Genomic DNA, 144,179 nt, shown 5'->3' with positions numbered 1-144,179 from the left:
CAGCGTGTAGGTCAGAGGAAAATACTGAGTAGACAGAAGAGTGCAACTGATGAATGCTGCTTTATTACATTTATTCGTTTAGCTGACGCTTTTGTCCAAAGCAACTTACAATTGCTATACATGTCAGAGGTCGCATGCCCCTGGAGCAACGAGGGGTTAAGTGTCTTGCTCAGGGACACAATGGTAATGGGTCACAGTGGAGGATTGAACCCGGGTCTCTCACACCAAAGGCATAGTCTTATCCACTGCTCCATTACCATCAAAGTGGACACATTAACATGAACACCTGCACATTATGTTGTAGTCAAACACAAGCAAAAACATTTCCCACAGAGGGGATGAGTTCGGTCTAAATCATCACAGTTAATTACAATTTCAAACTCAACTGTAGACTCAACCTTTCGCAATCACACACAATGTTTGTGTGTGTGTGTGTGTGTGTGTGTGTGTGTGTGTGTTATGACATCATCCAGTGTGGGGCTTTGTTGCCGTGACACCCATGGCCTTCTGGAGCCCAGACACCCCCTGTGGAGACCAGAGAGATGTGTCACCTTGATCACTGTGTCCCCTGGAGACTGCCACACACACACACACACACACACACACACACGCACACACACTCACTAAAATTTAAATTACTATGGTTGTGGGGACATCTACTAACTACCACGAGCTACATTCATCCCTCCAACTTAATATTAACTTGTTATTAATACTAATAATCCTACTATGAACGCTAATTCGATTTAATTCAAGACTTTATCTGCCATTTGCTCAGGTACAAGTGTAGAAGAGCATTGTGTGGCTCTCTCAGACACAAGTACAACAGAAGATACACATATACATATAATTAATAAATGATAAAACACATAATAAAAAGATACATATTATTAATAAATGATAAAATATACGCAACTAACTACTTATTTTTAAAGAGTTTCCCCACCTTTCTATCCTTGTGAGGACACCTCCTTCACCTCTGTTTGCATTTAGCCACATCTCCAGTCATATTGTGAAGCAGAAATTGGATATTAATGGATATAACCAATCTATTTCAAAGATTATCACATAGCTATTAATATCTAAATAACTGATGAAAAATATCAAAAAGTTTAACATTTCTTTAATGTGGTTACAGTGTTGTCTTGGCGTCATAAGGATAAGTAAGCACTGTTTTGTCAGTGGACCGAAAAAGAGACGATGAAAGAAACAGCACACTTAAAGTCGAAAATCTGATATTTTCACATTTTGATATGTAAAGCAGAAGGGGAAAAAAATTTATATTATCAAGGTAAAACCACATTATCATTTTGGTCAAATTAATTATACTATAAATATTGACACAGATGAGATAATTATCCCAGTGAGGGCATTTTGTCACTGCACTAAAATTTTTAAACATTCTAGAGGCAAAGTAATAACATAGGACTGAAAATAAAACACTTTGCACAGATGAAAAGGCTGCATCTAGCTTTACATGATCGAGATGATTTCCCAGCCCTCAAATCAATTAGGAGCCGGAAGACAATATGGACGTCGGCTGGCCAGCGGCTGCTGCCTCCCACTGGGGAAATCTTCGTCTTCCCTTTCCAAGCACAACTTCCAAGGACGGGTGTGATGTCTCACGAGTGGAGGAGTGGTGGGTAGAGAGGACCGGGGTGGTGACGGCAGGGAGCAGTGCTCTCCAGAGCAGCCGGTGTCTCTCTTGTGACAGGTGATAAAGTTTGAAATGCCAACCCAGTGCACTCAGGGCACAGGTGTGGTGAAAATGTCCAGAAATAGCCAAACCCTCTGTTCAAGTCTCATGACACCACTGCAACAAATATCGCCCCCACTGAACAACCGCTGGACTGGAGGCAATGATATGTGTCACCTTGGGTTCTGTTTAATGGCCGTCTTTTTGTGAGCTTCCTGCAGCAGTATTTGTTTGGATCTTTGCATTAGGCCAGTGGTGATTTGTCCGTTAGCATGATGGTAAACCCAGTTGATGGTCGATAAGGCATTAGGAACAACCCACTGAACACTAAGGTTTGGGTATTGAAGATTATCTGCCTTACTGCACCATAATTTAAATAATAAATACCTAAATAACGGTAATTAAAGCTCTCTACCTCAGTTATAATGTAACAGAGTTCGTGGAGTACATGCTATAACCTCCATATATATTGGTAGGCAGGGGTACTGTAGATCTCTCTTTTTGATTGGCTGGTTGTTCCATTTCAGTAACATCATCTCCAGGTCCAAGCAAAGCCTCAGCAGTTTCCTCATGCACAGACAATGGCCTTCTGAATGTTACACTGTAGACCCAAATAAGTACATTGCAGCATGCAGTTCCTTGTAATTTCGGACAGCTGTTGTTCTTATTGCAGCTCATTTTACCATTTTACGGCAATGTTTTACTATTCTCACATTAGCCTCCTGACCACAGTCTCTGTGTGGCGACAGGGGCTTCAAGATGTTTTCAAATCTCTGCTGCTAATGTCTTGCTGGGGGTGGCCATCTGTTTTTGCATCTCCCACCGAAGCTGTGCCGGGGACGGGCTCCTGGCTCCCGCCTTCACTCGGCTTCTGTTGGGGGTAATAATGTGTGCTGGTTCTGGGAGCCCAACTGGTGTCCATGAGTTTGTCCTTTACCGCCACTCATCCTTGTCCCAGTCACGCCACAGCGAGGGCAGAGAGCCATGCCGTGATGGAGTGGACTTCAGGGGGCTGCTTTTCATCGCTGTGAGAGGATTCTGGGCAGCCAAAGTGGAGTCACTCTCAGCACACTGTGGTGTGTCTCCTCCATACCCTATTATTAGAGCTGCATCTTTTCTTACATTGTAATGGAACATTTTAGGCTCTCATCATTACGCTCTTATCCGAAGGGGCATGTTGACATCATGATTGCAGAGAGTCAATCAAGCTTTAGGGGCAGTGAACACTGTTTTACAGTGAGTGGCAGGTGTAAACATATCCATGCATCGAGTTAAACAGGCTACATCTACTCAGAAGATAGAAGTTTCGTTCTTTCTTTTTTTAAATGCATTAACTATTGTTTGTTTATCTTTTTTATGTAATATCGTCTATGTGTGGCTGCCACCTTTCTTTAACCATTTAAATGTGTTTGAAACAATGATTATCTGCCACTTTGCAACTTGTAGACACACTGTATACAAAATATTTCAACAAAATGTGGCCCAGTTTACCCTTTGATGTCATTTCAACTCCAAATCACAAAAACACTGTCCAATCTATGTAACTAGATTAATAAATCAAGGAGTAATATGTTATCACTCTATAACCATTATATTTCTGCTGAGCTTTACTGGGGTTGGAGATAATTAATTACATTTCTCTGAAGATTTCTGACTCTGATAACTTTATTAGCAGGGCTGGATGCAACTTTTGGAACAAAGCTACTAATCATCAGTTAGAGCAGAGTCTGGAGAACATTTTTCTTTACTAGTTCACAATGAGGTAACCAGCAAAGGTCATCTGTGTTCCCAGGAGCAAAAGCATTTTCAATAAAATCAATTTTGGGGGTAGCAATTACAAATAAATGATTTGCAAAACTGACAACATGATTTCTTTTTATTTATTCAAGAACCTCTGTGGTGCTGCCGGACCCTCTGTCTGTCCATCCAACCATCCTTCAGACAAGCACAGATTGTACAGCTTCATCTCTGTATACAAGTATATTAACCTGGCAACAGTAACTTGTTGGCATGCTAACATGCTAGATGCTGGCCAAATTTCCATTTCCATTCCAAATGAAACAGGAGAAATACCTAAGAGAACTTTTTTTTCATTTCAGACTGTAACAAAGCAAATGCAGGGGGAGAAAGTGAAATGATTCAGGTTTTCATCTCATTCTTTTCTTTGTGTTATAGTTTTATTAACCACAATCAGTCTAATACACTGGGCTATTGTTACAAACATTATGATATTTGTAAAAGGGACTGTAGAATTTTTTACTCAGTATTTTATTCAGTTTGATCAGTCAGGTTATTTGGTTTGTCCTTAACTTCTGGTTCATCTGACCATTCATAGAACAAAAGAGCAGTTCCCAAATAAATCAAGCCATCAATGGAGCAAAGTCAGGACTTCAGGCCCTTGCTTCTGCAAATGTGCTGATTTTGACAGTGAGCCATTAAAGGGGTGACTCGAGCCATAGATCAGGGTAACTGTGGCATTAGGCTGCAAATTGGAGCTAAAATAACCAGATGCAGGGGCAGATAGCCACGTCCCACTCCAGCAACGGTTATCCCAAGTTCAAGGAGAGTTCAAGCATAGAGAAGAGACTGTAACCCCAGCGGGTCCGAGCACCCAGACTCCTCCAGAAATTATCTTCACAAATATACGATTTCCGAAGGGTGTAATTGTCTTCACGCTTATGGTCATTCATGCCTCATTTCATTTTCCATAAGTCTATATTTTCCTTGGCCTATTACAAGGGTATGATGCACCTAAGGCTGGAGAATGATATCTCCCTGTTTTTATTCGTTTCCTGAGTTTTACGAAGCTTTTCTCTGAAAACTCCTGTCAATATGGATTGTGAGAGATGGCGGTCGTGTAAACTTTTATGATAGCAATAAAGAACCGCAGCACCGCCCACCACCAACCCCTCCTTCTACCCCCCATTTCCCAACCAATCCCACATCCATGCACCCCAGCCTTAACAGAGAGAAACATGGGATCTGACACTGACCATTACGGGACTATTGCCCAATGATTTTCACCTCTAACATCCATCTTCACTATTTTCTGGTGTTTGCTTGTGTTTTTTAAACATGACCTTTGACAGGAAATCATTGTAACATGTATGTTATGTACAGTGTGTCACTTTACAATGGAAGCTGCTAAAAGTAGTTTAGTAATCAATTACTAAAGTAATCAATTTTCATTGATTGAAAGATGTACAAAAAAATTTAGGAAAACAATAAAATGTGGGGGAAAATCCTTTAAGAGGGAACATCCTGTAATATTCATGTTTTTCCTATAATGACCCTGCTTTTTGCTTTTGTTCACATGCTTTAAAAATATGTATCCGCCATGGTACAATCATGTACAACACCTTACATGCAATTTGTAATTATTTCTGCAACATGAATAAGCCTTTTGATTTTATCCATTTAAATTATGAGAATTTGTTTTCATTTTCTGGTTGATTTCATTGTTTAAACTGGTGGAAGCATCATATTGCAACAAATCTCTTGTTGTTTTCTTAAACATCACGTAATTACTGTTATTTATATAAACTGTCTAATGCTACAAGCTGCTGTATTACTTTTAAGACAATCGGAAAGAATCATCCTTTCAATTGCATCACTTCATTAGCTTCTACAATGGGACAATGAGTCCAATTACCCAGAATCCCCATTCCCGCTCTCTATGGCTCCATCTCTGACCGTCTGCGGGGGCTGGCGGGGGCTGGCACGGTGCCATGGTGCATTCAGCGTGCTCTGATTCACTGTAGTTATCTAAAATGTTCATTATTTTGCAATTTATTCAGACGGTGTGACAGCGTTTAAGTTTTGCCCAGTTTTCTCAAATTCAGATGAGGCCAGAGGCGGAATGGCTAAATGAATGGTCTTACAGATCGACTAATATGGAAATGTGGCTGCAATTAAAGAAGATGTGAGGTTAAGGAGGAAAAGGGGATATTTTTATGGCAGTGTAAATTAAAACATTTAAATAGAACATATCATTTTCTCAGCCACAAGACTGAACAAACTGTTTCCCTCCTGAAAAAGAAAAGGCTGTGTGGCCACCAAAAGAAAACAACAATCATCTTGTCATCAGCCCCTTTGACAAAAGGCTCAGAAAGGAAGCCGAGCTCGACAAAACTTTCTACAAGAGGGGGTTGGAAAGGTCGGGGTGAGGAGGGTGAGGTTGAAAAGGGGGGTCAGTGGCTTTAGGCAATGACTAAAACACAATCAACCTTCTCCCCATCTCTTCACGCTGCCGTGGCCCACAGCCCCCTGCTAATTAAAGTGATACAACATCTCACAGGCCAGTGCGCACATCTAATGGGCTGCGTGAGGCCCTCCTGCCTCATATACTGTCACTCTATAGCTGTGACCACACACACACACACACACACAGCTACCCCCCTGCCTCCAAAGATCATGATCCTAGCATGGTAGCATCGATCAAAGCCTCTTATCCTGACCCCAACATTTACTACGTATCTGACCTTAAACAGGAGGCTTGTCGTGTCTTTAAGCTCATATCAGTCTATTCCACTGACACAGACACAGAGAATAGGGTACATGTGAGTTGCACTGAGTAGCACATGATGTCTTTTGCATGAGATGGAGGGAGCAAAGCAAAAGAAATAAACTAGACAAATAAATGCTCTGTTTAATTCCACACAGTAATAGAGCGAGAGGAAGAAGTAAGCTGTTCCATTTTATAATGTTTGTAAAACTGAATTTCAGCTGTGAAAAACATGTATCGCCAAAATGGCTTTTGGAACAATTTTTTTGAGAAAACCATCCTTGTTTTGAGCTTAGTGACAATACATTTGTCACGTACACCAATACACAGTGTAATTTCATGTCATCATTTAGTTTCAAGAAAAGAAAGAAGGAAAATGTATATGGTCGCTGTAATGTGGAAACCTTAAATATTTAAAATTCACAAAAACTTTCTGTCACCATGAATGGCAGAAAATGATGTTAAAATGAACTGGGATTATAAGTCATATTTCTTATCCAATGCTTATGGGAGAATGTAAACCTTTAACAATGTTTAAAATGCAGAAATCCTCCAAGTATGAGTGACAAGACTTTACAACACTAGTAAAGTGATCTGGATATGGACAGCCAGGATCATATGTGAAATACTAACTGATGAGAAACGTAAGGAGGACTACAGAAAGAGAGAAACAATGAAAACAATGAAATGACAATGAAAATAAAGAGAAACAAAATAGAAAAAGAGAAAGCAAGGAAGGAAAGACAGAAGTCTGGACCGACTAAAACAAGACCTGCAAAAAAAAAAAAAAAAGATGACAAAAATAAAACAAGAATAAAAAACTATTAGACAAACAAAAACTTAGAAAGAAAGGCAGACAGAAAGTAAAGTGAAGAAGAATGGAGAGAAGGGAAGAGGCAAGGAAATAAACCATATAAGAACAGAAAGAAAGCAAACGTTGTAAGGATAGAAATAGAAAGTCAGGCACTAATGACAGAAAGTAAAGTACACAAAAAGAAAGTAAAAACTTAAAGAAAGTAAAACAGGAAGAAAGACAAAGAGACATAAAGACATAGAAATAGCAGGAGAAAAATACATAGAAATGCTTCTTAAACAAAGAGAAAAACAGAAGCCAAGAACGGCAGAAATATAAATATCAATACAAAGAGGAAGAAGAAAGAACGGGAATGAAAGATAAACAGAGATACAATGATGGACTTCTGAGATAGAGATGGAGAGAAAACAAAGAAGAGGCGAAGCAAACACTCATCAAGCAGCCTGTGTTTGGTCATTTGGAATCTCTTATTCTTCTTGGATGATGTTTCCTTGAACCCAGTGTGTGTGTGTGTTTGTGCGTGTTCATGCACGCACACACACACACATTGGCTTCCACAACTCAAGTTTCGCCTGCCAACATCAAAAATGAAGTGGTCAGCGGACAGCTTGGCTTGTCACAGGAAGCAGTAGGCAGCCCTGCCACATGTAGCTCAGAGGACAGGCCAAGGAGGGGCGGGGGGGGGGGCAAGGGAGGAGGTGTCTGAGAGTAAAAAAAAGGGGATCGGGCTGTAAGGAAGCCTCTTTCAACACCCCCTAACCTGATCTCATCATGCCACATCTGTTCAGTAGTGAACCCTTGAGGTGCAGGTGCTCGTGGGAAGGTGTCGTCATCCATATTTGATTAGTGTTACAGGTTTTCTGTGTAAGGCTGAAATTTTACATTGGTCGTTGCCTCCCCCCTCTGCATTAATAATGAACACTGCTCTTGTGCTTTTTGCGTGTGTTATCCAAGTGGAAATCAAAATGGCTGATTATTGACAGTAATTTGGAAGTTCTTGAAGCTGCTGTTCGTCTAATGGCCACTAGATAATGGCTCTATAATATAATTAAGGCAAAACCACAGCAGACAACCAGAATACTGAAATAAAATACAGAATAAACAAAGAAAGGCCAAATTAAGTAACATCAGGTTAAGTAGTACAATAAAAGTTTGAGATTTGAGATGCAACAAGGATATAAACTCAGTTAAGTGGACAGACTTGGAGCCTTAAAAGAAAAGGCTCAGTCAACCCTGGTCCTTAGCCGTCCTGTAAAGTTTCTTAAGAACGTGACAGGCCATGCAGCACCCTGGTGTGTTTGTCTGTTTGATACAGTTTGTTTTTGGCAGCTGTGAAAGCTGTCAATTGAACTGTGGCACAGATCACAATACCAGGCCAAGGCCGCTTTAAACGGGGGGTCTTGGTCCAGTTGTTACTGGACTCTGGTGGAGATGATTTTTTTGGTCCAATCTGCTGATTGAGCGAACTTTCAAGGAAGCAATCTCCCAAATGATTCAAATAACCAAGATTTGGGAGCTACATCAGAAAGAGAAAAGATGTTAAAACAGAGGTGTGTTGAGCCTGTGACAGTTTATTATTAAAAAGTAGTGACATGTAGCTGCTACACAGTACCAACTACCCCCCCTCCATCACCAAAACTGTCCTAGTTTATGAGTTTTCATGTTTGTCAGTGCAAATATTAAACTGACCTGACCTAAAAGGCAACAATCACGAAGGCAAGTTTAGGCAATTGACTAGTGTAACTATCTGTTACCAACCTTTAACCTCTTTAGATGTACTAAAATATATATATATATTTATATTATTTATATAAATATATATATATATATTTCCTGGATCAAAATGTGCAGGTGTAGCCTTTGAACTTTTTCGCATTTATATTGCATGCATCCTGCTTTATTTCTTCAATTTATTCTCTAGTTCTTATCCAGAAGGATCAAATTAGGGTTTATTTTAGCAGAAAGCAAATGGAAACCAGTTACTGGAACATTTACTTGTAACAACTTCTAAGATAAATTTTCCCGACAACAATGGTGTTGCAGAAGTGCAGCAGATAGTCAATTAAAAAAGGCATTTAGACTCTGTTATTATATTTCATCTGACTGTTGTAACAGCAGGTGCACAGCAGCCTGCCCCTGTCTGTATGTTAAGGTGGCATTCAGACTCAGAGGGCTCCTGTAATTGGGGAGACAGAGAAAGAAGAGCTAGCGAGGTTTTAACAATCCCACGTCAGCAAGGCTCCATCAGCCGTGAAACGAAAGGGACCCAGTGATTTATCCAGCAGAAGGAGTGGGGGCGACGGCAGCGAGGAATTATCTGGAAAGGTCATCCTCAATTTCTGTCCAGAAATGATCTTTTCCCACTATGTAATAAACATTTATCTGATCCCTTTATTGGCTTTATTAGATCTGACAGTTTAGTTAAGCCATTTCCTGCCGCCGCCGCAGGTCGTGACAGTTAACGTTGCGCAAAAACGTCCATTGCCTAGGATTGTATTCACTGGACTGACGGGGCAAGGACAGTAGGTCTGGGCCTGGCATTATTAGTACTGTGAAACAAAGGCTCTGTAGACCTGATCATGCACATTTAGATGCCCATAAATATCCCTCTAGCACATGGCAGAGCAGAGCATCCAGACACTGGAGCAGACTGGGTGTTGTGTTAAAGGAGAACATCTGAATGTCAATTGAATGTGATTATTGTAAAAGCTGCACTTATGTAGTAGGTAAATGGATTTGACTAAATAATATAAACTCCTCATGACATTTATAAGTGAGCTATATGCAATTTTAAACACTCCTACAAATGTTGGTCATATTTTTTGAATAGCAACTACAATTGTCAACCATAGCTCCGGCAATCACTACATTCAAATGTGAGTTTTTAAAAGCAAAATGTGAGAACAAACAGAGCTTTTAAGATGCCAAAGAACAAAAACTAAGTCTTGAGTGTGTATGTATGTGTATTTATGTATGTGTATATACATAAATTTACACGTTATGTTGGGTATCATATCAATTCCCTTAATTATTCAGTACGTATTTGAAACCTAAATAAAAGAGGATTTTAAATGGATTTAAAAAATTTTAAAAAATGACCTAACTTTCTATCAAAACCTAACTGAAATATCTTTTGAGATATCCCGCTAATTAACTAACATTCAAGCAACAGAACAAAAAACAGAATTACTGGCGGACGTAATGAATTTGTCATGAGGAACAAAATCCTAACAATATCACGGAGTGGCTATTTGTTTAAAGTCATAATGAAACAGCAACTACAACAGCATTTTTTTTATTCCATAATGTGTTGTATTTTCAAGTCAAATTAAGGATGCAGGTGGGGTATTTTACTGAGAGAGGTTCAAATTACAGGAGAGGTTTGTTACACACCCAAAAGTCAAAGTCACAGTTTGCAACATTTGAAGGTAGGAGAAAAGAACGTAATTTTGGTAGATACCGTAAATACTAAACTCCTTGTTGGGTTTTTTTAAACATACTTCACATATACCAAGACATATCAGAACAAACTGGAAAATACATTTTTATTTTACTCTCTTAGAGTATTCAGTTAAAGCGGCTATATGAAAGTTTTTCAATGAAATTAATCAAATTTTCATTGGCTTATTGTCAATGGGCTCAAAACTCACTCAGAAATGAAGCACACGCCTGTTTTCGCCGTTGTTTGTATCAGCCACTATTCTGCTTTTAATGTGAGGTCTCCGGCTCAGATTCAGCTCTGTGCGCGCTCCCGAGCCTCTCTGTACTACAGCGACAACACAGCAGCTAACGACATGCAGTCCACTAATACCATAAAACAACCGGGTCACAGCAAAACACAGGCTCCACGTAAGGATACAAAACAACAATAAAGGTTTATGTGCTGAAGCCCATCAGACCATACGGGTTCAGATGATGTCGAGTAAGAACAAAGTGAGCATTAGTAAAGCTGGAGAAACACAGAGAAAGTCATGTTAGCTCGCCGGATAACGCCGAGCAGTTGCCAATGTTATCCAATGCAAAGTTGTATCGCTTTCCACATTACTTTACCAACTAACGCGACCCATGTTACTTTCCTGTGTACCACTGTTGATTTAGCCTGCAAGAAAGGATGCAACAGTAAAAAGCAAATGTGGAGCAATTTGTTTACTAACGTTAGCCTATAGTGATGCAGCCAGCTTAATTTACGCTGCAGTAACTTAGCTCGGACCTGCCGCATAACATAAAACACTGCAACAAAACGGTCACAACAACCCAGAGGAAGAGCCATCACTAGTTACAGTAAAGTTACTTACTGCGGTCTAGCTGTTATAAAGTGTGACACAATCTCGTTATTATAATTATTATTATATATTATTATAATCAGTCCAGCTCACTACCCTTTTCATTATCATCCAATACATGTATCTGTGCTGACATTGCTGAGCCTCCGGTGAAAGATGCACAGATAGTAAAGATAGTTACTGAAAGCAGCAGGCGAGCTAATGCTGTAGCACGTCGGCTAAATGCAGCAAATGTACCGTGATCATGTAACGAGCATGGATTAGTTCAACCGGCAGTTGATAAAACTATTACTGTAACGTTGCAGTGAGAGTTTACTGTCTGTTCTCCCTGTCTGTCTAGCCGCTGTCACTCTGCCTTTTTCGGGAGGATTGTGCTGATATGCTGCTCGCTGCGCTGAATGGAAAGTACGGCGCCGGTGTTGATAGTGGCCGCTGGAAACTCCATAATGCCCCTTTAATCATACATACTATACCACATCTGAAGTAATGTGATTTAGATACTTTAAAATACTTTATCATGACACATTTGATTCCTGTATGTCTAAAAATGAAAAAAACAAACATACATTGAAATGAGACGAACATCATCTTTAAAAGTAATGTTCTATTATGTTGGAACAAAAATCTATATATATGTGTATGCCTATAATCATCCAGTATATTGTTGAAATGGACAGACCATGTCTGAATGTCTAGCATTCACAGGCCAATATGCTGGTGGAAGTAATGAAAGTAACCTGCCATCTCGTGATTAGCAGGTTACAAATTCTTCATAAACGCTGATAAATGTTGCTTTAAGGTGCTCTGCTGTCCTGTAATGACAGCCAATCCTGCTGTTGATGCTTGCATCAGTATGCAGCGATAATGGTGCGGTTGCAGAAGCAGTTGGGGTTGTAAACAACGTCTGTCATTCAGTTTAATAGACTTGGGGGCATTGTAATGGCTCTGTACCGCTTTCACATTCACTGCACCAAATGTGTAAAGCGCCAGAAGATCATTTTACCTTGAAAATAGATTAAATAAACCTTTCATCTCCTTCATAGCTCTATCTTCAAGGACACCCCCCCCCCATCCCTCCCCACTGCAACATCAGAATATATTCCGCCTCTTTTTCAATCATTTGTGCAGGTAAATGACAAAAGATCATTGAAATGAATTCTTATTTGTCTATTTGAATGTTTCTGCATTTACTCAGCTGTTGCCGGGTGAAATACAGTCCATCTCCGCCACATTACCAGCCGCCTCCTTCCCCAGAGTGACTGATAAGAACACCACACGTAGTATTTTCAATCCTCTTCCAAATAATGACCAGCCTGTGTGCCCGTGTCCCTCCTATTTGAGAAAGTGCTTCTTATTAGTGAAATTTATGAGGCCTCCACGTCGCCACTCTGGTGGTGGACCAGCCACCTCAGAATTAGTCATTGGCATCCCAAGGTTAATTAGGTTGATCATGTCTTTAAATAGCAGGATCATCATTGCTCTTCTCTTTCGCCTGCCTCTCTGCTCCCCCTGGTTCCCTCTGCCGGATTGCAGCAAGACTGCTCATCAGCTGGGCTTCCATTCAGGAGCTGTCAGGGGTTTTTTGTGTCTTTTTTTTTTTTCCATCAAATCCTGGCTCCCAATGTGGGGCAGGCGGGCTAAGTTAGCGCGAAAGTGAAGTTGTCACTCAGAGACAGAGGAGGTGCGGTGCAGTGTGGGCCGGAGGAGCTAACGGTTTGCCTGCGCCTCGCCTCCAATCCAGACCATCTGTGGCCCCAGCTGGAGTGCCAGCGATGGTCTGGCACTTGTACCGCGCCATATTTACAGATCTAAACACAAATGGCTACTGCCTGATTGTTTCACGATTCATTAGTCAGACAAGCTCGGCTCTCGCGCCAGCCCAGCTGTTACAGAGTAAACCTTTGTCACTTAATAGGGCTGCTTATTGCCTCCCCATCAAACGTATTGATCTGTGGCCTCCTCCTTTAAGGTGAGGTGACTGGGAGCGTGGGGACAGACAGGAGGAGGAGACAGTGACACGGTGGGGTCAATACGATGTACGGAGGGTTTATTAAAACATGATCCACCAGGAGAGGTGTGAATGAGAACAGAAAAAAAAATTTAAGCAGCTTTTTCATATCACATGATGTTGTAGCAACGATTTTAATTCCAACCAATATACACTTGATTTCAATGAATTTTAGCATTCTGCTAGGCAGGAAGTGGAGTTTTACTCATGCCAAATCTGAATAATAAGATAATAATAATAAGAACAATGTATAATTTCATATTTTATGTATTTATGTACATTTAGTTATATAACCTACACAACAACCATAACTGGACTTAATTTGCAAAAGTAATTATCAAATATCCAAGTGGATTAACCAGGTTACTAAATTTACTGTTAGGCTACATTATGCCCACATTTGTTTACATTGTGATGCAAATACAGCTCACATACCGGCTACCGGCACATTGTGTGTCAATGAACATTAACACACGTGAAAATCAAAACACAACGCTAAAATTTATTATTTTTGTTCATGAAGTCACCTGTCTGTTATTAGGAAAAACACAACTATGGATATGTAGGTATGTCATGATCTTTTACCTAATTTTTATATTTATTTTATTCATGTCATCAGTGCAGTGTCACATCTGTATGCGCAACACGCATGTCAGACCTCTCCGCCGTGCCGTGGCTGCCTGAAGCGACACTTTCCCTGTCCTCGCGACTGTAAATTCCACAAACCACAAGAAAACAAAAAGGGGAAAAGAGCACGACGGTTGTTACTTTGTGGCTATAACAACACTGTTCAAATAACGTGCAACCCCTGCTGGAGCAAGAGAACTACACAATGATCAGTATTTAATGTTTAGGCTATAATCAAAACTCATGTTCGGTCGAATTTTCGGGACAAACCGGAAAGGGGCTGGGACAACTGCTCGTAATTCGGTACTGTCTTGGATTTTTCAGGAGCAATCACATAAGGGTGTAGTGTTCAGGTGTCACGATATTTTCAGTGTATTTATGACACGATTACATTTATTTACACTATAAAAGAATTACTTTTAATGTACTTTGGCATGTGCTCTGCCTTGCACAAACTACTCTCTTTTCAGTTTCTGATGTGAAAGTGTGGTAATAGCCAAACTTGCAAGGTTAGCTAGAGCCAAGGCCCTACAGCGTCTGATGCAACAGGAACAGCAGCCTCAGCTATATTTGTAACACCGCAAAATAAAAGCTGTCCTCAAACTTACGGACCCCTTCCTTAGTAGATAAAGAGAGGGGGAAATAAAACAAAAAAAGTCAGGTACAGTGTTTTACACTGGTTAGTGGAAGAGGGAGTATTGATTTTACATTAAGAGCACTGAGACGAGCTCCACACGATCTAAGTAATTCACTGATCTGGACCTCAAAGACAAGCTCAGCTATTGGCTTTCTGCCATTTTCGATTCTGCTCGGTAGGATCTATGAACATCAGCTGAGCATGCGGCGTATGGTGGCCAAAACGGCGACATTGATCCGAAAGTGTTTTTGTGTGTAAATTTGTCACAGCTGCTCACAAGTGAGACTTGTTAAGGGTGGATGGTGGGCGGGGTCAGGGACCAGGTGGGGGGAATAACAATGGTGCAAAGAGGGAAATCCCAATGGAGTGATGAGGGTCGGATTTAACCAGATTTAACACCATGACATTTGTATTGACTGGCTGTCCTCCCTGCTACGACATGTATGTACAAGACATAATGTCTCTCTCCCTCTACAGTAAATGACACGTGTAGGGTATAGGCATTACACGTCTCAGAACTTTAAATACCTGATTTAATTAACACGTTATTAGCTAATTAGCTCATGTTGATTAATGCTCTATTAATTCTCCTCTGACCCAGATGAATCCTCAATGGCTACATTGGACATTGAAGTGGCAAACAGTGTAATTAGTAGCCCAGGCTCTGGCAGGTTTGCAGCTGTGCAGAGTTAAGATGATTTACAAATCAAACCCAAATTTCTTATTGTTTCTCTTTTTGCTTGTTTAATGGACTTGCTGCACTGTGTAAACTTTGTCTGCATGCATCTCCATGTGAATGCATGCATTTCACTTTTCTTTGCTGTAGAGGATGAAGTATTCAAATAATTTACTTAACAACAACAATACCACACTATAAAATTACTCAATTACAAGTAAAAGTCCTTGAATATAGGTTTTACTTAAGTAAAAGTACATGAGTATAAGATGTTATAAAATGTCAAAAGCAAAAGTACTCATTTTGCAGAATTGCCTCTTTCAGTGTTACATCATCAGATCAATGGATCATTATTTTATATGTTTTAACATGTAAGTAGTACTAAAATGTTGGAGCTGGTTGAAGCGGAGCTAATTTTAAAAATATTTATTTAACAATGCATCATATTTATTTTATTAATTAATGTTAATCTGCATAGTAACTAGCTGTCAAGTAAAAGTAGTTAAGTAAAAAGTATTTCCATCTGTAGAATAGTGGAGTAGACGTAACACAGAATGCAAATGCAAAGTAAAGTACAAGTACTTCAAAACTGTTCACAAGTACTGTCCTTGGGTAAGTGTACTTTGTTATGTACCACTGCTTGTTATTAGCTTTACTACATGTGTATGGGTATTGTGTGGGTGTCAGTGTGTCTGTTTATGACCAGGTGTTCATGCAAATGTGGGTTTGCATATGTGCAGGTGTGTTTGTGCACGCATCTTTGGCAGTTGAGGGCGTGCATGCCTATGTGTGTGCGTGTGTCGCTTTTCTGCACACACACAGACAGCTCAGGCTTTGTACAGCTGCCGACCCTCAGAGAGGCGTGCTGGGGGCAGCGTGAGCCTCCAGTGCATCTATCATCACGCTGACAGGGCTGCCGTCCCCACACACTGTTCAAAGTGAGATCTTCAGTATGGCTGCTTAGCAAATAATTGATGGGGTGCTTCCCGTTTTTTAAGGAGAGGTGCGGTTAGACGGCAGGCCAGCGATGAGCACTTTTAAAGTGACACGTGAATCACTCTTTCATGACCCATAAAGCCATCTGGAATAACAAAGCACCCGGCTCCCGTTTGGGTCTTTTTTCTTTTTCAGAGCGTTATGGTGAAGTTGCTCTTTTTTACTTTAAATGAGGGTGCCTTGTTCGTGACTCCCTGTTTTTTCTTCTCATTACACTATTTCTTTCTGAAGCATCTTGTCATGCATCTGTGAATAAGGTGAGATATAAGTCATATTTGTACCGAAGTGATTCAGTTGGTACTCTTAAAAGTACCAAGCTCAGTGCCCAGCCCTATCTGGGACCTACAAGTCTTCCAAGTTAACTGCTTATTGTCATTGCATTTCAATGCTTGTTGATCAGAAAGATAATTCATGAAACAGTAAACCAGCACAAGCTTTACAGAGGTCCAAGATGGCTTTTATTTGTCCAAAATAACAAAGCAAATTTATGTAGTATTTCAAATAAAAATAACAGCTTCAAAATAATTTTGATGGTACACTGACTTGTAATACGGCCGGGTGCTGATTATTGGTAACTTTGGAGTCTTGTGCACAAAACAATTCACAACAATGGTTCCAACAAGACTCTTTAGCAAGCAAGCTTTAAGAGGAAGCAAAAAGTACATAATGGACTGTGTCAGTTCTTTGGAAGAAGCTAGCTTTGTATTCTCAGTATGGATATCATGTCAGAGGCTGTGAAGAGACTGAAAAAGACCTTTTAGGAGGGAGTACGGAAGAGAAAGTGACCTAGCAAGATCACAAGAAGAGTAAATATCGGACTGGCTTTTACCCGCTGGTGTGAGCTAGGTAATAACTTATCAGCTGGCTCGCTGTGTCTTGTGTTTTTGCACTTGCTCGATGTTTGCCTGTGTTAGCAATGTGGTCGACTCGAGCAAAATCAGCCAGAGGTTTCAAACATGAGCTGCTTTGTATCTGAAAAAGAATTCAAAGTTGAGAACATGTTTTTGACTCAAGTCAAAGTCACAATTAAGTTCTCAATCAAGATGTAACTTCTGCTGAAAATGAAACACTGTCACCACAAGTGACATTTACGAGACAATGTTAAATTCTATAATGCAGTGAAAGAGTAGTATAAATAGAAACGATGCAGATATTATACAGCTGTATCTATCTTAAGTTAGCCAACATTAGCCTTAATAATGTACTAGTCCGACCAGACAAAGTTAGTCTAGTGAACTGAGCAGCGGTGTGTTTTATTGCTCATGAATTCAACTTTTGAATCATTTCATGTAATCTTCATCAGCCTTGAGCAAGGAGGAAGTTTGGGATTTTGGGACCCTGATGGGTGGAACAAGAACATTAAGGAGTGAACTACACTTTCGGCAGGTGAACTGCTAAAGCAATGGTTTAGCCTCCCAAAAACAGGGTGTTCACCTTTAAAGTGTCCACTGGCAAGAAAACCAATAGATCTAAACTAGTCACAAGTTGCAGAATCAAAAAAGTTATTAGTGTTCTGTTCCAGAAAAAAAGAAACCTTCCTGGCCTGACAACTGTATTGACAGAACATAGTGAACAGTGAAGTGTGATGCCTGCAACGTCTGCGTGCTGTCTTTCCACTTCCTGTTATTGTCCAGCATGTTTGAATGGCGTCTGGAGCCCACTGCACCTTCCCAGCAGATGGACTGCAAATATGGCCTCTGATTTATCTGGCCACTGATTAACTGTGAGAAAACAACACTCCACCAAATGTGTATGTGTATGTGTGTGGTGGGTGGCGGTAGTGGGGAGGACGCTAATATATTCATGAAAATGTATTCATAAAAAATGATAATTGTGATCGAAACCCCTCCGTGGCTCAGAGGATGAGTCAATAAAAAGCAGGCGAAATTGACAGGCGCCTGTTATATGGACAGCACTTGCAATAACAGATGGGGGGGCAGAGGGGTGGACTGTGCACGGGTGCCTGATTGATCACACCAAAGTGGGTGAGTGTTAAAATGTTACGCAACAAGCTTTTATTTCCTTCCTTTGCACTACCTCATCATACATGATTATTTTACCGTGATAGGAATATTTTGTTAAATCTATTTTCAGGATGCTGCAGCTCAGATCTTAACACTTTCTATTGTTATTTGCTTGTTCTTTTGAGTTGCTAAGTCATTCAGGATTCATCTGAGGTAATTCCACTCACTCCAAGTGGCAACACCAGCTCAAAATGTAAAAGTTAACGTGTATAAACTGCCACAGGTTCATGCTTCGAGATGAGTTTGCGCTCTCGTTCCTCAACAAAGTTTTATTTTTTACTCGTCAGACTTCAGCTCCCTCGTTGTGTGAGCGTTAAGCGGCGAGTTGGACAAGACTCAGACATAGATGAATGTCAGCCATTATCGCGGGCGGCCATTTGTGCTGGTATTTGACTCACTAATGATCGTCTTCCAGGCAGGGTTCATCAGCTTCAACGCAGACACACACACACACACACACACACACACACACTCTCTCAGAGACTGATTCAAACTTGGGGCTAATTTGTCCCCTCTAGTTTATCATTTCACCATAACAATCATCCACAAATGCACACCCTCCCAGTTTGCCTTTTAAAGCACTCAGTCAGTATATGTGTTTTATGTGTTTGTTGGAGGTAGTTTGGCAACAGGTTTTGCTGTGTTGGAGGTATGATATCAATCCTGGTGGACTGCTGGCCCGGTCAGCCCCCCTGCTGGACCATGCCAGCCTCATGTGTTGGCAGGCCCACCTGGACCCAGCACCTGCTTCTGTCACTGGACATGGCAGGGTGACGAGTGTTGTGAGGGGGGGGGGGGTATTGGTTCATTTGCTAGTGCCTTAGGAATAAATCACAAACAACCCTGTCTGCACAAGGCAAATCTTTATGTGAGAACAAAACTGTCTTATAAAGCAATGCCAAAAATGTTCAGTAGGTTATTGTTAAGAGGCAAAGCTGCTGTGGAGCCAAATATAATCTAACTGTGTTAAGCTTGAATGGGTGGAGGCAAAAAAAAAACTTTTTCAAAGAACAACTGAACGAATTGACCTTTGACTTTTTTAAAAACAACTCTGTTTTAGTCTCCAACAACTCTAAAAGCTGTAACACTTGTGTGTTTGCTGTATACTCACTTTGGATATCAGCCATCCAGCACTCCTCAGTACCAAACCTTGTGAACAAATACTAGGTATTGAGGATCTAAAATAAAAAGTTAAAAAAGTTCATGACCCCATTTATTAGGTTACATTTATTCAGAAACCCATTTTGTCCTATCAATTTAATTTAAGATTTGTCTCAGGGGGGCTTACAATCTGAACAACACATGACACCTTCTGTCCTTTTGTTGTAGGGAAGACTCTTGACATGTGCACAACATCTGGAATCTTTCATTACATTTTAACAATCTGTTGTAGGAATGGTTTATGTTTATTTATCATTTACTGTTTGGGTATTGGTTGATCTAGTCTCCCATTCAGGAGTTAAACCCATTGGTGGCACCCTAACCCAGTGGTGCCTGGTTCTGGAGAGCAACCCACACCGGATTAGTTGGATCAGTTGTGTTCAGCCAATCTACTGCAATCCACTGCTGCAATCAAATTTAGGTTAGGGTGTCCTAAAACCCAACCAGTAGGCCTATTGGTGGACCTCAGTGAGCAAAGAGAGCTTGACTCTGTGTTACCTCTTTCCTTTATACTGTATCTAGCTCTTTGAGCACACCCACTAAAGTTTATCTCAACCAATCACATTTCTCTATTCAGAGGAGCTGATGTTCCCCTCATACTTTTAAACTCAAAGTAACAGCATAAGAAAGGATCATCCCCATCTGCAGCAGCTTAATGTGACAACAGAAAACTATTGCATGCTGAAAACAAATTAAGCGGCTGTGTTTGAGTAGTTCAAATTTAAGTTGGTTCTTAATGAAGGTAATGACAAGAGTTACAACATAGTTTTGATTGATAGTTGTAACATTGCCTTCAATTGTAAATCATTATGTTGCCATGTGTGACCACCAGACACTGATGGAGATGAGGGGAGTGTGTGTGGAGGAGAGAGAGAGACAGAGTTGGCAGCACTGTCTGAGCCCTTCAGTAAGGTCAGCTCGCTCGCCCCACTCCAAAATATCCCTGGGAGAGAGAGAGAGAGACAGAGGGGAAGTACATTATACCTAATGATGCCTCGCCAAGAGTTGCTGAGTGTTGGGCATCAGGCGGGAGAACGGGGAGATATATGGCCTGGGCCCAGGAGGGGGGAGAGAGAGCGAGGGGTGGTGAGGGGAGAGAGAGGGGTGGTGAACCCGACTGTGAAGACTCTTCTCCATGAAAGTCAGTCTGGCTGGTCTGTCTGTATGCAAACACACCAGGGATTGACTGAAAGCAGCGTTTGGGAGCGTTGTTTTTGCTCCAAAACAACTGCCAGTATATTTTTAATATTCTAATATATTCCTCCACGTCACGTCAAAATCAAGTGACTGATTTAGATGTGGATACATTTGAATACACCCTTTTCTCAGTTTTCAGCACAACATCTGCAGTAAACTGGGATTTTGTCATCCCTGAAAATGGGTTTGTTGCTTTATTCATACGTCTTTAGAGCAACGCTGTATGCCTGAATGTATTTTTCCAAAATATATATAACAGATGATAAAATATACTTTTTGATACTTTTTTCTGCTTTTCTTCTTTTTATTATCAATTTGGGAAAAGAATATATAACAAAATTATTTTTGCTCAAAGGTCCACTTATGAGTTTTCAGTAAGTTGCCGTGCAGCTGGCTCAGGTGAGATCATAAGTGGGCTTTCTCTCTTTCACTTTCAGACAACCGCCCAAGGATTCAGTAGAGATTTGATTGAGGCTTTAGATGCAGCAACCCAAGAGTCACCGTTTCGTGGGTACCGGTAGGTCTAACCCCTGATGGAGGAATGATGGCAGTCAGTTTTAGCCCAGAATGTAAATCTTTTGGTGGAGGAAAGACCTCTGAAAAAACATTTTAGACCATGCATGGGTTTTTCAGGCTCTTTGCAGCTGCTACCAAATTGTTTTGCTATTATCTGATGTTTGATAAAATATCAGCATGATATTTATTGGTTAAACGCAGACACTGTATGTGTGAAAAGAAAAGATACCTATATTGACTGTCGGTAAAATGAAGCAAACAGCGTCTAGTGTGTCAAAGTTAGACTTGTGGCTCTAAATCAATTTCATCCTATTTTCTCTTTTGCTTCCACCTGACTGTAATTCTTACAGCCATTATAGGGCTTTGTCAACTCAACGTAAACATATGCTGTTTTTAAATGACTGACGCTGTCTCTCTGTTTTTTAGAGAGGTCACTTGCACACGCTCATATCCACAGTTGACTAAGAGAAGCTCAGCAGAGCTCCATCACAATTGAGATACATGAACAAATATGAATATTTAATATTTAAGTGTTGATTAATTATTCATAAAACCAGCACTTTGCAAATGGATTAAATTAATTATGTTGATAGAATTAGACTAGATTTGGAGGTTAATATAATAATGTTTGCATTATATTTGCCATAATGGATTCAGAGCCATCTCCTATTAATTGGATTGATGACTGTTCAAAGCCACCAGGGTCATTTGTGCATCATCAAGGCTTTACATTAGTCACGTTGGATGAAGTGTGTGCACGAGTTTTATAAGAAGAGATGGAGTCTCCTTCTATTGTAGTCTAAAACTTGACACATAACAGAGATTCAGAAGCATACAGTGTCAAACATAGTTACATAGTTACTTCTCCTTCATTTGTCCTTTGTCAATACTATAGATTAGGTTAATACCAGTACTTAACATTACACAGTAGAATGAAATTAGTTTTATCTCTAATGTATCTCAAAAAACTGTACAATTCATCGCAACGGTTGATCATGAACAAATGCGTGGAGCCCCCAAACCAACAATATTACGTAAAGTATTATCAAACAAGTCAAGTCTACAACATAATATAACTGAACTGATTTTTGTTTGTTCTGGTTTCATAAAGAAGAGCGACCGTGATCGAAGTGCAGCTAACTGAAATATGGAGGGAATATGAACTTCTGTCAGTGAATATCTAATCAATACAGTCTCAATCCAATATAATCTATAATCTAATATAACTCGTTTGCCTCTGGAAATGTAGCGTTCTGGGTGGTCCTCCCACAAACTTTCAATTATTGGGAATCAGCAGCGAGAGACTGTTGGCTGAGGGGGCTGTGATTAAAAGTTCATCACAGAAGAATAACAGAAAACAATTAATTAAAACTGTTGCAAAATAGTGAAAGTAGCTGTTCTTGTGAGTGCTTGTGTGATGTAAGAGCATAGCAATATCCTCCAAGCTGCGCGTTTATGGGGGGAGGGGGTGGGAGGAGCGTTAATTAGCCAATTAGACGCCCCCTTCAACTTAGCAACAGCCAAATGTGTCCCATATCCACATTTGGACCTTTGAGCTGTCAGGGCTCTTAGGCAAGATGATGTTGAAGGAGAGCAGAGATCTATTATTTATTTTAGATATTTTATTTCACTTTATTTTCTCAGATGTTTATCAGATTTCTATTTATAACATATTTTGCACATTTAATTCTCAGTTTAGTAAGGCTTTGAACTTTAATCAAGGCTTTGTACATTTTAAAACCTGCCCATTTGCACGTTCATTATTATATATATATATATACGGTATATATAAACAATCCCGGTGTGTATCCCAGCTGTTCAGGAGGTTTTTCCATCCTGACAAGTATATAAATCTACAGGAAACGGTAAATCTTTTTCAATATTTGACCCTAAATTGGGCAAATTTTAAAATGTAGATTATCGGCAGAAAGTACCAGCGATCAGCAGCTTCAACTCGAATGATCAGCCCTTAAAAACCCCATCAGTCAAACTCTAGTTTCAAGTGGTCCTGTCCCTCCTTCCAGCCCTGTACCAACACACATCCTCGCCTTTAAAATCATATTACATTTGCTGAGGCTTGCGTATAAATTTTCCCTGCGTCTCATCAGAGCCCCCCGCTCAGTATGGCCTCTCCTCTGACTGATATTGGCTCATCATACTTAATCTAGGGTGAAATTTCCTACTCTGTGCTAAATGACTTGCAGCCTTCACGAGAGAGGAGATATTTATTTTTCTCAGGGCTAATGACCTGTCCCCTGGACCCACCCACTGATGGTTATTTACTAGGACCCAGATGCTTGGGCTCAAAATGAGTGGTAATGTCAGCGGGCGCCATCCTTCATCGGGCCGCTCCTGATTGAATCCGAGTGATCCCATTGACATTGACTCTGTGACTTTTAAGGCCATTACCTTCCACCGCCCACGATGATCACCTCATCATCGCTTCCGAGCTGACAGCTGATTAGCAACAAATTACTGACAGGAGAAGGCTCTGACACCGAGTGCAAGAGGTTGGAGTGTGTGTGTGTGTGTGTGTGTGTGCGTGTGTGTGGGGTGGGGGGGCTTTGCCAAGGAGTCAGAGGCCTCCTCCTCACACACACACACAGACACCCCGCATACACTCAAAGTAATAGCCGTGTCTATGATGCAGCAGTGCCCTCGCCACTAAGCTCATGGTAATGTAATAACTGTGGAGGGAAAACGCCAGGGCTCATATGCTTAGACTTCCTGCAACGAGTACACAAGCAGCTGCTCCTCATTGGTGGAGAGGGAGCTTGTGTGGCTTTCTGTTTGGGGCTGATGTGGTTTATCCTTACAGACGCACTTTAGAAAGTGAAGGTTCACCACTACGATTCTTCAAAGGTAGACTGGAGAGCACCTCTGAGTTCAGGAAAAAAATCCCCAAAACTGCCATTAGCTAGAATTAGGGATTTCTAACACTTTGTGATTGTGTTCCTCTAGGAGGCTTGTGGGGTTCCCCTAATTCCTTCCTAAGTTATTTCACATTTTAAGGTGTAGCAAGCAGGTTCATTACTATGACAATCCTACTCTAAAAAAACAGTTAACATGGATTGTGACACGGGGAACATAAATTCATGAATTATGTTGGTAATCTTCTCCATCAAGCCTTTTTTCTTTCCAAGCTCATGTTGACAAAGTTGCATATTTTCTTGTGTTTATATAATGTATTGACTGATGCATGTGCAAAGAAAAAAAACTGTTCAATTAACAAAGCAAATAGACATTATCCGCCATAAGCTTCTACTTATACCAGAACAGGTCAGGCTGAGTGTGTTTTACTTAAAAATTCAACTTTTCATAAATTTTCATTACATTTTTATTGCTATACATCTTTAGAAACTGTCTTGATTCTACGTCTTCACCACAGGTCTTCAATCCAAAAATCTGTTCTGACTGTAAAAAGACTTTGTGCTTAATATGTTTTTTAAGTGAAGTTTGCTTAACTAACAGCCAGTCGTTCATGGGCTGCTGTTTCATCTTTCAGTAACAATATTCTGATGTAATGTGTTCAAGGATCATCCAAAAAGCCTCCAGCCCACCACAGACATCCACTTCCTCCTGAGGCACAAACAAACCTCCCTCGCCTCCTGGAGGAGCATCTGTCTAGGCCTCCAGCCCTCAAGGACCAGACAAGATGGCTGGAGGTGAGCAGGGAGATGCTCCATTTGCTGCCAACAGGATCCATTTTTAATGTTTGGGGGCAAATTAAAGCTCCCTTTTAATTACATATAGGTCCCAGACTACCAGGAGTCATGGATGGAGGAAATGAGAAGTGTTTGAGGGCTCACTGGCCTCATAGGTGCTTTCGTTCTTGTCTGGGGACCTCAGTGAGATGCTGGAGTTGACGGCTGACCTCGGCACTGTGAGTTCTTTAAGAAGTTAAAAGTCCCAGCAGTGACAGAGGGGAGGATGAAATGGTCTCCACTTGTGTCTCTGAGGGACAGATACAAGACTGAACTGGCTGGAAAGGCACTTTCCTGCAATTACAGAGGCAGAAAATCTCACATGGATCACCATGATGGGTCAGGACTGCAGACATTAAGAGAAACTGACACAGGTGGATTTTTACCTGTCAGGTGCTCACCTGAAGAGATCAGGGTGCAGCAAAGTCACATACTTCAAACTAACAACTCAGTGAGTAGGAAACAGAGGCAGCGAGGATTTCAAACTTAGTACTGCTCATGTGCCCTTGAGCATGGCACTTCAAGTTGACCCAGTGGAACAGCTCAGCAGTTAAGAGTAAGAGGACTGGGGTTGTCCAAATAAAGTGGAGTTTTCGCATACTGAAAGCATTTGTGTCTCACCATGTTAATCCTGAGTTTGAACATTTCCCAAACAAATCAAATTCTACTTCCAGGTAAAGTGCACTTATGCACTGAGCATGACAAGCTTCCAGGAGCTGCACTGGGCTTTGAGGTCATTTCAGGCGTAGTGGCCACAGTTGATATTGCAGGATCGCTGAGCATCACAAACAGTCTGCAATGAATTTTTGTATTATCAGATTTCGAAAAATTCAGTTCATTAAAAGTAAGTCCATAAAGTAATTTTCTGTCAGGAAGTCTCAAACATGAATGCTCTGAAGAGACGGTGGGCTTGTGTTGGGCAAAGGATATATTCCATGCCTGCATGCTGCAAATTGCTAATCCTTATCAAAAACCAAAAGGTTTGAAGACAAATATAAGAACATGGCTGAATTTACCAAAATACGAGAGCAGAGTATTCTTCAGTGTGTGAGAGTAAATGTTCACGCTGTAGCCAGAAGACCTTTGAGTGCTGTGTCTGTTCAGCAGCATTATGCTTGGTGCCATACATCATCCTCTGTATTACACTGTCTCTCTGTTTGTCTGCTCCCTCCGCTTAGCCTGTCTCAGCTGAACTCTGGCCGCTGTGATGCATCACGGCTGGTGTTTCATCAGCAGGGGGGTTCCGGCCGAGGTTAGCCTGGACTCAGACCCGGTCTGTGGCCTCTGAGAACATCAGGCCGTTTAAGACAGTAATGAAGCCTTCCCTCTGGTGGATTGGGTCACACTGGCGTGTCTGTCACTTAGCCCGGCTGACTCTCCCCTCTCTGTCTGCTTGTCAGGATGGCAGATGACAGCAGGGGCCACCGGGGATTCACTGGCTCCCGATGAAGCTCCATTTGCTGCCCTCCGTGGAGAATCCCCCCCACCCCCCACCAGCTGTATTTCAAGACCGTCGCACTGCTGTCACGCCAAAGACTCCGGCAACAAGGCGAGGCCTCTCCCATAAAACATCAAAAGCGTCCGCTGCAATGAAAACACAAGTGAGGGGGGCCTTGTCAATCTTTACAGCCCTTCTTCTAAGTGACTGTAGCCCACCGCCACTACACACAGCTTCCACGCTATTCATTCATTTTTCATGCGGCTCAGTCGGTGATCCAAAATGTGCCATCTATTCTGCAGCTGACATGTCCAAATGTCTGAGTTACCGTATAATGCTGCACATAACGGAGCTGTCCGTGAAAAGTTTTATGATATGGAAATATGTTAAGAGCCTAAGTGATGAATAGACATGCAGCCAGAAACAACACTAACACAAGCTCAGTGCATGTTTTGTTGTGGACATTCAAAGCCTTTTTACATGACACTAATATTTGAGTGACATGCCCTCATATTTTTTTACATGAAATACATCTTTAATTGTTGTGTCAAACATTTTAACAGACTCAACACATTCCCTAGTAGACAACACTGAATCATTAAAGCGGTTTAATATTGTTATTAGGGTTTAGCAGCTAGACATGTTGCAGTATCCATGCACAGGGGTATTTATTATAATAATAAGATAACATAGTTGTTACAGGTGTCTGTCACATACCAGTGTGCTAAGGGCAGTCTGATGGTTTAGTGTGGGTTTGGAACAGCTTACCATAAGAACTAACATATTTCATATTTAAATTGAAGTATGTGCAGAAACTGTGACAGTGTGTAGTACCAATGGCAACTAAATTTGCATGTCACAGCTTTCATTTAAAGGGACCCTATGGAGTATTTGTATTTAAACAGTTATTGTCACATTCAGTTTCAAGACATTTGTTTTTGCTCCATAGCACTACTAGTGGTCAAAAACTTTTTACTTTTAAGTCTCTGGTGTAGCACAGGTCAGTAGGTTGTTTGTTCAAACGCTGAAATCATCTTGGGTTCATGTTTATTTGGCAAGCGAGCTCTGGAGGTCATCCTTCCTCAGTAGCAAAGTCAGGAGTATTGTGATGATGTTATACCGCCTCAACAAGTCACAAAGTGTGTCAATCCTGGTTTGTGTTCTGTCTCTTACCAACAACATCGGTTTCTTGTAACCTTAAAGATTATCCCTCCTTAACCAGCATAACCAGAGAGTAACCAGATTGTATTGGCTATGAACACAAGTTTGTGTGTCTTCATCCTACCAATAGGTACACCAGATCAGATTTCAATGCAATGGTGAGGAATGCAATGCAGAGATTGTTTTGTGAGTATGAAGACATGCACACAGTTATTGTGCTTACCATCACTGATAACATCCTTAAAGCATTTGTTGATGAATGTGTTGAAATTCTCTTTACATTCCAACAGCAATCAATAAATCAAATGCTTTGACGCAAAAATTACATAAAAAGAATCCAGTATCTGTGGCTTTCACAGGCCTGTAATAAGCACGGCCAATCATTTCCTTTGGTTCGAATGAAATTATTGGGCGGTCTGCCTGCCTACCTGCACAGGGGAGTGCCTTTTTTCGGTTGGATACTTTTAAAATCGAGCTGTGTCTTGCTAGATCTCCAACGTTGCCTACTCCAGCTTTAAATGCTAATCCTAACCTTAAAGGCCCCATGAAATGACATCTATTCTTTACTATCATCATGTGAGGTTAATCAGTGTTTAAACAGGATGTTAGGTCGGCATGTAACACTGTGACAGATCCATGTTAAGGGAAAACCAATGGGATAGAGTTAGGTAAAAAGAAAAGGAGCAGAGGTGCCTTAAAAATGCCTGATGTCACTTTTGGTTGGCGTAGAATGAGTTGACGTAGTTCCAGGATGTTAGAGTCTCCATTTGAAGTCCTCTTTAAAAAACAACACTACATCAGCACTATATTCACTAATCAATAACCCTAAACCCAAGTCCTGGGTAAAGAACTGAGGACCATCCAAATATCCTCTTTAAACACAACTTTTCACGATGAAGGTCTACAAGTCAGCCTGGTTCTCAGAGAGATAGAAGTACCGGAACACACACACCTCCCCCACAGAGATGAATCCTGTATGCATTATGTCCAGACTGACACGTAAAGAGGCCCTAGATTAACTGCTCCCCCCTCCAGACTTTTTTATCCCCTCCATTCCAGGGGCCACGCTCATTTACATAAACAGATAATACTTGATAAAAATTTCCATTAGACAAAGGTGAAATGGATCAATTTCTGCTGCCAAGATAAATCTCACGTTTTACACCGACAGGGTCATTACACAAGCCACATTTCAGGAATAATGTATTTAAAAAGTCCGCCGATAGCGGCCATTTCCCGCTTTCCAATTACCTTAAAGAAAAGCTTATTCTGTGGACAATAAAGCACATTACGGCACAATATGATACAGTCCATAAAGATCAGCGTGTTTGATGAGAGGTTAGCGAAAGCTCAGCATATTTCGGAGGGGATGTCACAACCCCGTAGTTATCGCTGACACCTCGCTGTGCTCGCCATGCAAATGTCCCATTATGCCCAGTCCAAATAGATTAAGAGGCCTGTTCAGAAATAAACAGTTTTTTCCAGTTTTTTTCCCCCTCTGTGGTGAAGGTGGGTAGAGAGAAAGATGGGAGGGGAAGAAGAAGATGGGTTGGTTGGGGGGTGGGGAGTGGATTGACAGGACAGCGAGGTGATGCCAGCGGTCTGGGGCAGGGAGACAACGGAAAAACTCATTAGTTTGCTTCCACCCCAATTCGCCACTCTGCCTTTGACCTTGAGACATCCACTCCCCTCCATGCCCTGCCCACTATCCACTCCCCCACCCACACCTCCCCCCATCTCCTATTTTAGGTGAATTACACTGCAGGGTTTGGATGGGCAGGGAGTCAGAGTGAGAGGGGCCACCGGACGGCAGGAGCAGAATTGGGCTTCCTCCACACTGCAGAACATTTCAACCTGTTTCCTGCAAAAATCTACTTGTTTCAAGAATTTTCTAGAAATTGCTGTCTGTAACCTAAAATAGATTACTACTAATAATACTTGAAACTAATAAATCTGAATTAGAAACAGGTGAAGTATTGATCTTAAAGATTCATTCTTGGACTCGGAAGTAGTTGACAAAAAACACGTGACCTGGAAACCAAATTTCCAGGTCACGTGACCATGGCAACTGAGCAGACTCTAACATGTGGCTGAATAATGCTTGGTAAAAACTAAGTGAGTGGACCTTGTGATTGTTTGTCAAAAAGCTGGAATATTCTAACTGCACTGACAGACTTATTTAAAATAAGGCAAACAGGGGGTGTGGATTTTGAAAAACATGAGCATGAGGGAGCGTGCAATGAAAGGCACTCTCAAGTTGCTTTATGGGAAATGCACTGTAAAATCCAGGGTTTCGGAGTTTGACCCATACTAAAGAAAAGTTAGAAAATTTTGGCATCTGCTGATTTTTACCTTTTCGTCTCTTGTGACTCCCTCAACTTTATGGAAGTGCAATGCCAAATCACTGGAGTTCCCCTTCAAGCAAAATGCATTCTTCGTGGGGTTTTTTTTGCTCTCTACTTTGGGCTTTACTTTAAAGAATTTACTCTAGTACTTTGTGAAGGTATTCATTCTGTTCAACTTTAATTTCAGAAGAAAGTATCTTTTTACTCTGCTAAATATATTTGTAATCACTATTTACTTTGCAGATTGAGTTGTAGTGAATTCATGAGGCATTGCTAAATACTTAATAAACTAAATATACATAGTACTATTAGTGCAGGAGCTGTGAGCCTTTTTTGAATCATCTACTGTAGACTAGCTACTACATTGCATACAAAGTCTGCTTACAGGTAATGGATCAATCATTTATGACAATATGAAAGGGGTCAATCAGCATGATGAGTACTTACTTACTTTTGTTATTCCCAGGAGACTTTTCTGCTAATTTGTCCTTTTACTAAGTAAAGTTTTTCAACTTTAACTTACGTAGTAGAGTCATTTTCCATTGTCATGTTCAGCTTAGTCAAAACCTACCGCCCAATACTGCAACAGGATTAAGTTTGTTTTCTATGTACAAAAGTAAATTCAGTGTCCTTTATTATTGCTCATCTGGACATTTTGACATCACTGTCAGTTTATATTGTTCAGTGATAGTTTAAATCCTGGAATGAAGCAGGAAATAAAAGTCAGATATGACCACAGATTTGGAAACAATTATGGATGTATTTAGTATGAACACAGTGCCTGAAATAGATCCAGTGTGACCACTCCTGGGGAGAAAGGCTGAGAGCTAACCACACTCACTCTCTATATCTCCTTTTCTCTCTGTCTGCGTGGCTGTCTCTTTTCCTCTCCATTATAGAGACAGAACAACCCCTTCTGGTATGAACAAAGTATCTCTCTTTTGTCCTGGCTGCCTTGCTGGCTGGAAAACCAAAGTATCCTCTCTGCCTCCAACCTGAGGACGCATGATGAACGTCTGAGGTATTCATTTAGCATTTTCCGTGCGTGCCAGCATGTGCTGTAGACTCAAAGGGTCGAGATGCCTGCAGAGAGGAGGGAGGAAACAAAAGAAATCATCTGCAGAGATCTTTTCTGTCCCACCAACCACATCCCCCGCTAATGCCAGGAGACATGAAACCCATTATCTTGATGGGATCAGGCAGCATCCATCTTAATACTGGATCGCATATGATGACAATGATGATCCTCGGAGCAACATGCCACCAGCTCGAGAGCTTCCTGGTTGCAGGTTTGGAGCGAATCCCATGAGAAAATTATTTTTTTTTAAAAACCCACTTACAAAAAGGCTCGGCTTGTATCTCAATCTGGTTTAATCCAACTGTGAATTATTAATCAAACAAGATCTGTGTGCCCGTGCGTCTGTCCATCGACGCATCCATTTTTCAGCACCTGCAGGTCCCAATCCTGTCATTTCCTTAATCATAATTTCAGTTATTGCCCTGATCTAATGCACTAACTTTTAATAAATCATACCAGTTGAAACAGCTCCCAAATGGTGTTTTATTTATTATTGGCCTGATGCAGGACCAGTTTGGGGGGTCTCACTTAAGCTCATGCAGGGAGTTGATGTCTTTATGGAGGGCCCAAACAGAGATACCATAGCACCACCTGCTGCCTTTAGAGGGAAGTAGAGTCTCCTCTCTGATTTATTGCGCTGCAGCTGTGTGTCTTTTGTTGTAGCCGCACAGTGAAACAGCAAGTAACAACAACTGGGTTTAGTCTGTGATTTACTGTGCGTAAGTCACTTAGCTGCAAATACAGACATCTGTTTTTGCTGAGATTGACATGGGTGATTTTGGTGTTATTTTATTTGCTTTGAAAAACATGAAAAAGGGAGAGTCCATATGGCTTAGGGGTTAAGGATGCTGACCATATAAAATCTCCACTTTGAGTCTGGCCACCTTTGTTACATTCCTCTTTTCTCATCTTCTCTCAGCACTCTACTGTTAACAAAAGGCAAATTATATTTTAATAAAATACAAAAAGACATCTAAAATGATAATTAAAATGTCATAAATTAAAGGAAATGAAACATTTGTAATTATTCACACTGTAAAATACAAGTTTGACTTGTGCTGCTTAGTGCTGACTGATGAAGATGAGGTTATGATTCTTGCATGTTTTTCAGTCTCATATTTTATTCAGCCCTTCCACAACTGAAAAAGTACAAACAAACGTAAAACAGGGAAAATTGACTATTTCAAATGCGCTTGCTCATGACAAATTTTGTTTTGCTTTTAATATATTTAATACTTTTGTGCATTGTAGCTACATCTGGGGAGATGAATCAAATAAGCAGAATTACATTGAAATAATAATTCTAATGATGTTAATATTTATGGTTATAGCCTACGTGGCCACATACTGTACAGTTAGTGTCTCCTCATCACTGACAGAAAGATTAGATTCATCAGTTTAATGTTTTATCTGAAGCAGCTCATGTTCAGTGGGTGGCCTTATGCTGCTCTGCTGCTGTATGGATGTCCACAGTAGGTACAGAGTGACCTCCACAGGATACAAACAGAACTGCAGCCTGATATCTGTCAGTCAAACCATATCTGAGCAACAAAACCCCAAGAATCAAACCGTTATTCTGTGTTTTTAATTGATCACATGGAGTGGCACTGAATAAGAGTCTGTTAAATTGAACAAGTTTCTCTCTTTACTTTGAAGAGATCCATCAGTTTAATTTTATTTCCAAGTCAGATTTACAAAGCAATTAATTTCCACGAGTTTGATACATTTCACTAAAGAGGCAGTTTGTTGCCCACACTCAGAAAGTTAGGTTCTCATACTTATAAGTAATATCCAAATGAATTCTCTCTTCAGCAGCTGAGTGATAAATAGAGACATTACAAATGACTGCAGTATTTTCTCATAAATCTTCTTGTATAGTTTGACTAAATAGCTACAGAATGAAAACACAAACTACCATTCAGTGCTGTGGTGATTTAATACTGAGGTATGTAGTGATGGAGCTGAGCTCAGCATTAAGTGCCAAATCCCGATTTTTGGGCTCCAATGTTAAACGGTAAATGCTACTTGCTAACATGCTTAGCCTACACTATGTCTCTCAGATTAAATCTAATGCCCTTAAACTGGTATGAATTTTAAATAAAATTATACATTTGTGCATCACTTTGTTTATCACTACAAAAAGTAGGATTTAAAAAATAACCTAGTTATAGAAATCCTGAGTCAAAATTCTGCCAATACACCCCCCCCCCCCCAGAAATTGACTTATCATCAAAAACGAAAATTTATTCTTTTTAACCATTTTATTTATTAATTTCATGCTCAGTTATGATTGTCTAAATGTTATTTCAAAGCCATCTCCACATAACTAGGAATATTATTCTGGTATAGACAGTTTATCAATTCATTTGATTTGGTTTGATTTGGTTTATTTTTACATTTTAAAGACAATTTTCAATGTTTTAACACCTGTCAGTAAAGAAATTGTTACCTGTAAACATTTTAAGTCTAAAAGAACTCAGAATGTAATGCCTCCTCAGGTTATTGAAAAACTAAATAAACAAAAAAACAATACTTAAGCCATGACCAAAGTGTAGCTCCTATACTGGCACAACTGACACTTTTTATAAAATAAAATCACTATGGTGAATTCGCCTGAAATACTTTTTTACAGTACAGTATTTTCCATACTGATGGTTTTATTTTGTAAATGTTTAAGTATAGTTGACATTGGACAATCTATAGAGGAATAACGCTGTATATTGATTTGAATGAATCCTTCATTTAAGCAGGTAAGCAGATATCAGAGACGAAACAATCCTAAATCAGACAAATCAGTATAACTTTTTTTAATACTAAAAAACAGACAAAACAATACTAAAAAGGCCAAAAAGAGCTAACAACAGAGACAATTACAAATGGCATCATTTACCATAGAAATTATATTAGTCCTAAATGTGCTTACAGCAGTCACTCACAGCACTTTGGTCACATACTGTATATTTGAGCTGCTGGATTATGTGGCCTGCACACGAAACAAGTTGTGTTAGGTGAGTTGTTACAAAAAGGCGGAGTGGTAGATGAGTACAAGTAACAATCACAAAAAAGATTTATATAAAGGGTTATGAAAAATACACAATTACATCATTTTTAAAATCTAAATCTTCAAGAAACCAATCTGCGTCCCATGTAACGCTGCAGAAAGAGGATAACTGCAACAGCACATATGCAGGGCTAAGCTACAGACAGTTTTATAATAAAGGGCTTAATTTGGTATTGTTCTGAAAATAACATAGAAAGTACCCTGCATACATACTCTCATAAGCTTAAACATTTTCTCTTAGTGATGAGGATGGACTTACAACTTCTGATCCATTAAGGATTACTAGGAAGTTTCTTCCAGCTGCAAAAAGTGCAACATGTCACAGCAGTTGTTGCTGTTTGAAGGCATTTATCTCATTCCTAGCAGCAGCTAAATGTCCTATAACACCCACCCTGCCCTCCTCCTTAATCCCTTCACTGTTGTAAAAATTGTTTTCGCTTTTCTTTGAAATCCCAGCAGGAATTACAAGAGATAGAACCAGATGTATCTTCTAAGACTAAGAAGGAAAAAAAAGTAAAAGGAAGCAAAGAGATTAAGACTAATGCCTTTCAATATTGTTATACAGATGAAACTCCCCCCCCCCAAAAAAAAGTACAAGGAGACTAAGCAACAATGCCATTTCATTCCCAGAAAGAGCTCAGTGGCCCAGATGCTACGAGGATAGATTCAGACATTAGTGCTGGAACATTTGTTGATGCAACATTTCATTTTTAGTTCTTTAGTTCTAGTTTTTTTTCCGTTTGTGATGCACTGCTTTACATATGGCCTCCGAGCAGAAAAAATAAAGTTGTTGTATGACATTTCTTGCCTAACAATTTGCTTTATATTTGATGTGTTAATTATTTGAGTATTTCTGTGGACAATACACATTAATCAACATGTACATTTTGGGAAACATTAATGCAAATGTCTCAATTTAGCAGCTAATTTGCATCCGTAGTCCCAGCACAATTAAGAGACAAATAAAGATATTTGGAAACCATAAGAATAAAAAATGATGTATTTTTTTGTTGTTGTTGTCCAGATTATCTTAAACAATACAATCAATAATATTTTTAAACAAAATAGATAGAATTCCTAATTTGACATCAACACGATTATGAGTCATTTTCAGACTGTCAATATTGAGATGTAAACTGAATCTATGCTGGAGAGTTGACACTTTTTAAGCAACAACCTAAGGGACTCAGTAACCATGTTTAAAGTACATATGCTGTCTGTCTGTGTTACATTCAAGTTTATTTGATGAGCCTCTATGGGCCTTTTCTTCAGACGGGTATCATTTTACAAAAAGTATGCTAGTCAGTCCGACATTGACATAACTAGCTGAGTGGAAAAACACTGTATCCTAAACCTTCCATGAACATTTGTTTATGAGTACCTACAAATTCAGAAACAGGAATCACAGTTACAGAATCAGGGTTGGAAGTTTTAGGGAGATGGTGAGTCACATTATAAGCCAAATAAGTCACCTAAATTGTTGTTAACAAGGTTTTGAAGCCTCTACACAATAAACTGTACATAAAAAGCTCAACACCAATCCCCATAGTTCACTGTGTGGGCTGATGAATCTGATCTGCTCCAGTTCACCAGCTCATCGAGTTTTTCCAAACTTAAACATTATGGTGAAAACTGAGCTTGTGAGATGTCTTTGAGATGCCACATTCTTACATTGTTTAAGTTGTAGTAATGTTGATTATTAATTTCATTGTTTTGTTTTCTTTGTTGTTCACACTTTTTAGAAAAAAACAATACAACGCGATGCTAGATTAGAGTGACTGTAAAGGTTTCCTAGGTCTGTTTTTATTAATTGAAAAGATAATTTGTAGTTTGTCTCTTCTTTTCACTATGAATCAGTTTTCCCTTATGAACTGTCACCACAGTGATGTTTCAAAACAACCTGACAGGGAAATCTGTCACAAATTCTGTCCTTTTTCTGATGGATCAGTGTAGTCACCCCTGGAAACACACACAAAAAATATTGCTTGACATCTGTGTTTTATGGATGAGCCATCATTGCTTTATGACAGTGGTTCTCAAACAGGGGGATGAGCCCTCCTGGAGGTCATAGAGCCACATGGATGAACAGGGGGAAAATATGGGGGCATGACTTTCTTTGGGTTTTTTTTGAAGGGGGGAGTATGACTTCTATGAAGATCCCTTGAAAATGTCATGAAAGGGTTCCTCAGGGAACCTAACTTGGATCCATAATAGTTATGAACAGAAGAAACGTGTAAGATTCCTTCCCATGAAACCCATCTGGACTAAACGCAATTGTTTTTTTTTAGACATCTCGGTCTTTCTACAGCATTAAATTATTACTGTGTTTCAGTGTAAGACAGGCTCTAACCACATGTTGAAATATAGACACTGAAATGCTGTCCTGTATAATCTTTTCAGTTTCAACCTAGTCTAGACTTTCTGAATGGCAAATCCTTGCTTAATGGGTCAGTATGAATACAAATATTACATTTAGTGTCCACAATCTGTAGCAGAGACAAACCAGATTTAGCATGATTTATTGGTTTTGTTTCCTCATGAGGAGCCTCTTTCTCGGGTTGGTTCTTTTCAGGAACATGTAAACAGAGTATTTTCACACTCTCTCCCTCTGTGACAGTCTGACTTCACCCCCCGCTCGGTGGGAAGAGCAAAGAGCTGTCCCCGGCACTTTGTGTCAAGGCCTGAAGCACGGTCAGCCAGAGACATCCAGACGTCCTCGATGTGAAGAGAAGTGAATGGGAGAGGAAGAGAAACTCTGTGTGACACAGGGGGGGGGGGGGGGAGGAAAAGGCGAGGCCGCATCAGACGACTGCCGAGCTGCATCCAAGTGTCAGTGTCCCAAAATAGTGGCGAGTAACGACCAGACTGAAGAAACAAACAACAGCTCTCAGATCAAGTAAACATCGGCTAACACACAAGACACGACAAACTGTGAAGCCTCCCTCTGTCTTCCGGTCTCGTTAATCAGAGCTGCGGAGAAAGCAATCGGAGGGGACACCCGTCCTATCAGAGGAGGCTGCAGCCGTCTCTCCCCTCCTCTGACCGGGTCCACACAAACACTTTGCCTTCGAAAAAATGTTGACAAGCTCCCTCTGTGCAGTGCTGTGTGGACAAAGAGGACAGAGTCTCGTCTCCAGCAGATGTCTTGTGGCGCCGACTATAAATAAAGCCAATGAGACCAGCCGGCCGCTGACGAGCACAAGCCGCCGCGAGGCCGTGTGAGCTTTGCAAAGGGCCTGTCTAGTCTTGGCACGGCAGGCAGGCTAACATTTGGCGGGCCCTTCGTCAAAGCCTGTGATGCCTGTGAGCTTTGTGTTCAGGGTTTGAGAGGAAAATAAAGGTTTTATCAAAGTTGTTTCCCAGGCCGGGGCAAGTGGGAGAGGAATTGGTGGAAGCTGAGGTGCACGAAAGAAGCTCGGTAGTGAGGCGCCTGATGAAACAAATACATGGATGCAGTAGACAACATGTAATGCATTGTTAATTTCTCTTCTCTGCAGTAACATATAGTCAATTTAGCGCCCGTTTAACATCAGTGAGAAGAAGTATAGCATCTAATTTATTTACCATCACGTAATGTGCCATTAAATGCAGTGCAACAGTCACAGAGGAGCACACCAGTGTAGTCTTGTGTTTCATTGATGACCCTGAAAATCCCAAAGGACATTGGTTGCCCGGGGGCCTGTCTGTCTCTATTTAAACCAGTCTAACAGTGCCTTGTTTGGAAAGGGGAGACTTTCATTTGCAAAGACAGTGTAGGCGCTCTCAATTAAGATGTAATGCAGTGCCATTTTATTGCACATTTCATTGCAGGACACATCCACAGTTAGTGCTTTATGAAAGAAAATATCCCAGGGCGGCCATAAGATGGAACACTTACAGTATCTCGGCGATAATCATCACAAATGAGATATTTAGACACTGATAAAATGGTCCATACCAAAATCACGTCCAGCTCTTACACGAAACATTCAGAGGATAAGTCGGAGCACTTTAATTTCATGTTCCATTACACGCCGCCTAAGCGCACAATTACATCGTGGCACATTTCTCTACATTAAGTCTGACAGAAAAATGGAGGCCAGAAATCAAAGACAAAGATGCAGAAAAAAGGGGCCCTCCAACAGATTGTCACAGTGAATCATTAAGGAATCAGGAAGAAGGTGGTGGGGCGGGAGAAGGGGAGACGTCCTTATGAAAATCCTCCATCAGAGTCCAGAGGTTTCAGTGCATGTGAGAGGTGTGTCCTCTATCATGAATGTACCAGGATCTGATCTTAAATCCTTTTTGGATGAACAGCTGCAGTGACGGCTGTAATCCACTGCGCTATCCTAATAGGAAACCCCCAAAACTCTCATATCAACCATTTCTGACCTTTGTAAAAACAAATATAGCTATAGGGGGTACTGATTGTACATGACTTTACATGACGTGTATTGTAGTCAAAGCTGCACTGAAGATAATCTGTTCTTTCCAAAGGGTGATCAACACCACTGAATGTTGAAGCCAATGTGAAAGCGCTCTAAGCTGAAAAACCTTTAATGGCCACTGGAGCTCCGTACTTAGCACAAATAAATGAGAGTGGTATCCGTGTGGATGGTATCCAACTCTAAGAGTAAAATCACACAGGGTTTCCCCAGGTCACATCAGGGTCAAAGGTCACAGCCTGTGACTCTCCAAAGCAATAAGTTCAACTCTCCTCTCTGTCTGCCCATCTCCTACGCAACCGAAGGTCAAGATTGGCTTTAATTTCTTATAAAGCCTACGTTTTTATGTAGCACGCCATGGTGGTGGTTAAATCACGATGCTGGCCCAAAACCTACCAAGAAGGTTTGATTTCAGATTTGGTTCTGGCACTACATTGTGTCCTCACTCTGTCCACCGCTTTTGCCATTCTGCCATTTGCCATAAATATTGCTGTGTAAGACATCCTGAGTTTCCTGAAACCTTCTGCATTAATAGAGCTGACCAGCTCACAAAAGTTCCTTTATCATTTATCGAGTGTCATATTATACTCCTAGAGAGAAAGTGAATAGGCATATTTCCCAAAATCCCCAAATTCCTTTAAATAGAGTCAAGAAATGATTTTCATGAAGTTGTTGCTGTAATGTTTGAGTTTTAGTTCCGTAGTTGTGGCCATCATCCCTATCACTAAATAACAATATTGTACTCACTAAATAAATTGATGAGATCAGGGAGCAGACACTCAAATTATCTAAACTTAAAGAAAATTTTTTTTTTCACAAACTATCTGTTGTAAACATCCATCACAGTTTATAGATCGATTATGGTACAACACTGACTGACCGTAGTTACTGTAGTTGTGTGCACATAGTTTTCCTGCGCAATGAGGGATTATCAGCAACATTATGGGCGTGCTCATTTGTTTTGTTTTTGTTTTTTTAAATCTGGCTCAACTGTTTGTTTACAAAACTGTCTGATCGTCTGCTCATGTTTCTTGCCCCATGAAACTTGCCCCAGATATTAGCATTTATTTTGGTGAGTGCAATGTTATCATAACTGATAAAAATGGTGGACAAAACTATAAAAAGAAGTTGTAATAAACAGGACTTATTCTATATTGTAGCTTTTTTGTGTCCTGGCAGGGATTTTGAGAATAGCTGTCCCAGTTAGAGGATATCAAGATTGTTTTAAGGAGTATCTGCTTGATTGACAGGGGTCTCAGCCTATCTACAGTAAGATAATCTTGGTGGTTGCGGCTACCTTGTTCCATTGACAATATTTGGATTGCATTGCTTCTGGTCTCCTGAGAAAGATGGCAGCAAGAAGCAAATTCCAGGCTTTAAAACATCATTTTACAAAATGTTATTTTTGCGTGTTTCTTTATCACAAGGGGCAAAAACAACTGAAGTCAGTATATACCAAGAAGAAAAAAAATGGGTAGCTGTTTTATAACTATTTACAAATTCACAGGAAAAGGAGCGCAGATGTCTCAGTCAATGATTGCCTGCCCCATGTACAAGGCTTAGACCTTGTACCTTATAGTCCTGGGTTCAATTCCAGCCCTGGGCCCTTTGCAGCATGTCTTCCCCTCTATCCCTCATTTCCTACTTCTCGCTCTTCTATTCAAATAAAGGCTAAAGAGCCTAAAAAATATAATTTTTAAAGTTTCAGGGGAAAGAAAGTAGAAGGAAAAGACATATTGTACATTTTCCTCTATGTGAATTGGCATCATTTGTAGCAAATAACTGCCACCGTTAAGCCTACAAAATCAATTAATATCTTTGAGCAGTGACTGCAGCAGCAGGAGATTCTCATTGTTTGCCCTTGCACACACAAGTTACTATCTTAACTTGGCAGCTGACACTTTGCCAGAGTGGATGTGCTGAGAGGTGTATTAGAAGTGATAATGAATAACACACTTCCAGTTGAGAATGAGGCAATTAAAGTGGGGTGTAAACAGCAGAGGGAGGACTGAGTGTGACTTCCCTCCTGAGGGAATCCTCCAACATCTCTCACACCTGAGCGGTCTGTGGAGAACGCTCGCTCTGATGAGGATGCCTGATGACAGTTAGCGACAGGAGAATGTAGCACAGTCGCACAGTACAGCTGGATGACAGCCAGGAAACAAGGAGCTGAACTGAACGGCCTGCATTTAACATGGGCCACACCTGAATGTTCCTGCTTGCTTTTAGGTTTTATATTTTATAAATGATGAGGACTTGGAAGAAGTCTGCAGGACATTATATAGCTGTTAAAGGCAAAATAGTGCTTCTTGTGACGAGTACACATAAATCCCATTAAGCATACATTTAATCAAGCAAACTGGTTGCTTCCAGGGAATGAGGGGTTAAAATGCTGACTCTGTAATCCCAATGTCCCCAGTTCAAGGCTGGCTGGACATCTTTGCAGTGTCTCCCCCTCATTATCTGGCAGCTCTGTAGTGTACTTTCTAATAAAAATTACCAATAAACACTTGAGTAAGACAAAAAGTAAGATAATATGGAAAAAGTAATGAATCCCAAATGCTGTTAAAATATTTCAGTGTGCTTGTTCAATAACCACAAAGCTCACAACAAACAACAAGTTAAAGGAACATGGCATAAAGTATTAGTGGAGAAAACAGTTAATTGAAACAGCACTAACAGCATGCAAATAAATATTTCAATATAAAACAGAGATACATTTTAGTGGGCTTCCTATGTCCTGATTTAGCCAGTCAACGTTCAGCTATTCAGACTACAGACAGTAATCATTATGAGTAACTATAATTTTAAGGAAAGGAAAATGAACAGAAACAATTAAATTATTATTGTGTAACTGTTGTGTAACACTGTTGCTTGTCTTACATGTAGATGCAGGCAACTGTTAGAATATTTCAACAAAGGTGATAATAGCTTTTTTAAAAGACATGATTTCAAAGAAAATGTCAAACTCTTGAGCGTTTAAGAATTATGTGAATATTGTTTTTTTTGCCCTAAAAAACGAAATGTGAATGCGTGTGGTGTGGCAATGTAGGACTGATACTCAAATATTGTTTCTTTTAATTTGCTATGTTTTTTTGGTATGTAGGGTGAATTGAGGTGACCTGGGACATTGGGTAATGTGGGAAACCTAAGCTAAAGTGTGTTTAACTCCTGTTCTAATAAAATCTAGTCAAAAGGACGTTAACTAAAGGTTTAGGATGGATGCCATGTGACTGAAATGACAGGACTTCATGGCTTTGAAGTCACACAAATGAGCAGAGCACCTATCAATCAGGAAGCTGCCCTGGGGATTGCATGACCAGGTCAATGACATATAATTCTGACAAGATTTTTTTTAAAGATATAAAAATGTAATAGCCTAAATAAGACAATGTTCCAAAATGCTATATATGTTTGTGATCTAGTGAAGCAACAAAATATGCATCAAAGTGTTGAAAATTCAAACATGTTTTAGTTGTCCCTCTTTATCAAATTGAGAATGTGGGACTGCATGCTTAGGGAAAGCTGGGACAGTCATTTAATAAGTTCTTTAAATGGGGTTAATATGCATTTAGGGACTTCCTGAAGTTGCATACATATATTCAGGGTATATAAGCATAATGCCGGTAGACAAAGGCACAGATCTCGTTACAACTAAAGGCCGGGACCACTGATATAAAGAGTATAAATTATTTTTAAAAAGTCAGGCTTCTTACCTTGCGTTGCCTGACCAAATATGTTTGGGTCTGTTCTTTTAATTCAGGCAGGCCTTGGGCACAGTGGAGGGGTCCATTATTGATGACGTCTCTGGTGATTTGGAGATGTTGTAGCTGAAACTTGATCAACATTGCATTAGTTTTTTTTTTTTATTAATGTAAACATATGTTTACAAATGCGAAGTTCGTATTATAAGCCCCAAAATGGCACAAACTGCACATATACCAAACTGAAAGGTGAGTTTCTTGTTAATGACTTGGCTCTAATCAAAGCGGCATGCTAGCTAGCCTGCTCGGGCAGACTCTGGAATTAGCCACTAGTTGCCACACCGCTTTGAAAATTATGTCATTTTAAGTTTGACTTGGTTAACGGAAGTATTGTTTACCTGCTACGACTTAACTTAATGAATAGTTTCTAGCTCATTTGGTTACTTGTGCATAGTCGGCTTATAATAATTTACAAAGCAAGCCCGTTTTGTCAACAAAATCTCAGTTTTTAAAATCGGTGATGATACAATGCTCCCCTACGTTTAACGTTATGTTACCGTTACATAAACGTTAACTGTTAATGAAACGTTATCCAATTGTATATTAGCATCTACAGACTAGGGGTAGAATCGTCTCGACACAGTGTTGCTTGCAGTATCAGATGCTTATTGGATTAAAGTCCTCTTAAAGAAAGTATTGAGCCATGCTGATGAACGCTTGCTAGCACGTAAGCCCGAAATTTGACATACTACCAAATGGAGTTTGGTGTTAGTGTTTCTTCATACATTCAGAGCAGAGCGTATAAACTGGAGACAGTTAATGTAGGTAACATGTGATTATATACAAGACAAGTCAATGGCTGAGCCTTTAAAACAGCCAGGTAAGGTTAGATAGCAGATATTAGCTCCACTAATTTCTTTGACGGTTCTAATATGGTTAGTTTTTGCTGTGTTCTTCACTTGGTGAATTTAGGATGTCACTAAAGATACAGTTTCAGTAGGTTGGTCACTTGTATTTCTCTTCCACCTGACACTATGACTGGTAGATCAGGCAAACAAGCCACAGCCAAAATGTAACAGCATTTATTTGGTCAACCATGCTATACTGTTTAAAAAGACTTGTTATTTAAGATTAAGCATCCTTTTGGTTCTCAGCTTCAGGTCAGGCCAAGGCAGACTGCTCCAGCCCAGCCATGCCTCAGAAACTCCAGAAGAACCCCCAGACTTCACACTACATTGAGCTAGGAGGTTATCAGTATTGGCCTGTGCTGGTGCCCCGAGGTATCAGACTGTACACCTACGAACAGATCCCACTGTTTCTGAGGGAGAACCCCTACATCACAGATGGATACAGAGCCTACCTGCCCTCCAGACTGTGCATTAAGAGGTGAGACGCACTGGAGAGAACTGGAGATCTTGGCATTTTGCATGTTCATACAGCATGAAAATGTTTGAACTGAAGTACTTAGGGCTGTGCAGTTGAGATTACTGATCTCAGTATGTAGTGAAAGATGTGTATGTTTGTAAATCCTCTGTGCAGCCTCTTCATTCTGTCCAATGAGACGGTGAATATCTGGAGCCATCTGTTGGGCTTCCTGCTCTTCTTCTGTGTTGGGGTGTACAACATGGCCTCAGTACTGCCTGCCGTCGGTGCCTCCAGAGAGGACTACGTCATCTACTCCATTGGAGTTTTCTGCTTCCAGGTACAGAACTAAGTTTTCCAGTTTACTAAAACCATGACGGTCTGATCAGATGACTCGTTGATGGGTTACGAACCCATTAGTTGACTGATATTACAGTAAGGCTGTGCTGTGGTTAAGATTGCAGCTGTCATCCATAATGTTTTTTTTAGCTCTTAGAGTGTTAATTTGCCAGCACAGTAATAGTGCCTCTCCTAAGTCAGCTATTCTCAAATGTTGATCAGCTTGTTGGGTCAGATCTGTGCACTTAATGCTGCCAATAACGTCTCTCTAATGTAGAAGCAGGAAAATGGGAGTGCCTGAACCAGTGGTGTCACATCATGTGGATAGTTGAGCTTTTTCCCAGTGTTGCAGCGGATTCTTCTTTCAGCACAACTTTCATCTTTCATATCATTAAAACCTGATATTGAATACCTCTGGAAAGTTACACATAACAGGTTGTTGTATTTAGTTTGTGTCAGATTTCAGGTTTAAGTGTAAATACGTCTATCTAATAACAAAACATGAACTCATGAATGATTACTTTTTTTAGACCAAATTCTAACAATTTGTTGTTAATTGAATAAGATATTTCAGGTCTGTTTCTGTCATCTTTACGTTTAAGTTTACCAAGACAGGACTTATTTTACATTATGCTGTGCGTTCCAATCTCAATAACACCAAGCTTTCTCCTTGCGTTGAGCAATGTGGTGATAGCAAATTAATCAAATATCTTGGAAACTGAATATGTGGCAATTGCACGGTGTTACCTTAATCTGAGTGGCTACAGAAGGACATCAGACCTTATCCAAAATATTGGCAGTTATTCTCAACAAATAAAATAAAAAATCAGTCCAGCAGTTGGCTGGATGAGGCTTGATAACCAGAGTATTCAAGCCCAATTTAAAAAATAACATGAGTCTATAAAAAAAGGCAGGCTTTTGAGATGAAAATGTTTAGGAAACCTCTCGTTAAATCAGAAATATTTTTCTACTTGTTATCTTGTTGTGCTTATCACATTCTTTGCTGTTGTAAAACCTGACACCCCTCTTGTCGTCACCTCTGGACTATATCCCCCTCAGCTGTGTATGCTGTGCTCAGTGGGTTATCACATATTCTGTTGCCACCGCTCGGAGAAGACCAGCCGCCGCTGGATGGCGCTGGACTATGCAGGGGTTTCTATCGGCATCCTCGGCTGCTACGTCCCTGGAGTCTTCTACACCTTCTACTGCAATAATGTAAGTTTACCTTCAGCCTGGAGTTCACTTCTCTGATTTGTCTCCCTGCATGCCAGTTAATTTTAAGTGTTCTTTATATTGACAGCGTAGGTGGTAAATCAGAAAATTCATCAGATACTTTACCCCTCAGCAGATCAGATAAGATCTGATAGACGTAATTGATCCCACACAGGGAAATTGAGCATCTACTGTACACAAATGAAGCATGAAAAAATAAATTGCACTTGAAGGAATCAAATCAGATAGAAGATAAGCCGATAAGGAGTCTCGTACCTGCAGACAGCAGTAACAGATTTCTGGTTAAATATCATCAGCGTTTGCTTGAAGACCAGTGCTATTTCGTGACTGAACTAAATCATCTCTCTCCTGAGCTTGACTTTACAAGAGTTGATGTGTCACTGTGTGTCTGTCTGCCGAAACATTTGCACAAATTATTACATTTAGTCGGTTAGGGATTCAACAGAAAAAGCATTAGACAGATTAGTCACTTCCTTTGTCATCTGAACCCTTATCTCTTCATGCAGCAGAGTACACAGTGTTCCTCTGGAACTGCATCCAGTGCGTCAGTCAGTTTAAATCCTTAAAAACTGCTAAATGTGAAAAGCTGCCCTCCAATCCTCTGTGACTCCGTTACGCTCCGCCGCAGTTTATGTGTAAATGGCTTATTGTCCTTGATGAGTCACCAAACTACACTGTTTCATATACCGTCTGCACATATGTACTCACTACTGAGTTCATATTTCTTCTCCTAACCCTTCTATGATCTCAGAAAAACTGTCAGACTGCTGTGGCTCAGACTTTTTTTTTTCCGTTTGGTACAAATACTTAACAATAGCAATTCAGTCTGCCATTGTGTTCTTGTTCTCGTGTTTCTTGTTGGGGAGGGGGTTTGCTTTGTTTTGTCTTAACCAGTCAGTAGTGGCCTGCCCATGTATCCATCCATGCGTGTTGATTTTTCTGTTGCTGTTTTACATGGGTGTCATTAGCAAGCTATGCAGGAAGTTGATATTGATGTTCTAGGACTTCCATTGGTACCACAAAATAATCAAGATTTGATGCTCAGCTCTATTTGCTGCTCGTATCGTTGGCGAGCAGAGTTTATTGAGGCTTATTTTACTATTCCAGTCATTGCAGCTTAATGCACATTATGGATAATGTAAATATCTTTTATGTGAGCTTTACTGCACGCGTCAACGCTCTAACATCTAACCACCATACTCCCTGGAGACTTTCTCGCTCAGCATCCCCAGCCTGAGAGGCAGTAATTGAATAAAGCTGAAGTGGAGCCCACAGTCTGGCTCTGCTGATTGACTCATTGTTCCTGGTGAATAAGCAACATGACACCTTTGCTGCACTCGCCGTTTGGAAAACAGCCTCTGATGACACAAGCCTGTTCCTTATTCCAGCCGCCCACCACCATGTTAGATTTATTTTTTTTATTCCTGGTTATACTTCTTTTAATTTAATTTTTTTTTTTACTCATGAAGTATTTGGCTGTGCTGCGTACTGTTCGCTTTCCCCCGCATATTGGAAGCACCGGGTTATTTTGCCCCCAGAACGCAGCTGAAATCTGCTCCAGCCCAAACCAGATGGCTGCGTTCACGGAGCGGTCCGTCACTCCTGTTCCCCACCATATGACGTTCGCAAGTCTGGGAGCTGTCTCAGCTAAGGGGCCCCCTCTCCCCGTCCTTGCCAAGACTAGGGCTCCGCTTCTGGGTGGCTCCACTCCTGTGGTAAGCCAAGTCCCTAAAGAAAAACTGATTTTTATATTTAGCCATTCAAACTCTGTCTCTTCGAGTGTTTTAGAAATGCAGATTTGGAGGAGAGAACATAATGTCTGTTAAGAAAAGAGCCTAAAAAAATTGGCTGGAGCCGAGCGGGGCCTTATTCCTGGTGCAAATTTATTCACTGTGAAATTCAGCAGGACTCGTTACATGAGGACGTGTGACTGGACGGAGGCCTACATCCACACAAATGGACAGAAGGGACTGAGACGAGGCTGTCCAGACTGTGCACAGTTACTTATAGAAGTTTAAGTAACTGTGAGGACTCAGTGTAGGTTTGGTACGATTAAAAACAGTTGGAGTGGAGACCTTTTTTTAGCACATGCATAGATCTTCACTGATTGAGGACGTTTTTTCGTTAGCTGCCTATGTACGTAAAACAAACCCATACGTGATTTGGTAGAGATCAGACAAGCGTAGGCGTTAAGTAAACTAAGAAATCCTCAAGTAATTTGCATCACAGAAAGTTTATGGCTTCAGCAAACAGTTATTTTTATTCTTGACCAGTCTTATTTTTTTAATGAATTAAAGATCAGAAAATTGTGAAAAATGCTCATCACAAGTCCCCAAAGCGCAAGGTGAAAACTTGGGTAAAGCTCAAAAATAGTTTTTTTTTTTGTCTAACAGTCTAAAACCCAAAGATATTAAGTTTACAATGAGATGAATCCAATAAAAGCGACAAAACCTCACATTTGACAAGCCGGTCAACTGATTAGTTGACAAATTGTTTCAGTCCTAACAAAGAAGAAGTTGAAATCAAGATGCAGTGCAAAAGAGAGTAAGTAAAAATAATAATAATGAAATCTATTTTAAAACACGTGGTCATGACAACCTTAATAAGCCAAATAAACATCATGAATCACAGGAATAAATCCCCAATGGAAGTGTTCTGATTGTGTAATAGTGGGTTTCTCTGTGCTGCATGTTCATTCACAGGTTAATACAGCAGTCCAGTGCGCAAAACATACATACATTTTATTAGGTTTACAATTTCACTGAGCTTAAAAATCATCGTGGTGGCCCTTTATTTCATTTCTGCTTTTTTAAAATGGTCTTGAATTCATTTTTGCGTACGTCTGAAAGGTTTTAGTTCGATTCAGTGGGTGTGGTATTACTAATGCTGGGGGGGCATAAATCTGTTTACACAGTCACATTGTGGGGATTGGGCTTCCTTAAAGGATGTGGTGAGGTAAATCATTTCATTTTAGGGTGAAGACTTGGTTTAGGATTAGGGTAATTTTTAGGCAAGTAGTGTTTAAGATTAGGGTAAGTCTCCGGGGAACAAATGCATGTCAATGTAATATCCCCGAAAGTGGTGGAAACACGACTCTGTGTGTGTGTGCGTGCGTGCGTAACGTTGTAGTTTTGCCTGTACCTGCCTCATGTAAAATGTACTCCCTTTATAGGAAATGTGAGAAGCATCCGCGTGTTCCCTGTGAACAGGAAGGGAATGTGTAACTGTGTAGACAGTGATTTGACCTTTGACCTTCCTGTCCCTGCAGTACTGGCGGCAGGTATACCTGGTGACGGTGCTGGCCATGATCCTGGCCGTCTTCTTCGCTCAGATCCACCCTCATTACCTCAGCAAGCAGTGGAAGCAGCTGCGCTCGCTCATCTTCTGCTCGGTGGCCGGATACGGCCTCATCCCCACCGTCCACTGGATCTGCATCACCGGAGGCTTCTCCTCAGAGCTCGTCCAGGTGAGCACGCTCTTCTCCAGTACACCAGGCTTTACTCACCAAACCAGTTTCAGCTACCATGCCTTTGTTGGAGTGGTAAATTATTTTGGCTGCCTTAATATTTCTGCAGTTGTGTAACTGCTATTCTTAAGTTTTCTTCCCTAATGTGGCCAGTCCCTAAAAGAGGAGCAACTCTTGCCAATATTTCAACTCAGACAACCGGGTGCTGTAATGTTTACGGTTGTTGATGTCTTTGACAAAGTTTTGTTGCACACAGTCATCAGCTGATATTTTGTTAACTTGTTGCACATGATGTTTTGTAGCTGCTGTTCAGTTTTGTCCACACACCGGTTAAATAAATGTTTCTTTCCTTCAGGCTTTTGTCCCTCGAGTCCTGGGGATGTACTTCCTCGCCGCGTTAGCTCTCATTTTCTACGTTTCAAAAGTTCCTGAACGCTACTTCCCAGGTGAGCCTTTCAGTTATTCAGAGCAACTATTCTCAGTCACGCTGTTCTTCACCCGTAATCGAATGACAGTCCGGAATGATTTACACATGCATAGTTGATCAGAAGTTATCAATATTGTAAAATACTAACCATTGCGATGTTCAGTGTTGAAGATTTTGTTTCATTTAGAATGGTAATTTTAAGCATTAGCATCTCCTTCTTGACTCATTTAAAGTATTTCTAGAGCTGAAACGTGTGTACGCACGCTCGTCTTCTCTAGTGTTTGCCAGATCTTGACATATTTAGGTTGCACTTCAGCCTTCTGAAGGATGTTGTAGACCGATGATCAACTACAACTTCAGATCAGTTATAAAATTGTCTGATTTGTTTGTAATAGTAAGGATTTTGTTAAAGAACCTGTCTTTACAACGGTATAGATAGTATTACATTCCAAAACACAGATATTTCGGTGTGTTTTTGTCAGACTCTAGTTTCATTTCCTGCTCTTTTCCACTTCTGTGACGTTGCTGCAGGTCAGCTGAACTACCTGGGCTCCAGTCACCAGGTGTGGCACCTGCTGCTGGTGCTGATGTTTTACTGGTGGCACCAGTCGTCATGCTTCATCATGGCGTACAGACACAGCCAGCCCTGCCCCGACGCCCCTCAACACACCTAGGACGCTGCGACCACAAACTCTGTTTAACTGTAAGCAGCACAATTACTTTAAAGCTCTAAGAAAGTATTTTATGTCTTCCTAGTTTATACGGTTTCTCACCTATTCTGAACACATCTTGTGTTAATATTATAGTTACACACAATAGCTTTGGCATTAGTGCACGGATTCTCATTCAGTGGTCCTCATTGAATTAGAACATAAAGCCTGCAGCTGTTAAAGGCCGTGTAGATTTCAACAGAACCTTGAAAGTTTAGTTATTGGCCTGACTTATCAGTGATTTCAGGTTCTTGCAAATTTCACATTCAGATGACACCTGGCCACAGCGGCAGATGGATTTTAAGAACCATCCAGCTGTCATCATTAGGGTTGCAAGCTTTTTGATAGTAGTGTTTTTTTTTTTTTCTTCTTAAGTTTATATAAATAGGGACAGATACAAAAACATAGATAAACTTTGACAGTCATCTGATGTGTGTATCATAGTGTTTTTAGCTAAAGCTAATTCACGACACTTGTCCCTAGTAGGGCTTTTTGATAAAAAAATAAAGTTTAACAAAAAATAGATGAAGTACAATGGAAGAAAATACAAAAAGGATAGAAAATATACAGATTGGGCAACATGTAAAGACTAAATATGAGAGCAGTATTGTTCCTGAATTAACCACGATTTAGTGGGGGGGTTTTTTTGAAGGAGGCTAATGTCGGGATACATTTCAAGTGATCTGGCAGAGAATTCCATAATTTTGCCCCTTTTACCAAAAAAGCCTGGGCAAATGATGTTCTTCGAAAAGGGATACTACAATTGCCTTTTGACGCTGATCGGGTCATGGATCTGGTACTTTGCTGTCTTGTTATTGTTTGGCAAAGCGGTGGTGGAGCAGCGTCATTTAAACATTTGAAGACCAGTTTAACCAGATGCAGGGAGATAAAATTAGCAAAACTTAAAATCTTATATTTACTTTGAATTTGGCAGTGATGATACCTTATTCTCTTCTTGTCCAGATTTTAAGGCTCGGTTATAAAGTTCTGCTATAACCGCAGTTTCTGTACCAGTTACTTTGGAAATATATATATTAATTTCTATAAAACTCTTTTCATTTGTTCATTTGTCAAAATAAGTCCAAGTTCCTAAATGTTGTGTAAACATAAGCAGCTGTACTAGAAATGTAAATAAAATAACCTTAAAGTAGGTTGTTAAAGCTGGCATCAAATGTCTATTTGTAAATGTTCTATTCTTCAGTATCTGGTACAGACACAGTACTGAGGTTTGTTACTCAGCCCAAATTATTATTTTATTAGTTTGTTCTGTCACTGTTTAAACCAGTCTTTTCTCTCTTTAGGTTGGTGGATAGCCGCAGCGTATTCTAGGATACACAGGTGGAAGAAGGCAGCAAGACAACCCTTCAGTCCATCTTAGTGTCACCACAGATGGACACATTCCTACCTGCAAGTGTCTTCAGTCCAGTCGACCTGCGAGTCTCTGTAAGCGGGAATCAGACCTGTGACCTCCAGGATGGGAGGTGACGCATGTCTAAGTAAGCTGTCACAGTGGCTGAACCACGTTTTCTTTACCACATCATCGCCAACAAAACACAAACTGCAGCCAGAATTTGAGGCATCTGCACTGCGTTTAAATTGACATAACTTTAAAAGCGGCTTCCATCTCAGATGCAGCCGCAAAAAATAAGAACTCAAATCATCAAGGCTGGCAAGTTTAGTCAAGTAGCCTTTTGGTTTTTTTTTTAATAAGAGATTGCATGTTTCTGCAAGTGCCTGTTAATGAAACATCATGTAGCTCTTGTTATATTAAATTAACGTATGGACAGTTTTGCTCCTAGAATGTCCCCAGTTTTCAACTTATTCACTTACTTTTAAAGGTTTATAAGCCAGTGGTCCTCAATCTGAAAAGCCCCACATCATCCGTTTAGAATTTAGCTCAATTTTATGATAATGCTTTTAGTTGTAAAGAATCCTTTTTTAAAAATAGGCCTTTAAAAGGGAAAATGAAATGTTTTAGGTGTTACGCTAAAAGAATGTGTGGATGTAAGTAAACAAATCATTTACAGTGTCTGCTGATCTACACTCAACCCATTTCTAATAATTTTTTTCTAGAGCTATTAAATAAGTTGTTTGTGGGGAAACTGAGGTATGTCTTACTGAAAACAAGCAAGAACTAACAGTATCTTTCCACACAATTAATGTTTAGATAGAAAGACCAAAGACTCAAAGCTCAACGTGTTGTTGTTAAGTGTGTGAAGTATTGGCGTTTCCGCTGAGTGAGACAAACAGATTGTTAGTCCCAGGATGGCGAAATGTGCTTAGTCTAAATACAGGTATGTTTTGAGTCATTTAAAAAAAGAAAAAGTCAAACATTTCTGATTCCAGCTTCTTAAGTGTGATTTTTGGTTTCTTTACTTCTCTGACAGTAAATTGAATCTATGTGTGATGTGGACAAAACGAGACGTCATCTTGAGCTTTGGGGAACACAGATCGACATTTTTACCCTTTGCTATAGACTGAACAACTTATCCATTAATTGAGAATATAATTGGCAGATTCATTGCAGCCCTATTAAAAACTGTGTGGAATCCCTGATATACCAGATAATTATTGTTTAATTGTAAGTTATGTCCCTCGTGTCTAATTTTTTTATTTTCCAGCCCTGAAAGTTGAGGCTTATTAAAACGGCAAGTGGGTCCGTTTTTGGATGTTGAAGAGTAGCTCGGCCTCTAGGGGCTGCTAGTGGAGCATTTATTTTTTAGATTTACTACATCATGTCTACATTGTCTCAAGATGTAGCATCACCATCTTTTTCAGTAAGAATTTCAGTCTCCACTTCTCCATTTCCCATCTCATCAGGGTGCTCAAATCAATGGATTTATTCTACCTGTGGGCATTTTTTAAGTGCGTTACTGTCAAGTTAAAATTTGTTTGAAACTGGGACAGTGTTTTATGTAGAAATTACAGCACTGATTTGGCAAAAGTATCAGCATGCATTGCAGTTCATATTGCAACTGTGCAGCCCTGTTATCTACTGTAGATTCAGAGGACTTTACTACTTCGCTGTCTGTCTCCTTAGACTTTACACTTTATTTTTGAAAATAGCTTTTTCTGCCTAAACGAGAGACTCTAACTCGGATAAGTGTTTTCAGACACTTTTTCTCAAGCTCATTTGGGGTTATGTGCAATGTTAAAGGTCAATTATTGTTTTGTAATTTAACTGTTTCATTCTAAAATGCAACACATCCATGTTGGAAAGAAGTCATCATAACTGAATTGCTCAAACATAAATGTTGGAATTTTCTCAAATGTTACAGTTGTGTATGCAAGTCTTGATGCTTAAAACTTAAACATTAGCCGTTTTGTTATTGGCACTGAATTACGATAGATGTCCAGTTAAATGGTAGCTGTCTCATTTTGGAATGAAAGTCATTAGTTTTCTGTGTGAGGTTTAAGTTTTAGAAAAATGTTCTCTGGTGTTATGATTTCAGACTTCTTTGTTTGTTCTGTATTTAAATTATTATGAACCTGCTCTGTACAGTCTGTAATCTTTAAAACATTTTGTCTTTGATAAGTTGAGATATCAACTGTGTCTAAGACTCATTTTGCAGAAGCCGAAACTTTGTATTTTGTATTGTAGTTTTGACTTTTCATACCTGAGCAATCAAGCTGCTGAACTTGACTCTAAATAAAATTAACCCTGTACTGTTTGAAAGTGTGAAACTGCTTTGTTTTAAATTCCACTTTACAGCATCCACCTCAAGCTGCAGTGAGAGGACTTTATTGCATCAAACAGCAGTATAGCATGATAAATACAATACAAGATGTCCCCTTGTGAAAAAAAAGATGGCAAGTAGTTATATCAAGTGGCTCCACTGGTGAAAACACGGCAACCTGCAGGTTTAATTCGAATAAATGTGCCAATGGTTGTGCTAATGCAGCGCTTAAGGCCGTCGATGTGGAGCACACAGATCTAGTTCATGGAAGTATTCAGCACTGAAAAGTGCATTCATGAAGGTAAATGGCCTGATTGTATATCACAGATTTCTGTCAGTGGACCTGTGTTGAAGAACAACTGGTGATATTCTATACTGTTGATACTGTCAACAAATAACATGAAACAAACTGATTCTATTAAGTATTGTGTGTGTATCCAATATCCTGATCTGTTATTACTACCAGCACCTGATTAGCATGTTATATCTCCTTTATTGTTGTGATTTTATGGGGGGTTGTGCACTCTACTATTGGCCAGACAGTTATTCCTTGAGTCTTGTCAGGAAACCAGAGGGACTCGAAGACGTCACTGCTCTGGGCACAAAATTGTCTGTTACCAGTCTTGAGCGGTATCAATTTTCTAAAATATCTCAACAATAAAGTGAATAAGCATATTTCACATGACATAAAATGATCCCATTAAAGATTTACCTCTTCGAGTATCCAACGGACTGGTGCTGAGAGCCACTGACAGGGTGAGGAAGTCACACCTTGTTGATTTTGGTCTTTTCCTGGGATTTGTTGACATAACAAAACGTATAGAATACTACCAGCCGTATCCTGTAAAAAGGTGCATTTCTCATTTATTCTAAAGCATAAATTATTCTGAAAATGCCACGACATCAAATGTTAGGAGCACTTACATTGCTGAGAAAACAGCACAGCTTGTGACTTTTTGTAGTTCTTAAAACACAATCCTAGACTAGTGGGCTAATGTGGCTTTCATTTCTTCCTTATTTCTAACAGAATGTGTTGTTGAGTTGTAACTTAATGAAAAATAAAGTTAACAGTACATAGTTTACTGCCAGAATGAAAAAGAAAACATTTAAGAACCTAAATTTAAACCTGACCCAATTAGTAGATCTAACTTTTTAAGGAAAAACAAAATTCAATCCCTTGTAGTTTTCAAAGTTTAACGCTACACATATCATCGCCATATTTGCCTGCGTTAGACTACTGTGAAATTATGCATAGAAAAAGGCCTAATAAGGTTAAAACAAAGTGGTTAAGGTCAACTGCCAAACAATTCCGCTGACATTAAAGGCCAACACGGGCCGACTGTGTCGTAGTTTCCGAGGTACTGTGCAGCAAGGCAGAGCCCAGCTCGGGTAAGGCTTTGTGGTGCTAAAAACAACATTTGTAGATCACAAGGCAGGCCATAAAGAGCTTTTTGCAGTGAGTCAAGCGGTCATACGTAAAGCTTATCACAGTACGATTTTCGAGTGGGTTTTCCGTTTCAAACGTCTTTCCAAGCGTTAAGATGCAGCATAAAAGGCTTCTGAGCAAACAGGTACAGCTGAAAGATATGTGGAAACATTACTCACTCCACAGGATTTTGGGTTTTAGTTACTGAAACTGAAAGATGTATTCAAATGTTAGGACATTGTTGTCTTGTCATTTCTTGATTGGTTGAATATGTTCCCAAGACACCCCCCCAAATAAAAAAAGCTCAGGGGTTATTTAACAGCAACTGACACAGCGGGAAGATGCGAGATAAGTCACTGCTTCGAGGGAAAAGGTGCACATCCGAACGGGTCGAGCTCCAGCGGCTGCGAGGGTGGCGGAGGCTGCTGTGGTCCACTGTGGATGACCATTTCTGTGAAGGGCACCGCCCCGAAATCATCCATGTTTCTGCTTTCTCCAAGATCACCAGGAAGAGAACCCATCCAGGACTTGCCATTGGCTGTGCCCATGTCGCTCTTGCTGTCGGTGATTCCTTGGTACTGGCCGTGCCGGCTGCAGTCCTGAGGATGGAAAGGTTTGGCTCCAAACGGGTCTAAAAGGGCCTCGTCTACCGGCAGAGAAGCTCCTTTGTCTTTACCTTCAGCCATGGTTATATCAACACTGATGTTCTCTTTAGAGTCAGAGGTGCTAAGGAACTCGTTGCTGCTCTGCGAGTCTCTGCGACCAACCTTCTTGTGTCTGCGGACTCGCTCAGGTGTGCGGTATGTTGGCTTGTTGGTCTTGCGGCCCCCAGTTGGTGTACCGTGGTGGCGTTTGCCATTGCTGCCGCCTGCTGTGGCCTCCTGCTTCGTTTTTCTCTGGCGTGACGACAGCTTCTGGAGGCTGCGCTGCTTCAGCCTCTGCTGCTGAGGGCTGGCTGATTCCTCGTAAGATGGCCGGAAGATATCTTCTGCACTTCTAGAGGTGGTGGGAGGCGGTTCGGTGGGGCCAGGCTGGAAGGGAGAGAAGCCGAAAATGTCAATGCCCTCAGGGGAAACGGGTGGCGTTTGGCCCATGGGAACATCACTACCACTCTTGCCCGACTTAGAGAGGTTCCGGTTGAATGGCGCTTTGGTAAAAACATCAAACTCGTCCGCAGCTTGCTGCTCATGGCTGACTTGCCTGAAAGGCGCTTTGGCAAAGATGTCTGAGCTTTCTGAAGGCCCGACAGGCGAGGCTCCTCCGAGGAAGGGAACAGCACCAAAAACATCCACAGGATCCTCAGCTGGAGCAGCTCTCGCTCCACTGGGCGACTCAGGCGGGGTGATCAGAGTCATGCCGGAATCCTTCCGAGGACCTCTGGTGGCTGCTGAAGCGGCTTTAGCAGTCAGAGCTTTCTTTGAGCGGCTCTTGACCCTGCTGGGATCGTAATCGGAGTCAGAGCTATGCTGGTCTTCATCCTCCTCTCCCTCTTCTTCTGATTCCATCAGCAAAGGCCTCTGTCCTAAATTCTCTGGCTCAGTGTCTTCTCCGTGCTCACTATTCAGGCCTTCTTCCTCCTCCAGCTCTTCGTCCTCGCTGCTTTTTGACGAAGGAGGGTCGGACTCGAAGTCACTGTCGGACTCTTCACCTGGTCTACAAGTGCTCTTCTTGCCTGGTTTGTGCTCCTTGGCCGCCACCAGCTGCTGCTGCAGATCCTCTGCAATGGTTGACACAGGGGCAGGAACGGCGACATCCTTATTGTTCTGCTCAGTCTTTATCACATTGGTACCTGTTCAAACAAGACAAGAGTTAAAAATGTTTTTAATACTGTCTTGAATGTGCATTTCAAGTTTAAACCTCAGATCCTTTAAGATGTTTAAGTTTGATGTTTTAAATAACAGAATGAGTGACAGAAGGAGAGTATTGATGCCAGCAGTACGTTATCGTTTCCTAAGAATGCCTCTTGGCCCCTTTGACCTCTGTAATATGTGGCATTGCTGAAATCAGGATTACTTGGTTTACGTCTGGAAGTCCACAAATACAAATCCCAACAGTTTGTCCAATATTGAAGCAGAAGGAGCAGCGAAGGAGAAATCACAAAACTCAATATGGTCTGAAAGCTGCTCTGACTTCTCTACTCTGACCCTGCAATAAGAAGAGCAGGCTTAGAGGAAGATGAAATGAGATGCACAGCTTTTCAAGATTCACAAAGTTGCTTTTAAATTTAAATCTCTTGGTGAAAAGATTTAAGCTGTCAGTCACCTCCTTTATACTTAAAATATAAAGCTTTGTTCTACAATTACAACTGCATTTATATAAATTCCTACGCATATTTGGCATATTTGCTGAAAAATGTGTGCACTGTGTGAATTTATTTCCAAGAGATGTGCATAATGGCAACTTAGAAATTAGCCTAATTAGCAAGTGGATAGTCTCCAATTATATTGAAAACAAATTGTGCTATACACAATGAGCCAATTTATTGTTCCCTATTAGTGAAAGCTGTACTTTAGAAAGCAGAGAAGGACGCCCTGCTGTGAACACGAAAATGGAAACCTCTCCACGTCTCCAACCATCCAAACTGGCAGGACGTGATGACAGATTAGCCAAAAGCTTTGTTATTGACAAATGAAACAATGCAGCAAGTAAAGTCTCTGGGATAAAACATATTAATGTGGGAAACACAAGGTGCTCTGCATCTGTTCACTTGACCCAACTGGTCCCAGATTATAAATTGTAATCATGTTCACCTCTCGTAGTGAGACAATCTCACACGGTCTCACAATAGAAACATCTTTAATCATGAGAGAAGACGACAGACTGACACAGATTTGTTTAGTCGATGTTCCTTTGGGGGAAAAAGCTGAAGGATTACACGCTGCGTCTGATCTCCTAGAGATACAAATAAGTGGTGAAAATATGCATGTGATTGTTCTCTTGTCTGATGGAAGATAAAATCTGTTAGAAAAGTCTAACAGCGGGCAGGAGCTTAGAGAAGTCTCTTCCCTCATGCATCAACTACCAGTCAGCATAGATTGATTTGATGAAGCCGCAGAGAGGCTAACATTTACAAGACTGACTGAAACAAAATGTTACTGAAAACCATTGACTGCTAATTGTATTACGTAACAGTGTGGTTCGCAGTAAAGTGATAATGTAGTTGACTCCTCAAAACACTGGGAGGACAAAGCTCCTTACCAGATTTTGACAATTAATTATTGAAGTCATTAATCAAGCAGGAAATGCTAAACGTCAGTTGTATCCACTTTTGAAACGTTTAATTTGCTACTTTTTTCATCAAATTCCTAGGATGCTCAGATAAAGAAAGCTATCTGAAGGTGACACTTTGCGATCTCTGGGAACTTATTTCAAATTTGTGTGACATTTTTTACATTACACGATAAATCATAAAAGGAAAATAATCATTGGTTGAGTCATTAATTACATGTTATTGTAACTGGGATTCTGCAACATTAAAATAAATAAACATACTTAATACAGTAAAACACATTTCCTCATCACATCCATGCTCGACACATAAAGCTGCTGAACTGTTCTGCTCCCTACCTTACTTCCGTTTCTACCGCTGGAACCGAGAAACGGATCCAATTTCTCTGATTTTATTCATAAAATGAGGTTTATTTGGTTTTATTTTGACACAGAGAAGAAATCGTGCTTTTGAGAAGGTCAAACATTCAAAAGATGACCAGTAAATAATTTTAATAAAAGACACTATATATGTTAAATTGTTGGGATTCTTACAAACGGAATCCCTGTTTGTTCAGGCGTGACTACCAAGATCATACAGATTAAAATATCACAGCAGAGGATTCATACTTCTACATAAAAGTTGTGGTAAACTGCACAACTTATCTGTGTCACTACAGTGCATCATAGAAGGAACTACATCAGAGGATCTATTTTCAAGCAGACTCTTTACTGCATGTACTGTGCATGACAAGTTGCTTTTTCAAATTGAGAATGTTAATTATTTATGTAATTTGCTTTAGAACTTTTTTAAAAAAAATATATATTTTGAGGGCCGGTCATTTTTGCGTTTTAATTTTGAGTTGTACTCACACATAATTAATTGACTTCTTCACTGTCTCAAAAAGACATTCTGATGCTTGAATGAGCCATCTTTAACTGAACGTGTGTTACAAATTAAGCAGCTGCACAAGTGACAGAAGGCAACATCAGGAAACAGAAAAGATAGAAGGACAGATAAACGTGAAGAAATTTAGGTCATGCAAATAAGGTCATGAAACTTGTAACTCTAACATACTTCGAGGGGGAAAAACTGACAAGGAAAATTAAGTTAACATTTTTCCCCGTTTTATCACCATCATGGCATTAACATGCAGGCCATGCGTCACAGTACGCTGCTTATGTTACCGTTTCACACACACACCTATTTGTCCAGGACACACGCAATCAACATTATTGTGCATTAATGTTTTGACCATCACCTTGCCTACTGGACATTAAATCTGTCTAATTTGTTGGGAGTTTGACTGGATGACAAGCGAGCTCAAACAAAGACAGCCATATTAATAACAGGAACATCTTGCATGTGGTGTAGTGGTGGAGAGACTCTAAACTTTCAAATAGGTTAAAGAAGCTATAAAAAAGGAACCAAAGTGAATTTTGATTTTGAACGTCTTTTATTTATCAGTAACATTCTATAAAGAAATACATTCACACTCACAGTATGATACAGGACCTTGTACATAATCTGTTGGAAAAACAAGATATGTATAAGACAACGTATTGATCTATAGGTTGTATTCTTTCTGCAGGAGAGGTACCAGAAGCTGTTGATATCGAGTATAACTAAAACTGAACAGATCTGCCATATTTAAACATTTCTAATGAGAATGACGTCAAAGAAAAAGTTCCCAAAGTTTTAGTGATCTGTTCTGGGGCTTCTAATGCCTCAGCAGAATGTAAAGCTGACAAAAATACTAGAAAGGGGGAAACCAGACCCAGAGACAGAGAGGAAAAAGCACAGAAAGATTTGTATGTAAACAATATGTAACATATTCAATGTCTATGTTTGCTTTCTCATCCCACAGGTCCTGGGATAATATTTCACGTTTCCTCACACTTTAAAAAAATAAAATAAAGTGCAGTTAATGGCTCTGGTTATCCCTTTCACTTTTCTTTTTGGCTTCGATGGTTTGCCTTTTCAAAGTATAGATCCATCCACCAATACACATGAACAAGATGTTTCTGAGTATGGCTGTCTTACTAAATAAAAAAGGTTTTAAAACAAAAACAAAGCAAATGATAGAAAACTTAAATGAAGCAAGATATTTTCCCCACACAGGCCCAATAAAAGCAGGCAGTGATATGAACGGAAACATGAAGTGGAACAGAAGCATCAGGCAACATTTACTTAAACTTACCTTCAGTTAAACACAAGAACTATATTTTACCTGTCAATATATTTGTACAAAAATGTGTATGATTCATGTCTGCATGGATGACTTTCTCACTTGCTGCTCTAAGGCGGAATAAAAGCAGCACAGTGAGGATTAACAAACATACAGCCCTTTAGGATTGTATGGATTAAAAAATTATTAGAAAAAAAAATATAAATGTTCACCATTCAGACACAGATATCAGCAGCACCCCCTAATCAAGCATTCTTTTCAGCACAATAATTTACATTTACACAACTGATTGTGCCAATAGCCAGTTGTGTTCAACATAAAAAAAAAGAAAAGTAACACAGTTTAGAGTACCAGGTTGTGTCAGTTCTCAAAGTCCTATTAAGCAGATCTGCAATATGTGAGAATGATGCTTCCTAACATCTGGTTCAGGAGACAATAACTTCACCAGCCGACACATTTTCTAATAAGATCTCTGTGACTGCTCGCTGCTTACCTGAAAGGGTCAAGAATTACTAATCAGTGCCCGATACTTTTCATTCACCTGCCAGCTGATTTTGGTGTCTTTCTCTAATACAAAAAATTGGGAAATCAGTAAAACAAAGCTGCTGCTTAATTCCACTAAATATTTAATCAGCTTAATGTCATCCCAGACAAAAACACAAATCTTTTTTATTCACTGTAGGAAAAAAAGACTGCATTGTTGGTCAGTTAAATAAAAATGCCACACGAAGGCACTTTGTATCTAGAAATGGAAACCAAATGACACCCCCTATATAAAGCCTTACCCTTAGAATTAAAAAACAAAACAAAAAAAAGGTTGGTGCTCAAAAGTTCAAAATGTGCAGTGACAGCAACTTACTGAATTGTACTGTACTTATTTTTATTTTTTTTAAATACCCTCAATTGTAGAAATTTTTTAGTTTTATCACCTTTAATATTTTTCAGTCAATTATAAAATGAGACAATCTTGTAAAATGTGGCGAGATTGCTCAGAGGCAGAGCTGCACATGGTTGGTTGAGTTAACCCTCTGTGAGTGGAGTTTTTCTGTCTAAAGACCCCTATACATTATGTATAGACAGCCATCTTGCAGGTGCATTGCATGTCACACCTGTTAGATGGGTCTGATAAAATATTTATCGCCATCGGTCTGTATTTACAATATAAATTCTGAGTCTATACGATGAGTGTCTAGTGAATCATGGCACTACAATGTACATAAGAAATGTAAGAGAAAAGTCATCAGTTTGCATCATCCATCTGCTCTCTTGCAGCAACATAAAACACAAACTGTGGCTATAGTCATGGATTTATTAGGAATGTCTTAGAATATATCCATGGAGCTGGCACTGGTTTTTTTTGGCACTTACAATGTCACATCAGCGAGCGTATTCTGTGTAATTTCATATCGTATTCTGTCAGATTGGTTGGTGTGTAAATGCGAGTCATAGCAGCAGTCACATTTGTCTCATTGTGGTCCAAGGCCAACGTTTTAGACTCACAGCCAAAGATTTCACCATGTTTCTTTCATAATTGTCAACTTTCGTCTATAACAGTCAAAAATTGCACGTTGTGTAAATTTGAATTATGAAACTCCTGTAACAGCAGCTCTGCCTCTGACAAATTTAAAACACAAACATCAACAGCTGACCAAACACTGGTGTTGCCATGTCGAACAAAAGTTCCAGCACCTAAACAGAGACAGTAGCGCAGAAAATAAAACCACACTAATTCACGCTAATGATATTTTCACAAATTGCACGAAGGAATATTTAACAACCAAAGAATCACCTGGAACCTAAATAACCGACCGACACACTGTGATGGCACAAACACAGGAAGCAAAAAGGCTGATCAAATATGTGTTTTTGTCATGCCAGACTGTAGGAATGAAAGAGTCCCAACAATGTGGGTTTGTGTGACATTTCAGGGTTTGAAATTCAGTACAAAAGTCCCTTCAATCTGTTTGGTTTCTTTTTTTTTTTGGTTTTTCCTTTGATCCATATTGAACTCAAATAGAATTGAATATTCATTAAGTAACAAGTGAATACAATAAAATATTTCCACACCTACATTCAAGTGCTTAAAGAGTTATATTGCATCATTATCTTGTCTTTTTCTACTCTAAACTGTAGCCACTGGACTTGCATTAAGCTTGCATGTTTTAAGGACACGAGATGAATTTACTGTAGAAAAAAACAACTACTCTCACTCTCCTCTAGAAAATATCTAAGTGATTTAGAGTTGACACTGTTTATCATTAAATATAGTCTATGGGTTACAAACAGCATTTCTAAATTGCCTATAAAAACGGTAACCAATTCACATTTAAGGAGCAGGAAGAGTACAGAGGCACAAAAGCTTATTGCTGCCACCAATGTAATATATGTAGAAATACTGCACTTTGATATTCACATTGTTATTTATGTTAAACCACATGCAGTCTGACTGGTTAGTTAAGCCAAATAAGAACTATCATCAGGCTATATTAGAATAGTTGACATTGGCCTCCACAGTAAAGTGCACAGTCCACACGATAACATTTGAGGCTTTGTCCCAACAATAAAAAAAATAACTATTTTGCAATTTGTGAGGAATCTTTGCATTGCAGTTTCAATGGCCAAAGAGGGTCTGTTGAGTTCCAATGTAAACAAACGGCGAAGAGCCACAACTTTGGAAGTTCAAGTGTTGTCTTTCCCCCCCACCAATTGGAGTTTTTTAGTACCAGGGCTGAGCGATGTTAAAATTCATATTCGACAGACAACGTGGATGTGTACAACTTCACGATGAGAATTGCAGAATTAGCAACAAAACAAACAAACAAAAAACTGGATTGAGCACAAACAATCTAATGACAGCACAATACAACCAAAGAGGCAAACTGACTGACACGAAGTCAACCACCACCTTTAAGACACAAGCTGCGAACTGCTGCACACCTAAAAACGAACTTCATTAAGAGAAGTGGACTGGATCAATGTTTGCTCCTCATTGTGCTCCAATACGTTCTGTGAAATTCAATTCTCAAATATTACAAACTCATAGCGATTCAACAGCATGGAAAAGCCATGAAATCAACAACCGTATGTGTATCATTCATGAAATCTGTTCAAAGTCGTGGTTTTTAATTAGATTGCCTATGTATTCATTCTTTAAACCAGTAAGGGATAACTATGTTCTATGGTGTACATCATTGTGCATTTTTGACATCACTCAGCCCTAATTAGTACCAGCCATGTGTCACGTTCTTCCCACTAACATGTATTCATTTTAGCCTTGTTATATTCATATTGCTTTTAGTGCCGATGGAAAAATAAAAATTGTAATTTTATGCAAAGCGCCTTTCCATGAGCGTATACTTTTTTTTGTCCGCAAAGTGAGACCCCTATGGTTAGTACCTTGCTCCAACCATTTGATGTAGACTGGGAATGTAACCCCAAACCCTGGCAGAGTTAGTGCCTTGCTTCACTCAGTGGCAATAGAGAAGACACAACACTTCTTCCTTGCATAAAGGTTTGTTACAGCAGGGCAGTTAAAAGCCCAGTATTAAAAGCCACAGCGGATTGCAATGAATTCAGAAAGTGCTTTTACCACTTCTGTACCTGCTTTGCTTCGACTCACCTTTAAATTCTATACCGACAACAAAAACACAACTAATCTGCTGACTTATATTGAGAAACCAAACAAAAATCTGACCGCTCGTTGGTTTTTAATGCTCCGCTGTGGGGTCTCTGTGTGACATAGGAGCTCCTGACTGGAGGTCAGGTGGGAAGAGAAGAGCTGGACATGTGGGCAGGAGAGGGCAGAGAGGGGGCACGTGGCTCCACAGTGTTGGGTCCTCACGGTAGAGACTCCTAAGACTTGCCTGCGTTGGCCACAAACGGGACTGAGCCAAACAGGTCCTCTGGTAGGGGGGGCTTGGCAGCGGATGCAGCAGGCTGCAGTCGGTCTGTTTCCACACTGGCTGTTCTCTCCACCGGCTTTTCTGTAGTAAGAAGATCACAGAAGGGAAGATACTTAGATCATCTACAGCTAAGACAGCTGGGCAAGGTACAAAATGCACAGACTAAACACAAAGTCACTCGAATTTTCCATTTAGACAATTGCAAATATACTAAAATAGAAAGCATTTAGAGAAAGAAGACCTCTGTCCAAGATCCTGCAAAATCTAAAATTATACTAACAGAAAATCTTAAGAAATGTTTTCTCTTTATCTGGTTATGCAGTAAAATAAACCTAGTGATACACAATCATGTGATACATGTGCCAAAACCTTTGAAGTAAATGCGTTATTCATAAATTTTTCTGTTGCAAAAATGTAAAAAGAAAATTCCCAAGGTTGCAATGTCAAGAAATTCATTAACTGTCATTGAAATCTGTAAAACCTTTGATATAAATAATTAACAAACACTATAATGAAATCATTGAAGGGGTCACTTGCTTGCTCTGAGCATGTCAAACTCCCGGTCAATCAGCTCCTCCTCTGTCAACTTGGAGAAGTTGTCCTCTCCGAAAGGGTTCCAGCCCGACATGTCGGGGGGGTTACTGACTGCACTGTTGCAGCTCTGAGAGGGTGTCGTGATCCCATCTGAAGCAAGCAGTGGGTTTCTACTGTGGAGACAAAACAGCAGCATCAACCTGTTATGTGTAGGATTAATCTGCGGCACGCATTTCTGTTACAGTAATAATGGAGTAGTAAGGATGTAAGATAATACCTGAAAAACAAAATTTAGAAGCTGAAGAGAACTCTCTGTGGAAAGTTTCTGAGTCTGAGCATGTTTGCCTGACACATGTAAGTTCACAAAACTCTGACAAACGTAAGTATATACACACACACACACACACACACACACACACACCAGGCAGTGTGACAAAGTGTGCCTTTTAACTCACTTTTGCACATTATGTAAAATGTCCTTTTTATGCTCCTACTGGCCTCTTTGAATTGATTTGTTTTATGTTATAGTTGTAGCATGTAGTAGTTAAGTGCATTTAGTATGTAGCAGTTCGCTTTATGGAAGGGATTAAGACAAAAAGTGTGTTAGAGAAAGTGTGTTAAGTGCTTTATGGACGGGGTTAAGAAGACAGAAGCGTGAAAGTCTGTGGGAGATATTGGAATCACCATTACAATCGTGGATAACAGACTCCATAAAATCGCTGTGCTTTTGTCATCTTTTATTGACAAAGACTATTTTCCACAGCCATCTGTATTACACAATGGATAAATAACAATTTGGGACAACTAAAATTGTAATTTACTCTGGAAAAATAGTGGCTGTGTAGGCATACAAAGTTAACTAAATTCTTGTAAAAGGAAAAAAATATATCAGAATGTGCAACAGTGACATTTACGGTAAAGAATCAACTATCTGTGATTTGGTTACATAAAAAAAAAAAAAAAAACACATACTCAAACTGAGATATAGAATGAGTTTTTACAAAAGAAACACAAGCACATGTATAGGATAATTTCAGGGGTATCACCTGGGGTTAGTGTATGAGGGATCCACAGGAGATGGTCCCCCCATCTGGCCAGGTCCTGCTGTGGGCGTGGTCGCATTATAGGAACCCAACGGAATCTGGAACTCAAGAGGGGAGGACATATAGGGGAGAGGCTGCTGAGCGGGGTGATGCTGCTGAGGCTGATGTTGATGATGCTGCTGCTGCTGCTGCTGCTGCTGTTGTTGCTGCTGCTGCTGGACAAAAGCCTGTTGGTACTGGTGCAGCTGTTAAGGAAGGAAGAGAGGGAGAAGAGGGGGAAGGGAATGAGGGACGGACCTTTGATTTCATGGCGCACAATGATGGCAACAAGATGATGAAATGTTGTTAGAAACCAGTTCTGGATTTGGAAAGCTGGGGACACAGTGGAGGGGAGGGATGAAGGAATGAAAGTCAAACAGCACGTAGGAAACCAAACTGAACAAATGAAATAAGTTCAAGATGCAATCACCTCAAACACAGGCTCACAATTTTAAAGCTCTATTAATTGATTATTTTTTGCCACTGATAATATGCAACAGTAATTTACACATCAGAAAAGCAAGATTAGCATTCATTTGGAGCATTCAGTTGAACTCCAATAATCACGCTTCTTTTAGCGGTTTGGTCTGACAACTTTTTAGAAAGTGTCTGACTCCTTAGCTGATAAATGTTCTCCGTTTTCCTCCAGATACAACATTTTTCCCCTGGTGAATCTGAATATGACTTCTTTATAGAGGCTCCTTCTCCATTAGAGAATTCACATTAACAAACAAACCAAAATCTTTCTTATGTTCAAAAATCTGCAGCCACAATAAAACCTTATGTCTTAAACCATATGTCTAAAGCAAGTCTAAACACACCACTGTTGTGCTTTTAAAGTACTGTAGAAATAAAGTTGATCTCATGTCATTACACCATATTACACATTTGCAGTCACTCAGCAGAGCTTCCTCATCACAATAAGGAGAAGGTCTGAGATCAACGAGGAAACGCTGCTTTAAAACATTTAGCAGGTATCTTGGGAATAAGAACAGTAATTTTAAGAGGTGCTCTCTTCCCCTGCGTGTGAACTGCTTCATATGTCAGCATGCAACACAGAGGAAACTGCTCGATTTCACCCTCTGTTCGATCCCCTCGTGGCTTCGCTCAGACCAGATTGCCTCTGAAATAAAACAGATGGTACGCGTTCGGTGGGAAACAGACTAAAAATTGCACCGCCCTAACAGTGCGCATTTGGAGGACCTGTGTTTGTGTGTTTCATTCAATAGCTGCGTAAATACTAGTTTTCTGAATATTTGGACAGAGTCAGTAGGAAGTTTGAGCGTCTGCTTCCAATGCTGCTTGGCACAGACATGAAGCTATTCGACTGAAGAGGATTGGCTGCCAGTGTTTGGAACAGAGAGAGCAATTTTAGGGCATTCTGACATTAAATGAAATATTCAGCTCCGTGTTATTTCATGCTGCGTCTCCATGTGTTTTGCTGTCATTTACTCAAACTATTTATTGCAGTTTTTGGATCAAATCTTCTGCTCTGAAATTCTGTCATGATTTTGAGGTAGAAGCGTGTTTGAATGCAAACAAAAGCAAATTCAGTTTGATGGATGTCAGAAAATCAAATTCAAGTTCAGACCTCTGACAGAACTCACCATGGCTGCATACTGAGCCTGGGCCTGGGCCTGAGCAACCTGCTGCTGGTACATCGGCTGCATCATCATCTGCTGCTGCTGGAGCAGGGCCTGCTGCTGCTGTTGCTGGAGCTGGGCCTGCTGCTGCTGTTGCTGGAGCTGGGCCTGCTGCTGCTGTTGCTGGAGCTGGGCCTGCTGCTGCTGTTGCTGGAGCTGGGCCTGCTGCTGCTGCTGGAGGGATTGCTGTACAGCCTGTTGGTACTGAGGAGGATTGGAAAGGGATTAAAACTCTTAACATTTTTTCTTTGTGACAGTTCCAGACTTTGACTTCTACTATGTGTTGTGCGTTTGTCAGTGTGGTGGATGTACTTGGAGGTATTGGAGTTGCTGTGCATGCTGCTGCACAGCTTGCTGTTGGTGGTGGTGGTGGTGGTGGGGATGTTGTTGTAGCTGCTGTAAACGCAGGTCACCAGGCTGTAGCTGCTGCAGGACTCGGTGCTGCTGACTGCTGGGCTGGGGCTGCATGGATGTTTGCCCTGAGCCAGGGGTGGGAGCTGAGTGGACAGGTATGGATTAATTGATTTATTACTTTGAACACCACACTGAGCACAGAAGCAAACACAAGCGATCTGTATAATAGAAAGCACGGACTGTAAATAAAAGACAAAAAGAACTCTGCAGAAATGCAATGTTTTCACTTTAGTTTGTCAGACATTAACACATCTTTAAACACTTAAGCATCAAGTGTCCTACAATACATGCTTATAGGGCTTCAGTACCGTTTTGGTAAAAACAGGTTTTAGTTTTCTGAATTTATGTTCAATCATGTATAGTATATAGAATTCTGTTTTTTCCCCCCTTTTTTGTATAGAGATAAGAACATACCATCAAGATGATGCTAACTTCTATTGATAAAATATAAATCTCACAACTGCTCAACAAACCTTTCTGGCCGTTGCTGACAGGTGCTGAAGGCACGGTCATCTTGACAGGGGTGACAGTATTAGCGAGGGGCAAGACGTTACTGTTTGCTGCTTTTGGCCTCTGTCTGGGAGCTATTGATGTTTCCGTCGGCCCCACAGACTCCGTTATCCTGGAAAAGAGGAGATAGTTATGGCTTTGAATTTCCTTGACCAATACCAATACACCGTGTCCCTCAGCATGTGGTTGTCTGTGAGCCTGATGTCTAATGTGTTGTTCTGCCTAGATACATGTGAACTCCAGCACCAAACATAAATGATTCTTTAAAGCATGTAAATGAAATGCAAATTTTCTTATATTACTATATTTTGTATCGTATCTATTAGTACCACATTTGTTTGTATGTAACAAGAAAATTAGAATAAGAAAACTCTGTTCCCATCAGTAAGCAGTACCTGGCTTTTGTCATACTTTTCCTTGCAGCGACCTCACTAGCCGTTAGAGGCTCTGGGAGCGACGTAGGGATGGGGGAGTTCTGGAAAAGGGGCAGGAGAATTATGTAAATAAGCAGTGACCGCAGAGGCTAAAACCACGCCGACTGCTTAATTCCAGTGACTTACAAAGAGATTTGGCACTGGACAGTCTTTTCCAGCTAATTTGAAGGCAAAGGAGGACACTTGGTAAATATCTGGTCTCTTCTCCAGGTCTGGTTCGAGCATATATCCTGGAAAAGACAGAGGTACTTTTATACAGCATGCTGTGCAGAACACCACTGGCTGATCACTTGCAGTTAATGTGCATCTTCTCTCTTTGGCCACTTGGTAGAGCTGTTGATCAAATAATTTAAGGTAAGATAAGTTTATTTGTCTGGTCTCAAGCTCCACTGAAGGATGCATTTAGGGAAGTGAAATAACTTGAAAGCAAACAAGGTTGCCATGACTAACAGACCAAGACAAACAGGCTAAACATGTTTTGTGTAAATATATAAAAACACAGATCACTGAGTGAATGCAGCAGAGCGGTAACATTGTCAAAGTAACAGCATAATGTTTAACTGTGGGTGTAAATTACAATTAGCTAATGACAATGATATGATAATGATAAATATTTAAAATGGAAAACACAAAAACTAGCTCCTTCTGGAAAACTTCACATCTTCAAAAGTCTGTGCTGCATTCTGTGTGTGAGCAAGTGACTATATTATGACACAGTCAAGCCTTCTGTCAAGTTCCATCACGTGGAGAAAGTTTTCCACCTCAAACATGTCCTTCATAACATTATAAACTGAAAATATGGCAGACACAGTACTTGTACAGTACTTCTAGAGTAGAACAGACCCATACTGTTTAGTATAGCTTCTATTTATCCTTTTTTTAAACAGTGACTCACTAAAAAGTGATAGAAAGTGTTTCTTTGGTAGTAATTAATTACTTCTGTATCATTAGAACACACTTTCTCACATCATTAATCCATGTTAAGTCTTAAACTTACTGATTAAACAGTGCAACTTGAAGGAGAATTTGGAGTTATCCGGAACGATAAAGGTTCCATCACATATGGCAACTTGACTCTCCCCAAATGGAAGTGCGAAGAAACACAGCTTGTACAACAAGCATCCAAGTGCCTGTGGAGAAAACAGAAACTCTGATAAATACCTGAAAACCTGTAACTTTTAGGGCTAGGAATCGCATAAATATTCTGATACCTGAGTTTATTGTATTGCACCATAAACTTCTTTCAGTACCTTTCTTTGAGAATTTAAAACTCTTTCTATAAATCTTAGTTTTTTATTTTTAACAAAAAAGCAAAACCTCAAATCCATCACAGATTAATTTTGGCTCAATACAAGGAAGCTCTAAAGGAAATTCGCCCTTAATAAAATACAGCATAAAAGTAGCTAAATTATTATAAAAAAACAAAAAAAACAAAGGAAATATCTGATCAAAGAATAATAATAATAATAATAATAATCCATTTTATTTATAGGTGCCTTTCAAAACACTCAAGGTCACCTTACAAGACAGAATGAAATAACAGCGCAGCAATAAATCAATAAAATGAACAAAAACTAAATTACAGTACATAAAAATCAGTAAGGCTACATAATCAGAAACAAAAGACCAGATGAACAGTGATCACATTGGATATGCCAGTTTAAAAGCATGTGTTTTTAGGAGAGATTTGAAAATGGAAAGAGTCAGTGTTACGGATGTCCAGTTGGAAGGGAGTTCCAGAGGCAAGGGGCAGAGCGGCTGAAGGCTCTAAACCAAATGGTGGTCAAACCGGCAGTGAGGTGAATAGAAAAAGAGTACAGGTGGGTATGTTGATACGAAGACAGTCAGTGAGGTACAGATGAGCATGGTTGTGAATGGCCTTGAAGGAGAGGAGCAAAATCAATGCAGTATTTAACTGGGAGCCAATGAAGCTGCTGAAGGACAGGAGTGTTCTGGTGATGATAGGAGCAGCAGAGTCCTGAACAAATAAGAAGACAGTTATCTGCCCAAGCATTTGATGCCAACTTTGTATGCATGACTCAGTTTCTGATGCTCAGTGCTACAGACGCATATCGTTTGGAAGTCGAGACATACACGACTAGCAGTATGTTGTAACACAAAACTAATCAATCTGTACTTTTTATCTGTGGTGCTCATCACAGATACCGGAAACACACATGAAAAATAGACTTCTACAACTAGCCTACTTAACACGTCAGCTACAGTCTACCCTGGACCTGCTTAGCAAAGAACTAATGTTCCTTATTTCAGAGGATAAAGAGACGCCTTTAAAAAAAAAAAACAGGCACAGAATCTTCTTCCCTTGTATTATCTCTGTCCAAACAAATCCACATGCAAAAGGGCTGTGCTCCCAAATCATATATTCAAGCGCTATATTTGGCTCCAGCATCTTTTCGTTGATGATCCAGTTGGAGATGAAAGAGACTTTGGAATTAGCAACAGCGTTTAGGGCATGTTTTCCTTTAACCGCTCGATCTAAAGACAGATTTTCTTCAGTTTTCCACTCAACAGGCTAATCCAGTATGATACTAGACTCCTAATCCGAGTCAGACAGAATATCTGCCAACAACCCCAAAACATGTGGATAAATGCATATGACATTTTTGTTATTTGTGTGAGGCACAATGTATAAACAGCTGAATTTCAAACACGTGGCTAAACATAGAACAGGAAGTGAGAATGCAAGGGGTAGTCCACAGGAAGTGTGTGTTTTTGTTGTACGTCCCAAAGTAGGTGTCTTTCTACAACCAGAAGCGTATTTAACGCTTCTGTTTATTCGTCTGCTAATGTTCACACATATATAGTGCACACTCTCACATTTATCTACAGTGACAGGTTTATTAAAGCAAATATAAAAAGACTGGTTTCAGTGGCTGACAGGCAGACAATATAAAAACTTTGGCTGACAGTATTGATAGGCACTAGTGTACACATTTAAATGCACAAAGTGTCCCAACAACAGGCATCAATTTACACCATTCCTGCACAAGTCCAAGCAACTCCATCTCGCACCTTTATAACAGCCAGGGCCTATTTCACACAAGCATATAGAGGTCCTCGACTGGGCCTAATTGTCTCAAATGGAGGGAAAATAGAAGAGGACAGGCAGCAGGAATAGGATGAGGCGGAGTCCTGGCTTTGTTGTAAATGATGTCGCTTAATGTTTTATGAGGGAAAAACGCTGTGGAGAGCTGGTGGAGGCAAACAGCCTAGGGTGAGCCTGGAGAGAGAGAGAGACTGAGAGAGGAGAAAAAGGAAGAGAGGCATAGAGAGAGAGAAGAGGAACCAGTTGGGATAGAGTAACGCTGAGGACAAACCAGCCCTACAGGGTGCATAACACACACACACACACACACACACACGCACACACACACGCCCCAAAGAAGAAATAGGACCATACCCATATATCAGCCTTAGTGGTGATGGCTTTCCCTGCGTACAAGTTAATCATCTCTGGCGCCCGATATGAAAGGGTTGTGTACCTGTGACACACAACAAGAGGAAGCTGTCAATAGCAGGTCAATGTTTCAGTGACTAAGCAGCACCATTTAATGCTACTTCATACTTGAGCTTCTCCACATTTTATTTTTTACTCTATTTTACTCTATAGTATTCTTTGCCAACTATAGATGCTTGTAATATTATTTTACATGCAAACATTTATAAAATATTATACATTTCTATAGATTAAACTACACATGAATATATAAAAAGTTAAACTCCACCTCAGTCAGCTAAAAGGCTTCTTATATGTTAATGGATCATTAAACCTGCAATAACAGATTTCTTTCTGGCAACTTAGGGGAAGCAGAAAACAGGTTGTGAACACAACAATGACATATCACCAATTCATATAGCAGCAAAAACTTGTTTATTTTCACAAACGGCAATTATGCAGCAACATTATCATTTGTTTAGGCATGATAGCTTAACAATGAGCTGATACTTCAAGTATATTTTGCTACTACCGTAAAACTGTGAATAATAGCCAGGGCTTTTATTTGCTAAAATCACTTTGCCTATATTTGAGACAGGACAATTCCTTTTGCACATAACTGAACCTACTATCAAAACAGTTTATTAATTTCAAACAGAATAATACTAGTATAAAAATTATCCAATAATATCAAATACACATCATTCATTTGATCTATGTCCATACGGACACATTGATCATACGCTTAAACATTAATATTTGTGTTCACGATCTAAGCAGCTTAGAAGCAGCTAAAGCGGGCGACCCCACAGGGTTTAAGAGGTTTTATACATCCAAAGAACTTCTATAGACCAGGCGTTAAATTGAGGCAGGCGTTTATTTGTCAAAATGTGTTCCCACACCAGGCCAGTAAAGGAGTCTATTTGGGACTTGGCTATTAATTGAAGTTTTACGGTACTTCATAGTTTTGCTACAGCAGGACTTTTGCAATAGAGTACTTTTAGATTTTGGTATTGCTACTTTAACTTGAGTATTTCTTTCATTTACATTACATTTATTCATTTAGCTGACACTTTTATCCAAAGCGACTTACAATTGCTATACATGTCAGAGGTCAGACGCCTCTGGAGCAAGTAGGGGTTAAGTGTTTTGCTCAGGGACACAATGGTGGATATATCATAGTGGGAATTGAACCCCGGTATCCCACACCAAGGGTATGAGTCTCATCCGCTGCTCCATCGCCACCCCCTTTCACCACTGCGAGCACACTTTGATCACGCATGTGTTAATAATAAATCACTAGAGTCCAGCAAAGGTTGCCTGCCCAGTTCAATGTAACAGATAGTGTTTGTTTTCTTTTCAGTCATTCTTACAATAATCAAAGCAGCTAGTTGTGTTTAAAATAAACCCAGCTGAGTTATGAAAATGCAGAGAGTCACCACAGTTCAGAGGAATGATGATTTCTGTACGACTAGTGTCATGAAGACAGTAAGATTACAAAGAGTTTACACACGGTCATGTACTGATAAGCAATAATAAATATGGGAAAGTTAACAGGCCTGCTCTGAACGGACTGCTGTGATTTGACAGTACAAAATTAGAAAACGTATACACACACACTGTACAAGACACCACAAAGCCAAAGTGCAGGGGTTGTGACTACAAAGGACAGACACGTTTACAACCTCCCAATACACAATCATCTGCAACAGATCAACGACGATGTGATTGTTTGTAGTTGCGTGTATGTCTGTTCTGATCTGCTCCCAGTATGACTTGCAAGCTCACTCATTTGCTTTGTTGACACAAATAAACAGACCTGATTACAGTAGGTTGATCTGTTGGCCTGGGAGACTACCCTGTTAAGATAAAAGTAGCAGCTTTCCCTCAAATAAAGCTACCAGTTGATGGTATCATCGATCAAGCAGTTCCAGGAACTAAATTAGAAACCACAAGTCCTATTTGTGTTTTCCTGTTTGCATACCCACTGCTTCTGAAATGCTGTGCAGAGTTACATTGTTTTTAGTAATTTTATATTGTGTGACAGTGTGATGTTTGCATGATGTTGGAAAGGTGACCATGCAGAGGTGGCAAAAACACCAGAAAAGCTATCTAAAGATCCGCTGAGTGTATTCTGGTTATTTGTCTGCTTTGGAAAGAAACTGCATTAAAATAATTTTTAATATAATATTCGATTTAATTTCTATAAAGTGCTTACACTCACATTAGAACAGTCTCTCTCTCTTTTTTTTTGGTCTAGCTGGGAAGTTGGCTCCATAACTCTGTTAAATGTCAACAACATTACAAGAAATTTCCACCCCACAATCCATCATTAAGTACCATCTCAGTAGCAGGGACTTTTTGGGGATAGGAACTAAAACTGAAACTGGTGAAAGATCCTGAGTTTTTAAAACCAATCCTGGGTTTCTCTCAAACTTCCTGTGGTGCAAAAGTCCCCTTCTACGCTGTTTTTTTGGCAATGGTTTTACATGACAGTGTCAACTTTACATGCCACTTGGACAAATAAAACAATACTGTTCCAGCAGACAGAATACAGGTAAATATTACTGTATTGACTGACATGCTGAACATTTCCTTCACTTATTAAAAAAAAAAAAAAAACACAACAAAAAAAAAAAACACCATACTTCTTAATCTCGTCCTCCACAGCGGTCACTCCATCTTTATGTGGCAGCAAAATCTTGTGAGTGGCACTGCCGAAGTCGCATAGCACATAATTTCCCTGGTCGTTTAGCAGGATGTTTTCAACCTGAAAAAAACAAACAAACAGAGGTTTTAGACATTTTAATGGAAAAACTTGACTAAAATATTGCAAAGGCATAATGAAAACTCAAGAACACACACACGACAGAGTATATACAGTATACACGGACAGATGCAGTTGAATGTAAATGGTTGATTTGACAGTGTCAGTGATCATCCAATAACAGAGCTGAGACCCCAGAACATTCGGTTGTAATCCAACCCGCACCGCCCACAGATGCAAACATGTTAGTCCGCACCCTTTATAGAAAAGGAAAGTAATAGCTTCTGCCATTTGTGTAACAACTGCAGTTTTTCATTTTATATAACTGTGTGTGTGTGTTTGAGGTTTCAAATTGTACATTTTAAACCTGTTCAGAGAGTCATCGTGTCCTCTGCCCTCCATGACTGTCCACCTGGGTACTTTACAGACCTATAGAAGCAGAGTAGGGGTTTCTGGCACAACTTCACCAACTTCCAAGATGCATGGAGAAGGGAAACAAATCTAAAGAGGTCAAAACTCCAGCAACACTTACTTTACAGACCTAACCAGCTTTAATTTGTCCAAAAAATAAAACAATTACATTTAGGGTAGTGGGTGTCACCAAAACAAAAAAGTTGTATTACTTTTTTTGTTTTTTTTTAAATAATCTACACTGGTAGAAGTGTTTAATGTAAAAACACATACCAAGAAAACATCTATCAAAACAAAAGACAAACTTTCAGTCACAATGCTCATCACCTGCAGGTGGCAGAAGCTATAATTATCTTTGCCTGCAGGGATCTAAAACAACATGACAACTGCTGATATTTATTTGTTTTGATATAGGTTTTACCATAAGTTTTTAAATGTGTGGAAGTGGTCTGACAATTACAAAAGAGCTCCTTCCCGATGGACAATCCGCATCTAGTATAATTTAGCAAAAGCTAGACTGTGGTAGTGATTGAGACACATTCATTCCAATTAAATCACATTAGCTGTGACTTTTGAAATAGTTTGTGACAGATCAACAAATAACCCTAGCCAAAGCTCATCCCCAATTACATCATAATGGGCATGGATGACAATTAGTGGATTAAGTCGCTTGTGAACACTCACAAATGCCACACCTACACAAGAAAGTGATTTAACGCACAGAAGACATGAGTCACGACATAGCCGTTCTGTGGCTATTCTGTGGCTATTTGTATATTATCAGATGCATTTCTTTTTTTGGTTTCAGGTTTCAGATTTTAGATAACTTTACTTTAGGGCCACAGCAGAGAGATTTCAAGCCTAAGTAACAACGTAAAAACAGCAAAGATAGGTATGAGGAATAATTGAGTAAATGATAGAAAGAAATGACAGCAGGTGGAAGAAAGATGGTAAACAAGTAGAAGAGAAGGAGACAGACAGGCAACAAAGACAATCAAAAGAAAAACAAAGATGAGACTGGCTGACTGTGCAACACGGGCATAAGACGTAAAATGTAAAGTGAACATCTGACAATAGAAAGCCAGTAAGGCATTTGTAGGAGCTTGAACACAGAAGAGGAGGAGAGACCAAAAAGAGGATCGAGAAAAAAAGATTTCAAACTGTCCAAAGGAAAACAGAGCTAATGAAAGCAACAGTGTCTCAATAGTGTTGACAGCTCAGGGTTAAGGGTCTTTTTTTTTTTTGCACTCTCACTTCCCCTGGCAATGCATGACTGGGCCTCCGTGGTCTTTTGTGTCCCTGCGATGTTATGTAAGCCATGTAGGCTGAACAGATAGACACAGACAGCGAACAGAGGACAGGCCTGTGAAGCTGAAGGGACCGCACTGTTTAGAGGCTTGTCCAACTGGACAGAGTACAGCGGCCCAGTGATGGGGCACTGAGGAGAATTCAACCGGGGTGGGAAATTACCACCCACAATCAAGTTAGCTGACAGTTAGTGAGGAATTTCAAGAAGTACCAGGCCCTGTGCAAAGAGTAAGCTTGGTTCTCTAACAGGGGTACGTGGAGAAAGAGGAAAAGGAGGTGGATGAGCAGCGAATGGAGGAAGGAAATAGGAGAACAAGCTGGCAAAGGAAACGGGGGAGTATAAGAGGAAGCAGAGGAGTTAGAACAAGCAGAAAAGTGCTGTCAGCATTCTTTCTTCTGCTGACCAAGCAGATTTACATCACTTATGTTTATAAACATCATCTGACATTAAATTTAATACTCAAGTGTTCAAGCTGCAATCTCCACTTTCATTCTTTTGATTTTGTTTAGGTCTTTGGAAAACCATTGCTGTAGATTTTGTGCTGAGCACCACGCTTCACAACTTGTGTGTGCGTAGTACTGAGACATCTTTCGTTGGGAGGTTTCATTTAAAAAGTTTAAACTAGATAGCCCAACCAGAAATAATACATATAACCTGTTACCAGTGTATTGCATTTTTCAGAAGAGAAACAGCAGTTTGGGTTTATGTATTCCAGATTTTTTGTCAACAGTTTGAGTTAGTGCCTAAAGAGTAAATCAATTAGTTGATAAGTGACTGCAGAAAAATATTAGATAGCATCAATAGTTTTTCATCAAGCAGAAATTCCAAAAATGCTCCAGCTTCAATTTTGTGCTTTTCTTTGTTAAATATCTCTGTAAATTGAAAATCTTTCAGGTTTGGACTCTAATAAAACAAGCAATTAGAAGGCTGTCTCCTTGGGCTCTGGGAAATTGTGCTGGCATTTTGCTTATATTTCATAGAAACATTGACAATGAAAATAATTATTAGATGCATCTAACCAGTAGATTAGGGTGCTCTGGCACACCTGGGACAGAAAAAGGGAGTAATGCTCTCTTCACCTTGAGATCTCTGTGGATGATGGGCGTCTTGCATTGGTGCAGGCGGGCCACAGCCTCGCAGGTGTCACAGAAGATGTTGAGGACCTCAGCCTCAGTGAAGCCCACATTCAACCGCTGGTTCATCTGCTTCACCACCTGACCCGCTGCAGGAGAGCGGTAGAAGCAAAGTAACTCAGAGTCTCTCAGAGTAATGTTTACATGTAAACTTGGCCAATGAAAACAAAACCATAGCCTTACAGAAAGCCAAGATTAGCCAGGAAGCTGCCATGATCAATAGAGGGACCACACAAATGACAGCAACAAAGACTAACTACTTATTCTCCACAAGCCACTTTAACTATATAAACTAAATGTAGATAGTTGGTGAGTACTAGAATGTGTTTATTACTCTGCTGTTTTTTTGGGCAGGCATTGCTGTAATTTGCAAAAGTGGTGATTTGATATGAAGACCAAACATCATTCACCATCATTATATGACTAGGACCAAAAACATAAAACTCAAATTTGCAAGAACAGACAATGAGTTGAAACCAGTCCTTTAGTTTTGCTTCATTTAGTTTATTTGTCCCAAAATAATACTAACTTATCCCCGACCCACATAAAAATCAGAAGATATTATAACGTGTGTATTTACAAACAGAGAGGAAATACCTTTACAGTATTCCATGAGGATCAGGACCTCCCAGACGCTGTCTGACACTGCGTTGATTGTGGAGTCCAGGTAGCCGACAATGTTCTTATGGCCCGACAGCTCCTTCTACATACAGGATGAAAAGATGGAACTTATCAGGACAGACAGAGAGACATTTTCAAGAAGTACTGAGCAGGAAGTAATGCAGATCTTCTACTAAATATGGAAGCTGTACAAAAATACAAGGTAGCTATTGAGGCAATGACAAAGGACATATGTGTATTGTGTACACACACTTTGTCCTCTTTCAGTAAGTGCTGAGGAGTATTCATGTCTGGTCTTGTGTAGTGTTTCTGCTACTTTGTCACTCAATGTACAATTTAAAATAAAGCATGAAGAAACTGCAGTCTGGAATAATGCTCTGCTGTTTGCTCATGTCTTTTTAAAAAGACACAAATAAACAATGATGGATGAAAAATGCATTAAAGAAGGCAGACAAACCAATCATGTTAGATAAGTTACAGATAAACTAATAATATTGCCCAACGTTGTAGACATTCAAATCAGATTTATTTAGGGGAGAGAAAAAAACACCACCAAAACGTCTAACTTTGAAGAATATAAACTGAAATTATGCCTCATAAACAAGCGTGTGAGTCCCTATGACATTTGTTTACACCTCCTGGTTTTACCGTGTATGAGTACTGTAAATCTATGAAACCACATCCAAATTTGCAAAAGAACAAAGAAAATAAAAACTTCCAGTGGTTGCTTCCTCAGAGAACATATCCTAAAAAGTTCAACATCCAGCTGAATTCAGTCCAGTCTCATCTGTGCAGTCAAGCATGAATGCTTTTTGTATTCTGTCATGTTCTTACACCATGCTGATCTCTTAACGCCACTAATCTTTCTTAACTAAATTCGTTCGGAGGATTAAAGCATCACAGTGTTTTTGCTTGTTGGTTTGGTTGCTAAATGCCAGCATGAGAAGAGAGACTGCTGTGTGTTGTGGAAACCGACACACCGCAACGTCCCAACAGGCCAGGACTGTGTCAATGTTTAAGGTCCACTCTGTGTGTGTGCGTGTGTGCGTGTGTGCGCGTGCGTGTGTGTGTGTACTACACATAGCTGATGAGGCAATGAATGTACAGTTCAGAGTGAGCTGTTCACTGACACACTGGGGTGAAACGTTCAACATGAAACATCTGCTGTTGGTCCAAGTCATACATATCCGTTAGCTTACAGAATAAATGAGAATATTTAACTTTGAATGACATAAAATACCTTGAATTATCTGCGGTTAACATGTGGGTGCCAGCTCTGTGTGATAGATCAAAAGTGTTTGTCAATGGACCAGGTGCATTAATACAATGTCACACAGTCCACAGCCAAAAGCCTTCTGCTCTTGCCAGACTGGAAATGCTGGAAAATGGGATGGGTATGGAAGATGGAGTAGAGCCATTTTTGCGCACCCTGTTTTACAAGTATGTGCGTCTTTATGAGGACTTGTGTCCCCATTTGAAACAGGATTTATGTGCTTAAACTAAATACCTGAAGTGCAATTTAAGCCCTCCAAACCAAAAAGTGAGATAAATCTGTATTCCAGGCAGCCAGGAAAGGATTGAAAGCAAATGCAGCTAAAACCAAGAATTACACTTGACACTACAACAGAACACAGGTATATAATGGTGTGGTTACCAGCAAAATGATTAGCCAATACTTTCATTTTCAACTGATAAGCTGTGTTCAATTCACAACTCAAATTTCCTTTTCAGTACAAGTTTCTAATCTAACTTTACGACAACCTACAGCTATCTTAATTTCCTGTTGCATGATCAATGTTTGCGTAAATCAAAACTAATGTGCAATAAACATTTAAAATAAAGCTCTTGCAATGAAGACCAGCAGGAAGACTTCAGCTGAGGTAAGAGATAATAATAATAATAATAATAATCTTTATTTGTAGAGCACTTTTCAAAAACAAGTTACAAAGTGCTTTAACAAGTGTAAAGACAATAATACCCAATACAAAAAAAATACAAGATAAAAGCATGAAAACATTGAAAAGACTAAAATACAGATAAATATAAAATTAGTAAAATACAATAAAATAAAAGGGATAAAATAAAGTCAAATAAGATCGGGAAAAGCTCTCCTATAAAAGTATGTTTTAAGAAGGGACTTAAAAGAGTTCACTGACTCGGCCGACCTGATTTCCTCGGGCAGGCTGTTCCAGAGCCTCGGGGCCCTGACAGCAAACGCTCTGTCCCCTTTAGTTTTCAGTCGAGACTCTGGAACAGACAACAGACCTCTGCCCGAGGATCTCAAGGTACGTGCTGGTGCGTATGGGACTAAAAGGTCAGAAATATAACGCGAGAGGCCATGAAGAGCTTTAAAAGTGATCAATATAATTTTAAATCAATTCTAAAACATACTGGGAGCCAGTGTAATGAAGCTAAAATAGGAGTAATGTGGTCATATTTCTTTGTTCTGGTTAAAAGCCTGGCAGCTGAGTTCTGGACAGTCTGGAGTCGATCAATAGATTTTTAGGTTAAACAAGTGAAAAGGTTGTTGCAATAATCCAGGCGTGATGAGATGAAGGCGTGTAAAATGGTCTCTGTGTCCTTTGAGTTTGAAGTTAAAAGAAGTGGCCATATTTAAAAAGTTAGTTGCATTAACATTGTTGGGTTCATCAACATGAATATTAAAATCGCCACAAAGAACAATTCTGTCATAATTTAAAACCAGAGTAGATAAAAATTCAGGAAGTTCTGATAAAAATCCTCCAGGCAGTTTTGGGGGGCGATAAATTATAACAAATATGATAGGTTGCAGCCCTCCAACTTTAAGAGTGAGAACTTCAAAGGAGTTAAATTCATCACAGCGTACTTGATGACATTTTAAATTTTCCCTATACACGCTCACTAGCCCACCACCACGACCACTGACCCTCGGTTGACTAAAACAATCATACTGAGGCGGACACAGTTCAGCTAGCTGGCTATAGTCATTCATTTGCAGCCAGGATTCAGTTAAAAACATAAAATCTAGATTTGCAGACAAGATAAACTCATTTAAGATAAAAGTCTTACTTGAAAGTGATCTCACATTGAAGAGAGCCATTTTAAATGAGTTTGTTCTGGGTGCTGGAGTTGGTGCAGTTGTCCTAATCCTTAAGAGATTACTATTATTTCTGTGTGGGATGTGCACATTTCGGTTTACTGGTCTATGCGTGATGACAGGAATAGAAGTCTTTGGAACAGCGCTGGGAGCAGACGGCTTTACATGCCGGCAGGTAGAGACAGTTATTTGTGGCAGTGAGGCAGAGATCTGTTCAGTGACCGGTGGTGTGTCCAGGTGTGCTGCATGAATGATGATGATAATGTCTCTAACTACTTCAACCAAACACTGATGTTACTCTCACCATGATCGTGATCTCTCTCTTGTAGACGTTAAGGTCCGGGACGTTGTTGACATACATCCTTTTGAGAGCACAGCGGACACCGCTGTGCGTACGAGCCAGAAACACCACTGAAAAGCCTCCTGGAAAAACACAAGATGACAAGATTGCATTATATCAGCAGCATTCTTATAATATACAAATAAGGAGACCCATTTTCAGACTGATGTGTTATTAAAAATGTGCCTTGTTTCTACCAAGCCACAGAACGGCTATGTCGTGACTCATGTCTTCTGTGCGTTAAATCACTTTCTTGTGTAGGTGTGGCATTTGTGAGTGTTCACAAGCGACTTAATCCACTAATTGTCATCCATGCCCATTATGATGTAATTGGGGATGAGCTTTGGCTAGGGTTATTTGTTGATCTGTCACAAACTATTTCAAAAGTCACAGCTAATGTGATTTAATTGGAATGAACACAAATGATGAACTGTTATCAGGGCTCACACAGAGGCATACTACATGGAAAAACTGCTCATTTGTCATTAAGGATGAATTAGGTATGCTCACATGAGATTTGACGCGTACACGTGGGTAGTTAAAAATCAAATCTTCCATTAAATATTCCTTTACATGCTTAGACAGGTTTCCAATTTTTACGTTTAATGCTAAAGTGACCCTGTTGTGCTGCACAGTGGAAGACTGCGGGTGCTGTCAGGTGTGAATGTAGAACATACAGAAGTGCAAAACAAAGCAGTGCTTAAAGTGAGACCAACTATACTCTGACTCTTCTCTTTTTTTTTTTTTTTTTTATTTAACCAGGTGAGTCTCATTGAGATTAAACTGGCCAAGATGTAGCATAAATAAAATAAGTTTCCAACATATAAAAGACAGCAAGTATACATACATAAATAACACAAGCCCCTGTGTTGCATAAGGTGTGTAATCCTGAAGTTAAATGAAAATTTGTTTTATAAAATCAAATATGTAGAGTGTAGACAGGGACAAGGTCTTTAGATGTTGTGACTGTCCTGTGTGCCTCTCTGGGTGAATGTCCACTAGTACTGTGATGGGATAGTGTCCAGTCTCATTAGGAGGGGTTCACAGAGTCACTGAGTGGTGGGCATCAAAGTCCACCGACTGATGAAGAGAAAGAAGGGACCAACAATAGCGTGCTTGTTGCCTAATAAGTTAACCTGGGTCATCTGAAAAACATGCATGCATGGATTTGGATTGGGAATGAGAAGAAGGGAATGAGATGTGAAGTGACCAGTGGGCACAAAGGCTTTCATTGAACGAGTCCATCAACACTGTTTCTGTGAGGACAGTGCAACATAAAAACCAAGTACAAATGATTCATGCAGGTTAAACCTGTGTGTCCCCATGAGGACAGTAAACAGAAGATGGCAAAAACGTCAGGCAAAGCAAACATAAAAAAACTGAAGGTTTGTGTTTGCTAATATGTAGTCACTACAGTGAGAGTTAGTGTAGCAGACATGATTAGATTATAAGGGGTGACTGATGCCATTCTGAAGCACAGAGGGATGAACGGGCAGCTAAAGATACAAAAGATGATGCAGCTGATAATAAAGCAAGGCAGAGTATTATGATGGTACATTTTGACTGAGACTGGTTATTGTGTCTCATCTGTTTTTGCCTCATTTCAAAAAACATTTTTTGATCAGTGTCAATCACCAGGATCTCAGATTAGCACTGGTTTAGCAGCATATAGACAAATGATTAAAAACATTAACAATTACAATGAAAATAATAAACTGCTGACAACGAAACAAGCAGCTTATAAAGCATAACGCTGATGCTGCTGAGAGGGGTAACATACTCATAATGACACCAAATACCCACTGCAGAGACAATAAAACACAGGAAAAGAAAGGTGTCTGGGAATTGACTTATAATTAGAATAGTATAATGTAACAGGAGAAAGAGATGACGATATTTGCTGCATGTATGAATAGAGCTACCCAGTAGTTGAACCCACAAACCTCTAAAAAAGTTAAAACTGAGACAGAAATTCTGCCAAAACAAAGTACAAGAGCCAAAGCCATTTACGCCTGCTGGATGCTGTTCATCGATTTGCCTTGGTCTGCCCTGTGCGCTAAGGTTAACTTGATGGTCATTCCAAACTGCGGGCCGGTTTAAATTGATTTCCTGTAACGATGCAGTTGAGTGCAGAGCCATCCAGAGACTTGGGGGAGTGGGAGTGAACTTAAGGCTGAAAACAGAATCACATAACAAATGATTAAAGACCTACATTTAAAACAGCAGAATGCACTGATTTATGACCCTGCCGTATAAGAACAGGCTACTTATGAGTCACCTTGTGCAAATCTCAAGCTTTATGTACTGCTTTGACACAAAGATGCAGAGGTAGTAAAGATCAAACTAAAATAGGTGACAGATTTTGCCAGAAATCCATTTGCTCGGGCAAAAGGCCAGGAGCCTGAAAGGTTCAGGCTGTGAAAGTATGCATGCTGGTCAATATTGCTAAAATCCTCAATCACGATATATGTTTTACCATCACTATATCATAATACTGTAAAAGTTATGTAATTTCAATTAAGAAATTATTTGAACTAACCATACATATTTCATTATTTCTTCCTTAATTTAGAACTTCCATACAAACAGAAACAACTCCTACTGCTTCGTATTTACAATTTTACTCTCCTCCTCCGTGTTTTCTTGTCACTCTTTTCTTCTATTTGTGGTTGGCAAACAAGCTTAGAGGTGCATTACCGCCACCAACTGTCAGTCTCACGTCACGTGAGAACAGCGTAAGCAGTCCGGCTGCCCAAATCCCATTACCTTGCGAGGCGGCTAGAATCGAGAGATTGAGAGATCAAGTGATATCTCAAGATCACCCTAAATTTGATACTATAATACTCCAAATATAGAGAGACATTAAGGGATAGCTCCCACAGTGGAAACTGTATTGCCAAAGCTCTACCGGTGGACACATGTCTACCACCCATGCATATGGTTATATCGCCCAACCCTAATGCAAGATACAAAAGAATAACTTTGCTCAAAAAACAGAAAACTCAACAAACTGGAAAGTTACACTTAACATCCTAACAACAAAATTCACTCAATGTGTAGCCTTAACCTTGAAGAGACTTGGAGATGCACAATACAACACAATTGATCTCAGATTAGGAATCTGGATTGCAAGATTATTCCAGTCTGAGAGAGCCACAACTCAACTGTAGTGAATAATCTGCACATCTCTTGTCTCTGACCCATCTCCGTGGCGTTCCAAACGCACACATCTTGTAGTTTATTGTAGACCACAACAAGTCAGTCGTGAAAGTCTGAAAGCTCATGAGGCCACATTCTGAATACACCAGCTGTACCTATCTGTCATTAGAAAGCGATTATTTCACAGATCCTGACAGTCTATGTTGTAGGTGGCTTTTGGAAAGTTAAGAGAAGAGGCCTCAGCCCAGGGATCCTACCAAACACTTCATGCCTGCCTGCTCTAGGACTGACTGGGGCCATATGCTCCAGGATCAGGTTCACACTAAATCACCACCCTGGGGCTTTTGTTGCCTCTATGCCAGCCACGGAAGTGGTACGCTATTGAGTGTATTATTCTCCTGAGTGGCTCTGGATGGATTGATTTGTTTGAGAGGGGCTTTGTGCCCAGCATACCAACTTCCTGAACAAACAAGGGACCCCTAAACAACACAAAAGGTCCCTCAATGTACAGGAGACTGGCTTCAACAAATGATAACAACAATGCTGCCTGTAACTAACAGACACTGGCTACACAGACGAAACACAACAATGAACTTGAGTGAGGAATGCAAATACCTTCATGAGTAGACTCAGAAAAACTGATTGGAGTAGGCCTAAACAATGACCGTCACTGTGAAATGTGAAGCGCAATAATGCCTGCCATCAATGATTTGTGAAAAATGTAGAAACACAGTCCACATAAAAAAAAAATGAGATTTCATCCTTTTTTCATCTTTCAAAACCAGATCTTAATTTCATTCAAAAGCTACTGCTGTCAATGCAGGACAAGTGATTCTCAACCGGTTTGATCTGTAAACCTCAGAAAGATGTGATGCCCACTTACAACTCCTGGTAGCAAAAGTAAACAGATGCAAGATAGTGAACTGTGATAAGTGATTATGATTATTTTATTGTCCCTTTGGAGGCTTTGTACGTACTTATTGCCAAGATCCAAATCCTACGACAGCCAGATTAATTTTGAACACGGTTCCAATTTATAGTAAGACATGTCTTTTCAATCTTTAACATCTTCCCTGTCATTTTAATTCGTGAAAGGTAATGTGAAGGAGCCATTTAGCTAAACAAATATGTATCTAATATATCTAGAAATTAGTTGAATGTGAATCCTTTGATTTTTATTCTATGTGACAGCTTTCACATCTTAAATATCAACTTATTTATGACTTCTGTAACTTTAAGTTAATATATAGATGGATTTGAGATAGCACTTTAAGAGCACTGGATAAGCAGATTTGATAAAATACTATTGAATCCCAGCCCAACATAAATAGACCCTTTTGTTTCCCATATTTCATGAAAGAAGAATGTATGAGACTGTAACTTTTATGATTACATGTGACAAATAAACTTGATTGATTTGCCTTCTCATGTCTCATCTCTTGATCAATCTGTAACTCAGACAGGCAGAAAGATTTTAGACACATAGCACATGTTAACAGATTGCCGTGCAAATCAAAAGATGATTTGCTCAAGTCAGACCGATGCACAGACTGATAATACATCACAACAAGTTTCTCCTGCACAAAGTGTAACTGAATCCTTTCAGTGTTTTAAAGCCTCACTGATGGGCATGTCTAGTTCCAGTACTCAGCCTCCATTAGTCACATCTCAATGTAACTGCACCTCCCCTCCTGCTTACACTGTGGAGAGGAAATGGAAGCACTTCACCCTGAGGACATGGTCGGTTGTCAGTGACAGTTAGGAGGAAAACCCCGAATCCATCAGGCCAAGAAGAAAGTAGGGGGGTACTAACATTAAAGCCTGGCACTGTGCGAGGGCTGCGATTACTGGAGAATGTTCCCCGGCCCTGCATCCAGCGCTAGGGACCCTGACATCACTGCAAAGCCTGACTAACTAGGACAGTCACAGGCAGCCCACATGACAGCCTGAGAAAAAGGATCTCAACAGCCTTTTGCGAAACAGATACTCAGCATGCCTTGTGATATAGTCAAGGAAAAAAAAAAAAAAAAACTTCAAAAGTGGTAAGAGGAGAGTCTCAAAAAGGGAGGATTAGAGGATTTAGAAGCATGCAGCGAACAGAGATGATAAGTTTATGGTTTCTGCTCAGGCACAAGGCGCAGATGTTCTTCCTCTAAAGCATGATGTCATCTGTGATAACAGACCACTCTCTCTTTCTGTTCAGCTCTCTCTCTCTGTTGATGACATCTTAGCTTGTTAAAAACCTACAAAATAAGAATGTAGTTCAATTGCCTCCTTCAGCTGTAGAGCTGCTTTTGAGGAGAGAATGCCATTTCTTTTAGAGAGCATTTGGTGAAGGTATTTCCTCCTGGAGGCCCCCATCCCCTAAGAAGGACTTACAACGTTGCACTACATTAAAGTGTGAAGGAAATCTCTCCTTAAAATAAGTAAAAGTGGTTATTTGAATACTTGTATGACTTTTATAGTTTGTGTGTGAATGATGAAATTGTGGCTTTGTGGCTCTATTCACTGTTTTCTGTGCCGCCTTTCGCCAGCAAATCTCCTCTTGGCCTCCTTCCCCAAAATTCTGCTCAAGTGAGTGTAATTTCATAAGAATTAAACTTGGAAAGGGAAACTCTTTTGGGACAGCTCTCTAGAAGAAAACAAACTGTAAGAAGTTATCGATTTGACCACTTAACTTAAACGAATAGGGTGATGTTTTAAAAATATCATTCCTAAATAAGATACCAATTATATTAAATATTTACAAGTTTGGGACCAAATTAACATCTTCAAATTGTCCAACCAACAGTCTAAAACCCAAATTTACTATCATAAATGACAAAGAAAAGAAGCAAATCCTACATATAAGCTAGAACCAGCAAATATTTGAATTGTCTGAATCAACCTAATCAAACCAAACCTATTCTTAAATAGGGTTTTCAAAGAAGCAAATTCGACAGTTATGACATCATGACTAAAGGCTCCAGCGCTGTTGGGGTTGGGCCACCAAAATTTACCATCCGATAATAGCAAAAATAGCACTTTCTGTGTTTGGCCTGATGAGTTTATAAGACCGATTAAATTTTATCGAACAATAAAAAAATGGCAGCGTGAAAACATTTTAAAGTGTCAGAGAAAGGAGCAAAAATCGCCATTTGCAGACACTGTTCTGCTGAATTTTCTCCTAGCACATCCACTCCATCTGTGGCTGACTTCTTAGAAAAGGCGACAAACGGTCTGATCCGCTTTGAGTGTTTCTGTCACTCGTTTCTGAGAAGACGATTAAGCTAGCCGCACCTACAATTGGAGTGCACACGTATTCAAGCCTAACTGAAACGGCCCAGAGGGAGCTGACAGGCAGCGACTTTATCTTGTCATTTTCTCTCTTTACAAAGACAAGTGTTGCAGTATGAGAGTCCTACCTGAAGAGAGGCTGTGAAGTCTTCATGTTATGAGACACATCATCATTATTTATCAAATTGGGTCAGACTTGATGAATTTATTGCAAGGATACACATGTGACAACGACCAGTTTTCAAATTAAGGTGTCTATACAGGATGGAAATAAGATTAATTGGATTATATTCACAGAAAGTATAAAACATATTACATGTGCCCATTAAAAGTAAATGGACACATGTAATTTACTTTACAGGACTTTACCTCTTGGGCCTCGAACCCACCCACCCACCATAGTCTCTCTACAACCTGTGGAGAGACTATATGTGAATGTACTGGTTTGGTGTTTGGCAAATCTTTTCATTATATTCGGCTTCGGCCAAGAACTTTCATTTCGGTCCTTAATTCAAAAGGAGTGTGGACACAATGTACAACATGGACTTCTCTTTGGCCGTTAACTTTAACTGAATTCTTTATATAGACCAACAGGTCATTGTCATTTTTCCACTATAAATGTGGGAAATGGATTTCCATTAACAGGCTTCAATGTCTATGCCAGTTTGCCATGTGGTGCCAGCTGCTCTTGCAAATTACTAATGACGACTTTTTGATCCCCTGCGCTTTAGCAAATCCTTTGAGATTTTGTATTATACAGATTAATGCGGAAAGTACCTTTGTTCTTTGGCTTGGCAATGTGACCAAACATGCCATTTGGTAACTGAAACTAGAGTTACAACAAGCCTGAATAACTGAAAGTAACAGAAGCTGCAAACATGTTTCAAAATGTGCAAACAACCTGTCCCAAACGCTGACCATTCACCCTGACATTTTTCATGTTCTTCAGGCACTGACAGACATATCAGTCTGCAAACATCAAGCCCTTGTAACACACTTTAAACTAACAACTATCTGTTAAGAATACTACTTAATCTGTTTCTCGAGTCCTCAAAAGTTACACTGTGGCAACTCTCAGAAAAGCATCAGTAGCATAAGTTGTCGGCCTAAAAATAGACATGTACCGGCTTTTTAGCAAGCAGTTGCAAGATTCCGCACTCTGTGAGCTTTTTCCTGACAGAACACCACACCACCATGTCATATTTTCTGGACCTTTCAAGGTGGAAATCCTGTTTTGGGTTTTTGAAAGATTAAGATCTTTAAAAATGGACACTTTCGGATCTTAATTTTATAGCAAGATAATTATTTTACATGTCAAAGTTTTTGTTTTAAACATACAAAGATAATATTGCACTCAGCTTCATTCCAACCTCTCTTTAACACAGCTAACCTAAGGTTATAACCAAGGTTAGCGCAGGTATTTTAAATCGTTTGGAGGTGAGGGTGGCACTTCGCCAAAACACAGAGGAGATAGTAGGATGCTGCAGGCATACTAAACTTAAATGGGCCCATTCAGAGCATGGGTGCAATGACTAATCAACGTAGTCGACAAAAATCAGATGATGAGATTAGTTGCCAGTGAATTTAATTATCGATTCGTTTATGACATCATCAGGCAATAGCGACACTGTCCTCTTACTGGAGTGAAGTGAACAGTAGCAACATTAGCGATGGTAACACCTTCACAACTTATTCACTCAGCCAAAAGGTTGTGAACTGCAACACCTGCAAAACTGACCTCTTCCGTCATGTGAACACATCATCTGCATCTGAAGGAGGCACGTAATGCTGGCTCTCTGGATGATGAAGACTCATTTCAGTAAGCTAAGTTAGCAAGCTAGCTAGCTTCATGTTAAAAGGCTCACATTGTGAGCTGTAACCTTTTCTCTTGATCAATGAATTGCTAATGGCGTTGAGAGAAGCAAATAATTATTATACACGATACTGTTCACATTCCAAACATGCCCCAACTTTACAATCATGAACGTTAGATCTTTCATGGTGATGTTTACTCACAAACAATTCTCCTGTCTGTGCATGTGGGCCCAATGTGGGGTGTATTTAATTAATATAAACAATTTATGTGTATGTTTGATCTCATTCGAGCTTGACTTCAGGGAAAAAGTGACCACACCACCAATTATCGTGAAACTGGACAAATATACCCCATCCTGGCATAAAATGTGGTCTGTATCATATACGTTACCCAGATAATAAACTATCTGATCTTGCCTTGTGTTTACACCTAGTCTTTTTAATATGTTTCTTGTCTTCCTTATTGAAATCAGATCTCTGTCCTGCAAAACCGCTCGTGAGTAATTTGAAGTGGTAATTTTCCCCAGACTCCCTTTTAACTTCACTGCATTTACAAGTACATCTGCTCTGTATTCAGCACCACACTGTCCTACCTCACAATGAAGAGGTCACTTTCAGCTGGCAAGTGCCTTGTACTGTGCTTAGTACCAGTGCAGAGTTTGAGCATGACAGCATTGCAAGAGCAAAATATGCCACTATTTTTTTTCCTATGATGACGTACTGTAAATTTTTTAGCTCTGGTACCTGTTTTTCACATGAGGACATGATGCTGATACAGTACACACACCTGACGACGGTTTCACACTATTTCACTGATCTACAGGTGGCGGTAACATGCCAAGAAATGCGGCCTACACCAACAAAACCAGCGAAAAGACAAGGCCTTTCCTTATTTCTTCTCCTCGGATCTTAGTCCCTTCCACCAGAGATCTGAGCAGAGGAGGTGAGAAGAGGCACAAGGAGAGGAGAGTTGAGACAGATTTAACAATGCGACATCCTTGAGTCTGAGCAGTCATTTTAAAAGGGGCGTCAATTAAATATGACATAGCACAGCTGTGTCATCTGTCTATAGCCTACCACAGTGTCTGATCTGACCGGTCAGAAGAAGAAGATACTGAATGTCGGCACCAGTACATAAAGGCTATCAGTGTTTCCCACACACAGACTTTACTTGAGCTGGCCACCCAGGTATATTAACGGTCAAGATGGATCATCCTCTCTCCATCCACAATCTTCTTAGCAATTGTCAAACTTTCTCACACTGGATCAAAAGGTTGGACAGACAAACTGACTGAAAAGTCTTACTGCTTGCTGCTGTCAGGGCAATATAAAAATCAGTATCAGTCCAACATATCTGTAAAAATCTTAATCTCAGAGACTCAAATAAAACACATGGGTCAAATCTACAAACAATCCTGTCTAAAAAGCACACTGGGAAAAGCAACAAGAAAATCCAACAGCATAGCCTCAGTAGCAGTCAATGAAATACTGGTTGTTAAACAAAGAAAAGTCAAAAGAGCAGCTTTGAGTAATGCCCTGCCAGCTGTGTTTTAGCCACCAAAAATCTAACTCACCTATCTCCTGCATAACACACTACACCTCAATTCCAGTTTGCACTGTAACTCCAGCTTGGCAAGTGAGAACTGCAAACGCCACTGTAGACAGTTTGTGGTATGCCTCACAAAACTGTCATCCTGGACTACAACTCCCCCTCCTTATTCAGTTTAAAACACAGATGCAAGTTTGAGAGTCTTTTAAAGAAGCAAGTCCATAAAAGGTGATATGAGGAGGTGCTGTACTGTTTTTTTCATCCCGGGCTTAGTGAGCTGAAAGGTTCTGGCAGTCAGCTCTCATGCATCTTACCTCAACAGGGTTTACAACTGAACCGACAGACATAAGTGACTGTACTTTGGAGGCTTTATGATGAAATTAGGAAGGACACAGAGGTGCTGCTGGATAAAATGGATGCACAAACATTACAACAGAGTCTGTTGTGAGAAAGAGAAGTCCAAGTTCAACACCATCCTGGGATAGGCAAGAGGGGAAAGGTGCCTCGTTTTTTTAAAATCAGATTATCTGATGATTCTGAAAAATGACATGAAAAAGCTGTACGTTCATGTTCAAAAAGGTCAAAAGGGATCAAGGTACAAAAACAAAACAAAAATAAACACACACACAATCATCTATACCTTTCTTACCTTCTGGGAGACAAATTATCTGTCTCATCACAGTAACATAAAACTGTTGGGCATAATTTAGGATACGGTCAGACTGAGATGAGAATTAATTTTGTCACTATGAGACTGCGGTCGAGGTAATCCTGCGCTCTCTGATGCAGACTAGGCGTAGCTTGTAAACTGTCAAGGATGAACCAAGTCACCAAGTGATAAGGATAGTAGGTTACGTTATGAATGTACTCTCATATGCAAACTGAAATCTAATTTCAAACATAACATGGCCTACCCTGTTTTTGTTGCTCTGATTTGTCATGACACCCAGAAATGGATTTATTTCACCACCAAGGTGATCGAAGTGTTCTCACAGAAAGAAACAATAAATCTTGCATTATATTACAGAATATTTGTAATGATTTTGTACTCCACTGTATGCCAAACAACAAGCACACAATGAGCTTCAAAACATGGACTGACATCCCAGCCATCAGAGCCAGACCACTCAGAAATGATTTCATTTGACTGTGATAGATGGATGCCTGTTCATTCTTATCCATTACAAAACAAGTGTTAACAACAAAATTCAAAGTACAACACACGTAAATGTTTTTCAGATTACATATATCCTCTGGCAGACCAGAGTGACATGTTGTTTACAGTGCCCACAGTCATTAAGAGTGAAGCAATCATTTATCACTTCTGACTCGCCGTCCAATCGTGTGTAGTCATGGAGTGAAGCAAACTCACATAAGCCTATGATCAGTTTCCAACCTGTACTTAGTCTCTCCGGAAAACTGACCTTGACTATGAGTAGACAAACCTCTAAACCAAGTGTACCTCAGATGAGTTAGGAAAACTTTGACCTTTTCACAAACTCATCTGCAATCACATTTGTAAAAGTTTTTCTCATTCAAGGTCAGTACAACCAAAGAATTTCTTTCATAAAAAATACGAGGCAATATGGTCTCCCAGTGCACTGCTGTATTTCATTTCTGTTTGTCATTACGCTGCATTATCTATTTAAAGCCACTAAATTAAATCCCAATGACACTTGTTTGTCCCAAATATGGAGTGCTGATAAATCCACAATTTGTCAAAACACTGACATACACACAGCAAAATGTTGTAGTGGACGAATCAATGTCCTTCTGTTTGCCGTCTCCATATGACCCTAGTTCACTCCCACATTTGGCTTGACGCCTCCCTCACATCGGGTGAATTGGTAGAAAATAATTAATTTGCAGTTTCACAAAAAGGGGAGGGACGGCAACACAGAGAGGCAGATACAGAAGGCCTCAATGAGCAAGCACAAAGGCAGCAATACCCATCACGGGACCAAGTGCTGCATCGTACCAACATTCTTTCTAGGGTGCTAGAATAAGACAACAAAAGGGACACAATGTGCCTATTCATCACCAATACAGTATGCTAATAATGTAGAAGGGATGCATTTTCACCACCCTCCCGTGGCAGAGAGAGAGGATCAAATAGGTCATTCAAAAAAACATTTTCAAAAGGAACACTCTGCAATGATTGATGAAGCCTCTTTTAAATCATAAGACAGACATGGAAAGCAATTGGACATCCACTTGTTTCAATAAAATCACAATGTTTCTTGTTTATGCAAAAATTGTTTTATCCTCCTAAGGGCTAAGTGATAGTCCAATAGTTACTCATGGATTCATTTATCTACTTGCACTGGGATCGTATCATGAGGATATGGTGACATTTCTGCTTCACAAAACTTGTGTTACTGCTTGCACTAACTTCCTTAATATGGCAATGCTATCATCCAGATGGTAAGCAGATATGTTTACCATGTTGTTCACAATCTTAGTTTAGCATGTTACCATGCCAACATTTGCTACTTAGCGCTAAACACAAATTGATGACAAAGCTGAGGCTAATGTCATTCGTTTGCAGGTGAATCGTCGTCAAATGTAATGGACAAATTCAAATGTTGATCTAATGAAAAAGTTAGGGGATCCCCAAAGTTACTACAATTCATCGAAGGAGGGCCTGAAAGTGTGTACCAAATGTTATCCAAATCGTTTTTGAGACCGTTTACTCAAAACAACAAATGATGTTGAGATATTTCAGTGTGGATCAAAGCGGTGAATTGATTGACAGACTGACATTGCCATTTCAGAATGGCTGAAAAACAAAACAAATCAGTCATTCACTTCATTGGTTTATCTGAGATAGTATTGATTAACACTGCAAAGAGCATCAGTTTGATTATTGTATGTTATTTTTAATGCATTTGTTTTATAAGTGGGTGACAAATTACAGGAAAAAACAGGAGTAAAGTAACATAATTGCAGATTCTTCCATACGGATCGACATGTTTGACTGTTTTCAGACACACAACCGCACTGCAAAAATCACCACCCGTTTATTCATTTGAAAGGGGCTGCCAAAATAAAACAATAAAAACACAGGGTCTTCCACCAGAAAAGCTGAACCTTGCTCAACTTTGGCACAACGTGACGTCATGCAGCAAGGCACTGTGTTAGCCAATCACGCAAGAGGACACGTCCCATCACTCCATCGCTCAAAAATATTATCATTAATACCATGATACCGATTTCAACAAATCAGTCAGCCCTAAGCCAGCTGCTTTTCATTTTATCTAAAAAAAGGCAGCAGATATCTACAGTACATTTACTTAACATTTGGCTTTAGCTTTCATTTATCATCTTCTCTGTAACAAAGCTGCTTTAACTTGTGCAAAACACTGCTTAAGAAATTCATAACAAAGAGCTTATCAAATGTACAAACATGTCAGGCTTTTGGCATTTGGACTACAAGACGTATCACACATCACCTGTTTGGTGAATGGATGGCGTCTGTCCAGTGGCAAAGGACAAGGTGAAAAGGCCACATGTTCACTATGAACACAGCAGCTGTTTGCATGGAAACAGTGTTTAAGTTTCTCCCGTTTACATGATCTGTGACTTGTCGTGGTTAGGGAGTCCCTGCGACCGAGGCTGAAAGACTTACACAGCTCTCATCTCTTCACCCTGCGACTTACTGAGCACCATCAGTGTAAACGTTTCAAGATTCTGCTGACAGAAAGCAAATTTGTGTGAAGTCAGCGTGACCAGAGAAAGGTTTTTTGTTTTGTGACTTAGCCTGCACAGACAACACTCAGAGGACCAGTCAGCTGAGAGTCGAGCTTGTTTTGAAGCTTTCTATATGAAGAAGGTTAAAATCATGCATGAAAAACACAGGGAACCACAAGGAAGCACAGTGTCTGCAAATCTCTGCTTTGAACATGGAGGTGACCTTAATTAGATGAGGCAGCGATAAATGATCACCTTGCTGTTAACATACTTATTAAACTGCAAACAAAGGAAGAGAAACCACTGAGCCAAGGTCTTTCTCTTAATTAGAAAGAAGCAGTTAACACAGAATTACCAATATATGCAAACATGAACTTTTTGCCTTAATCCTGCAGTGAGGCAGGTACAACAGTCATGTAAAGGTTGTGAATAAATAACAGTGACATAAAGTGCTATTCCGCAAGTTAAGGACAACAGGACATGTTCCAGATGCAGTTATCTGTTAAATGCTTAGCGGCTGTTCAGCAAATTGCTTGATTAAATATTCTGACTGCTGGTACAGAGCGATCAGTTTGTCTGCCTTTTTAAACCAGTGATGTAAAGCGTCCTAAATAACACCCACAGAAAAAACAGCTACGGAATAGAGAATTTCAAGGGTCGGTCGATTAACATGTATTCTCAGCTAATGTACTAATGTAGTCTAACAGTCAAGAGTTCTGCAGTAAATCCTTCCTTCATGAAGGTTATAATGTTCAGTTTGTGTTGAAACTGTTTTAAAGAGGTGCTGATTCATCTGAGTTGTCATTCGGAGGCTGCAGCCAGTTTGTGGTGCTGTTGAATCGTGTTATTCTGACAGCTGTTTTTGTGCACTCCACTTATATCACAGAGGGTAAGCAAAATAACAGAAACACTAACTCTGTATAAGGCAACATTTTCATAAAGTTGAATCAACACCGCTCTACAGCAGTCCCAGCAAAAACGTATAGTAGGAGGATTTATTGTAGAATTGTTGTACCTAATAAACTGGCAACTAAGTGCGGATGAGTAGGGGTGGCGTCTGAGAAAAAGATACATTCTAAAAGTGTTTTTTTCAGACTTTTGACAGAAATTTAATAGCTATCTGATATGCAGAAAATATATTACCATTTACATTTCTACACATTCCCCATCAACAACAGTTTATGTGTGTCTACTATGCCGTCCCCAAACTTTGTCAGGCTTCTTGTGCAGCTAGCAAACTTTCCAAAGCCATAACTTATCAAATTATTTTCTACACACACTTCAGAAATTTCCAGGCCCTGATGAGGAACCCCAAATGATAAGAGGTAGTGGAGAAGTGGGTGACATGCTCACAGATGCATCCTGTTCCTACATGTCATTTCTGTGTTCCTCTTGGAGATAGCATGACATAGAGCTCATGAGAAACCACAGAGGCTAAAGGGGAGTGGAGGGAAATGACTATGTTCCTACTCAATGTAGGAACAGTTCAGCTCTGCAGATATGTCACTGGAAAAAAGAGCTAACCACATGGCACCAAAAGAAATTTGAGCATGACAAAAGTCTAATTTTAAATAGATTTGAAGGATATAGTGACGTTTGCACTGTTTTGAACAAAAGATACCTGATAGTTCAAACACGTTTTCATCCGTTTCACTTCTCCAGCAAACTATAGTTGTGTGTTTGGCTTTAAGGGAACCTCGTGCTTTTTATTTAACAGACACTGCTGCTGGATAACAGCTGAATAAGGGAGTGGGAGACGAGCCTCACAAAAACATCACATGACCCACTCAGTACCTACATATCAGTCACATAAGTGACCCAGTGCCACACACTGTCCAGCAGCAGGTTTGTCAGCCTGATTAAGGCTGTGCTCACTGATAAACCTCCCTGGTTGTCTTTTATGAAAAGAAGGACAGGAAACTAAATACACAAATTGCCAATTGAACACAATGTTAGCACCATTTTATACTGTGGTTTGCCTCGTCTGATTTTCTCACGCAAAACTTTTTGACAAGGATGAACTGCAGCTATCGTGAGAGTCCCGTTTCACTTTACACATAAAACCTCACATTACGGCAAAATTCTGCAGTTTGTAAATTTTGTTAAATTCCGCAAATATTTTCTCACAGTTCGCTAGCTCTCAGTTATGTATGTGCTCTGAAAAATCCAGTTTTCCTACACAGCCCTGGATTTGTAAGTGGAAAACAAATAAAGTGGTGCGGAACTTCCCCACAACATTGTTCCAGCCAATCAGCAACTGATGGCGGTGGCGCTCATGCATAGGAGCAGTGAGCGAGAGAAAGTCCAAAACACAGATACATTCGAACACGCTGGATTCATGGCTGGCTAGGCGCTGTCCAGAAAGAGAGATGGCTAAGAAACAGCCAAAGAGGAAAAAGGTCTGAAGAATAGAAATTAGGGTGGGATCAAAAAGTAATCCAAACCTAAATTAAGAACCTCTAACTACGTAATTTTACCATGTCTGTTATTTTGTTTTTTAATTCCTGTTAATATTTCCCCCACTGTGTGTGTGTTCATGTACTTTCCCCTTAAAACCGTACTACCGCGTATGTAGTCACATAACTCCGCCCTGTCTAGTCTTGATCAGCCACGGACTGTCTGACGCTGCACTTCCAAGTTTAACGTTTAGATGATCGATATTTGACATGTTAATTGAAAAAATATCCTACCTTTAATAGGTGCATATTTACAGTACAAACCTTGTCAGTGAACTATGAGGGCAAAAGAAAATGAATCGTGCTGCGTGTTTGTGCGCTCTAACATTATATGATTTGTCCATAAAACGTTGGGGACGGCTGGTATGGCCACAAAGAACTAAAAATACCAGTTTTGCAAGAACAATCTCAGTTGCTTCATAATATGAAATGCTTTATTAGGTAGCCTAATAATACTGGAGACGTTACGTTCCTTGTTTTCTTTGCATCTGAGACAAGCATGCGGCCCACTAATAAAATCCATTGCGTTTTGGATGTAGTGTTAGTGTACTTTCATGTCCTTCGCTTAATGATGTTAGTTTACTGTTCGTTACTGTTGAAGTTACTTGCGGTAATCCTACTGATACATAAACTAGACGCCATGGCTGACTTTGGCTTTGAAAAGTATTCTGCTTCAATACATATTTATATACTGACAGACTTGTCGTCACACTTTCTACTTTACTGCAAAAACATTTTTTTCCACACATAATTATAGTTTGAATTCTACTTTCTGCCTTTTGACGATATAAATATCCCATTTTTGTTCCTATAAGCATGTTGTCTCACTCTGGAGTCTGCAAATGGCTATTTGGTAAGCAGATTTGGCACCTAGCACTCTTACGCCACTTTAATGACTGAGGCGCAATTTTCTACTTTTGGAGTCTTACTTCAACATTTTGTCTATGTCTTAATGCAGCAGACGCTGTAAGTGGAATGAAATAGACAAGTATATGATTAACTGTGCAGCCCTGACAGGCACAGACACCCAGCTCTTACCTTGGGACAGACTGATGAGCAAAGGTCACAATGTAACCTTGTTCTTCTGGTAACAAAACCAGCCATAGCCACGTCACATGATTATATGATGACACAGACTTGTGACTGCCTGCTGTTTATTTGTTTTTTGGGGGGTGCGAGTGAGATCGGGTTTGCAGTTGACTGAACAGAATGTTTAGTTACTTGAAAAGACATGCTTGTCACATCTGAAGCATTTAGATCTTTGCTGTTCTTTATTGATAGTAACTTCCAAAGAATGATTATGGTTTCAGTAATATTAGTACACAAATAAAATCATTTGATTTGATTAAATGACAGGTGGGAGTAGCTCTGCAATTTTGCTTGGGAGTGTTCATTTTCACTCACCTCATCTCTTCCAAGATGTTTATATTACACTGCTAAAAAACTTAAGGTAACACTTAACTGTCACAGTATTACATCAAGTCAATTACACTTCAGGGATATCAATCTTAGTCAGGTAGTCCTGCTCTTCCAGGATGGCACATCCATACATGCCGTCACAAGAATGTTTGCTGTGTCTCCCAGCACAGTCTCAAGATTATGGAGGAGATACCAGGATACGGGCCATTTCACAGGGAGAGCTGGACAGGGCCGTCCTGCACTGCTGTACAGGTTTCTGACTAAACTGTCAGAAACAGACTTCATGAGGTGGCATAAGGGCCCAACATCCTCTAATGGGATCTGTGCTCACAGCCCAGCACCATGCAGCTCGACTGGCATTCGCAAAAGAGAACACCAGAATTGGCACGTTCTCTTCACAGATGAGATCAGGTTCACACTGAGCACATGTGACAGACGTGAGAAGAGTGTGGAGAAGTGTGAACGTTATAATGCCTGCAACATCATCCAGCATGACGGGTTTGGCGGCGGGTCAGTGATCAGGGCTGCAAACTCAAAAGGTGACAAATACTTCCCGAAACAATCAAAATAGTTTGAAAATGGGTTTGAAATCTTAGAGAAGCTGTCAGGAGTGCATACAGGCACGTGGGGGCCAAACACACTACTGAGTCACATTATGCGTTGCCCTGATGAAAGTCAACCAAGTTGTGCCTCAGCCTGTGATTTTAATTTACTTTGATTCTTGGAGTGATCTGTGTATACAGCCCTCAATCGGCTGACACTGTCTTAATAAATCCTTAAACATTAGAGGAAGAGTTTCAGTAATACGATGGGTGAAATGTAACACTTTTCTAGTAATTTCTAATTAATATAACCTTATTTTGTATCAAAAAGGGTAAAAATATGACTAACTACTTCCTAGTAAAGAAAAGACCCTGACGACCAATTAGTTGACTAATTGGCTGAGCTGGGTTAGCTGGTGCAGTGCTATAAATCAAATGATTAATACACTGTGACAAGCACTGAATCATCTGTGGAAAAACAGCTGTTTTGTGAAACATGGTTGTTTCCACACTTCCTCATTTTTGGCGTTTCTGACGTGTGCGTGGAGGAGATTCTCATTTCAACATTTTGAACACAGGGCTTTGTTAAGCCATGAAGGAAATTTCTAACATTTCCAAGAAGCCTGTTAGTAACCTGAAGTACTGGGTAGGCACAGCCATTGCATATGTCACTCTATGTCTTCATCCAGCAAGCACTGTTGTTACTTGATTTAATGTTATGCATCATTAATACATGTTAACACAAGTGTGTCTCTTAGTCAGCCTATGGATAAACTAGTCTTTGTAAATGTTAACAGCTGCAAAGAGAGCAAAACTTTCCATATGCCTTAAAAAAGCCTGATGGGGCAAAACCCGACTGGAGAAGCACTTGCGTGAGCATGTTGGACAAAGCGATTTTTGAACTGGCTGGATTTTTATATGCTGTATGTTGACACAGGAGGCTTGGGCCGTTGTTAACCTGGGGGCAAACCCCCAGTGGAGCAGCTGAAGCAGGATGTAAACTGCAGCTGTATGGGGAAAAGTTACCAGCTTAATTCCAGCTATGTACCAAATCCCTGGTGCCCCAGTTTAAGCACCAAAGCGTTCATAGCCTGGAAGAGAGGAGCGACCTATTTCAATCACTGAATATAATTTCTTGGGAAATAAGCAGATGTTTAGGGCTTTTACTGAGGAGTGCAAACCAATTACCAACCCATAAAAAGGAACAGCGCTGGAGGAGTTGCTTCGCTGCTGTACCTGTTTCAGAAATTATCTTCAAACAGCGGATAACGGTGTGTCCCAGAAAGTATCTTGGTGCTTCAGGTGAGAACACGGTTACTGAACACACTGTACTTATAATCTACAGTACTTACCCTCTGCCACAAGCTCTTCCACGGTGACTTGATACCGGCCGACAGCAAACACTTTACCGAAGTAGCTGCTGACTCCGGAGCTGGAACCGGACCCGGACGCCCCTCCGAGTCCGCCGCTCTCGGACTTTGGCATTCTGGAAAACTTCTTCATCCTTTACTTTCTCTGTCAATGCAATCCCTGTTTGGTGGTGAACCACACAGTCCAGTTCAACTCGGTTGTGTCCGACGTCCCCTATCTACTTATCTGAAATCTTTTCTTCTCCTGCATGCTCCGCGTCTGGTTCTTCTGGAGAGATTACTAGCTGTCGGGTGATACGACATGAAAGTACAGGCGTCACGATGGGACGATACAACCCCTTCGATCTCCCAAAGCTCGTACCAGTGACAGCATCCACTCACAAATGGCCAAAAACAACAACAGTTTCGTTAGCTAATGTCATCACTCTAGCTGGCTGCAGCCGTTGCTAGCATGCCTGGACGATGTGCAGTGAGGACGCGCCGCCAACAATGAGAAGAGGACAGAGGAGAAGCACAACAATGCAGCTGGCACTGGTGTTGTCTGGTGGCACCTGCGGCAGCAACGAAGCTCTCCAAGGAATATATCCAACTTAGTAGCCCTCCAGAAGCAGGGTCGGCGTTGTTAGCGTCGCACGCCGCGACTTAGTCACTTCACTCGGGCGAAACGGCTAGTTAGCTCGCTAGCTGCGGTAGTTAGCGGCTAACGATATTCGCTAGCAGCCACAGCGGTTCCTCTACAAGACTAGCCACCCCACTGCAGGTGGGCTAACTAAATAGTAACCCGAAATTCACACAAGTAAACGTCCTTTTCTTATCAGAACCACCCCAGCGAAGTCATTAGGTTCGTCTGTGTCATTTTCGTGGAGCTTCGCTAACGTTAAACTTCTAGTGACTTCCCAACGGTAGCCTACAAAATAAGTGGGTGGTTTGTTATTTACCCAATGAGAGTGACAACCTAACCTGACGTGGCTCCGCCCCCTCATATTGTTATGATTGGTGTAAGTGGAGATGTATGGAAGCCCATTAGTGGCAGGAAGAGAGAAAAAAATAATGGATTACATTATGCCAGATATGAATAAAGGTACTCATGATGAATCAACAAATTATGGCAACAGTGTTCTCTGCTTAAGATGACATAAGATAAGAAGATTTTCATCTAAGTCTGGTGAGACATGTAAATAAAGACCCAAAAGTACACAGAGGCAGTACTGATTTTCTTTATTAACTGCCCAGTAAAAACACAAACCTGAACTTAATCCTCAGACAAACCGATTTGGCAGCAACACATATGAGATTTCAAAGCTGAGACCAACATTTTTTTTCCAAAAGGAATTCTATCATAGAGCCCACTGTAAATTTTCAAAGAGCAAGATAAGGCTGTTCACCCCTGGATGATGGTGGAGGCTGACGGGCCAGTCACATCAGCAGCTGGGCTGCTAGGGGTGAAGGTGACCAAGTGATCTCACCCAGCTTGCAAATCTTTTATTTGTTATTTTTATGAATGCAACGCATATTCAAAATCTAAATGGTTTTTCAAAAATTCATACTAATTTAATTTAGTGACAGGGTATGATTTGTAAAACAAACTGATAACAGCTCTGAGTCTGGTTCATATTTTCTGCCATCATCTGTGGTTGAAATACATGCTGGAATATGTGTCTACACCCCGTCTATACAAGTCCCAATTAAACACTAACCCTTTGTAAGCGCAGTGTGATTACACGTTTTGACAAATAACGGGTAAAAAGTTACTAGTTTTTTAGAATAAAATAGAAAGCCTTTATTGGCATTGTACAAAAACATCTAACACAATTAGGAGTGTTACTCCCAAGTAAATTAAAAGAGGAAACACTCTCCACCCGTTTCCCGTTGAGAGAAAAAAAAAGTGCACTCTCTGGCACGGCACAGTGGATTTCATGTCGAGTTCCGTAGTTGATCACGGTTACTGATCACACTTGATGCGTACCGTGCCGGAGTCCGGCCTAACCGTGCCTATGTCCACCTCTTCAAGCAGGCCTTGGCAGAGTTTAGCATGGAGCGGTCAAACAAACCGGACTTTGGTGATTAAACATGCTTAGGCATGGTATGGATCGCCTAGTGTGAGTACGCCCTAAGGTAGTCTCTCTCTCTCTCTCTCTCTCTCTCTCTCTCTCTCTCTCTCTCTCTCTCTCTCTCTCTCTCTCTCTCTCTCTCTCTCTCTCTGAGTGCTTTAGATTGGCCTAGATGAGCAGTCTCTCAGAGCTAGATCAAATGAATGACTCATAATTGATGTGCAAATTTTTATACAAGTAATATTCATGGTTTAAATAAACTGTTTGACAATGACCTACATAGCTATTTTTGCTGAGCAAGATATTTGAGGGAAAGAAATTAGAGCTGTGTCCCATTTACAGGCAGGGTGTTTTCCGTGACTGAAGCAAATAAAAGCCCAGGCCCAGTTTAATAGTACTGAGACAAAAATTTTAATCAGTAAGTCAAAATTAAGAGATAGTGTCATATTTTTTGACTTATCGTGGGTATTTTTTTTCTTGGTGGGAATGAGCTTCCATAAGAAGCAGCCAGACAATGCTCATGTATAACTGGGCGGCCTGAGTGACAGACTGAGCAGTCTGGTTGAGGTTGAGCACAAAACGGCTGGAAAGAATGCAGTGCATGGAGAAATAAACAAACCTCAGGCTGCACTAAAGTAATATGTTAGCCTCTGTCACATTTATCATCCTTTTCATTATTAAATATCCTAAGCAAAACTCTATTCTCATCAGTGTCTTTGTTCTGCCTGTTAAACATTGCTGGCCTTTTTTGTAAGGCACTGTACACTGTTACTTCCTCAGTAAGTGCATAAACTGTTCTCACATAAGTCTCTTAATTTTTAATGATCATCCACAGTGGAAAAAACAACATTATTTTTCACCAGACACTGCCAGTGAGGAAGTGGTGTGACAGCTGGCTCTGTGAACTACAGGTTTTGTGAACAAAGGCATGTGAGTAGGCTGGAGAATCCGCCTCATAATTCTGCACACTTTCATCCCTTCATAGTCTAACTCATGTGCAACATCACTCAACGTCACCTCTGTCGTTAATACACCAGCTTCTAGAGGTGGAAAATGTCTATTTCTGTGGGTAACCGGCCATAAATTCCATATTCAAGTCAGTGGGTATAGGAGAGCACATGGCTGAGATGGGGATTACATAAGAGATGAGGAGGAGCAGAGCGGGATCACATGACTGTATAAACCCCCATGTCTGGACACATCCTGCTTCTGCAGGGGGGAGTCTTTCCTCTCTGACACACTTGTTGTTGTTTGGCTGTATGCTGCCACCTCTTGGTGTTTGAATACACAAACACACACAGAAAAATACAGTCCAACTAGGTCATTTAGCAAGGAGATGTATTGACAAACATTCACTTTGCTGGAGTATCTGAGCAGAAAACTGTACCACTTCTAGGGCTGACCTCTGACCGTCTGGAAGTTTAGGGCATATCTCAATGGGTGAAGACAAACCCAGTTCATACCAACGGTCCAGAACAAACAGAAGAGTCTTTCAAAGCAGTGCAAAATAATTAAAATGAACATTAATGCTGCCAAGATAAAAATTGTTTTGGTTATTTAACATGAGAGATTTGTGTTTTTGACTGAGCTCTTCTCATTGGTTTGAAGTAGGCACGACTCAGAAAAAGGTGATGTGACACATTGTACCAATCACAGTTTAGCAACATTTAAGTTCAATTCTGATGACAGTTTGGTGGGTTGTTTGGCCACTGACAAGTTGACTGGGCATTGAGAGGTTGCTCACAAAGCAAGCATAACAAAAAATACTCATAGACAAACGAGCCATTTTGCTGCAACTTCTTAAACCAGTGGTTCCCAACTTGTAGGTCAGTACCCAACAGGGGCCCCCTGATAAACCTGATCACAAGATAATTACAGTGATAATAAAGACAAACCAGTTACCCCAAAAAATTTACTTTTATTGGTATTATTCCGACTTCTTAATTATTAATAATTCTTGTAATGCTGGCTTCATTCATCTCTTTGGGCCTCTAAAAATCCTTCAAATTAAACGTTAGAGGAAAAGTCAACAATGCATTTTTTGTTAACTTCTGACAACTCAGCTCCATACTAAGACCATGACCATGAATCACAACTCTACTCACTACTCTAAGTGGCTTCATTTTAAGGTAGATTTCTGTCTTCTTCCATCTTTACAAACGTATGTTGTGCAGACGAGTATTAAGACCCCCGTTACACCTTGTAAAAAAATCTGAAACCACCAAAGTTTCCAAAGATGTTATAAGTCAAGTGCAGCAATAAAAACATGTTTCGTGTTCGAATATTTGACTCTGTGCAAACCAGCTTCAGTGAAAGAGCTGGAAGAAGCTGATACAGAACATATGGATACTGTCAACCATTGACTAACCTAATCTTTCCATCCTTAAAGCTACTTAAGGGGGAAACTGTATGTTTAGGGATTAAATGTGTTGCCAGCCTTCTTTGCAGCCTCCACTCATCCTCACACACAGTGAGGCAGGGAGTTGTTGGTAGACTGTATGACTGGTCTACTCTACTTCTGAATGGCAATCCAGTTTATGAATGGAGACTTTTCTGTGGGAAGAATGTAATTGGAGAAATCCACGGACAATCTTGCATTTCCTGGATTCATGTCAGGAGGGATAAAAGCTCGTCTCTTGAATTCTGGTCTGTTACATTTTACACTTGGCATCACACACCAGTTGGGAGTCTGGAGCTCAGCGAGCATGGGTGAACTACATGAGCCTACGTTTTTCTTAGTTTTCCCCTGTGAGTTTCATCTTCTTCACTGGAGAGTAGCTCTGTCTCCACACAGCTCTGAGAGCACACATTGTCACAGATGTTGCAGCCACAAATTAGGGGATTCATGCATGAGTCCGATACAAAGAACTTCAGTAATGCTATACGGAAGACTTAACAAAGTTCTCAGCCCATGTAAGAATGTCTGAGGGAATATAAATAGGGCATGAAAAAAAACGCACAAGGTCATTAAAAACTCAGTATTGTAGGATTATAGGATTGACATAAAATACAGTAGTTGCTCAAAAACGCTATTATTATATATAATTAGACAAAACAGACTTACAATGATGAGTGTACATTCAGGAATACCTTATATTCATACAGGACAATAAAAATGATAAATAATTGGCAAAATAGGTGGCTGAGGGGATGGTCGGACATGTTTACATATTCTACTGAAAACAAGAGGGTTTCAAATCATGCCTGCAATCAGGTTATTCAGGTTTTATCGACTGACTGGTTCTTAGCCACACCTGTGCCAGAAGCAGGAAGTCAATTATAAATGCAGTGTGGGATCGCGGACTTTATGGTTATTGCCATAAGCAAATCCCCGGCCTTTGTTACATCTTTCTCTCCCCTGTTTTCTGTCGTCTCCACACTATTGCTGTCCAATAACAATGATAATAATAAAAAGTAGTGTGGTCTGTTATTGATAGGGCATATGTGTCTGAGAGAAGACCACACATTTTCTAATTTGTTTCTAAAGCCTGAGCAATTAATACTTTGGACTGTGTTTGTGGAAAAAGTGTCCATCACTGACGTTCTGCAATGCATAAAAAATTATGGTAAACCATATTTTAATAACATTTAGGTTGAAACACAGTGAGCCTTTCCATCAAGTGATATACCACTTTTGTTGGTGTGTGTCATATTCCAACATTGTTTGTTCTGTTGTTACAGTCAGCTTGTTGATTAACCAGGAAGGAACCCTCCCATTGACCCTATTTAATGAGACAAAGCTGCATATTATTCAGGCCAAATATCATGTATTAATGACTCACAAACATTTTTTATCTGCATGAATATCTGCAGTTTAACAGTCTGCCTTTAAATAGGTCACAAACATGGCTTGTAATAACAGTGTTATGCTTTGTGCTGTTTTACTATTATACTGCATACACACACACGCACACAAACACAGGGTGTGTGAGCCTTCAGAATATTAAGATGTATAGATGTAGCCCTGAAGCGTCTCTTCCTGTTTTCCTTCAGTTCAGATAAAGAGGGAGAGGTTGTTGGGGGGCAGAGTGAAGGACTCTGGGTGATTGTTTTGGCTTTAATGAGGAAAACGTCTTTGCCTTCAGGCTCTCATCCACCTCAGTAGTCTGTGAGTGTGTCTGGCCCGAGTCTGAGCGTTGACTGCAGCACTGAAAGACAGAGCGACATGAGGTGCTGCAGAAAGACGCAGAAAGTCTGTAGATTTCATTTGGAGGCAATAAGAGGCTGCAGCTGATGTGTTTTACAGCATACATAAAATGTCCAGGAATTTATGAAACATTATATTTCCTCGCAGATGTTCACGTCCAGGCAGGACTTAGAGAAACTTAGAGAGTCTACGCTTTACTTTCCAGCAGGTTAAATTACTGTAATGGTCTTTTCTCAGTTTTCTGCAGTATTGTTGTGTTTTGTCACTTCCAGGTTAGAACACAGACTTCAGGTATTTAGGTCTACTTTACATTATTTAGGTATATTTTATGTGTGATCAAATTTGTGGTTCTGTGTAAAGGCGTAACTAAAGAGCAGTCACATTTTTACTGCCTTTTGATTTAAAGTCTTCTGCTCTTTGGCTATACCTGCAGGAATTTTGTCTGACCTTTCCGATTCTCTAGTTTACCAGCAAATGCCGTATATGAGACATTGAATACTTTGCAACAATAACAACTCTATTATATTATTTAACAGTGTATGCTATGTATACAGATGAGAAAGACATCCACCTTTTGAAGTCTGCGTTCTTTTTGTCACGACACGTTTTTGGGCAACATCTGAACATTTAATTTCCAAAACTGCATAAACCCAGGGGGTAAAACATCTGAATATCAACATTTAAAGTTAGTCAGTTTAAGGTCATCATTTAATCATTTGCTCAAGTCACCTCAAGTCATGTTACTTTTTCTAAAATGAACCAGATATGATTTTACTTATTGTTATTTTTAAATTTATTTTTCAGAGCAGATGTCACAGTTTTAAGCAGCTCAAGAAAAAAAAATCATCTTTGAACAAAACTTCGATTTACCAAGAAAGTTCTCCCAGACTCCCCTCAGGCTCCTGACATTCTTCCAATATTTAAATGACATCTCTTAGCAGCACTGTCTCACAGATTTCTTACAACTTACTCTGATGATCAGGAGGTTTTAGTCTCCAGATACGTGTGAGTTATGAATGTGTCTGGATATTGTCTGTCTTCACAAGGCCATCTGGCATTTTTAAACCGAAGGCTGCTGCAAATGAGTTGTTATTGATTTGTTTTGAACCTGTTCTTCCTTAATGGACTGATTGTCACGGTATGTCAAACGAGGAAACCGGAAATCAAGGGAGTGGGCCCCGATACAGACAGAGCAGGTTCAGTTTAATACTAAAATAAAACACTGGAATACAATAAGGTGAAGGCTGGCAAGGGTCCAAATCAGGCAAGCAATCCACAAAGACAAACTTATCCAAAAGGGAGCAGGCAATAAACAAAAACCAAAAGCTACAGAAAATCAGCTAGGAAATCTAAAACACTGGGAAAGAACAGGAATGTGTGACAACAGATAAAGGGAGCACACAGTGAATACAAAAGTGAGGAGAGAATAACTAGATAGAAGTGAAACTGCTGGACAGAAAATCAAGGTGGAAACATTGAAAGGCAGGATAAGTACACAAGATAGTACATAAATAACTGTATATATTGTTTTATTTTATTTCATGTTACCATATTTTAATATAGGCCTAAACTTAATTATATGTTGCGCCTGTAGCATGAAGGAACTACAAATTTAATTTCGTTATTCAGCCTTGTGCTGTATAGTGACTAATAAACAACCTGGTACCTTGAAGACACATATGGAAGGATACTTTCAAAACAAAAAAGGAAACAAAACCATTGCAGTGAGCCTGTTTCAGTATTGTGCATTGTTTGCGATTTGTCTGTTCTACCGTTCAGATGAAATGAGTAAATGAACAATAACAACTATGAGGTCATCAACTTTCAGTATTTTATTCTTATTATAAACTCAACAAAAAAAGTAACGCCCCTTTTTCAGGACACTGTTATTTAAAGATAATTCTGTAAAAATCCAAATAACTTTACAGATCTTTATTGTAAAGGGTGTAAACAATGTTTTTCCGTGCTTGTTCAATGAACTATAAACAATCAATAGACATGCACCTGTGGAATGGTCGTTACGACACTAACAGCGTACAGACGGTATGCAATTAAGGTCACAGTTATAAAAACTAAGAACACTAAAGAAACCTTTCTACTGACTCTGAAAAACACCAAAAGGAAGATTCTCATCTGTATGAACGCGCCCTAGACATGCTGCAAGGTGGCATCAATACCGCCAATGTTAATAAGCAATAAATCGTTTCAATAAATTGCAATGTCTGTACTGTGAGACACCTAAGAAAGCACTACAGGGAGACAGGAAAGACAGCTGATCCTCACAGTGGCAGACCACATGGGACAACACCTGTACAGGGCCACACCAGATACTGATTGTTACTTTTGATTTTGACTCCCCCGTTGTTCAGGGAAACATTTTTCCATCTCTGTTACTCACCTGTCTGTGAAACTTTGTTCAGTTTTTCTCTTAGTTGCTTAATCTTTTTGTGTTCATACAAATATTACCACATGTTAAGTTTGCTGAAAATAAAAGCATTTGTATGAGACAAGACATTTTTTTGCTTAGTATAGATTATTGAGCTGCATTACTATCAGGAAACTACTGATCTTTACTTAATAACTTTTATTAACTATGTACTTTAATATTTATTCTTCTAATTTGCCAGAGTCAGACAGTTTGTGATTTGTGGATTCTAATAATAATGGCTGAAAAATAAAAGTGAAACAAAAAGTAATATGGGTGACAAATCAAAAAATAGTGTAATGATTAGATTGTCAACCTATGATGACATTGTAATGTATTACTAACTTATTACAGTTTGTAAACTTTGTGTCACAAAATCATTTTATCAAATTATAAATAATACATGATTAACAATTAGATTTGACTTGCCTTATAAATTGATGGATACAACAGTACTGTTTACTGCATTATAGAGCAATTTGGATTAGCAGCTATTTTTGAAAGTATATTTAATTATATTTTAACAGTTATTACAACACACTGGCAATGTAACATCTTCACTATTAAATGGCTAAAACAAAAAGTAGCAACAACCCCCCTGTCCTCTGTCTTCATCAAATAATTTAGCCATTTTTATATTCCTACACTGAAGGTATGTTGATCACTCGGAGGAAAGCTGGGAAAAGGAAAATTGTGATGTATCAATAAAAAATTCAGAAACAAGAAGTTCCGTACACACATGGAAATCAGCTCAATAATAAATTACATAAAAGTGTGAGGATGTACAGTTCACACATTTTATGAGTAAACGTAAACACAATACAGGATAGATATGTATAAACATGAGCATGTACGATACAATCGGTTGATATAAATGAGAAATGAATAAAGGCACATTTTAATGAATAAACATAAAAACTGTTCTACTATATTATTTGTAAAATCATTAAATACAGAAGTTCCTGAAATACAAGAATGTATTTAGTATGTCTATAAATTTTGATTGCTTCATATGTTTTTATGACACAGATCTCTCTTAAAAGACCTCCTGATTTCGATGAGACTAATTAAAGGATACGTCTATGTTTTTCACATAATCAGGGGAAGTTTCTGTATGAAGGACAACAATGTGCATCTCCTATAATCATCAAGTGCAGTAAAACACTTCTACTTATCTTTGCAGTTCAGAGTTTCCCCAAATATGGCCTCTGCAAGCCTCTCAAAGCCCCCTGAGAGACACTTAAAAAGCTTGAAACCCCTGCAGCTGAGTCAGGGTTGCCCCCTGCTGGTGACTTTAAAGTATTACCATACTGTTACTATGTAAAGAAAATTGTTTAACAAAATAAACAAAATCACCAGCTGAACAAGCTGAAGGACAAGAGTGACACAAGATCAAATATAATAATTTATCTGGTTACTGACAGGACTACAAGGAAGTTCAATAGTCTGCACTATGCTGCACACCACATCACCATAGTGGAGGAGAGGTAAATCTCAATCTTTTGTCAACAATCGATGCACTATTGTTGGTCAAAACAGTATTAAGCAAAAACTAAAACAAACATCTGAGGAACCTAAGTGTGTAATAAGGTGACTGCATTCCTCTGACTTCATGTATTCTATGTACAATCTTAAATCTTAAGATATATTCTAACAATGTTAACATCTGCGACTGTTTTTTTTTTGTTTCAGTGTAGCCTTGTTTTGTAATTTCCAAATATATTTCTATTATTTCCCAGAGGGTTTCCAGTAAAGATCTATGCAGGATGTTTCATGTAAATTCCCTCAATTTAAGCTCTAAGCGCAATTAAATCCCTCCATATTATTAATGAATTATTTATTTAGTTGTGCCACTTGATTTGTGGAATTGTATGCGTTCCTATAGAACTTCCATATTTTTGAAGGTTTAGCTGACCTGCTGCGCATTGGCTGCATTATGCTAGCAAGTAACTGGAATTATATACTTCAAATTACTGTAACTAGGATGTAATTATATTGCATTGTTTTAGAAAACAGAGGAAATTGTTAGTAAATTATTAAAACTTTGTGAACAACTTTGAAAACTATTTGATACATGTAGAGTATTTCTTATGTGAGTAAACACAATTATGACAAAACTGCTTATTTTATGTTGTTTATATGTTGAGTCAGAATCTGCCTAATAAACAGTTCATGTCATCATTTAATGATTTTAAAAAAACGTAATAATCAGTTGGATTGAACCATTCAGTTAATAAATGACAAATGCCTAACAAGTTATCTGATCACAAAGTCATCAAAAACACTCAAATCCATTTTCATCATTTACATCAATTATTTTTTATTCATTGACAAATCATTAATTCAAACTGAATCATAATTTTTTGAATGCAATTTTAAACAGTTACAGTCAGTGATTTAAAAAAAGTGTGTCTTCTATTCTGAAGATTTTCAGCAAGGATAAACTTAATATTTTTATAATATAGAAGTCATTTTTTACTGTGTACTTGCTGCACTACATCTGTACAGTAGTGTTAATTTTTAACTTGGCTGTCTGTTGCTCTGGCTGTGCTCATGTTTGAAATCAATCTTTAATGGTCTGCATGTCTCTCAAGACTTTGAACCTTCATGATTTCAAATCACGTCTGTCTATCAAAGCTTGCTCTAAGACTGTAAACAAGTTACCAGTTTAGTAGTTTGAAGATGAAAGTAAAGCATCAGAGAACGACAGAGGGCCTGCGGTGAGGGAGAGGGAGCAGATTTCTTCTTGGCCTCTGGCAGACCTCAAGTGTTAGTCCTCTCTTCAGCTAATGCACATCACACAGTCCCTGTGATCGCCCGACAGATCTGACAGGAGGACAGTAACACTAGCTGGGATAACAGTGTCTTCCCACCACACTGCCCGGAAATGCAGCAGGTGAGTTTAGTCAGCTGGGTTGTTGGGAGGATACAGACTGGAGTTTTAGTTTAGTCAAAATCAAAGTCAATTTATTTATATTGTGCCAAATCATAACAGAAGTTGTCTCAGGGTACTTTTCATTTAGATCAGATCTAGACTGTACTCTTTATGATAAACATAAAGAGCTGAGGTTTAGCACAGGGTAGCTTCAGCTCAAGACATTCTCAGTTCTCTGGGAAGTTTTACATTGAATTTTTATTTTTAATTTATGAATAGCCTTGACATTACGCTGTGGTTTTCTCTACCATATTCGAAGCTAAATGGCTATTTGCTTTTGCACTGGGTAGGGATGTGTTTGGGCAATCTACCTTTAGAATTCAACAATTGGTGCGTGATTACAACATCATTGGCGCTATAGTTGTTCAGTGATAATTATAATTTATTTGTGTTTGTTAAAATGAAGTGTTCACATTTTACTGTACAGTACAACAGTAGAACTTTACAAGCTAACATTTAGATAGCTTCCCGGAAAACATGTTGGTGATATCACTTTTTGTTACTTCACTGTCTGTAAACATCAACATATTGTTGAACAAATGCCCCCAAAACACCCACATTTTGCATTTACATTATGGGTACAATATATTAAAATATTTCTACTAAATCTTGCAGAAAAAAACATTCACATTAGTTTAGTCATCTTCACTGATGTAAGATTTCATTTTTCATTTGTACTTTTTTGTGAAAAGAATCAAATATAATGGATATTTTATTCAGACAATCATGGGTTTCAACATTTTTTTATTACTAAAAAAGGCACCAAATACAGGCATCATGTTGATAGCATTGTTATTTTCCACAAGATGATAGCACCAAAAATATATTGTCATTTCCCATCATTTCCTGTTCCCGTGTTTATTTTGATAGGCACACAGTTAAAAGAAAACAGGAGGTGGGATCAGAGAGGGGAATGGAGAGAAACACGTCCACATCTCACACAAGTTTTTTCTTTTGCAGTGCTCTCCAACCAGTGTCATACACTTAAAAAATTACACTTACTTTTACATCATGGGTACATCAGTAGCTGAGCGTAACATAATACATCATAAGAGGGTAACAAAATAATACATACATGAGAAAAAAAAAACATTTTAGTGAGATGTGAGTAACTAAAAAGTGAGGGGATTTGTGTCTTTGGGCAGAACGAAGGCAGGTAGACACACATCTCTTATAAAATACATCATTTTAAAAAATGATTCTTTCAGTAGAACAGTAGTAAGGCTAAAGCGCTCAGTCATGTGGACGGGATCTGAAACCTTTGTTGTCTTAACAATCACATGGAAATGTCCACTTTCTCACTCTTGGAAAAGAAAAAGAAAACACTTTGGATGATTCGTTTTGAAATTCATGAGGAAAAATACTGCATGGCACTTAATATTGGCAGCTATCAGAGTACAGTACAAACAAGAAAATAAGAATTTGTGTTGAAACAAGAAGAATTATCTCTTTGTTCAACGTGAGAGTACAAATGTCTCTAAGTAAGGCTTGAAATACACGTTTTTTTAAAAATGCAAATAAAGTTCCTGCTTATGAGGGAAGGATTAACAAAGGGTATGGCATAATTGCACTTGAATAGGTATCATTCATTTTTGTTATTATTTACACTCTGCACTCATTCAGCCTCGGACAATAGCAGCACACTGTACGTGCTTAATACTTTCACAGCAGTCAGAAGCAGCTGTAGCCGATGTAGAAGCCACTCCACGGGAAAATGAGACTTTGTTCTGTATAATCAGAGTTTGCAGAGTTCATTTTTCAGCAGAAACAGTGGATGATAAATGCTGAAAAGGAGGACTTCTACACTGGCTACAACTCTACAGTAGTAATATTTAGTAGCAGTGAAATGACTCAATGCAGCAAAGTAGTGTTTTTTTTGTCAGAATAATCACCAGTGTCTGAGCTACCAGTCACCATTTTGGTGCTAAAAAGGACGTAAATGTCAAGTAAGACAGTGATGAAATTAGCCACAGCTTCAGATAGAGTTTGGATGATCAGACGCAGATGTTTTGGCTGTTTCACGCAGCTGAGTGGTTTATGGATTCCTGAGGTAGCCCAGTTGCGAAATGATTACAACGCTGCGTATCTGTCTGCACGTCACACTCTTCCCTTTTTCAAAGTGGTATAAAAATACATTAACAAACATCTCGTTCCTTAAGTACAAACTTTCTTTTAGAAAATACCTTTTTTTATTTTACTTCCTCCTCCTCCTCTTCCTCCTCCTCTCCTTTCCTTCCTCGTCAGTGTTTCAGACCTCAGTGCCATCGTTGAGGTTGTTGTGGAGTTTGACCTCCAGGTTGACCTGTTTGACCTTGGCCTTGCCGTTGGGCTCCTGGTTGCGGTTGAGGATGTTGATGTTCCTCACTGTGCAGTGTTTGCTGCTGAAGTTCTTCTCCACACACTTGTCCATGCACACTTCCACCTTGGTGTTGAGCGGATACTCCTCGTACACTTTCTGAGCTTTCTTGCTCTTCTTCTTGCCCGACTGTCGGCAGCGGCGGAACAGGAAGCAGGAGGCCAGCAGGACCAGGACCAGCAGGGTGACGGCTGCCACTCCCCCGCCCACCGTGCTGCCCATGTGGGCGTTGAAGGTTGCTGTGGGCCCGGCCTCCAGGTAGAGCGACTTCATGTTGGTGCCGTTCTTCACCTGGTCGCCCTCATTGTCGTAGATCAGCGACTCGTCCAGCGTCAGACGCCCGCTGCGATCAACCAGGTCGCGCTTGGAGCGGCTCAGCTCATAGGTCAACGAGCGCTGAATCCTGGGGCTGGACCGCGACTCCGGGCTGATCACATAAATCACCTGCAGGTACCACTGGTGCCCCGCCTCCACCTGTCAATCAATAGAGAGAAAGAAGGAGGGGGTTAGCTACTGCACTGAACAAATCTGTCTTTTATTTCAGCAGCCTGGATTCACGTACATTTTACCATAAGTGCCACTTTTGAAAAGTCACAATATAAAGACTTTATGCTTTGACATCCAACTGCCTGTTAAATCAGCGAACAACGTAAGATGCTTAAAGAGAGTCCAGTGAAATATCATCGCACTCCTATAACATCATAAGATTCAAAAAACTCTAATTCAATGCAGACAATTTGAGAAAAGTTGTTGCCTACATTACCCACAATGCAACTGCCTACTGTTCAACTTTAAATTAGGTAACATGTTCATGGTAACAGTCTCTGATTGGTGGAAGCTCATTTAAGCTTGTGGGAAGTTGGCTAAACAGACAAACTCAACATTTCTCAAAAATAAGTCCACAATATCCAGGTCTGTATGCTCACGTAAAGTTGACTTTACACAATTAAAACATAAAAGCTACTAGTCTTGTTCCCTATGAAAATAATAATCCCTAAAATATATCTATGGGAACCTGAATTCAGGAAGCAAACGTCCATCAAATCACTCAATGGGGGAAGAAGTTCAACACAACACATGATGTAGCGCAGGTGTTTCCACACACCTTGTAGAGAGCATCAACCTTCATTGTAAAGCCGTCGACGCCCGGCATGGCTGTCATGGACTGCAGCTCTGGGATATCTGACGCTAAGTGAGCCTCGAAGGGAACATCATGGAAAAATTTGTCACAAACGTCAGGCTGTTTACGATCCTGCAGAGGAAACATGAAGAGAGAAAATAATCAGAGCAGTTTAAAGTCAATGTATGTTCCATGTAAGTTTTCTTTTGAAAAAGTCAGGTTTGTTCCTTATCTACCTGTTGGAAGTTACAAAAAATGTAAATAATGAACTCAACCAATGGCTCTATATAGTGACATTCAAGAAAGAATTGTCTTCAACGCTGTCTAAAAAATAGTGTAGATGAAAGGTATAATTCCACAGCTTCTGACCGAGTGGAGAATTTCTGCTGCAGATTACGATGGTTTGTCAACGACAACAACGTCAGTAATTTAAATAACCAGGCTGACACACACAGGCTTTGAACTGTCATTAATGCTGTAGGTGAAACGACACATTTTGAACAAGCACTGCACAGTTTAAAAAGCATAGGGAGGTGTCACTTCAGCCCCTGTGAACAGGCACTGCACTAGTACTCTTAATGACTCAACATCTACTGTATCCATTTCACATTAAAAGGCTTCTAGCAAAGAAAGTATTTTATTGTGAAACAACAGCAGAAGCGTGTTCAGTCTGAAAACATTTGGCACCGTTGTCTGCGGTTTGCAGGTTGAACGACATGTTTCCTTGAAACGTTGTGCAACTGTCCCCAACGGGCTTTGAGGTATGTTTTCTCTGAATACCCTTATGTGGCTCACCTCTGCTGATTGGACTACGTTTAGAACCCTAAGGAACAAGTGCACCTTGATGATAAGAAATTCCAAATCAGAGTTTTATCTGAAGACAGTTACAGAGAATCCAAATAACCCCGCAATATTCTGGAAAGTAATTAAAACCATGCCAGGTACACATATTGCTTCAAGCCTCCCTGAACATATTCTGGTTGGCTCAGATGAAATAAAGGATAAAGCTGCAATGTTCAGTCAGTTAAACAAACACTTTATCTGTGCTGGGTCTGCAGTTGACAGCAAATGTAAATGCACCTGTCCCCGAGCTGCAAATGATAGAAAACTGGATTTGTTTGATTTTAAAACTATTTCAGTTGCTCAAATTTGTAAAGCTCTGAAAGACATTGACCACAAAAAACCTGCAGGTCCCAACAATCTGGATCCTTATTTATTACTGCTGCTATGGTGGTAATAAACGATCTTATGGTGCCTTAGACAGAAAACAGGGGTCTATTTTGGGACCTATTCTGTTCTCTATTTTTATAAATGACTTAGGTAAGGACATTCAAGCAAAAATACACTTCTATGCTGATGACACTGTCATTTATACACATGCTCCTTCCATAGCACAGGCTGTGCAAGAGCTTCAGATTGCATTTCAGTCATTACAAACTGCTCTGCTCATTTTAAAACTGGTTTTAAATCCTCAGAAAACGAAGCTCATGGTCTTCTCAAAAGCTCTCCTACAGTTGCTTGCTGATCTTTGCATTTTTGATGGTAAATCCATTGAAAGGGTGCCCACATACAAGTACTTAGGTATATGGATAAACGACAAACTTTTATTTAAATACATATTCCTAATCTAGTTAGGAAGCTAAGAAGATTGGCTTTTATTTTAGAAATAAATCTAGCTTTAATTTCAATGCCAAAAAAACACTTGTGGAAGCTACTTTTCTGTCTGTGATTGACTATGGTGACATATTATATATGCACTGAGCCTCCTCCATCTTATGGAGCCTTGATTCAGTGTATCATGCATCTCTATGCTTTATTACAAATGTAAAGTCCCTCATTCACCATTGCATTCTTTATGATCTGGTGGGTTGGACATCACTGACCACCCGCAGACACAACAGCACTGGCATATTATTATACATAAAGCCATGCTAGGTAAACTTCCAGCTTACCTCTATACCCTTCTCTGTCTCAGTCCTACTAGTTACCAGATACGCTTCTCCAAGTGGTTGCTTTTTAATGTAACCATGGTTTTGACAGATCTGGGGAAAACTGCATTTTCATACTATGCTCCCTGGGCATGGAATAATTTGCAAATAGATCTTAAATTAGAAACGTGTATATCAATTGATAAATTTAAGAGCGTCATAAAGAATGTGGTGAAGGAGACATTATGTATTTTTTTTGTAGCATTTTAATATGTTGTGTTTATGTATGGCTGCTACCTTGGCCAGGTCTCTCTTGTAAAAGAGATTTTTGATCTCAATGAGACTTCCAGGTAAAACAAAGGTAACATTAAAAAATAAAATAATACTGATTATGGTAATGATATTTGACCTGAGGGTGGCAGTATTTTGAATAATCTTTAAATATGTACCCCAGACCAGAGTAAAGAAAATATATATTTGTACCAGCAGTAGGAAGCGATGCTTCAGGTGCTTGTTGGGCTGGATGCAGCCGTACTGTGGCCCCTCGTTGTACAGCGTTCCTGTGGGGTCAAAGAAGGGAACATATCCGTCCCTGCCAGTGCAGAGGTAAACCTTCTCCAGCTGCAGTTTGTAGGCTGCGTTCAGGTTCTGCTCAGGGTTCCACAATACTCTGCCATACAGAGTTTGACCTGCAGGGGGCAGCAGACAGATCAGGACAGGTTTTTATTTTATTTGTAGAAGTGCATAAAAATGTTTCAGTTTCTTCTGCATAAACCTCAAGCATTCTTGATCTGTGACTTAGAAGAAGTCAAGATTACAACATTATCTTGGTAAGAACTTCTTAGTAACTGATAACATGAAATAAATTCAGATCCTACACCGGTCTTTTGCAGGTTTTATGATGAACAGGATTTGTTTGTATATGGCTGAAAGAATATGATTCAATACCAGGATATGGATGTAAGAAACAAAGCAGGACAGTGTGTTGTTAAAATTCAAAGAAAGGTCAGTAGATAATCTCCTAAAATTATTTAAAGAGGTCATATTATGCGTTTTTGTGCATGTAATAGGTTTGCAAAGTGAAAAAGCCCAAAGTCCACCCCAAAGAGAGTTCCCATCTCCCACAGAAAACTCTGTTCTGAACTGCTTGAAAACAGCTCGTTTGTAGCACAGCCGTTTTCCTTTGATCCCTGTGACGACACAGAGAAACACGCATCATAATGCTCGCCATTGCGGCTAATCCAACACTGAGCTGCAGCAGACAGTGACAAGACAACTGCCTACTGCCTCTCCTCTCCCTTCCAAACACTAGCTACCCTCCAGGCAGTCAATGGATATAAAGTTGTCACTGTGATGTAGAGACAGAGCTCAGTTAAAACTTTATAGATGAAAGATACATTTGTTACAGATTAATAACTCACCACTCTGAAACTCTTGCTCCAGTCTATGTTGCTAAGATGGTAAGGGGAACATATACAGCTTAATCTACGCCGAAGAGGCTTCTCATGACTTGCCCTACTTGGCTTCTGATTAGCTAGAAGTCCGTATCTATGAACTGCGCATGTGCAACTCCCAAGATTTTATACAAGTAAGATGCACCATTCCATAGACACACAGGGTGAAAAGAGGAGCTGCAGCAATGTGCAGTATGACAAAGATATGGAGTTTTTTGAAAATGAAACCATGTAAACCTGTTCTGGTACGACCTCTAAATAGGATTTTGAACCTGAAAATGAACAAATATGACCATTTTAAATCAAAAAGCAGCTCATTGCTCTTCAGAAAATATTTCTAAAAGGCTGTTTCAAGAAGGTTAGTTCTGTTTCTCTCCTGTCATACCCATGGAGAATGCTCCCTTGTAGTCCATCTCAGCCATAGACACATCAGCGGTGGCCGGGTCCATCATGAACACCTTCTCATTGTTACACAACTGGAACTCCGTGTTGAGGGAGTAAACCACAGGAACAGGCCGGTTGGTCTGCTGGAAGGCGATCGGCACCAGAAACCTGACGGAGAACAGCAAGACAGTACAGGTTTCATGTGACCTGGCTCCCTAAAATATGTCGTCATCAAACCACAAGAGTTTGGACTCAAGCAGGGACTTACTTCTCTGGAGCGTGAGCCGTGCAGGACAGAGGTTTGTCACCGGGGTCGATCCAGGGCTGAGTGGGCTGGACAGTGCAGGGGATCAAGAAGACTGTGTACTCCCCAGAATAGTCCTTCCTGTTGAAGGATACACATTAAGACAACACAGAAAGGTTATTACCAATGCACAGTGAGTTACAATGAAGGATCAAAGGGTTGATCTTCTGAATCCAAAGGAGCATGATTAAAGAAACATTGACATATATTGACATTCCACATAAAGTGACATTCTAGTTGTTCCACAAGGAACTGTCTGAGGCTCCCTGGAGAAATCCTACCCTAAAAAGGTCTGAAAGTTCCCAATATCCTGATGTTTATGTTTTCCTAAATCTTAAAGCAAATTTGGTTACGTTTGTTCTTTACTTTAAATGTCACTGTTGAGCAAATGATCAACATTTACTAAAAACTACTAACTGAACCACTATCATATTTCCCATCCAGCTGAACTGAGAAATGTCAGTGTGATTGAAAAACGAATGGTAGCCTTCCTTCACCCCTTCTGATTACGGCTGTGGATGAACCGACTGACCTGCTGTAGGAGCTGGTGGCTCTCCACAGCTGGTATGGTGAGTCAAAGGTTTGAGCGCTCCACAGCAGCTGTATGTCAAACTCGATGCCTCCGAGGTGGTCGGGCGCCATCAGGTGGGACTTGTGGCCCGGCAGAGTGTGGTGTTCAAGGACAAACTGACCTGGAGGAAGGAAATATGGAAATATGACACCAAAATAACCCTCTGTTCTCTTTGTCTATCAGTCTTCTAAGTACATTTGTTGTATTAATACGACAGCAGACACCTTCTAAAGAAAAAACAAGGAGGTATGGACTTCTGTCTGACCCAAAACATATGAAATGTTGTGGTGGATGTACTGAACTGACCTCTGAATTTTGCATGAGTTTTGAACTCAATCACCAGTCGTCCGTCTTCTCTGATGTAGATCCTGATGATCTGCAGTCTGGCTGAGAGGACGCTGTCAGTCTGGATACCTGCAGACAGGAAGCACCAGCCAAGGGTGTCAAAGGTCAGATCGAGGTCGAGATTAAAACACTGGTTTAGTTTTGTTAAATAAAACAGCATATATGGATTCTGATCATTTCACATAATGTGTCAGATGTTTGCAAACAGGGACCAAATCCATCCCTAAATTAATCTTATAATATATATTAATATATTAATCTTATAATAATTTTCATCCCGAACCTCTTCTGCTCCGTTTTCACAATAAATGCCTGGAAAGATAAAAATTATTTGCTTTCAAAAGCTGCAATAAATGTTCTCATAATCATTTGGAAGAGACTCTTTTGCGATACACAGAGTAGGTTAAACTTTAAAAGTGTATGTAGTAGATCCAGAAGAAATGCATAATGGATGCCTTGCAGTGACTTCATTTTATGATTTGCTCATAAAGCGATAAAGTCAGTTTCCTGACCTGTCCTCCAGAGTACGGTGTCGTAGAAGAAAGAGAACTCCATCTCGGTGTGATGCTCCAGAGAGGCCCAGCCTCTCGGTGCCGTCACGTAGATGTACGACACATAGAGAGGTACCTGCACCGTCAGGAAGGACTGGGCAGAGTCTCGAACCTGGAAGAACAGCAGCTTGCTTTATATTGGTTCTGCACCTGGGGGCTGGGAACCCTCAGAAGGTCATATAAGGATTTGAGCACCTGCTGTGATTGAGTACTTGAGTTCTTGTGGAGTATATGTCATGCAACATTTTCTCCATATTTCTCCTATTGTCTCCGCCAAGGATCTTATGACTTTTAATTTGTTTCTAGAAAACTGGTATACTTCTGTGAGACTAACAACTGATTGAGCTTTATAGTTCACCTTGGAAACATCAGTTGACAAAACAATCTCTGCTCAAATCTCTATTCACTTGCTCGTTCTGGAGACTCGGATGGTATGGTGCATGTTGTTTTCATGGCCAAGAATGGACTTTCAAAGTGCTCAGAATAATGTAAAGTGTGAACAATTCCATGACAAGTGACCAAACATGTGATGATGAAGACAGTGTGACATTGGGGTCAAAAGCCCCAGAACAACTTAATAGTGGACCTTGAGGGGAGTTTTATAAACAACTGATTACATTTTGGTGATGATCCAGATCAGGTTGGAAAGCTACTCAGTCGAGGCATCTGCTACGTAGTTAAGTAGTTCTAATTGATAGATTTTCGGTGGTCACAGAAAGAACGTGCCCTTGACGGTCTGATGTACCTGGAAATCAGCGGTGACTGAGCCCCCGCAGACGTCGATGAGCTCGGTCATGTCGTAGTAAGCATCAAAGGTCCAGATGCAGCTCTTGAGGTTGAGGTGCTTGTAGAGCTGGATGCTCTTGGCCTCGCGGACGTTTGGGTTGAACTGATAGGGGCGGTCATAACCCGGCCCCAGAGAGATGCTGTCGTAGGATACATCGTCCAGGAAACCTGTCTCTGTGGAGGAATGTTGTCAAAGTTTGTATTAGCAGAAAAAGATCTTAGAAGTCCACAGAAAACAATATTTTCTGATTTAAACAAACATCTGGTTAATGTTTAACCACCATTCTAATCCATTTTACACGTTATATTACATAACAGATAACTACATAAGAAGTATTTCAGCTTGGTGTCGAAATACCAGATGATAACTCTCCCTAATACAGAGTTCACCATGAGTTTTATCCTGTTTCATGTTTCCTCCCCTGTTTTATGTGTGTTTATGGGAGTGTGTGTTTGTGTGACTGACCGGAGAGACCCTGTAGGTCTTTGAGGGTAACAAGGTTGGAGCAGACGTGTTGCTGCCTATAGATGGACTCTGACAGGAGGAAATGCAGGTTGTACAGCGGCATGGTGGACACCAGGGGGAGCATGCCGTCCTGATGGGGGATCTGCACTGAAATATGGATACTAAACAAGGACACACAGGGCAGGAAAGAAAATTAACAAACAACGCATACAGTTTTGGTTTATGCAATTTAAAAAGCCACCATCCATCCGTCCTTTCTCACCGGTTGGGGTGTTCCTTGTGCTTGACGTCCAGGTATTTGAGTGTGGCGATGAAGGACTGAGCCTGGAAGCCTCTGGCGGTTCCCGTGGTAACCGGCGTGTGGCAGATGGAGCCCTCTGTGCCGATGGTGGCGATGTTGCTTCTCAGCGGCGTTCCAAGGTGACCAGCCTTATCCCTGGCCTGAGCAACGCAGCGAACGTGGAAGCGACGGCTGAAATAAATACTGTCCAGGACCTGAGAGAGACAGCAGTGCAGGCAGGGTGAATGAGACACATGTTTCAACCAAAGCCAACATCATTTGTTATTGATGTTTTGGCAGTGATCATCTTGGCTCCATCTATTCCTTTTTAGAGATCCCAACTCACCATGTGGTTGACGCTGGTATACGGCGTGGTGTCTGTGACTGTCTCAAAGGGGGACCGAGCGCCGCTGGTGTCGGTGGGTGCCGCCACTTCCCATGAGAAGTGAACTTGGGTCTGGTTGATGCCTGCCTCCTCACAGCGCTCCTTCATCACAGAGTACTTGGGGTAGTGAGGGTCACAGGGGGTGACACACACCAGAGGGTAACCTGGAGAGGGCGTCTTCTTACTGCCTTCCTTTGTCACCTCCTGGACATGATCATAGTCGGCGAGAGACACCACCTGAGGAGGAAGGAGGATGGGTAATAATGACATTTTATTTGCTTGAAATTCTACTTTCTTTTCATCTTTCTGTCATTGTTTCTATTTGAACACCGTCCAGATGATTTGAGTAGAGCACAAACACAGATGAGATTCCTGTTGAGGAACTGAAAGGCATTTGGGGTCAAATCACACACCACATTTTATTTAAATGGCATTTGAACATAGCTGAATTGATGTCCTCAATGTAAGTGGTTCTGGTTAAATGCAAAAGAAATGTAACAGCCTGTAAACAAACGCCTGAAGGAAAATGCTGCCCATGTTTCCTGCTGCTGTTTTGGAGTTACTGAATATGTATTAGAGGAGAGGAGTGCTTTTGTTTGGAGTGGAGGCGTTTCTGGTTTCTAGCTCCAGGCACTTTAAGCGCTAAAAACATGTTACACTCTGAGCACTGCTGGAACAGACAAAAGCTTACGTTCTCTGTTGAAGTCACAAGCAGTCCTTCAAAAAGCTGCCAAATACGTGTTGTGTACCAGTTTGTCCTGCTGTTCATCTTTATGTTGTTCTGTGCGTGTGTCATTATCAAAGCAGACAGACTTGATGAATCAGTTATGTCATGTTACATTTAACATTTCGTACAATAGGCGTGGCAGGGAGGATGAGGCTGCCTGAAGCCTCCTGGTCCAGAATGGTCACTGTGGCCATAGTGATCTCCCCGAGCACCGCCTCCACAGGGTCGTCAGGTCCGAGGACCAATGAGAAGGACTCGTGCCACTCCCTGTCCTCATTGGACAGAATCTCCACCTTGAACAGGAAATGGTCCATCCCTACAAAGTGAAGCAAAGGCAGAATTTTAAGCCATATTTAGTCTCTAGATTTACAAACACAGTTGTAAATAACTTGTAATTCTAAGCACTGACCAGGGGTGAATTTAAGCACTCGGCTCTTGGGATTGTAGTCCACTCCAGACTGGGCCGATCCGTCCCGGGTGCTGCAGCGGATCTTGGAGGTCCGGTCCAGATCCCCCCGACGGATCACTTTTATGTCAAGCACCTCAATGCCATCTGGACCAGGTGGCTCTCTCACCTGGTAGGACGCCTGCTCAAACTCAATGGTTGGAGCTGGAGAAACAGAAGAGTGTTTGAAGAGCCCTGTTACTTATGTGTCACTGACTTTATGTAGTGCTTTGCACATTAAGAGATACAGTACACCTCAGTAGCCATTTTTTTTGGTACATCTAGAAAAAAACTAATGAAGTCACATACAACAGTCCTGAAAAAAATACTCCCTTCATGAAGTGTTGAAATTAACTGTTTTAGAGAGGTGTTGATTCCACTGTGTGGTCATTTTCGTAGGCTGTAGTTTGTGGTACTGTTGAACTTTATTATTTTATACTGAGGGCTGTTTCTAAAATGTATCCACCCCCTTTTTATCAATAAGGATAGACGTTTAGTGAGGTTGGCTGTTGGCTGAATTAGTTTTAGCTTGTGTATCTACAGAATACAAGATATACAGGAACCCCTAAGAGACATGCAAAGATGAAGGGTTAACATGGTGAAGTTTGTTACCAAACAAAAAACGTAAAAACAATAGAGAAATATTTATTTGTGTGCAAAGTCTGATCTAAATTGTTTTCTTTCTTGTGTTTATGACCAAAGAACAGGTAAATTTAAGGTTCTGCCAGGATAATCTTTCTAAATTCCTAAATTTTGAGGCTGAAGTGCAACACTAACCCATTTTCTAAACAGGACTAAAAGCATTCATGTTTTCTTAGTTTCAATCTCTTCATGCACTCTAAACACAAGGTACATATTGTGTGTTAGTGAGTCGTGTAACATTGCTGTCATGTCTTTCTTTTGACTAGAAACAACTGCCCAAACTATTTAGATCACACTTACAAAATTGATCACAGAAAATGTTCTCAAAAAGCAATGCTGAATACTTATATTACAGAAAACCTTTTGGCATCTCTACTTATAGTACAACAACAACATATCTGATATTTAAATAAAACTAATATCTGAGTTTAGTTGAGGCTGTTCTCACGATCTATGACTTTCATGAAATTTAGACAAATCACCTATTTTCTTTCATGAACAAAACTCAGGAGCCACATTATTTCAGAGACTACGTCTATACACCAGCAAACAGCAAACAAATCTGCTGTAAATCACATATGAGGCGCCTGCTTACCATCTTCATCGTTGGTGATAGTGATAGTGACAATGTCACTAGCGCCCACCATGGCGCCACTCCAGTGGTCACCAAGCGGTGTCCCAAGATGCACCTGGAACTCCTCTTCGGGCTCAAAAACAGAGTCATCATTGATGTGAACGGTGCAGTTTTTTACCTGGGCAATAAAACAAAACATGTGAATGGGCAGGCAACTGACAAAAAAAAAAAAAGATACTAACAGACTTGATCTAGATATTTTGGACAAAATTCTACCTTCTCTCCTTTGAGGAAAGTGATGCGTGACTCATCAGCATTCTTCCTCTCCTCAAAGTCGTCCATCACCATGGCCGACATGGTCCGAGTGAAACACCGCACTGATGACTTGAAGGACAGGTCACCTGTACGGATGATGGGGATGTGCAGGACACTGTCTTTCTCCTTCACAATGTAGGCGCTCTTCTCAAACTGCATGCTGGGAACTGAGAGGAGAGATGATGGCTGTGAGAAAGCTGACTCTAAATTCTTAGTACTGGTAAATGTAATTGAGATATCAATCATTCATAAGGCATATGTGATGTCAGAAGCCTGAAATAAATTTTTTTTAATGCATATTTTATTTTTTAAGTGAATGTTTTAAAGTCATTATTGTGTGTACATACTGTCCTGGAAGGTGTCAGTGATGACAACGTTGGCTTCATAGGGCTCTTGGAGGACAGCACCTTGCGGGGAACTGAGGAATACCACAAAAGACTCAGATCCTTCGATGGACGGGTTCTGGATGTCGTCCATTATGGTCAAACTGCAGGTCTGTAAAAAGGAAGCAAGAGCGTTTACAAGGATTTTAAAGGTGTCCTAGACCAGGTCTGTTGTCTTAAGGGAACAGAAGTAGGATACCTTGTCTTTAGTTTAATATGTTTTTGTTGTAGGTGAGATGTCTCTGTCCTTACCTCCTCAGTTTTTCCAGGTTTGAACTCCACCTTCTTGGAGCTGGGGATGTAGTCGACCCCCGGGCTGGCTGAGGGGGGATCTGAAGGTCGGGTGGCACACCATACAGAAGTCACAGAGGACAGGTCACTGCCATGGCGCAGCACTGGTATTTCAATTGTGCCTGAATGAAATGCAGGTTTAAAAAATATGTGAAGTAGTAGAATTTTATTGGGGCATTTTATTAGGGCATAGAAATGATACAGAAATGACAGCCACAGTGTTAGGTAACCAAAGTCTGCTTTGGTCTGCAATTCTAAAGTAATTTAAGTCATGAACTAATAGTAGCAGAATACATTAACAGAGAAACTGAATTTTTCAGCTAATTTTGCTGAGCGTAATTATGAAGACTGTACAATGCTGCATGGTTGATTCCTTTATCCAAGATTAAAGCTATAGCAGAGTACCACCAAAAGAAAAGAGAGAGACTCAGTGATTGATTGAGAGCAGAAGAGGGTTGACAGAGAGATGAGGGTGGAGTGGGAGGTGTATTTATAGCAGGACTCTGTTAACATAAATCTTTCTACCGAGTAATGTATGACATTAGCTTTTAAGACAATAAAATTATTACAAAAGGCATCTATCAATCCTGTGTTTCCCACTTTAAAATGTGTTCTCTGTTCCAAAAGAAATTAAAAGGCTAAAATGTGACAGACTGCCATGTAACGACTAACTGTAAAAACAATATAATAGTCTACGTAAATGTTCAGGTAGTATGCTTACATTCTGTTTCATGTATAGTGTTTTGTAAATAACTTTGGAAAGGGTAGGGGGTCCACAGACATTGCACTACTGGCAAGAAACTAATGCTACATCCTTGGATATAGCTGTTATGAAATTTCTCTTTTTGGCACCTTCCTAATTTCCCCATGGACATCATTAAATTTACACATGTCTCTTAAATAGTAAAGCTAAGCTGTGACATCTGAAAAGAGAGTGTGCCATAATTTAATAAGAATTTCTCTTGGCGATAGAGAAACACTGCAAACTTCTAGGAAAATGCAGAAGGAAAAAAGAACTACTTGGTGTACAGGTGGATGTAAGAAAACAGCTTATACCAGCATCTTCACTGAAAGTAAAGGTGGCGTTCCCAAGAGAAACCGTCGAAGCATCGTTGGGTCCATCGATGACGACCTTGGCCAGCGTCACGTCCCCCATACGGGCATTATCCGAGGCATCTGAAAGCACCAGCTCGAACTCCTCAGACAGCTCATACTCGCTGTCGTCGATGAGCTTAACGTCACAGGTGGACATGCTGACGCCGGGGCCAAAGATGACGCGGTTGTCGTTGGTCATGCCGCGGCTCTTGTAGTCGGATCCGGACTCCAGAGCGTGGAGGCTGCTGCCCTGAGCTGACTTGCCCACGGTGTAGCAGAGAGCAGACACGGTGCTGGAGGTGTCACCTGAGTGGAAATGAGGCAAGAGAGGGAATGTTTGCCATGACATCTCTTCTGTGCTTGACAAATAAAGCTTCACATTTCTCTAAAATACGCCCCTTTTAAAAGCTAATAACATAGCATACATTTAAGGGACCTGATTTTCAGAGTTCATACTTAAACATGATGGTATAGCTTATCTTTGTTTTGTTTGGGGGTTTTAGTCACTGCCCTCTGTGCCAAATTATAGACATGTTTGCTTGGATTTAGTTTAACTTTGGTTGATATGTTTTGTGCTCCATGCCTTATTTAACTCTGACTGACATACAAGTATATCAGTAAAGAAAATTGCACAAACTGTGTAGCATTTTTATCTTCAAATGCCTCAAATATGAATACATCACTCAGTGAAAGCATCATATGGCCTCAAAGCAGTGTCGCAGCAAGCAGATGTAGAATCTGCAAAAAGGCAAAGTCCCTTTTGGTTAAATAAAAAGGGGGAAATTAAATAGGAAGACAGTTAAAAAGGTTAACAGGGCTGTAGTTCTTCACCTTTTCTCTCGATGGGTACGTGGATGAAGCCAGTGCTCTCGTTGACGTGGTAGGTCTTTTTATCAAACTGCAGAGTTGGTTCGTCCTCTGTGTCGTTGATGTTGACGATGGCACGCGTGTTTCCGCCCAGCAGCGCATACACAGGCATGCTCAGCTCCACGTGGAAGCTTTCAGTTCCCTCAAACACCTTGTCATCGTTAATCACTATGGTGCACACTTTGGTGTCCTCGCGCTCATCAAACTGTACCTGTGAATTAACAGGACACATTGTGGTACTGGTCAATACGTGCGTACTGGATGTCAAGGTTCGTTCAACCAACGGTTATGGATGATGAGCCAAAGGAAGAAGAGGCAGCTGAAGCTTTGACATTTTGTTGTTTTGTTTTTAAAATTTCCTAAACAACAATGAAAACAAAACGATAAAATAAATTACATTGGTAAAGCACAGTTACCTGTCCAGCATATTCCACATAGTCCTGCTGGCCCGGACGAGATCCGACGCTGCTGGTGGAGGTGCCGCTGCCCTGCTCGGTGCGGCAGAGAACGATGGCGTACTGGTTGAGGTTACCTGTTCGTTTCACCGTCACAGCCACCGTGCCGGCCTTCTCACTCACATTGTAGCTGTGGAACCATCAGGTTATCTTACTTAAGGATGCTGGAAAGGTACATGTATGGCGAACAGTTGGTTTTGGTAAAAGCTTCACACATATTACGGACCTTTTGTGCTCAAAGCTGATGAGTGACCACTGGATGTGGAAGACGTTGTCGCTGACCACGTTTGGTTTGCTGTCTTTGACCAGGAACTTGAAGTTGTCCATGGTTTCCTGAACGTTCTCCTGATGCAGCACGTAGCGGATCAGACCCAAGTTTACATCAGCTAGAAAGGAACAGATTAATAATGAACAAACATTCTATATTTATATTATATTTCACTGATTTAGTTATTGTTTCTCTTCTTTTACAGATGTTTGAGGTCACAAAGGGAATGAAAGTCGATAATATGCATCACACATTACACACAAGAACATGGAAAGTCAAAAGAATGTCACAGAACATTGCAGTAGGCATTTAGCAGAGGGAACCAGAATTAAACAATTGTCCTACAAGACAATTTGCACTGATCTTTACGCAGCATGTACCTTACTGTGCGTAAGGGGACAACCGAAAACATAATGTCCCTACAGGGATCGAATTTTAATTATACAAATCACTGTGAAGAATGAGTTTTCTGTGAAATAATGATTCCATAATTTGCAGCCTCCAGCCCTTTTCTCATCACTTGAGAGACATATAAAAAACTTGAAAATGAAGATGAAAGTCATCATTGGTTCACAATTTCTGCTCATTTATAACTTCAAGAGGAGGTTGGAGAAAAGGTACAAAAGTACTCTGTAATTGGGGGCTGCAAGCCATTAAATGGATGAGAGTCCCTGAGCTAGAGAGATGTTCACATGACCTTCAGGAAGCTTAGAATAAACACTTGTAGTGATGAACAGAAAATATAACCAAATGGGACCACAAAGGATAAGAAAATTTAAGCACTAAACTAACTAACCAGAACAGAAATATGTTGTTGAGCGCAAATGGCAGAATGTGAGAGTAAATGCTGACAGCTGGAATGATGCTGACAGTTTGTACTAGTAAATCTAACCATCTATTTTCACATTTTTCCTCTCTCAGGGTAAGTGTTTATTGTAGTAATTGGATATTTGTTGTCATTAAGGAAATTATGTTTACATGCTTCAAATCTAAAATCCAACACATCAAAGTGACGTGTTTCGAGTTGCTCTCCAGCCTAGAGGATCAACATTTCACAAAAGCACCCTGGCACTGATCCCTGGCTGCAGCCCAGAGGTGAAGATAAGCAGGCTCGTGATGAGAACACTGCTAATTCGAAGAAAAACACTCCCACGGCTGCTGATGTGCCTTTGAAGAAAACTTTCAGTGAAGGAAAGAGTGAGTCTGGGCAGGTTGGCATGTGGGGCCAAGTTTTTGTCCTTTCCTAGCGCTTCCTTGACCTCTCAACACTCCTTCTCACTGTGAAGAAAAATGTAGTGGAGTTCCAATTCAAAACTTCCTCCAGGTGTGGTTCCCATAATACTAAGAATCACCTCAGGGGAAAAAAAGGATGAACAGGAGAGGGCAGTGAAGCCTCATGTACCTGGAGAAGGGGTTCCAAAATGATTGAAGGATAAGAAAGTAAAAAAAAAAAAAATCACACTGAATTTTTGCTTTTCTCTTTTGAAATACAATACACTTTTCCTTCTGCAGGCATTGAGAAATCCTTTAAAGTAAATTGTCTTAGAAGAAAAAATACTAGAGTGACGAGGAGAAGAGGAGCAACCAGTGAATCTGTATAAAACAAACTTGGATTTAAAAATATGTAACAACACAACCTGCTGCACCTGGTGCAAAAATGAAACATTAGGGCCAGAAAATGACATGGAACTTGTGTACCTTGTGTGAAGGTGGTGATGGGGTTTCCAGGTTTCAGCTTACTCTCCAGGAAGCCGTGCTTTGGCTCTGTGGTGATTTCGTAAACCAACTGTCCATCATCTGTGTCTGGATCCATAGTCAGCAGCTCCTTCTTGGTGATCAGGTTGGTAGCCTGATGGACACAAGCAGAAATTACTGTAAATGACCACCTTATAGTGGCAAATATACTATAACCAAATATATTATACGGCAAATGAGTTAGCAAGTGTTTTCCAAGTGTTTTTGCCAAAGTGGAAGGAAATGCTGGAAATTAGTAGTTGTTTTGAATTTTAATTTTAATTTAAATTAGCATTTGATGGCAGATCTATTAACTTAGTATATCCCTTTTACATTCTCTTGGGTCATCATGATAAAACATCCAAGACTAAATTACCTGCAGTGCAAACATGGCACAGACTCAGGATAAATGAACAGGGTGACATTTCTACAATGACTGCCATAGAAACTAGTGGTCGCATTGTGTTGAGGTGTTCAAACCAGCAGGGGGAGCAAGTAAATTACACATTGTGAGCGCACAGTGCAAGAGCTTCTCTTTGCACTTATGTCAATCACAACAACATGTTTAAGAAGTTACTGTGATACAGCCAGCCAGAGAAGAAACAGAGCTGTTTATACACAATCAAGTCATTCTTCAAATTTACATTTACTTAAGGACAAATTTCTAAGCATGCAGACCACTCTGCAACAGCCTCCTGCTCATTCAAACCTTTTTATCTGTAAAATGTCCAGCGAAACCACAGTCCTCTAATTGAGACCAATGAGCAGGAAGGAAGTATTTAAAGGTTCAGTGCAATGCAACTTAACTGTGGCAATTTAAAAGGTAAATTAATTAGAAAATAAGATCTGCATCACTGGGTCCATCATTACTCCCTTTACAGCTATTAAACATCACCATGAAACTGAGCAAAAACTGTATGTATTGTATGTTTGGAGAGACATATATGAAGAGATGATCTTGTACCTTGTTTTCCATGTACTCCAGCCACTGCAGTCCCAGGTTGGTGACGATACGCGGAGTGCCATCGTCAACTGGCAGAATATCGATCTTGAACTTCTGTGGTGCAGCCGTCACTATCTGCAATCCCAAAAAAGTTGATAAAAAATAGATTTTTGAAGATGGTGGATATACTTTCGAGAATAATTTAATGGACAGTCTCAAGAAAGAGGATTTAACTACTTAAGTTGTTTTAATTCCCTTTAAAACTTGTTGGACCTCGACCTGTTCATCGAAAATATCACACATTCACATCTCAATTCTCAATTACTAATAGTTTCTTTTGACCCAGGTTTTAAGATATTTGTGTCTCAGATTGCTGCAATGCAACAGTGGTGAATACAGTGTAATTTGTGGTGCTCCAAAAATTACAACAAAATAAATCAGCAGCAACATCTGGCTGCAGAAACTGTCATGGATACAGCGGATAACATAGAGACTTCGTTCTGCAACAGTTTCCCCTTTGAACTACTTCACACAGACAAACGTTAAGACAACCTTTTGATAAGAACGAGTCGTTAAAACAAGGAAATGGAAAAGTTCTCATGAACTGGATACAGGCTGAATGTTATAGGGGCAAAAAACAAGCACTGCCGGTTATTACTTTATTGATTTATCCCCCTTCAAGATGTGATGACAGGCTAAATCAGACAAACTACTCCAATATTACTAGTCACAGCATTATGTTGGAGGTGCAAGAGGGAATACAGAGAGAGCAGCCTGTCATCACACAGATGCTGTTAAGGCCAAGTTTGACAGGTGCCATTTGAAGGATGTGTTCATCCGAAGGGTGTTATATGAGCTCATAAATTATTTAATAACACGGCAGCTCCAGTGGGAACAAGTTCACCTCAAACACCAGCAACGTTAAGGCCACAAACCGTCTTTTGAGCTGCAGACAACGTGTGACCATTGAGCCAAATTAACCCAGGCAATTGAAAGATAATAAACGCAAGCCTGGGAAGAGTGTGTGTGTGTGTGTGTGTGTGTGTGTGACTGGGGATATCAATACCTGCCTGCTGTCATTTACTTAATCAAGGACCATTTGTAGTGACAGGTGGCGGAGCGCAGCTGAGAGGGACGGCTAAATTGACATACCTATAACTACCGCCATGAAGCTGACATTAACGCACACACGTACTGAAGATCATACTGTACCTGTGAGGACCCTCTTTTAATGCATTCTAGACCAGTGGTTTCTGGTCTAGCCCAGACAACAAGCCACTGGGGAGGGCAAGATGAATCTAAGGGATTGCAAGATGATTATCAGGTAAGAAGTAAGAAATTACAAAACTTCTGCTACACTAAACTGTGTAAGTACTACTCTGCGTTGCTTTTCTAAAATTGTTCTAATTTTCCAAAAATGTCTTCTCCTTTCAAAATGCCCTTATTTTCAAATAATACCTCACTTATCCAAATAGCATCACTTTTCAAAAAACACCTCACAAAGTGAGAAGTATAATAGCAGTCACACAAACTGCTGATTCACCCCTTCCGTCATTAAAAAGGTCAGAGCAGTGACTCCACCACCCCTACATCCCGACACACACACACGCACACACACACACACAAAAATATCTACCATCAAATACATACACACACACACACACACACACACACACACACACACACACACACACACACACACAGACGCACCCACCCGTGGCCTTTGCTAATTCAATCATCTAGCTGTAATAAAAATGTCAGGAAGCTGCCTCATACACACACAGACACACACGCCAACACAAAATCTGACTGCAAATTTTGCCTTCCAGCTGTGGTAAAAATGTCAGTGCACACACACTATAGCCTTGTGTCACTATATTCGTGGGGAGCTGTCATTGAGATAATGAATTCCCCTGATCCTAACCTTAACCATCACTAAGTTTGAAATCACTAACCCTAAAACCAAGTCTTAACTCTCAAGCAGTACTTTTAAGGGGCTTTATGTAGTTTTACAATGAAATCACTTATCAGTTAATCACTTTTTTATTGTCTATTTGTAAACGGATTGTAACCTCACACAAAAATGAACAACATGCCTGCTTTCTCTGTTGCTTGGAACTGCCACTATTTTACATCCTATTCATAGTTTTCAGTCACGTGACATGTGCGTTGACCTGGAGGGCAAAACAACAGACCAAGATAGCTGCTCACACCGGACTCCCTCGTAGAGACGCCGCAAAAGCTGTTAAATTTTATTTGAATCACCTTTCAACTGAAGAAAAAGATACAGTAGATATGGACACAAACTGCAAGTGTTGGTACTTTCGATCCATAAACAGCATCCACTGCCATTTTCCCGCTGTTAAAAACCACAGCCCAGGCTTGTCTCCTCATCGATTAGTGGATCCAAAAGCACAACAACCATCCAGCCTTTTGGCAACGCAAAAGTAACAAACTCAAAGTAACAGTGTATCACTTGCTTCTTGGTTGGCAGGCAGCGGAAAGTAACGTCTTTTTTGCCCTCCAAGGGAGCGTTTTCTTTGGAATGTGACGTCAAGTGAAAACTATGAATATCCTGCATGTGCATTCCCCTCTCGCCTGATGAATGTGAACTGTACACACAGCAACAACACCACAGCAAACAAAATGGAGTCCGCTAACACCATAAAACAACAAGCTCCCAGCATAACACCGACTGCAACACAATCTCCCAGTGAGGACAAAAAAGGAAAAAGTTTTAAGTGTTGAATCCCATAAGGCCAAACGAGAATCAGATCGATGTCGGGTGACATCTAACATGTTATCTATTGCAAAATACTATAGTTGTATGTCTTTCCACATTACTTCACCAGCTAACGTGATCCACATTAGGTTAGTTTAGGTTAACTTTATTGTCCCCAAGAGTAAATTCTGCTTGGGCACAATGCAGTGTTGCTTCACAGCATATTACTATCCTGTGTACCAGTATTGTGTCGATTTTAGCCTGCAAAAAATGATGTAACGATTTGTTTATACTAGCCTATAGTGATGCAAGGCAGGGGCAGCCAGCTACGTTATTATGGATAAGGTGGTTCAATGTCATGCTAATAAAACTATTACTGTAAAGTTGAGTGCTCCCTCATGAGTTCAAGCACGCGCAGGAGCACACGCTTGAAATGCAGTGGTTGCAATTTAACACCTCATCGCTAGGGGCCACTGTAAACTACACACAGCCCCTTTAACCCTGTGGGTCTAGCATTTTGGTTCCAACAAAGCTGTCGGACCCTACAAGTGTAATGGGCTCCCTGTTTTTGGACCCCACAAATATGGTAAAACAAGCCCACACAGGTGCACGTTTTTACCTCCTTGCTGCCCTCTTCCACCATGAACAGCAGGTTGGTGCCATCAGCCACAGTGAAGGTGAAGCGGTCTTTGAGCGAGTTGGAGCCGTCGTGGTTGTAGCTGATGCGGTTCTGGTAGATGTCATCCATGGTGAAACTGCTGGTCTGCCGGTAATGTTGGCCATTGCCCGTGCGCTCTATGGTGCCGTGACGTGGAGCCTGGACGACAGTGAAGACAATGGACTCCGCCTGGACAACGTTGTGTTTTAGCAGAACAAAATGGAGGGAGAGGAATGGAGGAGAGGAGACAGTTTGAATGAGTGTTGAGTATGTTATGTGTGGTGTCAGTTTGTTAGTAAGAATCAGTCAAACAGTGAGGGTTTATTTTTAAAATTTTTCATCATTATTATTTTGCAACTTCAACAATCATACTGTGGGAAATCTTTTCTAGAAGAACAGGCAATTCTTATTTTGCTTTGTTAGCACATATAATTAGAAGTTAGTACATATAAGTATACCACATAACATTTAGTGGCTTTTAAAAGACATCTTGTGAAATAAAGAGAAAATCTGTAATTGCAGTAGATGTAGGCAAGGTTGTTCAGAGAAAGTAGATGCAGGAAGACAGGAAATTGCAATAATCACAAAATAACTCCTGGAGTGCACCAAAGATGGCAGATTGATGGGATTAACAGGGTTTTTTCCTTTAAGCAACAGGAAATAGTCTTTGAAATGTTGTTGCCAGAGAAAATAAAGCTGTAGAGAACAGCCGTCTTTCTAAACAACAGAGGCCAGCTTACAAAGCTTAGTTTTGCCAGCTTAGCTGCTGATATCCAACTATTATTTAGAGGTCCTGCTCCTTTCTAAACTGATTAAAAAGAGAAATAAATAATGAAGGTTGCCGAAGCATTTCAGGGATTTGTGAAGCCAGTGTCCTACTTCAGTGTCTGCATCTGTGGCTTTCAGCTCAAATTCGGTGATGGTCTTCCTCACTCCTTCCTGGACCCTCATACCAGGAACCTGGAGCAGAGGCAGGGAGTCGTCCACTGGCTTGATGGTAATGTAGAACGTCTGGGCAACCTGGACACGACAAACACAGGAAAATATAAATCCATTCTGAAGCAATGTAAATGTAACTCCAAATAGTCACCACTAGAAGTATTTTTGGCTTCATTTCATTTTCACTAAATTTCTCTGTCCATCTCTCTAAGGCAACACTGCTCATTTTATTCACTGGGAAATATTACTTTAGTGTTAAAACAATATTGACATGCTCAAATACACCATATGTAAAGAGATATGTAATATGTGAATATTGTACTGAAACAGAGTAACATACATTGCTTTATGGGGTTTCTTCACATCCAGTATGGGCAGGAAGAATGATAACAATGACTAATAATAACTATTAAATATACGTGTATTAGCAAACTTGTGAACCTATCCTTGAAGCCCATTGGAGTATCTAAAGAGACACTTAGTCAAAGCAGAAAACAGGGCAGTTTTTTTCTTAGCTTGCGAAAATGTTTTGGACATTTTTTTCCAATGACTCAGAGCAATGATGATGGTAATGGTGCTGAACAGATAAAATAAAATTTGCCACTTACAGTATAAGTGTCAGTCAAGTGAGAAAACTATATATATGCAGTCAATTTCTATGCTGTCATCTAGGGTGGAAATTTTACAAATGGGACAACACGCCTGATGGAAACTTTAAAACATAACCCAAATAGCACAAGCTGCAGTTACTACAGAAACAGTGTGCTGCTATGCCATTGAGTTAATACCATCTCATGACACACAGTGAGTAAAATATTTAGTATCACTATAAAATGCAATATAAAACTTAGTTTTAATGCAAAACACACTCTCCATCTTGAGAGAGGGGGGTTAACAAAAGTAAAAGCACTAAACCACTTCACACACAGTAACCACTACAATGGCCACAAAATCCTTCACACACTGTAGTCAGCCAGGCATGAAGGCCAAATGACCTTTCTCACATGTTTACTCAAGTCCTTGTGGTCCTCATTAGTCTGGATTAGCAAGGCAGATTTATGCATGAGGGGAACTGGGGGTGTGGGGAGTTGGAAGGGTTAGAGAGAAACTTCCTCACCACTCAAAAGGCTTGTTAGATTTGACACGTATATTTATTTATATATTTATGTAAATATATAAATATATTTCATAAACATTTTTATGCGTTATATCGAAAGGTAATTACTGTGCTACGGGTCAGAAAATCTTTACCGCCCCTTTTAATAAAAGGCTTGGTGCAAGATATTTCAGGCTAAAATGCCAATGACAAAGCAGTCTGAAGGGCTTTTTATGTGGGGGACAAACACTGCCTGCCTTTAATTCTTTATCATGAGAACTGAGAACACAGGCGTGCCAAATCGGGTTTGTTATTATTAAAAAGTGCTCAAGCTCCACGCTCATGCCCGTCTGCCTCTTTGAAGAGAGTTGTCTTATCCTAAACTTCTTTCCATCCTGTAGACATGGCTAAGAGGGATTTCTGTTACAGCCTACCAATTGTCCTACAGACCTGAAAACCAGCCCTCTTTAACATAGTCTTGAAATAATACATTTCAAATATTGCCACCCAAACACAAATTAGCTATTGAGACCAGTTGCTCCTGAGGAAAAAGAGCATTCCCCTTTACAAAAATAAAATGTTTTTGGGATGATTTTTTTGGAACTAGCATCTAGCAGGTAGGTGTGCATGTGTGCATGGTGGGGGTCTCTTTGATATATGTTTCTAGATGTTCAAAACAAAGAATCCACTATATTAAATATGTCCAAATCTTTGAAGGACTGTAGGTGCTAATGAACTCTAGTAGATGTGTTTCCCAAGGAACCTCACTGGATCCCCTACCTACCACTCGTGCCTCAAGAGGCAATAGTCAGAAAGTAGAACTCAGGTATCCTCCCTGTAGTTTCAGCTGGGAGATGTGTGCAAGCGGTGAGCTTGCTCGCCCAGACTCCGTCAGCTACAAGGACTGCTAAGTTAGCAGCAGTTATGACCTGATATGTGATACGCATGCCCCTATTTTGTATGTAGTATGAATTTGACAGGTGGAGAATAGTCTCAATTTTACACATTATAGCTTTAAAATATGGATGACTCACTGTGTGGAAACATGAACCCAAGCACTGCTGTGGCAAACTGATTCAGCGGTGAATTAATCTAAGTAAATGACTTCTGAATACTGAATGTTATAGTCAGACAAATAAGACAAATCTAAGGGGTCACAAGATGATATATCATGTTGCTATTTTACAACTGTTCTTGACTGTTTTTCCTGTGAAATACTGAATACTTTCACTTCTTCGGGTTTCTAAAAATCTCTGTTTTGTGAGGACAACATGAAAACCCTTTGATATTGTACTACCACAATATTGCAGGACAATTAGGGCAATCTATAAAGTGGGCATAATCCTTGCACATTAATACACAATCACACATATTTGTAGTAAACCTGCCTTCATTCAATAGATGTTCATCAAGAATTATGTCCTCAGACCTTTAATGAGGGTGATCCAGCTCTTGACACCAGGCATGTTGGCAGAAAAACAATACAACCCAACACTTAACAGCAGTCATACAATTCAAAATAGTCACCAAAAGATGAGCTCATTCTTGCACAAATAATCTGTATGGTTCATTTATATATGGCGTTAATTGTATTTGCAGTATAGTAGATGCGGACATGTCCCCTCTTTGGGTGATGCAGTCAGAGACTCCAAAGCTGTCACCAGCAGAGATTTTGATTGGCTTGACATGGTCTATCCATTGAGCAGGGGGCCCCCTGTTCTAGGCTTTATGTTTCATTAGAAAAACAAAAAAACAAACAACAAAGGATTTGCAGGGCCCCATGCAATTACTTAGCGTGTACGTTGGGCCAGTGCTGGCTGAACTGCTCATGTATCACGTCCACACATAGACATGCACTCAGTGACTGTTACCTGTTATGGGAGGTCACAAGCAGAAGCCAGCAAGTATCATTACAATGTTCTTCCAGGTACCACATTGTTGGACAAAACTGAACCAGCCCCCCTAAATGGGTCTTCGAAGCCCTTTTTATTGATTAGAGTCAACCCCGTCATTCACCTCATTTGTCCCGTCGGACACAGTGAAGGAGAATTGGTCGGCATGCTTCTCTTCTTCACTGGTGTGGACGTACTGGATGCTGCGCGATGCCAGATCGGCCTGGGTGAATGTGCTGATTCTGGTGCCTGGAGCGAGAAGACCAATAGTTGTTAGACGAGTTGAAACAATCAACAAGAAATATTTGATTCCTCTTTCCTTGAACCCAAACAGGATTCATCCGGACACACATATAGGCTACACAAAAACACTAACTGTACACACACTGACACCAGTGAGCCCTGTTTCCATCCAGAGGGTCAGTGTGGACACTGTCGAGGATTACAGATACCGGGAGTGCACATTGACAATAAACTGGACTGGGCCAAGAACACTCAAGCCCTCTACAGGAAGGGCCAAAGCCGTCTCTATTTTCTGAGGAGGCTGAGGTCCTTCAACATCTGCAGGACGATGTTGAGGATGTTTTACGAGTCTGTTGTGGCCACATAGCACTAGCACTGTTTAGAGACTCAACAAACTGATCCACAAGGCCAGTGACGTTGTGGGGGTGGAGCTGGACTCTCTGTCGGTGGTGTCAGAGAGGAGGATGCTGTCCAAGCTACATGTCACCGTGGACAATGTCTCCTACCCACTCCATGACTTGCTGTTCAAACACAGGAGCACTTTCAGTGCAAGACTCATCCCCCCAAAACGCACCACAGAGCGCCACAGGAAGTCATTGCTTCCTGTGGCCATCAAGCTTTATAACTCCTCCCTCTAAGTGTCTTAGTTAGTCATTGAACTGGACCTTATTATCTGTTTAATATTTAATGTGCAATATTCTCTTCTGTTATTTATTTATTATCACTGTTCACCATAACAATTCTTTAATAATGAAAATATTGTACATATCCACACCTTTATATTTTTCTTCATATTTTATATTTATACTCTTATATTTATATATTTCTTTATCTTCCTACTTTCTATTATTATTTCTATTCCTATTGCATTGTTGTGCAACGGGTATAACTGCAACAAAAGATTTTACCTCGGGGATCAATAAAGTATTTCTGATTCTAATGGAGACAAACACATAAACACAAAATACAACCCTTCTTTGTAAGTACATTCCTACTCTTGCCTCTTGAACACATGCCGCCACACTCGCTTTATGTCGCATTTAGACGTTTTTCTGCCAATCTTTCTTCTATTTAATTTCAGTGTCAGTTGTCCCAATTTTTCTGTTTCTGGTAGTCAATGTTCATCTTTTCTATTTTGACATCAGGCTGTTTTATCAGCATCCCCTTGCCATTTGTCTCAGAGCTCATCCCGTGTTCCTTTTCTGTTTACCTTTTTGGCTTTTACTGTTTTAATGAGCAAATAAACTAAACTAACTCTAATGTTATACCTATTTAACGAGGCTCCAGCTCCTTTGACGCCTCTGCGGATAACTACATGGGGGAAACCTAATTAGGTTTGACAATCAAACATTTCTCTGTGTGAAACTAAAAAAAGAACATCAACATATTTTGCGCCATAAGAGTTCCATTTCTGATGATTTGTTGAGGCTGGATGCTTAAAGACACAGTCATAAAGGAGTCAACGTAATTCTTTGTATCATACGTAAATGTAATTATAGTTAAATTTGATACATATGTGTGTGAAACTTGAATTAAATAGTTATGTATGATGAATGCAAAAGAGAGAATGGACAGAAGTTCAGCCAAATCCATTTCTTTCATTGATTTCCATCTCAGATATTTCATTTTATTGACATTTCATTTTCCCATTGTCAGTTTAACAAATGAAAAGTGTTACCATATAAACTGCTATATTAATACTAAATGGGTATAGGCAGATTTAAATGCCTTGAAATGAAAGCATGTGAGTCCTATAAACAGTATTTTCCCATCACCTGATGCTATATTTTAAATAAGGCAGTTACTGTTTTTTACATGCCTGTCATTATATGAAGGGGTCTTCAATAACCTATATACAGACCTCTCACTTTGACATGAAGGTAATAACAAGTAAAATATTACAGCCTGGTGATGGAGTCAAAGTTATTTCCCTAAGCAGACAGGATGGGTGAAAAGTTATTTTCCTGTGCAGATGGAAGCAACTTCCAATAAATAAATAAAAAACTCCCAATGAACCGGGTCAAATATTATACAGGGAGTACAATAACTCATTCAGCACGTCACTAAGGGCCTTTAAGAAAATGGAAATTAAGGCTTTTCAACATCAATCTTCTTTACGCCAACTTTTGACAGAGTGACACATGCTGAAGTCTATGATCCTCCAAGGTTGTGTCATCTATTCAACACACACAGGGAATCAGAGGCCAAATTATATAATGTTCATCTGGCTGTGTGATGTGTTACTTTGAGGAAACAGCAAATACACACTGTTATACAAGCTGTACACTCACTACTTTACATTGTAGCAAAGTGTAATTTCTTCAGTGTTGTCACATGAAAAGATATCAAAATGTGAGGGGTGAACTCACGTATATGTTTTTTATTTATATATATATATATATATATATGTCAGTGACAGTGATGATAATACATGCTAATTTGCCCCATCACATTAAATGGTTCATTTCCACTTGTCTTTACAGGAAATAGCAGGTTGTTTTCCAGAAGTTTAAACACTGGCTGAATGCTGTGTGTGCAAATCTGATTTAATTCTACAGTATGAGCACAGTTAAAAACGTTCTTATTTCACAAATAAAGTAAAAAGAGAAAAGGGCTTTAAAAGCAATTTACTCAAAACTTCTTATAAAAAAGATCAGAGAACGTGTTGAGGTTAAAAAAAAAACATGCCCAATGGGGAAGAGTCAGGTCAATAAAGGTTGTCCAATTTAAATTTATTATATGAGAACTTATTTATTATATATAAAAATTATTGCTTAAATTACTGTACATTTCTACATGTTTTGAGTATGTAGTGTGTTCACACATATCTTTAATCAAAAAGAGTTTGCTGTTGTTACTGCTGGCCCGCAATAGATCGTATGAAGTAAATGGAGGCAAAATATTTTAATAAATCGTGGCAAGACAATTCCAGACAGATCTCAAAAAAGAAATGTGCCTTTTATTTGTCATTTTGGCAGAGGCATTCTGAAGTCACAGTTGGATTGACGTCTCATGGGGCATGTATTTTCCTGTTAGAATTAAATGGTTAGTATGTTGACTTCAAAATCTCCAATATCATGCACCGATGTTGTTTCGGCAAATTTGAGCAAAGCCTCTTACCAAACTATGAAAACTTCTTTTTCACACTACCTGTGGTACAAGCAGGGTGCGAACTACAGGGGAGCCAGGGGAGCTTGGCTCCTCTTAATAAGACATGACATGCTATTTTTGCCATTCATTTCTATTGTTCCCTCTGGCTGGATGAAGTCCGACGCTCCTGATTTTACACATAATCCATGTGTTACTGCAGCTGGGGACTCTCCACAATCACAGTCAGTATTGTCTTTTGCCACATGCGAACATGCTTTTTTTTTTTTTTACTCAGTAATGGATGTGATTTAAAATGTAGCGAAGTAAAATACTTTTGTACAAACAAAACATACAAACATAAAAAATTACTTAAAATACAAGTACAATTACACAAAAAAAACTACTCAATTACAGTACGTGAGTAATTGTAATTTGTTACTTTCCCCCTCTGCGCTGCACATAGTCAGTAGTTAGTAAGGCACTGGGACACAAGAAATGCCACAGAGCAGAGCTGGTCTCCTTATAAATGATTTTAACTTCTGTGGGTGGAGCCAAAAAACACAGTTTGGTATTTTTTGTATTCAAGCCAACCAACTTGCAGATGTGATTAGCATGATGGATATTCTAACACTGATTTATATTGTTTTCTTTTCTATATTCATGACCACATACAATATAATATACAATAATATATTTTCCAACTCAACTCAATACGACGAAGGTGTAAACAACCCAGAGCTGTTCAAAGCCCTTGGAGTCTACACAGCCAGAAGAACGTCTCGGGTTACGTATGTAAGGACATATTAGCCATTTCTAAGAAGCAAGGCACTCCAGGCGGGGTGAGGTGTGGCGGACCGACGCAGTCTCTCATTCCCCTTCTCGGGGAACAAGGGTTACATACGTAACCCAAGACGTTCCCCTTCGAGGGAACTCGAACTGCGTCGTTGACGACACTATGGGAACGAGATACCCACTTAGGCCACGCCGAAACCCCGCCTGCCCCCAACGTGCAGAACCTGACGGCACGACTAGGAGGAGAGCGCACGGGTGCCGGGTGCAGAAGGAAGGTCCAGACTGTAAAACCAGATAAAAGTGTGAGGGGTGGCCCAGCCAGCCGCGTCACACAAATCCTACACACAAATATGGGGCCATCGCGGTCATGGAGTCTGACCGGCAGGGGAGATATCGCTCAAATGCCTCTCCCTGAGTTTTGGCGTGCTGGAACCTGTTGACGACAGCATCCACTGCTTCGCCAAACAGGCCAGAAGGTGAGAGGGGCGCATCCAGGAGAAAAGCCCTCTCCTTCCCCTGGA

At 40.1% G+C, this 144,179-nt stretch overlaps 3 protein-coding genes and 1 long non-coding RNA gene across 12 annotated transcripts in view; 1 reads left to right on the top strand and 3 right to left on the bottom strand.

Moving 5' to 3' along the window:
* Positions 1 to 30,459: 30,459 nt before the first annotated feature.
* Positions 30,460 to 42,761, bottom strand: LOC123960608. Its single transcript, XR_006822552.1, has 3 exons — positions 42,453 to 42,761; positions 42,067 to 42,186; positions 30,460 to 30,870 (listed from the first exon to the last, which is right to left on the bottom strand). It is a non-coding gene; the product is annotated as an uncharacterized LOC123960608 (long non-coding RNA).
* paqr3a (progestin and adipoQ receptor family member IIIa) lies at positions 42,145 to 53,262 on the top strand. Of its 5 annotated transcripts, XR_006822551.1 has the most exons (9): positions 42,145 to 42,303; positions 43,209 to 43,440; positions 43,594 to 43,756; positions 44,815 to 44,970; positions 48,257 to 48,454; positions 48,810 to 48,900; positions 49,413 to 49,584; positions 50,893 to 51,087; positions 51,979 to 53,262. XR_006822551.1 is itself a non-coding variant. In XM_046035448.1 (8 exons), the coding sequence occupies exons 1-7, from the start codon at positions 42,243 to 42,245 to the stop codon at positions 49,553 to 49,555; spliced, it is 1,044 nt and encodes a 347-aa protein (XP_045891404.1). In that variant the 5' UTR covers positions 42,145 to 42,242; the 3' UTR covers positions 49,556 to 49,584; positions 50,893 to 53,262. The 5 variants fall into 5 exon arrangements, 4 of the variants coding, with proteins under 4 accessions (XP_045891404.1, XP_045891406.1, XP_045891405.1 ...); XM_046035448.1 differs by having other exon boundaries at positions 50,893 to 53,262; XM_046035450.1 differs by lacking the exon at positions 42,145 to 42,303 and adding an exon at positions 42,569 to 42,781 and having other exon boundaries at positions 50,893 to 53,262.
* A 55-nt stretch (positions 53,263 to 53,317) lies between these two features.
* bmp2k (BMP2 inducible kinase) lies at positions 53,318 to 101,931 on the bottom strand. 2 transcript variants are annotated; one of them, XM_046035446.1, is made up of 16 exons: positions 100,982 to 101,931; positions 81,688 to 81,806; positions 78,284 to 78,389; positions 77,633 to 77,775; positions 74,715 to 74,836; positions 72,031 to 72,112; positions 69,607 to 69,739; positions 68,736 to 68,839; positions 68,571 to 68,650; positions 68,139 to 68,287; positions 67,564 to 67,748; positions 67,216 to 67,455; positions 65,573 to 65,814; positions 64,530 to 64,699; positions 63,954 to 64,073; positions 53,318 to 56,483 (listed from the first exon to the last, which is right to left on the bottom strand). In XM_046035446.1, the coding sequence occupies exons 1-16, from the start codon at positions 101,130 to 101,132 to the stop codon at positions 55,048 to 55,050; spliced, it is 3,582 nt and encodes a 1,193-aa protein (XP_045891402.1). In that variant the 5' UTR covers positions 101,133 to 101,931; the 3' UTR covers positions 53,318 to 55,047. The 2 variants fall into 2 exon arrangements, with proteins under 2 accessions (XP_045891402.1, XP_045891403.1); XM_046035447.1 differs by having other exon boundaries at positions 64,530 to 64,696.
* An 11,353-nt stretch (positions 101,932 to 113,284) lies between these two features.
* fras1 (Fraser extracellular matrix complex subunit 1) overlaps positions 113,285 to 144,179 on the bottom strand; it is a 257,602-nt gene continuing 226,707 nt past the window's right edge. For all 4 annotated transcript variants that reach the window (XM_046034200.1, XM_046034201.1, XM_046034202.1 and 1 more), the window contains 27 exons: positions 139,658 to 139,782; positions 136,486 to 136,626; positions 135,568 to 135,795; positions 132,248 to 132,361; positions 131,248 to 131,398; positions 129,508 to 129,667; positions 129,243 to 129,411; positions 128,791 to 129,037; positions 127,921 to 128,265; positions 126,826 to 126,986; positions 126,538 to 126,685; positions 126,152 to 126,357; positions 125,897 to 126,053; positions 124,624 to 124,824; positions 124,343 to 124,530; positions 123,449 to 123,724; positions 123,085 to 123,317; positions 122,823 to 122,983; positions 122,316 to 122,530; positions 121,532 to 121,682; positions 120,981 to 121,088; positions 120,636 to 120,795; positions 120,068 to 120,184; positions 119,801 to 119,967; positions 118,445 to 118,650; positions 116,019 to 116,165; positions 113,285 to 115,387 (listed from right to left, as the gene is read on the bottom strand). In XM_046034200.1, coding sequence (XP_045890156.1) covers positions 114,806 to 115,387; positions 116,019 to 116,165; positions 118,445 to 118,650; positions 119,801 to 119,967; positions 120,068 to 120,184; positions 120,636 to 120,795; positions 120,981 to 121,088; positions 121,532 to 121,682; positions 122,316 to 122,530; positions 122,823 to 122,983; positions 123,085 to 123,317; positions 123,449 to 123,724; positions 124,343 to 124,530; positions 124,624 to 124,824; positions 125,897 to 126,053; positions 126,152 to 126,357; positions 126,538 to 126,685; positions 126,826 to 126,986; positions 127,921 to 128,265; positions 128,791 to 129,037; positions 129,243 to 129,411; positions 129,508 to 129,667; positions 131,248 to 131,398; positions 132,248 to 132,361; positions 135,568 to 135,795; positions 136,486 to 136,626; positions 139,658 to 139,782 — 5,264 coding nt within the window. In that variant the 3' untranslated portion in view covers positions 113,285 to 114,805. The remainder of the gene's footprint in view (positions 115,388 to 116,018; positions 116,166 to 118,444; positions 118,651 to 119,800; positions 119,968 to 120,067; positions 120,185 to 120,635; positions 120,796 to 120,980; positions 121,089 to 121,531; positions 121,683 to 122,315; positions 122,531 to 122,822; positions 122,984 to 123,084; positions 123,318 to 123,448; positions 123,725 to 124,342; positions 124,531 to 124,623; positions 124,825 to 125,896; positions 126,054 to 126,151; positions 126,358 to 126,537; positions 126,686 to 126,825; positions 126,987 to 127,920; positions 128,266 to 128,790; positions 129,038 to 129,242; positions 129,412 to 129,507; positions 129,668 to 131,247; positions 131,399 to 132,247; positions 132,362 to 135,567; positions 135,796 to 136,485; positions 136,627 to 139,657; positions 139,783 to 144,179) is intronic.

Source organism: Micropterus dolomieu, linkage group LG21 (genome assembly GCF_021292245.1).
Source record: "Micropterus dolomieu isolate WLL.071019.BEF.003 ecotype Adirondacks linkage group LG21, ASM2129224v1, whole genome shotgun sequence".
Classification (NCBI taxonomy): domain Eukaryota; kingdom Metazoa; phylum Chordata; class Actinopteri; order Centrarchiformes; family Centrarchidae; genus Micropterus; species Micropterus dolomieu.
This window is presented reverse-complemented; position numbering and strand designations above follow the sequence as displayed.

Bases quoted from the DNA above. Each gene is read 5' to 3' on its own strand.
- paqr3a (XM_046035448.1), top strand. From the start codon at position 42,243: ATGCGAAGTTCGTATTATAAGCCCCAAAATGGCACAAACTGCACATAT. The intron at 42,304-43,208 runs GTGAGTTTCTTG...TTTGGTTCTCAG, and splicing joins CACATATACCAAACTGAAAG to CTTCAGGTCAGGCCAAGGCA. The intron at 48,901-49,412 runs GTGAGCCTTTCA...ACGTTGCTGCAG, and splicing joins TCCTGAACGCTACTTCCCAG to GTCAGCTGAACTACCTGGGC.
- bmp2k (XM_046035446.1), bottom strand. From the start codon at position 101,132: ATGAAGAAGTTTTCCAGAATGCCAAAGTCCGAGAGCGGCGGACTCGGA. The intron at 68,840-69,606 runs GTAAGTTTAAGA...TGTCTTTTCCAG, and splicing joins CAAGTTGCACTGTTTAATCA to GATATATGCTCGAACCAGAC. The intron at 68,651-68,735 runs GTAAGTCACTGG...CCCCTTTTCCAG, and splicing joins GTCCAGTGCCAAATCTCTTT to AACTCCCCCATCCCTACGTC.